The 144,179-nt window shown below is 41.8% G+C and overlaps 2 protein-coding genes across 2 annotated transcripts; one reads left to right on the top strand and one right to left on the bottom strand.

Moving 5' to 3' along the window:
- Positions 1-9,188: 9,188 nt before the first annotated feature.
- Positions 9,189-15,066, bottom strand: prdm8b (PR domain containing 8b). The gene is made up of 4 exons (XM_076731428.1): positions 14,727-15,066; positions 11,789-12,013; positions 10,895-11,126; positions 9,189-10,492 (listed from the first exon to the last, which is right to left on the bottom strand). The coding sequence occupies exons 2-4, from the start codon at positions 12,005-12,007 to the stop codon at positions 9,234-9,236; spliced, it is 1,710 nt and encodes a 569-aa protein (XP_076587543.1). The 5' UTR covers positions 12,008-12,013; positions 14,727-15,066; the 3' UTR covers positions 9,189-9,233.
- Positions 15,067-50,490: 35,424 nt separating this feature from the next.
- On the top strand, positions 50,491-124,432 carry antxr2a (ANTXR cell adhesion molecule 2a). Its single transcript, XM_076731636.1, has 17 exons — positions 50,491-51,006; positions 55,703-55,774; positions 59,045-59,116; positions 59,751-59,832; positions 59,941-60,045; positions 60,315-60,383; positions 62,604-62,684; positions 66,009-66,069; positions 66,960-67,055; positions 69,704-69,773; positions 77,249-77,327; positions 78,022-78,117; positions 83,507-83,557; positions 84,558-84,647; positions 86,734-86,907; positions 87,196-87,276; positions 124,328-124,432. Exons 1-17 carry the CDS (start codon positions 50,834-50,836, stop codon positions 124,364-124,366), a joined length of 1,491 nt encoding a protein of 496 aa, XP_076587751.1. The 5' UTR covers positions 50,491-50,833; the 3' UTR covers positions 124,367-124,432.
- The last annotated feature ends 19,747 nt before the right edge of the window (positions 124,433-144,179 follow it).

Here is a 144,179-nt window from a genome sequence, read left to right as displayed (position 1 = left end):
CTTTTTCAGCCAATCCCTGCTTCATGTTCACATCCCATTAGAAACTGGGGCAGTTTGGCTTCTTTATATGATGCCATGCCCAGTGTCACTGCAGTTTATACCCTGTACTGATTTTACATGACCATTCTGCTTTTATAAAGAGGTTCGGAGTGAAAGCACAGCGAATTTTCATTACCCAAGAAAGTTTGACCATCATTTGTGTTTATTCTTCCCAACCAGCCATAGTACCTTACTGTACCTGTAAGCTAATGAGCAATGCAGCGAGGGTGTGTTTGTGTCTGTGTTTTTGCGTTCAACACTCACCAGAGACTCCGGTTCTTCCTGTCACTTCCCTCCAGTCTGTATTCTGTTTCCTTCCTCCTCTCTGTACATTCATGAAGTGGAGGGCTGCTGCAGACGTCCACTTTTTATTACCAAAAGTTTAGAAAATAAACTTGCCCCGGCTCTCTCCTCCAGAGCTCCCCAGAGCTCTGTTCCTCCGCTCTGGCCCAGAATTTTGTCACATCTAATTCAGTTAATTAAAGTTTTTTTTTTCCAGAACCAACCAGAGTTTGTGATTGTTGAAATGGTGAAAAGACAAACCAAGATGGTTTTGGTGAGATTTAATTTTGTTTCTGTCAAATTTGAATGAAGTGTGTTTTTATTTTCGATGATCTGCGAGGTAAAATTGCTGATTTTGTAAATGGAGTCTGGTGGTGGCTGTTCCTGGTTGGGGGTAGATGTGGTCAGTGTGGCATCTGTTTTGGTCTGAGATCCTGGTGCTCTAGTGTGACATCTAGTGGCTGTGAATGTCCTTATAGAACCTTTAAAGTACAATTTTGAGGTAGGCTTTCTCCTTAGATATTTCCATTGTGTGCTGATGTCTGCTTCTGCTTCACGAAAGATGTTGTACTTTTCACTACATTTTGAGAGATTTTGATGGATTTTACATCCAAAATTTAACTGTTTCACTCCATTTTATACAGTGTCACTTTAAAATCCTCAGTTGCGATAGGTGGTATAGCACCAAACGAAAGACACTGTGACAATGTTATCAAAAATCTTTGACCATATACATCTATGGACTAAGTGTATGGTCACTACTGCACTTGTGGTTTATTCATTTCCATGCAGTAAAGTGTGTTTTGCTGATGATATTTCTGTTGGCAGGACTCATGCTGCTGCTTTCTCTTAAGTAAATGATCTGAATGTTTGTTCCACCACCGCCTGTTCTCTGTCTCTCTAACCAGGAGTGTGATTAAAACAGATTTGAGATGACATGTGCTCTCAGCAGTGAAAAAAAAGATCAGTTCCGTCTAGTTTTACCATGCATTTGCTCTGCTGTCTCTGAGGAGATAGCTTAAAGTGTGTGTGTGTGTGTGCTGAAAGTGGACGGCTGCTAGTTGTAAATAAGATGTCCTCTGCTGTTTTAGCTGCTGGTCCGGAAACGCAGGCACACGACGGGCCAACTCTCAACCTGAGCCCTGACTTGCGCTCCGGTCATTACTGTGACTGACAACGTTGGGTTGACTTTCATGACATGAAGAAGTGGGGTGGGGGGGTTTAGGAGTCTGGGGGTGAGGGCAGCATGCCTGCCCGGCCTCCAAGAAAACTGTATGCCATGGCTGTTATGGAGATGTACTTCAAAGCAGCAGTGGAATGTGTAACAAAGTAATCCGACCATATTCAGAGTCATCAGCTCCTGCTGCATGAAACACACTCACTACATCATGAATGTCAAACAGCTGTAAATACAGGAAGAGCGCTGATCAGAACCGAGATAGTCAACATGCGCAAAAATGTTTCCTTTACAAAAGCCACTCAAAGCACTACAACGAAATTTAAGAATAAAGTAAGAAAAACTGGCATGTTAATTTAACAGAGTGAATGTACTGTATACAGTACATGTAGCTTAAGTGCTAACAGAGCAGCAGGTTTGGCACTGTACAAACTTATTAAAGAGCTTCTCTTTAAAATGCTGTGTATTTGTGACTAAATGTTAATAACATTTAAGAATGCAACTTCATTGCAACCTGATAAAAAATATCAAAATATTTGTGGCTGAAAGTTTACATTGTCACTTATGATTTGTTGAGATTTTACATCAATTTACTGGATATTAACAAGTGCTGTTACTGTTCATCTTCAATGAGATGTGTATTGTTTTTTTTAAAACAAAGTTTATCCTTACAAAACATTGATTAAATGCTTCAAAGTCAGATCTTATTGTCCCAGATTGTGCTCATGTTTCACAAAATAAATTAACGCCTGAGAAGTAATTTCTGTTAAATTTGTTGCTGCAGTCCTTAATTTGAAATTGTGTCTTATGTACATCCTTTATGTGTGAGGCATGTTAGCCATTTTTAAGATGTGACCTTAAAAATTATTTCCTATTTTTCAATATGTGCTATTAACACATTTAAAAGCTATGTATTAAATATTATAATAATATCATGAAATAATCCTATTTAATAATATGATATTTTTTAATTAATCATTGATTATTTAATAAAAGAAATACCTTTTTAAAGCTTTCCTGGAGTAAAAGTGCATAAATTATTAAAAAATAAATAAAATGTTTGTAAAGTGTGATATACTCTCAGTTTTGCTGAAACCTTTAGAAAGCGTTGTTTCAGCTCAGTGGTCTGCGGACTGTGCAGTGATATGCTGACAGGTGTTTCTTATTTTTAGTTTACCCTTGTTGATATAAATGAGGTCAACAAAAATCGAACATGAAACACTCACAAAGGTAGAATTTATCGACTGTTTTAGCTGTAGCTTGCTGTACCTAATAAACCGGCAACTGAGTGTAGGCCTATATATATATATATATACACCCTCGGAGTGGCTCGTGAAAATGTCACACCCCAGAGGAAAAAAATAGAGGCAGCAAAACACTCGAGTGAATTTGGCAACCGAAGTTGAATGACACCAATACGATTGATACTAAAACAAGAAAGAGTGCTAAGAGTGACGGAGAAAAACGACTAAAAGATTACACGATCACACGAGAATAACATGGACTATATTGGTTTATTGGCTGAGCAGCGCACATTCATCCTTCTTCAGAAAGTTTTCAGTGCTGCATCCATTCTACGTCCGCGCTCCGCTGCAGAAGGCAGAGAGCAGTTTGAAGCCGGCAAACAGGTGTAACCTAAATATCTAAACTCCACGGTCTTCACCATCTCCACAATGTGAAGAATCCAAGACTCAGACGTGCCCTGAAGACAGGTAGAGTCCCAGAGGGAGAGACACTCGGTCACAGGCATGCGGGCGCACAGGGATCATCTCAGAGTGGACATGATGTGTAAATTTGTCCCTGTCAGCGGACCTGTAGATTGAGTGCATTGTGGGTCAGAAATAGTGCAAGTGCACAGAGGACGATGCTGTCCGTATATATTTAGCCCATCAGAAAATAATGACGTGACAGCGATATCCTAATCAGACAGCAGCAGGAGGAGCTGGCTCCTGTAAACCCTGGATTATGACTTAAAAACAGATTGTGTTGTGTGTGTGTGTGTGTGTGTGTGTGTGAGAGAGAGAGAGAGAGAGCCGGCCTGCAGGCCAGCACTCTCTTACTGTGTGAAATCGATACTTCTGATCTGAACTTCTCTTTCACAGCCTTGTTAGCTGGCTGTCTGAACCCTGCGTGTGCACAGGCCAGCTCTGTTTGGAGCTTGCTGCAAGAAGAGGAGATGCTTCAGGGACGAGGTTAATCGCTCCTGTTACTCTGCGACTGTTGAAAATCCATCTGAAGGCATGTTTTACTCGAGATGAAACATTTCCTGCTAATTGCACTTTGTACTTTGCCTGTTAAAAACATGCTAAACTTTGGGGGTAGTTGGCAGAAGGTTTGCTGTGAAGATTTTCCTTTTAGGTCTACCCCTGATGTGCAGTTACACTCTTGAGACAGCGCTGTCTCCCAGAAATGACGTCCAAGCACCACTAATTTGTTTTGAAGGAAGCACCATGCTGGTCAGACGATGTTTTCTATTACCTTAATGAGGGCGAGTCACAGAATGTTGATACTGAGAGACTTTTTCTTTTGTTTTTTTGCCACACTGTGCTGTCTTGCAATGCAATATCCTCCAGTAGTGACTGCAGCGTTATCAGACTTTTTATGGTTATGTGGTTACGGTCAGGGAAAGATCATGATCTGGGTTTAATGCAGAAAAAGTCTGCAATGAACTCGAGACACAACATGTTCATTAACATTTAACCAAATAGATGGAAAGACTGAAGTGTGGTGTCCCAGTATATAGTGCTGTATGGAAACGTACTTTATGCAGCAGGGGGTTGTTTTGAGGAGGTACACATTGGCTATGGTTAGGTACCGCAGCTATGTGAGTATGACACACATCACAGCTCCAAATCTTTTATACAGAGATACTTTAAAACTGAGCTATAACTAAGGGAGAAAGTCACATTGCCCCCACCAGTTCTTTTCTATGTTAAGGTCACAGGTGACAACATCTTAATGCACGTCACTGCAGGTTTACACAGCTGCACTTGTTTCTCAGCGTCCCCCCACATTTTCAGGCAAGCAGCATCAGCAGGTACTGCATGTGTTACACTTCACATGGTCTGAAATCCGTCTTTTCCTACGGTGGAATCAGGACAGCAGAGTTTGATCTAGTTGACCCAGACAATAATTCTGTCAGATTTTCTGTGAAATAATGAAATGTATACATGCACGAAGGACACTGGTTTCTCCCAGTGCGATGCAAACAGGAAGTGCTCAGAACTGGAAATATGTGCAGTAATAAGAAAGCTGCTTCTAAATCTTACATCAATAGCAGCTTTGCAACCAGTTTGATTGATGTTCTGTGGCGCACGTCTCGTATCATTTCCTGTCTTATGTATACCTACTTTTACTACCAGTGTATATTAATAGCATATAATGTGTACTCCGGACACAGTTCAGATATCAGTGTTGGTGTAACAATTTTTGAGCCTGTCCTGTAACCGTAAAAGGTCACAGGTTGGAATCCACCGACCGCCATGCATCCTGTCAAAGTGCAGTTTAGAAAGACGCTGAATCCACGTGAGGTCTCTCTACCTGCTTGTTCACTTCCCTGCTCACTTGCCACGGATGACAGCGTCAGCTAAATGCCTGAAATGTAAAAATGTAGTGTGACCGGGGCAGAAGGCCAAATGGAAGTGCCAGCTTAGCAGAGATATAAACTGTCCCATGCCGCTCCGCGCTGAGTGATGCAGTGACAAATGTGGCGGGGGGGAAGTAGAGGCACAAAAGGGATGATGACACAAGCAGCAAAGCATGAGGACACTAAATATCACTGGAGTATGTGTGCGTGTGCGCGTGCGCGTGTGTTAGAGATGCCTACCTCTCTCGTCGATCACATGCCTCCGTGGTGAGATTGACCTGTTTGGATTGCTGACACAGGAGGTGTGTGTTGATGTGAGATGAGGTGTAACGTGCAGGCCGGTGCTGTGATTTATCATCATGTGAGCGTCGCGGCGTTGCTTTATCCGCTCCTCTCAACCTCAACCTCTTTACGTTGTTTTTATCTTCTGCTAGCACGTCTCGCTGCCACCTCACTGCTGCTCCCTGTGCTCCTGTTGGGTTTTTTCTCCTGTCCTCTGTGACACAGATCACATTTAAAGGATCAGCTCGCCCAGATTCCAAAATGCACATAATTTAGCCCCTTAGCCCTCGTGGTATCTAGTTAGTCTGTAAATGCCATTTTCAATGTTTCCTTTAAATTGTTCCTCAACATAGAATCACAAAGGTCTCCTACAGGTTTATGTTGTGGCCATCGAAACACTACAATACCCAAGAGCCTCAGCCGTCAATGCAAAGGGGAAGAAGCCATCTGAGAGGCAAACTAGAGCTACAGGTTACTCTGAGCATGTTGCTATTTCAGTTGGAAATAAAACACAGCACCATAGCTGCTGATTTCATCCCAAACTGTCCCTGAATCTGAAGCTTCAATCTGCTTTTATTGTTATTGTTAGTGGAGCCATCAGCAGCATTCAAAGCTTGGTGATTGATTGATTGATTGACAGTCATGGCTGGCTTGAGGTTTTTATGCTTTGTACATGTCCAAAATGACTTTTCAACATTTGGGAGGAAATAATCAGAGCTGTTGACAGTAAACCCTGTAGGCTAGCGTACGCAACAATGAGACTGTTTTTGGAAGAAAAAAACAAAACAAAACAAAAAAAAAACATTGTTGTTGAACTTTTTGAAGGATTATTTTAATTCTGGGAATGTTACAAGAAATATTTAATTCAGTCATGTCGTATTTGAGAGGCAGCAGATGTTCCAGATTGTTTCAGGTATCATGCAACTTGATGAAAACATGTAGTTTTTAAATTTGGGTGAACTGGCCCTTTAAGTTTACTTTTAACACATCCAGTGAATTTGGGGCGGATTCAGTTTTATTTAATTGTTCAGAATGAAATCAAGATCAAACATCAATGTTCATTCTGCACAATCAATCTTGACTCAAGGTCCACTTACTGTCTTATTCTGGAGATTTCAGCCTGGATTATAATCAATAATGCAGTAATACTATCACTTATCACTGATGTTTCTGAGTCTTTATTAGCAGAAGGATTTTACTCAGTGGTTTTAGGATTTCTCGTCTGTGTGGGCAAACTCCTCCCACTGATGAAAGCCATGTGATGAGACTGAAAGCTTGCAGGTTGATCTTTGGTGGAGAGTGTTTTGTCAAACTAATGTCAAGGTGTATCACCTTCAAAAATGAAATGCGAATTGAGTGAGCGCAGCTTTAAATGACCTTTCAAAGCCTTGACAGCTGAAATCAGCTAAGAAACTATGGCTTTGACCTTTGACCTCGTGGTTGGTTTTGATGGATTTGATGAAAGGTTTAGTTGCACTTTGCATCCGAACCAGAATTTCTCCTGATTTAAACATGTTTCAATAAATATTTATATAATTTATATAATCTATAGAAAATGTGTATATTCATACATAAATAACCCATAGTCCCATTCCTGCACATGTAATGTTTTACACTGTTTTTGTTTCAAATACTTGATCAGGACATGCATTTTTTAGGATGAAAGGTTTAACTGATGCTTTTCTTCACATAATAAAACACACACTGCATGTGGGATTTTGTTAGTATTTCAGAATTAATATATTGGACTACTTTTCCTTTGAGGATCATAAAGTGTAATTCTGAATATTCATATTTCAGTGTCTCTGTAGCTTGAAGATAAGTTTAAATCCACTTTTCCATAATGAATCTTATCAGCCATATTCTGATTCTGATGACTAATTATAAAAACATACCTTTTCATTAAATCATATCTACTCTGATGTGCCTTTAACAACATTGTTTTCAGCTGTAAACTCTGTCCCACCTGCTGCAGCACCTCTGCCTGTGTGACTGATCTCTTCTCCCGTACTTTGCATATGGACCACTTGATGGCGCTGTTGATCTATTTTCCACGTTTCAGTTTGGTTCTGACCTGAAATGTTCTCCAGCCATAGTACTGATTCTTTCATTTTCATTCTTTAATCATTATTAATTCAGTTATATTATCAGCAGTAAATGGTGATTATTGATCAGCAGACGTGCCCACACTTTTATTAGTCCGTGTTTGTCTATAGAAAAAAAACTTTTAATTTGAAAAGTCTTTTACAGGCTGTTGCCTCTCATGATTTTACCTGAAAGCTTTTACAAATCAGGTCACAGACGGCTGATCGACGGTAGATCTGAATAATTACCGGGTCAGCTCGCTGTCCTCGGTACAGGACAGAGAGGTTTTTGAAGATCTAAACTTCATGAAACAACCGGATTCGTCAGAAAGCCTTTTGTTTCATCACTTCATGACCGCTTTCACACAAACTAAGTGTAATGTTCCAAAGGAAAATGAATCCAGACTATTACTGAGAAATAAATGTCAAATGCAGACGTGCTGCTTGTGTTTTATTATTCTGTAAATAAAAATCACATAATCTCCCGTCTCTAATTAGCGGACAATCATTTCTGTTTTCATCTTTGCCTCAGAAGCTTTAAACCTTTCATTCGGAAAAATCCCAGCCCGCATTATCTGTTTTAAACATCCCAGCTGCGGTGAAGGGAATGTTGTTTTTCTTCCTAACACTGTAATGAAGGCGATCTCTGGGGGGAAAGTTCAGCAGTGTAAGGATTAATGCGGCAGACGTTTAATAAAGACGTATGTCAATAATGATGATGATGATAATAATAATTATAGGCGTGACAGCCGGTGCTCGTGCTTTTATTGTCAATAGGAAATTAACATAACAGCAAACATTAACCATATTAACCATAAATTCATTTTTTATTTGCTTTTATCTGGACATTATATACAATATGTTTATTGTCTTTTTATTACAATTCATTGATTGGCTCTATATTAAAATGTATTTTTTTTTTTTTTACGTGAAAAAATCAAATACAAATTTAGTTTAAAAAATGTTCATATTTGGACTTCATACACATTTTGTATGAAATAAAAATATACTGTTGATCTTGTTTTAGATATGCAAAATGAATACAAATCGTATCAATCGTCAAGAAATCATATTTCTGTTGCAGTTTTTGGAAAAGAAATCCAGGAAGGCCACAGTTGAAAATAAAGCTATTTTATTGTCAATGCATTCAACATGATTAGATAAACTATCAAGTAGTAAATTTCCGCAAAAGGAAGAAACACTGAAACTATTCCCCACTGACACAAAATATTACACTTTGTATTTCAAATAAAACAAATTATTTACATCGTAATGTATAGACTGCATCTTAAATCAATATTATTTAATATTACATGCACTCTGAAATATAGTCTGACATAATATCCCCCAATTTGTGTCCATATTCACCGTAGACATGAAAAAACTTGCTGCGCTGTAAACCATGACGTGTGACTACATTTGTATTTCTTCTCTATATTTGCATTTATATGATATAAAATACAACTTACTGTACATTTAGACATATTTAAATCTTCCCTTATTCTCAAACTTTTAAGTGCTTCATAAATAGATTCATTTCGAAGTCGAAACGCATTTGCATACACCCAAAACATGACATTTTGTACAGGGGAGCAAAAGTAAACAGACCGAAAAGGAATTAGAAGATCATAGTCCAAAGTGAAAACAAGTGCAAGGGGTGTTCGTGTATTTTTAAGTGGCCTATCTCCAGTCAGACTGCTTAAATCCAGGCAGGGTCACAGTCCCTCCTTGTTAAAAAAAAAAAAAAAAAAAAAAAAGTCCCTCCCTTCTTAGTCTGTAAAAGTCAGTTATGGGAGGTCATGTGACGTGACAGGTGATGCCGCTCCCGGAAGGACTCGTTGCAAATGGGGCACTTGAGTTTCTCTTCACGCCGCCGCTTGACCAGAGGCTCCATGGTGTACTCCTTTTTGTGGTGGGATCGCATGTGGTAAACCAAGTCCGAGGTCATGCGGAAGGAGGCGTTACACTTGGCGCACCAGTTCTGGGCCGGCAGGCACAGGGAGGTGAAGGAGGGTGGCAGGAGGGTGAGCGCCGAGGGCATCTGAAGCTGAATAGGCCCGGAGTTCTTGGGCCAGAAGGCGGTGGCATAGACGAAGGGGTTCTGCTTGGCCATGCCGCCCGGCACAGGGCAGTTGGCACCCAGTTCTGCGCCCTGTAGTTTGGCGGCGAGGTGGTCGGCCTGGTAGAGTCTGCTGGAGGAGATGGTGTCGCCCACCGCTGGGTGGCAGTCCAGCAGCTTGGGCGGCATCACCAGTGGTGAGATCTGGGAGAAGGAGGAGCGAGATGGCTGGCTAAAGGCGCTCTTCCTCTCTCCACTGCTGCCACCCTGCTGGCTAACAGAGGTGAAAGCGCTGCCCATGGGGGAGGTTTGGGGTGGCTGGGTCTCCGACAGCACCTGCCTGATGTTGAGGTGCTTCTCTGATGGATTGCTGCTGGGACGACCACCATCTTTGTTTTCAGAGTTGGAGCTCTGGAGGTTTTTGTTGCCGCTGTGGTGTTTGAGGTTCTGGGATGACTTCTTGACCTCGGTGAAGGCGCTGCGCTTGCCCTCAGAAAGGTTTGCGGAACTCGGCGGGGAGAAGGACCTGTGGTTCTCCTCCAGTCCGTACACTCCTCTGTAGTTCTGTGCAGATGTTGCAAGCTCGTCTTTAGACTTGGACTGTGGAAGGCTGGGCCCTCGACACTCCCTGTCTTCTATCTCTGAGAACTTCCTCTTCCCCGAGCTCTCGCTGCAGATCTCAGCTTCCTTGTCGCTTGGCGGGCTGGTGCGGTTGTTCTCTAGATCCCTAGCCAGGTTATGAAAGTCTGTGGAGGGTTTGTTGCCATCCTGCGGGCTGCTGAAGCCTTCGGAGCGGCCCAGCTTTGGACTGGTCCTGGTTGGGGTTGTGTTTGGTCGTTCAGTGCTGCTCTCTTTGCTGGGTTCCTCGTCAGACCCCGTGATGCTCTGCAGTCTTTTGGTGCAACGGAACCGGAGATGAGCCAAGAACGGGAACTCAAACTGGAACCGCTGGCTGCAGTCTGGACATGAGTGGTGGGACGAACCTGTGAAGGAGAGAGACAGAAATTGGTTCTGTCAAAAAGAGACGATCCTAAAGCTGTCCTGCTGTGGTGTCATAATAACGGATGAATTATTATCTTTACACTAATTTTGAATTCAGACATCATCACAGATTGCCCAAAGTGTGTAAATTTGTCCTTGGAGCATTGACCATTAAACTTGTGCAACAACACGAAAGATTAAATTCCAATTTTCCGAATGATGAAAAACATTTCCAAAGTGAGAACGCATTTTCAAAGAAGCTGCAGGGCTAAAATGTATGTGACTGTGGAGTCAAATGAAGAGAACAGATGATAATGTCATTGTTTTGGTGGTTGAAACATGGACTCTGCATGGGATACAACACAGCTTACTGTCTCATAAGGGCATGATTTCAGCTGACTCACCTTTGCTCTTCGCAGGAGCTCTGCTGGAGCTGAGCAGCAGCAGGTCGATGAGGTCTTTGCCGTACCAGACCAGCAGCTCCTCGTCCTTCTCGATCCGGCGGAGCGAGCGGTAGAAGAGCTGGCCGTTCTTCACGTAGGCCTCCAGGTTCTGTTCCTCTTTGTCCCGGGCGGACTGGACGAGCCGCAGCCACATCAAGCCCTCTGAGGTGCTGTTGGCCGCTGAGGTGTCCACCTGTATGAGACATGCATACCCATCAAATTCATTGTCACACAAATATTGAGCCTCAAAATCCTATTTCTTTCATTAGGATTTACAAAAATACAGCAAGTAACACAGAATGCCATCCAACCTCTTCAGACCAAATATTTATTTCTATAAAAATCACATGTTGAAACAAGGCAATATGACACTTTTTACTAATATGGACAACATGGAACAATTTTTGAAATACAGATTTTCAGTATAACAAAATAATCTTAAATGCATTGGCAGATTTTCTTCTTCTTGCAGAAGAAACAAAATCATTTTATTTGATTTTTTTTCATCACTCAGTAAAGGATTAAATGATTGTTTAGGTGGGATGTTGTTGCAGTTTGGAATTAATGGCTTTTATATTTAATTAAGACTGAAAACACCTACTAATATGACATTGTTGTAGTATTGCTGCAAATTTAAGCTTCTTGCTCCAGTGGTGACATGCAAAATGGGACAAAATGGGCCTAAATCTGAAATAGTGTACTTGCTCTATTTGGAGCTGCAGAGCAAGAACAGCATAAGAAAGGAGCTCGGACAGGCCCATGAGGTCAAATCTGTACTGGAAAATTTAAAAAAAACAAACAGTGGGCTAATTAAAAAACAGAAAAGAAATCAAATAAAAATAAGGCTCCACTCACCCTGAAGATGTAAGGTGCTGTGCGCTTGTCGGTGGATTTCAGAGCTATGAAGGCGATGCTGTCGTACAGCGACGTGTGGCTCAACACACACGGGCCGAAAATGGCGTTTTCCGGGATGTCACACGTCGTGTAGACGCTCGTAAAAATGTCCGTCAGACACTGCTGGACCGCTTTGGCGTCCCCATCCCACACCAACTTCTGAGAGCTGGACTCCTCCATTTCTCACTGCAGAGACAGGGGAAGGCAAGAAACATCAGACATCAGCTGGGAAATGAGTGCAAGCTCACAGCAGCGCGTAACAGCCAAAAACAGCAAGAACAGCAAGGGTGCGACATTAAGATCATTCATCTGGACCGATTCTTGATTTCCTCTAAATTCTTATGGCCGAAAATAAAAGCCTAAACCTGCCTGACGTGGTTGTTTAGTGGCTTTACCCTGCACCGTCCCTGCTGACAGGAAATAAATCTCTTCCTAGACAGATTGGCTAAACCAGCTGTCAGGGGCGTCATTTGGGGCCCATTTCTTTTTTTTCTTTTTCTGTTTTCCTTTTGGCCAGCATTTCTAATTAATTCAAAGCCCGTAATAAGTTCATGACGGCATCACCTTCAGCATCTTGATGACATGGTTTCCAAGTGTTGTGAATTATATACAAATGATACCAAAATTGCAGACCGGACATAGTAATAACGATAATGATAATAATAATAATAATATAATAATACGAAATCCAAATGTATTATTATTATTATTATTATTATTATTATTATTATTATTATTATTATTATTATTATTATTATTATGTCGGATCATGTCACATGTTTGGTGAAAATGTTAAAAGCATTATTTTGATTATATTACATAAACGGTTGATTACGACTGTCTTCATTATTATAATGAGTATTAGCGTTAGTATTAACATTATTATTAATATTGGCATTAGTAGGCCTCTGCGGGGTTGTTATGATTGGCGGCTCTCAAAACGAAAAAAAAAAAAGTGCAGTAGTTTTAGAATATTCCTGAAGTGACTCGTGAAGTCTGAGCAATTTCACCCTTACATTATTTCAAAATGTGTTTTTAGGATTATTTATCTTTTAAATGGAATATTGTTCTAATAGTGCGGGTTTATTGTGACATGTTTATTTGTCTAAAATCGTATAATAGCACCACTGCAGGATCTTTATTCCTCGTGATAAAAGAAAGAATTGAAAAAACACTGTGAGTGAGGTCCGTGCATGTCCAATGGAGAGAGCATGTCCAATGGGTTTCAAGTGGACTGTCAAAGTCAGTGATTTCATGTCAGCCAACCTTTCTCTCCTTTCTACAAGCAGCATCGTATGCCGCCTCATTACCATAATCCACCACGTTCCCCTCTGAGACTGTAATTAAAGCAGCACGACCAGTTAATTATTTCTTTTCTCCCTTTTCTAACCTCTGAATGTGTGTGTTTAGACGGCTGCGGCTCTTTCACTGCCTCCTCTCCTCCCTCTGCCGTTAAATACAGCAGAAACTGTGCGCGGAAACCTGCACCTGATACACACTTGTTCAGCCGTAAATTAGGCTCACTGGACACTTCAATAACATAAGAAATAAAATAAAATAAAATAAAATAAAGGCTTTCAGCGCCGTCAGAAAGACGCGGAAAAAAAGTGGGCCTGTTCCTTCAAAAGTAATTGCTGAATTGCTTAATTGCTGAAATAATCACATTCCTGTCTGTGCTGTTTGTTGCATCAAATATTTTGCACGCTGCACATTACAAAATAATAATTCATAACCCTTTGCAGTTGTTTTTTGGGCCTATGGTACGAGTATTACGCAGTATTTTTTTACCACTGCGCGATTCATTGTGATGGTTAATTCTTCTTCTAACAGTTTCTAACATCACCACGAATCACTCAAACAACTTCCACCGTGACACAGCTCGTGCAATATCAAGCAAGAGACTAATTAGAAAAAATGAAAGAAAATTAAAAAAAAAAAATACACAGTTGAGCCAAAAGTTTGTTTCCTTCTGCGCAAAATCGGGAAGCAGCCGGAATGTGCGCGTCTAAGGGATCCCCTTCAGAAATAAATAGGCTGATAAGAACAATTGCTCTCATAACAGTGCTGACTGAGGGGAACATGAACTGCCGTCTGTCCATCACCAACATCGGCTGTTGTTTTGTGGCTCCACGCACAGCAAAAGCGAGGCTCTCCCCTTGTTTTGCTTCTGGCTCTGATTTTCCTTTCTCATCTGTCCAATAAAACGGAGAATATCTGACTAAATGGGCCGAGGTAGTTTATGACAAAAGCATTTTTCAAATCCCGCTGATTTGGAGCTTTTCATGCCTTCCGAAGAGGCTCAATAGCAACAGAAACGTTCTCTGTGGAACATTTTGCGCACGGTGCATTGGAGAGCCTTTCCAAAGTGGCTCTTAACGCTGCGCTGCGAGCCGAAACAATTTGTTTCCGGCATCTAACAGAAGCCCTTTATGTTCAGAGGAGCACAAACAGCCGACTCACAGTGAAGAAAATCACAAAATATAGTGAAAGGTATGAATCACTGGACAGGCTCAAATAAAAGAAAAAAAAAGATAAAGAGCGGAATGTTTGCACACCCAGAAACTGGAGGAAAGCAGCCACCCTCCCATTCAAACCCACTGCGGGTGGGGTAAGGGGTGAGCAGAGAAGGGGGGGTGGGGATGGGGGGGTGTTTAACCCATCTGCTAAAGCCGTGCCAGGCTGAAAACTGTCCTACATCAGCGCTGTGACTGAATTGCGGGTTTTGTCCGCGGCACATCTGCGTTTTGGCTTTTTTCTTTTTCTTTTTCTTTTTTCTTTCTGCGCCGCTTTCAGCGCCTGCAGGATGTGTGGATGCATGTGCCGCGCAAAACAAATCACCCCCTCTCCTCCTCTCAAACTATCCAAAAACCACACACAGCCTCGCATTTCACAAACCTACCTTTCTGTCGATGAGGAGGAACAATAATCCACAAACGAACTGCGAGCGATGCTGCGAATCAAAACCCGTTTGCACCCCCGGAAAAAAAAAAGCCCCAAAAACAAGCAGGGGGATGCGGTGACGCGGTGATGGAGGTGATGGAGATGGTGATGCGCTCCCGGTCTGGTCCGTAGTGTCAGTACATTTTCCCCCCCGGTGTGGTGAAAGTGACAGTGCTGCAGATACTCGTCGACACTGGAAGTGACCGGGCGGGGTAGAGAGAGCTGGACGGATAAAGGGAGACAGAGAGAGAGAGAGAGGCGTGCAGATGGGGCCCGATGCTCTGGCTGACTGGCACACCGACACACACTTTTTGTTTGCGGCACATAATCTACCCAATGAGGCGTGTCACTCTCCGTCTCCTCCCTTTAACTCTTCACTGGCCGACTGTCATTTGATGCGATTTATGGACGAGGAGAGGGATAAAGACCCCCCCACACACACACCACCCCTACCCCCCTCCCATTATTATTGTAATTCTAATCACAATAGTTGGTGGTTGTATTAGAATAAAGTGACATTTAAAGGGTCAGATGTTGGAGGAAAAAAAAAACATTTTTATGTGCAATTTCAGCTGGGTGATATTCAAAACACGACATTTTCCATTATTTTTATTATTTTGATGATTATTAACATTATTAACAAAGTCATAATGCTTGACTCCCTCCCCCCCAACCCCCACCCCGCCTCAAAATTGGGGGTGACACTCAAGACGTATTTACATGCAGGCCTCCTAATTGCTGTGACTTCCTTCGTGCGTTTAAGCCCCTGAAGTGCTTCTTGGACTTGGACATCCGGAGCGTGCAGCACCGGGGCACCGTGAGCTCCGTCCGCCGCCTCGGCCGTGCCAGCCGGCTGCAGAGCGGCTGTGCATGGCGGGCAGTCTCACGGCGGACCGCCGCTGCTGCTGCTGCTGCTGTCTGTACTGTGTTCAGGCTCATTTAGGGGGCGCCAGTGTATAATTTGCATTGAGTGAGCGGCTGATAATTTGATGGAAAGGAGAGAAAAGCTTCAGGTCAGGTGCTGTACTGATGTTGGGAGTTTTTTTTTTTTTTTCTTGTAACTACTTTTGTCTTTCCAAAAGGAGACACTTCTGCCCTCTGAAATGTAGTTAAGAGACGCTTTACTTCATTTAGTCAGCTTTATGCTTAATTACATGTATGTTAAGCTTTTCATTTTTAACTTTCATGTATTGGTTTTAAATAACAACAGATTTTAAGACTTAAGACTAACAATGACGACATGTTAGCACGTATTCACTTAAATTAAAGCAGAAGGAGAACACTTTAAGCTCCCAAATGTACAGTACTGACTGTTACTAAATGGGCAAATAATTGTGAGGAGTTTTTTTTTTTTTTAAGAAATAAGAATCAATGACCCCATCAATGCTCAATCTCAATTGGCTTGAAGTTTTTTAACCATTGGTGTTCACCTTCCTATGTTAGAGCAGATTGAGCTTTTTATTTCTGAAAAGTATCAAATTCTGTGTTTGTAAATGAAAAAAACAAAACACAGCACAAATGACTTCTAAATAATGTTTATCAGTTATTATATTCAACTAAACAGCACGTGTCAACACGACAGTTCATCTAATTGAACACGTGTTCAGTGGATTGTATGGATTTTGCTCAAAGTACTTTTCATCATTCATTCAAATTCTGCAATTCAGTGGCACAAAAAGACACTTCAGTTATTTTCAAGAAAAAAAAACAGCAACTGGCACAACAAGAGGAGCTTTGCCTTCCTTTATTTTTTTTTTTGCGGGAGAAATACAGTTTCAAAAGATGACTGAAAATTTGATACAAGAGTTGTGATGTAATTCAAGACTAGGGAGGTCAAAGGTCACAGTCAGCTCCAGAACAGCAGCCCTAAAACAGGGATGAACAGGGAAGAAATGAAAGAAAGGGAAGCGCTGTGGGCCATCGTGCTGCCATTCAAATGACACTGCTGATCTGCTTTTACTCTATCGTGGCTGTGAGTCACTCAGCAGCAGCAGCAGACACCGAACTTGAACTCATTAGAAGTCATAAAGCGCTGCAGCAGCAGGAAACGTGGGGTGACAGTGGTTGGGATGCTCACAGGCCATCAAACAAATCAATTCCTCCTGAATTCAGGTAAGATTTTTGAAATAATGTGTATACTATATTTGTTTTGCCATTTTCTTATCGATTTATTTTTCATTTTTGCCTTGTCTGCTTCTTCTGCTTTGCCTTTATTGTGAAACTCCATCCCCAGACAGAGATCCTCGACCTCCCACACTGCTTTTACAAAAAAAAAAATAACCCAAAAGAAAAGGAAATTTTACAGCTGCCCTGACATTGCTGCATGTTAAAGGCAAGAGAAGCCGAAGCATCATGTCATGGGCTGAATGATCAGTAAGTGCACCAAAACATTTGTGGAGAAGAAGTGAATTCACACAAACACGCTCACAGTACAAACCCATGAATGCTAAGATGTTGTCACAGCTTACTGAGAGCTGCCGCTTTCTGGCCTTGCGCGGTGCGTTTGTGGACGATCGTACACACTTACTTGTTGGGGATTCTCATCTGGTTTGGTGAAATAATTTTCTATGTTAAAAATTGTGTATGTGTGGACGCCTCAATTCAAAAATCAAGGGACTGATGAGATGTTATGTTATAAAAAAATCCAAAGCAACAGTGGCTCCTGGTGCAGAAATGATTGAAATAAAAATAAATAAACTGATACTTTTTTTTTTTCCATTTTCCACATTTCAAAGCATTTTCTTGATTATTTATTAAAATAATTCTAGAAGCCTAATTTTATTACATGAAGCAGTGTGCAGAAGAAATACATTTGTCATTCAGAGAAATGTCTTATCAGAGGAATTATAGTAAATGAGAGGAAAGTGAACTTTCAGGCGTCCCATTTCATCACTGCTCTATTGTGTGACATGATTAGTTTTTCATTCTAATTGCGATTCTCTCGTCTGCTTAGATTTTATATTTAAGTTTAGTTTCTGCTGTGAAATCTTGAGAAAGAAGAGAAGAGAATGCAAGCTGTTTCAACAAACAAGTTAAATATATCTCACGTAAGGAAATGAGAGGATGGATGAGTGTGTGTGTGACAGAGAGAGAGACAGAGAGAGAGAGAGAGAGAGTGTGTGTGTGTTTGTGTGTGATGTTGCTGGGAGGGTTTGTGTATGTGTGTATTCAAAGACAGAAATTCACAGTTGAGGGAGCAGCGTGTCTGTGAATCATCTGGATTATTTGACAGCTGTATTGTTTCCTGAGAACCCCTCCCTTCAGTCCACGTTCACATTTTGGGTCGATTCCAGGCAAAGACTATGAAGTCAGTACTCTCATGTTTCATTAGTGAGGAGTTGAATTTGTTAAGATAAAGATGGGAAACAACACAAGAGAGGGACTGAGAGCTGTTCAGAGACAAAAAAAAAAAAAAAAAAAAAGTGAGATGAAGTTTTTAGGCCTGAAACAAAAGCAGTTACTGTCAGTGATAATTGTGATGAGTCAGATTAATATTTAAGAGTTTGAAAAATCTGATAGTCAAAACAAAAAGTAGTAGAAATATTGAGAAATAAATCCTGCAGTTAAAAAGTTATTGATTGCAATCTAAATCAGAGGTTTCATTGTGTTTACGGTGGCCATTTTAGGACACGCCAGACTGAGCATTTAAGGCTCAGCTCAGCTGTTCACATGTTAATGCTCATGTTAAGAATTACCTATTGTTATTAGGTGGATCTTTAGTGTGTGGTTTTTAACATTTAGTAAAAAACATTATCATGTTAACCTGTAAACATTTATATCACTGTGGCATACCAACATTTTGCATGCTAACACTTGCATTACCATTGAACTGTTAGCATTACCATTTAAATGTTAGCATGTTGATGATGTGTATGCTTGAGCCTGCAGCTTTGCAGCCTGGTCACTGTCCACACCTCCAATTTTTTCATCAGTTCAAACAGGTCTGAAGTGCTGTTTTTCTCACTGGAAAAAGAACCAAGCCAATTCGACATTTGAAGGCAGGACCAAGAGTGTGAACATCATCATCCCGTGCTAGCGCCACAAAATAACAGCAGAAAAATCGCCAAGAAACTGACGACAAGTGTGGTTGAGTTCAATGCAGATATACCAGTCCAGTATTCCTGAGAGTTATCCTCCGTTCATATTAGATGATATTGTTCTTCACGATTTACATCCACTGCTAACGTTCAGTGCCACTGCAGAAAGTAGAGTGTCCTTTATGTAGTGCAGCCCAGTATCAAGGCAAAGCCTGTAATAGATGCTGATCCACTGGAGGATAAGTGTGTCAGTCTCACATTTTGCTTCGCCTAAGTGTGAAAAGTGCATGCGTATATGAAGGTGCAGTACCTGCAGGGGCCAGTATGATGGGAGCAAAAGACAAACACAGTACAAAGAAGGAGAAAGTCCATGTGTGGAGGAGGTCGGGGTGGATGGATGAATCGAACACAGGATTTTCACCCAGAACACTGGGGTTCGTGTCCCACGTGAACCTTAAAGTCAATGTTGACTTTGGTTAACTTCCATATCTAAGTTGTTTTGAGTAGCGTACTTAAGTAACATCACATGTTTATGTAATGTACTAAACTTATGTAACTAATGTACGTATTTCAACCCAAACCATGATCTGTTCTTAATCCTGTCCAAGGAGTTTTGGTGCCTAAACTTAACCAAAGTGCAATGGTCGCTGGAAATGTTTCTCAGCAACCTTTATTTTTATGTCTATTCAGACATTGCATATTTACTATTGCTAACTTGACGGCAGAATGAGAAAATGTTGTTTTCAGGCAAAATGTGACACTGACATGTTGTACTGGTGGGTGTATTACACAGCTTGTCATGATACAGAGTGTCATAGCCAGGCAAAAAGGAAAGGTCCAGATGTTGGCTGATAAATCAGTATGAGGCACGTATGACTTTCATGCAACCTGTTGCAACATGTAATTAACATTCACCATTTTTGAAAAAAACTTCTTTTTCTTCCTGCTGAACCTGCCTTTTTAAAATCTGCAACCACAATTTTCCCAAATCCTAACCAAGTATTTTAGTTTACCTTAACCAGACAGTGGTTTATTTGCCAAAACCATTACCTTTCTGTATTGTTGTATTGTAGAAAGTGAGAATTCCAAATCTTGTCTTACAATAGTGACGGATGCCTATAACTATGTAGCCTGTGAGATAGTCTCTGCCAGCCCAGTCCAGAAACGTGGACACCATCATGTGTCAGACCCCAAAAAAATTACAAAACAATTCCTACAAAAATGAGGACAACTCTGGATGAGACTGACAAAACTTTACAGGCTTATCAACTCTTGAATTGTCATATCTCATCCATCCCATTGTCAAAAGTTAACTGCTCTGAGCAACCAGTACGGCTGACAATGACTGACGGTGTGCAGAGCGAGCACGAGCGCGAGCAAGGGAACGCCAACCAGGACAATTAGCATGAAGCTCCAAAAAATCAACACTGACATTACGAACAGTTGGTGACCTTTTCCTGCATTACCCAACTGAAGTTACTATCAGGTCAAATTACCTGTTGAGTAAATACTGTATGAGAAACTAAGGTTGATGCCCACGCCATGATTAATTCACCGTCATCATGCAGCATCTTGTGGGAACAGTCTTGTGCTCATAAATGTCTCGCCATCAATTATAGAGAGAGTTTCTGACAAGATCATATTTTTATCATGTATCAACAGGCATTCTTGAATATTTCCTCACAAAGAGCTGAGTAACTTCTAAACTAAACTTTATCTTTAATCTTCTCCTTGTGATGCAAAATTCTGCGGTAATGATAAGTTAATTCCCCTCCCTTTCATTCGGCATATCACGAGAATGACAACAAAAGCTTTTCCAAATGGATTTCAGCAGACAGACACTGGCAGCGCCGCGTCCCGGACGTACTGTCACCGCGTCTCATCAAATATTAGGCATGTTTTGTGCTTCAGAAAAAAAAAGGAGGGGGGGGGGAAGCAGCTCGGGAGACTAATGCATTGATCTTCGATGGGTAAACACATCACAGGAAAAACACAGTTATTCACCCAGACGTCAAAGTCCTCAGCTGTGGACATGTTGACAGTTATTGTTTCCCACAAAGCTGTTAAATAAATCTACCTCCACTTTGATACGTGGAGTGGAATATGCTTTTTTTAATGGTCCAACACACCCGTACACACACACACACACACACACACACACACACACACACACACATAAATAAATTAAAAGGAAGATAGGACACTTTGTTCCTTTTTAAGACGGTCAAATTACTTATATCACACTCTCTTTTCCACCTGGAGTTGTAGCTGGTTCCAAAGCCAAGGATCTTCCTGACCCGCTATTACTGAGCTGCCTTTTAGCAAGGCAATAAGCCCCCAGGTGATTCAGTCAAAGTCTGCAGTTGCACCTCGGAGATTCCACAGTAAACATGTGTACTTTATGTATGTAAAGCAGAACATTTCAGAGAAAAAGACGGCCTTTTAGTATAAATAAAATGATGTCGTCAATTGTTTGATATTGTTATGAATATACTGTCTTCAGTTAGGGACACTCCTGTAATGTAGACATGCTGCTCGTTCCACTTATCTTTAAAGCTCTGTTTGATATCTGTGTTGAAGTTTTGTGGTTAATATGCCACATTTACCCTCTATGGGTGGTTGGAGGTATGGATGGAGTTTAAAGGAGGTGTTTGTTTACACACGATGAAAACTGGATGAACTTCAGTGTTAATGTATTTGTCTTCTTTGTTATGGACTACTGATCTGCATCTGGGTCTAAATAATGTGTGGGAAATGTGGGAGATGTCGAATGAAAAATGGGAATGAAAATATAAACGCTATCTTGCAAAAATTAAATCTTTCCACATCCATATAGACAGTGAACACTGTCTAGTTGTTATTTTGTCACCAAAGGAATTTAAGCTCACTTAACTTTATCAGTAAAAAAAATCATCACAGTGAAAATGTCTTCCCAGCTGCTTATTTGCCACCTGCTGTGTACTTATGTTCCATTTTATTTGAGTTTCTAAGACGTAATTGTACGCACTGTAGTATCCTCAGAAATTCTCAGGAGAAAACATTGTCTTCATGTAGCATGTTCTGTTCTTTTTGCTGATGCACTGCTTTGCCTTTGATGGATTAAGCAAGTGTGAGACTCCTGCCTGTACAGCTCAGCATCCCTTACATGCTTCTTCTTCAATAGTTGTGTGTTCATACTCAGCATGGCTGTAACACCAGAGCTGGAGAGTTCATGTAAAGAGCCTCAAGTGAATAATGAAGCCAGAAACTCCTTTTTTTTTATACTAGTGCCATGTTGTGGAACAGCCTGCGATTCAATATCAACTTGTCAGAAACAAGAGGGGCTTTCACAAGTTACGGAGTAGGTGACAGATTATTAATACAATCTTACTTGAGCCTTTTTTAATTTTAGTTTTGCATTTAGCTGACTTGATGCAGATTTTTCCTCTACTTCGTGCTGATATAATTTGAGTTTTAAAGATTATCGTTCAATTTTGTGTCACATGTTTGGTGTCTGTCTGAACATCTGGGGTCCATATTGGATATAAGTAGAAATAAGTGAGACAGTATGTTTTCTACATTCATAAATGTGATAATGAGTAATTCCAAAATCTCAATTTAATGCTGCTTACAGAGTACACCACTGGTTCCCATACAAAGATCAGAAGATGAATTTGACAAATTGCAAGGTGATTTGCAAAATTAAGAAGTCTTGCTGCACAAACCTGTGTTCCAGTGTCCAGTGTCTGCTTTTATTGCCTCTAAAATGATTCAACTGACAGCAATCTGAGAAGGAGAAATCACTGCGGTTGTCTTGCTCACAGCTCAGAAGAAATGATGATGAGAAGTCACTTAAATTCAGTGCTTCATACGCTAAAGATTGGGAACACGCTGCAAACTGCTGACTGCTTGTTACAGTATGTGGTGAATGAGTGATGAAGGGAGTGATTCTGGACGCAGCCCCTGCATCTTCTGATTGTCTATTAGTGACATCATCATTGTCTACATGAATGAACAAGAAGACCCCGAGCGGAGCTGTTGTAAAACACAGTCCAGATGTGATGAAGAAGAGTTACAGAAGAAAAGCTGACGCGACGATGGACGAGCGGCAACGCTGAGACTGTGAATGTGGGAGTCAGCATAGACCTTCCAGTCTCTTTCCAATGGAGGGCAGAAGAGGAGAGGGAAGAGACAGGCAACGACTCTGAGGCAAAAGCAAAGAGGAAGTGTGGGATGTTTGTGTGTGAGTGTCAAAGAAAGACACACACACACACACACACACACGCACACACACACACGCGCAAGGAGACAATTCCTGTGATAGTGGAAGAAGAATGTGAGAGCTGTTCATGTGAGACAGAGGAAGAAGTACAGGCAGCGGTAAAAAGAGGTTTTGTCTCATTTAATCACGAGTTTATATGAACACACATCGGCCTTGTTACTCACCCTCAGTGATATAACACAAAAGTGACTCAAGCTTCAGCCAGTTCAGGATAGCTCTTAAATTAGCTGCTTAAATCATCCTCTGTCACACAGGAAGTGATGTTTATTTTGTTTTTTGTTCTTCTGGCGCATGTGGAATACACAAGAGGAACTGGGTGGTTAAGTAAAACCCACATATTCCGTTGACTGACAGATGTGACTTTTTATGATTTATATGGAGACTATAGTTTTCCTTTTGTCAACAAATCCCATGAAAAGACCAACACTGAATGTTTATTCTCAAGTACTGTGTGTATCCGAAGCCTGATATATCTTATTCCTCCATTGTTGTCCCAAAAACTATTAAAAACACATCAGTGAGCCACTCTGTTGCACTGACATGTTCCTTCATTACACACACACTGGAGATGATTTTGACTCAGTCCCACAGACACCGTCCCGCTGCCAGAGACACGCAGCAGAGTACCATTGTATTAATCAGCTGCTGAAAATAATTCCCAAGAAATGCACTATTTAGTCCTCTTTCCATCATGTTTCCTAAAAACTACAGTGCCCAGGTAGTTTAGACAAGTAATGAGTCTATTTCCATGCTGTTTTCACAGATTTGTATTTTAAGTAGGCTTAGAGTGGAGAGTCACAGACTGGGGTAGAGAAATCACAAAGTACTGAGAAACGGACAAACACATTGTTGGTTTTGGTCTTTGTTGCTGATGTAAAAGCACAGAGGAATAATTGGACAGGCCTATAAAGAATGCTGCATGTTGGCTCCACCCGCAGAGTAAATTGCATCAAAAAATATAAAATTACTTTCTTTCCAGCCGTCAAATGTCACAAGACTTGGGTTTGTTGTTGAAATAAACCAATTTAGTTCTAATGTAAAGCATTTAAAACCTAATTTGTGCTATAGCAGCGTTGAACGCAAACAAGATTAATGCATGGAGATGGACTTTCACACTGGCAGTAATCCCCACATTTAGCTTTGAATTAACCAGACGCTTTAATCCCCACACTGCACGTTAAATTAACTTGTCGTTCCTGTCCTCATAGACATCAAATGGATCTGGAAAAAAATGAAGGAAAATGAGGAAAAAAGAGAAAAAACACAGAGGGGAACTGAAAAGGGAAAAAAAAAAAAAAACTGGGAAGGAATGAATTAATAATGAGCCACTTTTATACCGGATCCAGCGATTATACAAATGGGGGAAACGGCCAAAAAATATTCTGTATGGCATATGGCACTTCAGCTGCCATATGTGCCAGTTTTCACAAAAATTGGCAATGACGTTCATGATGGTCAGTAGTAACTGCCAAAAACACAGCAAGGCCTGAACAGAGGGAGAGAGAGAGACAGAAAGAGAGAGAGAGATAGAGAGAGGGATGGAGAGAGAGGGGGTGAGGGAGGGGAGGAGGGGGAGTAATGCTTCAATAGCTTTGTTGGCTGGCTTGGACTCTCCTCTCCACAGCTTCTGGTGCTCTAACTACAAAGAGAAAGTGATAGAGAGACAGAAGAAGAGACAGAAGAGAGGACGAAAGAGGGAGAGAGAGAGAGAGAGGGAGAGACGAAGAGAAACTAAAGCTGCGTTCAGACCAAGTAACACTTTCTACCTCTGTTCAGTTTGTTTGGTCGAGTGTGAACAATGCCACTCTCATCCATTGGCCTCCAAGCCTCTGAGTGGGCGGGCTGGTATGTGTTTGATTGACAGCTGAGACAGCAGGGGCGGCGAGCCACAATTGTCCCTGTTCGAGCAAAGAGCTTTAGGTACTACAGGAAATAAACCGAGGAAGTGCGTCAGGAAGTTCACTTTTGCATTTCACCACATCTGGACAACAATAATATTGATACTAGTGAGCTGACTGGATGTGGTTTAAAGTCCATTTCCATCTGGTGCAAAACAGCACAGGCCGCTGATGCCAACCTGAAATGACGGCTTCATGCGACCACTAAATAAAATATCTCATGCATAAACAGCATTGTAAACAATACAGACTAAACACACGGTTCTCATTGCGTGTGGAGGCTGAATAAAAATGAAAAAGCTTCTGCATTATCGCTTGTGTGTATAAGGTGTAAGAAGATTAACGGTTACCGCAGCATCCCCCTGCTACTGTTTGATTATTAGCTGGTAGATTCAATGTCGAGCCTGAAGCTTTAAATGCCACCTGCACTCCATTTAAGCAGGCTTCTCTGCCCCGTCCCCCATGCTGATTGAGCCAAACTAAGCACGAGTTGTAGCATCTGCAAAGTTTGTGTTTGACCAGTGAGAGAGTAAGTAGTGAAAGTTCCATTGGAAGGTACTGCCACCAGAAAACTCAGGTTTGGGGGGCCCAGAACCATAGCTAAGGAGTTAAGCTTAAACCCTGGTTCCTTTGGTCAAGGACAGATCAAATTTTGTAGCACTGACATGGATGGATAACGATCACCTAATAAATTAAATAACCTGCAGTCACCTAGCTAGCCTGCAAAAGCTTTTGCACTAATACATGTTTTTGTTGTAACTCATTTCCAAGCCAAGCTGCAACACAAGATGTCTGACGTCTCCATGCTTGTAGATGAGAAAGAGACATTAGCTGGAAAGCTGTTGGTCAATGTCAGCCAATGATTGAACAGCGACCATCTAAGCTTGAGGATCCTCTCACTGGTCTCTAAATGACTTTGTTCTCCAGCTCCGGTTAGCTTATGAGAACCTCAACGAATCATATACACATATGTAACAAAGCCAACTCTTCCAAGAAGTGTAGGTGTGATGGCTCGAAGGGCGTTTTCACACGGGCTGACTGAAGCCGAGGCTGCTCGCCCTGAGAATTTGGTACAATTGTTAAAGTGTGAAAGCTGCTCTCACACCTGGGTGGGGTCCAGAAGAATGGTCTTGGGTCCGTCACGGTTTTCACACTTGGGCTGGATACTGGAATCCATAACCAAGATCCTCAGTTGTTTGAGAGAGAAATCATTTCTACATTACTATACTCTGAAAACATACAGAATGGAAGATTTTTCTTCCTTTCAGCTGCTCTATATTACATAGAAACACCTTTGACCATTGAACAAATGTAATGGCCTTGGATCTTGAAAAAGTGCTCCAATTGGCTCAAATGTGAAAACACGGTCAAAATAGGGTTCTATGTTAGAGTCAAGTAAACAAGACCAGGTTGAATCCCAGCATATGGCTGGACCATTATGGTCCACGCACTCTGTATTGCTTTGTCTGACTGATTGTTATTTGGGGGGCTTTAACTGTGCTCTCTCCCTCATGCCTCTCAGTGCATGCAGAGCTGTTTTCCCTCCTACTCTGCTCTATGCTGGACTGTTACAGTGTGTAACCGTCGTCTCCGCCTCTCACAGCAGTAGGTTTTATGTTGTTTTACAGTTTCATTCTCTCAAGGTGAACATCAGGTATTGTACTGTCTCTGCGCCATCTGTGCGCATATGATGTGCTGTGATGTGCTATCGCGCTGTGACACATTGGCGATGTATGGACTGCTGACTGATTTCTTGTGACGTGGGTGTGTTTGTGCTTGTGGGTACTGGACAGACCCAGTGGAGCATGGACCACATCCTTCTTCACTGCCTGAGAGGGCAAGGAGATATGAAATAGAATGTTAGTTATGTATCATAACTCCAGATTGTCTGAGTGTAGACACAGTCCTTGAAACTGGAGCACTTTGTTCCTTTAACTATCCAAAGAAAAAGTTGTTTTTGGGAGCAGACTGTCTGGTCCCAGCTCAACTTATTCACTAGGTGAGACTGAGGAGGGGTCCACATAGTAAGAAGGTGTAGACTTCAGTTGTGTGTGAGAATGATGGAGGGATGAAGCCATTAGCAATAGCCTCTGACTGCTGTGCCTGTACTCTTAGAGTTACGGTACGTAACTCTCATTGGTACCCATTCACTGTGTAGGTGCAGCGACCAATGCTCCAACACTGCACAATGGTGTAACTTCATCCAGACTTGGTCATTTAGCTGAGCTGAAATTATAAAGCTGGAAATAATAAAGCCATACATCAAATCCTCAGATCTGCCTCTCCTCTTCAAACAAAATGACAAGTCTTTCAAAGTGTGGCGGATGCTAAGCTTGACACAAATTCACAGAAGCTTTAAAAATGATTTGGCCGGTGGAGGCTTCTTTCTCGTTATCTCTGCTGTCGTTAATCAAACAGTTCTCTCATACAGCTCCAGTTTGTACTGACCATGAAGCATGCACACAGCACTGATCTAGCTTCCTTTTGATGACTTTCTGTCATGTAAATCCTGTTTGTTTGTTGTTTTTCAGCTCAAATCCCAGGAGCAGAGAACAACCTGGCGTCTGCCTCAGCGGTGATTATTTTGGGCCATTTTCAAAGGGATGGAGACACATTTTCTGTCTGCATCATAAAGACTGCCCAGCCACTGAACACGACCTGGTCATTTGTATCCCTCTTCCAAATGTTTCAATTCTTGCTGCTCTCTGTTCCGGATGAACACGGTCAAACAGAGGCCACATAGGCCAACCTTCCCTTCTGTGACGTCCGTGATCCCAAAAATAAAGTGACAATAACATTTTCACCGACTCGGACACGGAGTGGAGTTGTGTATCCCAGAAGAGTGAAGAGGAGTGAGATGAGGGGCCAAACCTGTGCCACCCCCGCTGCCACCTCTACCCCAGGCAAACTGCCAGAGCAGCTCAAGGCTCAGAGCTGCGCTGAGCCGCCATGGCAAGGCTTAATGTTCCAGGTTCCTCTGCCCTCAGGGCATCCTCCCATACACAACCCAACAAACAAAAACACACTTCAGGAAGAGAGCTGCACGTCTGGCTCTGTCTGGGCAGGGCAGTGTCCTCCAAACTCTTCAAATGCTCCACTTGGCTTTGCTCTCCTTGTCTCACATAACTGGGATAATTCAAACAGACTAAATTCCCAGTTTAAAAAGTTTGTTAATAAATCACTAATTTGATCCTTGTCAGATGGGATGTGGGTGTAAATCCATTATAATGTAGGAAAGTGTTGCTGTAAGTCAACTTTTATTACATATGAATATAGTGATTTATACGAAAAGACAAAAAAGCCCCACACCAGATCTTAAAGGTTTCACAAATTATTTCCTCAAGTGTCCAGTGGCTGTAATAAAGACAGAATTAATCAAGTCGAAGAAATTATTTGTTCATTAAACAATCTGCCACTTTTTAAATCTGTACGATGGCGCAAACAGATAGCTGCTCGCAATCACTGAGCGGTGAGAACAATCCTTTTGGAGACTAAAATTAGAAAGTTGAAATGAAATTCAGCAAATTCTCATAAAAAGATTATAAGAGATTTTTAGGTTGAGAAGTGCTTTTTATCCGCTCTTTGAGGTTTGGCACATTCGGAAATAATTAGTGTGTGAGCTGTTTGACTTTCTTTTGTGTTGTATATAGTATGACATGATCAAATCTGAAATATTGTACAGACAATTAAAAATGCTAAATTATTGTTAAATGGTGATGTGTTAACCTTTGTTTCAGTTTTGATTTGGGCTTTGAGTTCAGAATTCGGACTTTACTCTCAGAATTAGAAATTAAAAATAACTAAAATTTATATGTGGCTCCAGCACTGTTTCATATGCAGATGTACCTCAGTGTTAAGAATTTAAATCATATGTTATTTTGTGCTTCTTCTTCTGTGGATTCCCATCTTCCAAACCAGAAAGAATTAAGTAACAATTTCTAAAATCTTTTCTTTTGTCACCTTACACTGTTGTATCCCAGGCCCACACATTTCACTGAATGTCATTACTTTGTGCACGTGTGTTGTTGAGTTTGTAGGATGATACATGAGGTCTCCACATCACAGCAGTCCTGTGTGAAAAAGCTCATGTCACCAATTTTAATGTTGAACCTCTGTTTGAAATTTTTTTTGGAGAGGAGAGTCAGGGGCTGTTTTGATGTAGCAGAGAGCAAAAAAAAAAAGGAAAAACATGTGAGATGAAGATGACAAATGATGTGGAATGCCTTGAGGAGGGGCTGTCAGCACCACCAACACCAACCTCCCAACACACCCCCACCTCCACCCCTCCAAACCTGCAGTGGCCCGGGACGACTGCAGGAGCGGTGCACAAAACAGCAAATCAAAGCCAGCAGCAGCAAACACACAGCCGGGCCCCAACGGGCGCCGGCAAGCGGACGCCGGCAGCGAACAGAGCAGAACAGAGTGTGTGTGTGTGTGTGTGTGTGTGTGTGTGTGTGTGTGTGTGTGTGTGTGTGTGTGTGGAGGCATGGAGGCCTCCTTTAAAGCAAACAGTGGGACACAGCTGCTGAGTGGAGGGCATTCGAGGTGTGTGTGTGTGTGTGTGTGTGTGTTTGGGGTGTGTGTGGCCCCCCTCAGACTCCCTGCACAGGGAGAGCGCTGCGTTCCATAAGTGCATCAAAGTTTCATCTCAAAGAGACAAAAACACACAGTACAGAACAAAGAATGAGAGTTCAGAGCTGAGAGACTAAAATACTGATTTTAAACTAAAACTGAAACCCATGCAGATTAGAAGACAGTCGTTCAGGGTAGGAGGGTTTTTTTGGAACCTGTGTGGTGAGAAATATTCCAAAGGTGGATTCAGAAAGCATTTATGAGCTGTTTTGACAGGGACATGAAAGAGGCCTGTGAGTGAAGAGGACCTCCATCATGGAAGCTCATGAGCAGCAAGGGCAAAGTGACAATGCACGAGTCCAGAGAGATGTGCAGCACAGATGCAGCTGTGGTGGAAGTGACACGTTTTTGCCACATTGCTGCTCTGGCTGCAGTCCTAGCAGGAACTCCTGCAGGAATTCATGCGATTTGGAAAAATGTGAGTTTTGCTGGTTTTGAAGCTGCCAGAAGTTCCTAGAAAATGACAAATTCAAAGACTATGAATTTTGATCAGTTGTTTTAGTCCATATGTCTACAAGACTTACTTGTCTGCAGGATAGGATGGGATTACTTACACCGCATTAGCAAACACTGAAACTCCTTGTTATATTATTTTTTAAACATTATTTTTAACACATTGCGAATTTAAGGAGCAGCTGTAAAAGCTTTGATATAAATGTTTTTTGTCTTTCTTCGCCATTTTACTTGAAGCCTACATGGTGAAAATATGTTTTATCACACAATAAAAAAAGCTTTTATTGCTATATTTGAGCGTAGTATTTTACATGTAAGTATTTTTCCATGCCTTATATTTAATTTTATAACTCTGGTGCATTTAAAGGGTCCGTAACCACAGCGTGAGAGCCAGAATAAAAACCCCACTCACTCCTGTCTTACAAATTGTTTTAGTACCATATGGCTTGCAAGATTTGAGTGGTGCCATTAATGAAAAAGAAAATAAATCCCTCTGGACTTCCAGTGATGTCACACAGGGAGCTAAAGGGAAGGGGGGGGGGGCACCATCCAGGGACATGCCGGCAATCACCAGGGATCCTTTAACTTCTGACCCTGGTTGACATGGATAACCATGTTTGACCATAATCACTTTGAAGCCCCCCTCTCCTTCAAGACATTTAAGCAGGGGGAAGGATCCCACCCTTAATGAGTGACCCCTGGATTTAACGAAGCACCACATTGCCCCCGGCACCTTATTCCCTGGACTTAGGGTCATGCACCCTGGGCACATCAACCTCATTCTTGTCACGTCAGGGCTAAGCAGACGGCATTGTCCTCCGCACTTTCTACACGGGGGAGATTTCACAGCAGATTTACCTCATAACCGCCATCATCTTCCCCTCTGCTCTCTGGGGAATCCCCTAATTCCCACTGTGATCTCCTTTGTCTTTGTTGTTGCATGTCTAAGCCTGGCACGCACCCCGAGCCACCAGTCCTCGTTTGTCTTATGTGGTTTTGGGAAACGGGGCGGGGAGCGCAAGGCTTACTGGAGCAAAGAATGTGCAACGTGTTACCAGGACGCCTGCCAGGAGAGAGGATGGACCCTGCTCCGAGTTTTAATTGGTCTCATATTCTTGGCCTCAAGCGTGCAGAGATTGAAAGAGAGTGTGCAAAAGAAAAAAAAAAAACAGCATCAGAGTGTGGAAGGCGATGTGACACAACTCATTTCAAATCCTGATGGTTTTATAAGAGAAATTTGGTTGGCATAACGAGTTTAGAATTAAACCCAACAGATTATCAGATAAAACAATTACACAATGCTGACAAATGTTAAAAACAGAGAGGGAGTCCGTCACTCAATGACGAGAAAAAAAAAAAAACAGTCCGCAGACTAGTTGTCACACAGGAATGAGAGGCTTCCTAATTTCATGTGCAAATTAAGCAATCTGCTGTAATTGCAGCAGGGATGAATGAGTCCCTGGTTATTTAACTTCAGAGTTTAGAAAACTGAAGCGGCACTCAGGTGTATCCACTCAAATTGCCTGAGGAAGCTGGAGCAAAAGACTTCGGGAAGCAGCAAATGTTTTACTGCTAAGCCAAGTATGTGACCCATTCAAATGTTTGGCCTCGGTTCGAGCCTGAGCTTCTAACGGAGCATCACACACACACGTACACACACACCTCCCCACCCCCTCGTACTTGAGTGGCGTTTGGTGTTAAGCTAACATGACTCGAGGCCCAGGCACTGCAGCTCAACGTCCAGCTAAATATTGCTGAGATTGGCCTGAGTTTACTGGTACTGTAACTGCGCCCATTTAATCCTGCAGCCTTGGACCACACATCCGCAGTGCTCATTACTGTCACAGCCCTTTAATATTAGATTAGTGACCCTTTGGAAATTAGAGGATGACCAGAGAAGGAGGCTGGAGTGATTGCCAGGAGGGTTGTGCAGGGAAGGAGGCTGGAGTGATTGCCAGGAGGGATGTGCAGGGGTATTTGCCCACCATCCATCCAAACCTCTTATGTTCGCTTTGGGAAAACGGACGCCGTGGCCTGGACTCATGTCATCCTATGTGGCCGATAATCGCATTAAAAGTTCACACAGTAGTCCGAGATGAAAAAACAGTGCTGTGCTGTGGCTGTCCTCAAAGGGATACCATGTGAAGGGAGATGATGCGACTCTGTGGTGTGTATTACAGGGACATGACTCCAGGCTCAGGAGATGGAGCTTGTTCGCTGATGGTCCTATGGATGCTCACAGAGTGATGTAAAGACACTGAGGGGACCTTAACAGAAGATACAGCAGCCTGCTGAACTGCAAATGTATCTGACAGCGTCAAACTTTGACAAAAGGTTTCACTTTCTCGCAAAAGATTTTTAACTGGGTTCAAAGCATGCTGATAAACTGAAACTTGGCTCCTATGATACCACACCAAGCATCGCAACTTTAAAGGAAATGCAAATTCTAAACTCATGTAAACACACATAAACACACTCATAAATACAGTAACACCTCTGCATACAGTTGACTTCCATTTCAGATCTGCTCGTTTCACCGGTCTGACGTGGTTCTAACTGTGCTGAACATCAGGATAGGTTGCAGGTTTTTGATGTGTGGAAGTTATACACAGTATCAAACAGGTGTTTAGACTCACAGGTGAGATAATTACTTGAGTTTTATGCTTAAATTAATGGTACAATTTGTACAATGTACAGTTTTCAACAGGCAGACAATTCAGCGACATTCATCCTTGCTACTCTTGCTGTACTACAGTATACCTGCTATACTTGCAATTCTCAAATAGGCAGTCTTGTCTTGCTTCTGTAGGTCATAATTGAGACTGTTTCATAGCCAGTTAAAAATTCCTTGTAGCTGCTTTAAGTTTAGAGCTCATATAAGATAAGTGATCAGTAACACTTCCAGCCTTCCAGTTATGATGCTAAGCAAAGCACATCAGTATATTTCCCCAAATTTCAAACTTTTCTGAGAAGTATGGACCAGACATGAGAGGCAAAAGCTGCAAGACAGGATTAAGAATGCTGTTTCTGGACAATCAAGACATTTGGTCCCATCACAAGACCTCTGATCAACTACTGGCCAGATTGACATTACAATTGTCAAATATCCTCCGGGAAAACAGAGGATGCAATTTCGGTGACCTCTGACCTTCTGTAATGCAGCACTTTCATATCAAAACTTCAACTTGACCATTTGTTTGGACAAGGCAAAGCTACCTCTAAGACCGTTGGTCTGATCTCCATGAAAATGTCATGTTTTGGATATTCATGTTCCCCAGAAGAGTAGCTAGAATGCCCTTGTGACCACCGGAATGAAATAGCTTGAACTTTGTAACACTGGACACACAGCACAGATTCAAGATAACCAGATTAAAAACCTGATTCTGGGTGGTTTCCTGAAGATAAAGAGAAACCCAGCTGAATTCCAGAGCAGAATAACAACCACATGCCTCTGCAGCTAAAATCAAACAAAAGCACCCTGAAGAAACAAATAAGACGATTCCCGTCATTCCTCCTCCTGAACTAAAGCCCCTGGGTGAGGGAAGGCACAGTTTGTCATTGTGTTTTCTGTTTGCTTTGCTGCTTTCTAGGTTACGAAAGTTGACGTTGGATGAATTCTTGTGTTCTCTTTCCTCCAAACAATAAGTTTCCTAAACAACGGCTGAATTCACTTATGTGGTCTGGCCAGTCGTGATTATTCATGAATGCTCTGATACTTCTACAATACCTAACATGTGTTTTCTCTCACTCAGCTCTGGCGAGGAGGGAATGTGCTGAGGTTATTGATTGCACTTATGAGAACTGCTGGGAGCAGAGATCCACTTGTGTCTCAGCCAGTCTATCTTAGCTCATAGTGTGAGTAGTGACTCTCCTAATCAACACTGTCAGTTTGTCACAGCAGGGGAACTTTGTCAAATTTTGCCCAAATATTACACTCAGTTCTTGGCTTGGTCTTTTACTGGTGAGCCTTCGGAAATTCAGTAGAGGCGCACATAAATGTCTCCTTTCCATACTGTATCTGATCAATTCGACACACCTGTTGCATCACTTCATGATCCCTTTTGTACTTCCCCAGCCAATTCACTGCTCCTTTAGAATACATTCAACATTTAACTAGTTTTAAAAGTGTAAAACCTACACATAGATATTTGTCTCCATAAAAAGACTCCATTATTGATCCTCAGTTGGTAGGTTTCCCATACAACTTGAGCTTACAATATTAAACAAGAAGACTACAGTCTGCAGCCATGCTAGCAGCTCTGTGAGCTTACTTAGGCACAGCATTGCTTCGAGCAAGGCATGCTAACATGGTTGCAATGACAATGCTAACATACTGATGATTTCTATGAAAAAGCTGAACATTCTTCAGCGGTATAATGAGATTTAGATTTCACAAAAGACACACATTGTGCTCCTGTTACCTTTCGGTTCTCTAGTCAGATTAGCTTTTTCTTATCTATTCAGTATCAGAACATCCTCTCCACTTCAGCCTCATTTCTAACTCTGCACAAAGTTCAGGATGTTTTTCCATTTCGGTTTTCTGTCTTCTCCAGCTATCACTCAGGGTCAGGCGGAAGCCTGCTGGCCCTCAAGCCCATGTTGTTAATGTCTGGCGACACTGCTGCAACTCCCTCCGCTGTCTCCAGTCTGCGCTCTGGAAACCAGAGCAGGAAAAGGCGGTGAGAAAGCAAAGTTGATGGGGACTTGGCAGTCGGCTGGCTACGACGGCGAACCACAGTACTGAAAATGGCAGCTGTCAAGAGATGTGATGCTGAGGGGGAGCAGGCGAGGTCCGACCCCCCCTCGCCACCGCTGCCGTGGTCTGTCTGAGGACTTTGTCACATGCGTTAGATACTCCTGGTCGTCAGAGTAAATTCGGACCGGCAAGCTTGTCAAGTTGAGTGAGGAGGTATGTCCGTGCGTGAACTCAAGTGTGACTGCTTAGGTAAATCCATTAAAGTGCTGAGAACAGGGGGGATTTCTTCACTGATTCAGCCAAAGCCAGGGGAGCAGATGACATGAATATCTCATCACATTTAACATCACATTGCACCTAAAGATAGAGGAGATTATAAATAAATATGTAACAATAAAATGAACTCCTATACTGCAGGCGTGACAAGACAGAGTGGATGGGTAACTGAGGTACAAGTCTGAAAGAAATACACTCTTCACACAACATCAGAAACTGCTGGATCGTTGGAAACTACAAAAAAAAAAAAAAAAAGGAAGATAATCATACAATTGTCTCATTGCAAGGTCCATTAAGTAGCTATTCTAGAGGTTTCTAGAGGTTATATCACACAGTCTTCGTCATCAGATGGTGTTTGAATTTCCATTTTTCACAGTATTTTTAGGGCTTCTTGCTCATGTTTTACAACTGCTCCCTCATTTTCTAATCTAAATCAACAACAGGAAAAGCAAAACAAAAGGCAGAGAGAAATTCTCAATAAGAAGAAATGCAGTGGTAGAAAATAATGGAATACGTGAACCAGATTAAAAAAAACAATCTAAATAAGTAAAGCCGGTCATGATTTAAAAAAAAAAAAAAAGTTCAGGAAACTCCTGGATCACCACCAAACACTTGGTCCTTGGCAAATAGTCTAACATCCAGTCAAATTTAACAAAAATCTGTTATTCTCATTCTCCTGCTGCCAAACAAACAAATGGGACCAAAAATATAATCTCTTTGCAAAGAGGGAAAAATGGATGACAATATTTAATTTTCAATTTACATTGTAGTAACAATACAGGAGGATAATGGTTGTCGGGTATAATGTGGCACAATCCTGAAAAATAAAAGAAAAAGCAAAAGGGAAAGCAGAGTGGTGAAGATAATTCTCTGCCCACAGAGGTTTAAACAGTACATGCAGCATGATCAAAAGGCCAAGAGTAGATCCATACTTCAGCCATGCATGAGATACTACATGCATTAAAGTTTAATGACAACCATTCACACAACATGTTGTTCTGCGATATATTCATCGAAGCACCTGTCCCCCTGCGGGGTCATGTGAGGTCAAACCCTCTCCTGAGCCACAAGAAAACAACAATGTGCCAGCAAGTTTTCTTCTAACGCTGGAAAAGTGCAAAGACTCCCATGACAGGCTGGAAAAAACATCGGCAAGATGAACTGTGAACACAGCAATTGTTCCTCGCTGTCTTGCTCCAAGCGCCAGGGGCAGTTTGAACCGGGGCTGGTGGAACAAGGAGGGGGAGAGGATTGTGGGTTGCACTGGAGGTGACGAGGTTGGAAGGATTATTTGCTGCCTTAGCTTAAGCGACAGCAAGACTCATGGACTTCCTTATTCTTTAAAAAGTGTTTTTCCCCCCGAGGGACAGGGTGCTGTGGGACAATCATTAAGCTGTAAAGGGATGGCCCTCACCAATCAGCCTCCGTCAGTGTTCAGCAGCGCCGCAGCCTGACATGTGAAGCAACAGCTAATCGAAAGCCTCGTCCACTTTGGTTTCACATCAGCGGCTGCGCTCTTGCTGTTCGTTCTCTTTGTCTTTCTTTGTTCCACTCACTGTTTCCCTGCCTCTTATGTAGTCATTCAGTCAAACACACAAGTAACCCTAACCCTAATTTTCCATTGACTACTTTTTCTGAACTCACGCAGCAAAATGTTAACCCTCAATAGCACATTTCCAGCATGAACCTTCAATTCAATCATAGTTGTGACTTTGAATCCAAACCTAAAGGAGGCAGTAGCAAGCTCTTTGTTGCCCTATATAGCAACAAATCAGCACTGACGTATCAGCAGAGGGACGAGTTTGCTCACCAGGTGATTAGATTTGCTTTCAGTATTGATTTTCCAGCCTGTACTCTCCTTTGGAGTAAAATTAAACATGTGGGGATCCTGCCAATGGAGATGTGAGAAGACTTGCAGAGGAAATAAAGTCTCTCAGGATTGTTGCAATTGCAACTGGTTGCCAATAGAGGTTGATAAAGGTCGAATGTTACTTAATGCCGCTGTAGCTCATTTTTCCTGTGACCTCTTTCTGATGTTGTTTTCTCATCATTTGATGATTCAATGAATAAACACTAACACAGAGACGTACACACAGTCATCGTCTATGACACTGAGCCACTTTCCACCAAAATATCCTGGAAATAGAGGAACTTTCAAAGTTCAGGACCCCCAAAATTGAGTAACTGCAAACTCTGCTTAAGTTAATGATTGTTTTCCCATGACATCTCAAAAACAATGATGATGATGCCACAGAGGAGGAAGTGCAACTACTGTCATCACTGCGGTCTTTATCATTGATCTGTGGTGCTTTCTGTTCTTGGGAATTTGTTACGACGGTCTTGACCTGCTGACTGAAAGAAGTGTTCCCAACTCAAACTCTTTCTCGAGCTTGTATCTCTTTGCATACACCTTGATAACAGGCCACCTGTCTGGCCCATGTCTATATTTTCATTTATTTAAGCTCTTTCTTCTTTCTTCTGTTATACTGTATGTTTCAGCTGCCTGTGTCAAGAGCTTGTGTGTGACACAGCAAGAGACAACGTGCCTGAGGAAATGTAACGACAGCATGTGTCAACACATACAGTACACGTTTCTGTGCAATACCCTCATCCATTGCACCAACATTCTTCCCACTGACAGTAAAAGCAGCCTTTTTCTTTTCAACTTTTAGACCTCTATTCTCCGCTTCATCGATGTGGATCCATCCTCATCGGTTTTTGTAGGTGACATATAAATGTCTATTTATGCCAAAAAAAAAAAGAAATAGATCCTCATCAAGCTCTCTGCAAGGGTAGTGGGATGTCTTTCCTCTTCAGAGCATTTCTGCTCTCCATGCACTGTGAAAGTAGGTTATGCCAAAAATCCTCACTCTGCTTAATGTGCAAATCTGATGTAATTTTGTCTGTTTTTTGTATGCATCCTAATTAAAGGAAAAACCAAAATGTATGGCATAAAACTTTCTTTAAAATGACTTAGATATATTTTTACCTCAAATAAAGTGTCCACTCTCTCCAACAAAATGTACCTCGATATGCTCTCTGGATGGTTTCTATGACCTATACCTTGAGCAGGTTTGATTTCAGAGGGTGTCTTGTACCTGGAAGTTCACAGGATCACCTCTGCAATCATAAGCAGTGTGTCAATCAAACGTCCTGCATTACAAAATGTCCTTGAGCAAGACTCAGAATTCCCAACTTACACACTCATGCAAAGAGTCTCAACAAAATACTCCTCCAAAGATGAGGTATACGTAAAGCAATGATGAGATTCAGTGACTTTTCCAGAGACGAACATGCCTCAGGACGCCGCGCTGACCTGATGTTTGCACGGGCGGCCCGTCAGCCTTGAAGACATTTCATCAGAGTGGAAGAAATAGAAAAACAAAAAAAACGTGGTGGGAGCAAAAACACTGCTGACACTCATCTGCAGCGCTCTGGACAGGAAGGTGAGCAAACAATCACCAGGAGCAGGTGCCTTTTGATGGACAAAGCTGCCAGCGCGAAGGCTGCATGTCAGCCAAGTAAATAAAACACAGAGAGGGGGGAGGACAGAGGGGAGAAAGGGGGAGGCTGGTGGGAGTGTGAGACAGAGGAATGAGATGGATGCAAGCTGATGGTTGTGTTTTTACAGACTTGCAGTGGCGTCTGACCTGAGAGAGGAAGCTGGTATTCACTGGTTGTCAGTTTTTGGGGATGCAGGTTTGAAAGCAAGGTGTTGTGGGCGATATGATACATCTATTAAAATGAAAACATTTATGATTTAAAGTGTTGAAATTAAGTTAAATCTTTTTCTTGTCAGATGACCAGTATTTTGATGTCAAAGAGCTGTTTATGCTCCCATTTCCGGGTGAATCTCCACGTTACGGATGTGCTAGGCCAGCAGAGCAGAGCAAACTGGAATCCAACAACGACGGCAGCAGTCGTGATCTTGGTGTATTCAAACAGCAACCCTGTTTCATTGTGTTTCCAGGAACCGTGACGCTTTCATTGGTTGTGTAGGCATCAAAACCGTTAGGCTCAGCAAACAAAGCTACTGGGTGAAGTTTAGGAAAAGTTCATTGGTTAAAATGAGTATTTTATGTGCATTATAAAACATAAATACATTATGTAACTTAAAATCGATTTTGACTTTTGGTTTCACATGGGACATGAATAGTAGGTCTCCCGGGTGAAAATCCTGTGTTTGTTTGACCCACTCATCCACCCACCTCCTCCAAATGTGGACTGTCTTGCTCTTTATAATACATCACTTGACTTCCTCCTTTGCTCCTGTCATAATTATTGCAGTCTTTAGAGGTTGCCTCCTATGGACAAAAGTAAACATGGGTCGTAATAAACTACTTGCAAAGTTGACCTGTCGGGTTGGTTTTTCAGACTCTGGACCAAATTCACTTGCTGCAACACCAAACTGTCTATTTGTGAATCCAAATGACTGAAAAAGCTAAAGACTTTATGCTCCTCCAGCGAGGAGCCAAAGTGTCGTCAGTAAACCATCTGACACCGTGAGAGGAACCTGGAGGATCATTTGTGTTGTGCGACCATGAGATGTGTCTCACGTGTGTCCTGTTCCTGACCATGAATTCAACAGAGCTTTCTGTTATAGACTTTGGAAACACTTTGTGGAATCTGCTTCCCAACTGTTGTGTTTTTATGACTCCACCGAGGAAACAACTCATGTCAAGCATATAAATGTTTTTGCTCCTGCCACAACAGTCAATCCACAATAAATATTTTGAATTCATTGTTTACTTTTTCCCTCCAAAATTCTGAAAAAAAAACAATCATATTCGTTAAGAGTTCTTTCAGCACAGAATTTGTTTATGACTGCAGGCAAAAAGCCACAACGAGCTGCACTTCAGCCTGGATTCCTCTCCTCTCTTCCTTCCTTTCATCTTTTTTTAACCCACACAGAAAGAGAGAGACTAGACAAGAGATTTGACTGTCGCTCCATATTGTCCTTAATGAGGCCTTGATTTCATCTGTTACAGCACGAGAGATGTGGGGATAAAACCCACAGACTTCATTCCAAACAGTGTGTCAGACAAGATCAGCAGCATGTTTGCTGGCATGACAATGAAACCATCCATTCATATTTCATTTGCATTTATTTATTTTACTGGTTTATTTAACACAGGCATGAATGTGAAATTTGTTGTGTAGGCAGAGTGCTAGAGCTGCCACAAGTCCTTTGTAATATGATTATTGTTTGGTTGTTAAATGGGAACATTTACGATGACGTGATTACATGTATTTTCTGATCTTGAGGCTTAAAAATAAACTGTGAGGTTTTCAGAAAGTAATTCAGAGCTTTGGAGTGATAAGTTTGGTCATGTGTGCAAGTGTGTAAGTCCACAGCTGGTCTCTTATACTACTGGACCAATCAGCCGAGTCATTTTTGTGCACATGTATGACTGTATGCTCAAGGACCTCTCATAGTTGTGGTGATTCACAAATTTTGAAAGCTGCTCTTAGTGAATTCTATCAAAATTTGACTAATCATGCATAATTAATTTGTATCTAGCAAAATCAAACAATGTTAGCCTACCTTTGTGTCTGACTGTACACTGAGACATTTCATATTCTTAACCTTATTCATGTGTGGTGTGTTTTGTGTTAGTTCAACACTTTTCTTGCCATTATTCAACACCATAACTCAGGAACAGAAGGGCAGATTGTAACCATATTTCACATTTGGTTAGATACTGATTGACACTGATGTTGGGTGTCCACCTTGAAACTGTGCTGATTGTATAGATCATCTGTCCTGCCGGTTAAAGATGTGTGTGAAGCATCGATGTTTTACAGTTTGTAGTTTCTTTCCGTATTTGAAGCATCATTCTGGATCACCACAAGCTGATTGATTCTGCTGATACTGAGCAGCAGGTGATTGTTGTGCCACCATGTGCTGAAACTCTCTATCAGTCCTCTGGAAAAATAGTCTGTAAGTGAAGACGGCATGTTTCTCACTGGAAATGATTCACTGGAATCAAACATGTCAATATAGTGAGAACTTCCATTTCACCAAAAAGTACACCTCAGCTCAATATACAACAGTGTTTACCGACCATGATGAAAATGAAGTTTAATCAGGCTTCACTGAGATGAATGGGTTCAGACTACCTTGTTAGATGGATGGTGACATTGCACAGGTGATGGTTGGTAACCTCCAAAAACAGTTCATCCAGTGGGGAATATCTTTACCAAATTTTGATTAAATCCATCCAATAATTATGTCAACATTTAACTCAAAACCACCAATGTAAAGTTAACCATGACACAAGATGAAAAGTCAGCAGACCACCAATGTCTGTGTGACTCTACATCACAATTGACTCAAACATTGCTGAGATATTTTGGTCTTGACTAAGGTGACGGACTGACCAACAGGCCTTTAGTGTCATGGTAAAACACGGAACTCTTATGTCAGATGAGCATTAAATGGTTAGATTCAAAAGATAGCCAAAGTGCAAAATAACCCATCATGTTCAGTCTTTGACTAGATAAACCAGAGAGTTTAATAGAACCTTGCACTGGCCCATCCCCACTGCTGAACATCAGGAAACCGCTGAATGTTCCTGCTGTGACATTAATCGGTTCAGCCTAATGTTTCCAGAAATTAATCCATACGCCCTCACACGGGCTTTCACTTCCTCCCATGATACTCCACGCCAAAGAAATCTTTGACGTCTCAACAGCGCAGTGAAAGAAGTTGAAAGGGTAATTCTGAAACGACTTCATCACCTGTTTTTCCCTCATCCAGCCCTCCCTGACGTCTCGTCTGAGAGTGTATTTATCCCGATTTCCCTCTAATCCAATTAAACGTGGGAGCAGAGGTGCTGTCAGTGCCAAACATGTTTCCGCAGGAATCAACTGGAAAAAAAAAAAAGCCTCGAGACAGATTAAGGCAAAGAAGATCCTTAATTTGTTAATCACTGAACTCTGCTGTCACTGATAGGGGGAATGAGCACGTCTTCATACAGGGGCCCTGATATGAGAGGGGAGTCAAGCGTGAAACACAAAGGGGGAATCAAGAACAATTACCGGAAGACTATGAGAGGATCAAACGTGGATTCATTTCATTATCTGGACGACGCCTTGCTGCCTGTCCTTCTCTAAATGCTAAAGTCTGCCTCCGAGGAGCATGGAGTCAGTGCAGATGTGTGCTTTGACTGAGGCCCAGCGTGCAGGGATGTAGTGGAGGGTGAACCACAAGAGGTCAGTTCAAGCATACATGTTTGTGAGGTGAATTTACAGTTTGACACATGGCTCTCTAAGACTGGGTCGTCAAGGAGGAATAACACAGTCAAAGCTACATCTAAAGGATAGATGTGAAGTGTATCTTGATACAGTGCTCTGCAGTTTACAGAGAGATACTGACAGCTGGAATCATTTCTCCTGCACTTATTGGCCATAAAGTGATCCCTTCATCGTGCAACTCATGAAAAAGCGGGGACAAAATCTACAGTCTTTGTGCCATTTAAAAATGCCTTGTGAAGCTTATGAGGTTTCAGTTTTAGCATAGCCACATCAAGCCAGGAGACAGGTTCAGGTTTAATGCCAGTGTCCCAAAAACAACGCTACCAGGAAGTATCCGTCTGCCATTGCACAACAGAGAAACATGTTTTGGGGAGACAGAGAGGGAATTTTGAAATAAAAAGACTAACTTTGGAGTGGACCCGTTTGATTTGTCTGTCTCAGACTGCTGTATCTTCATACTAGCTGCAGCTAAAGAAGAAAGTGTTTTTGCATAAAACCATGACTGTGGATTTTGCCCCCCATCACTTACAGTATAAACACACCATGAAGGGATAATTTCATTGGCAGTATAAATAGGAGGGATGATCACAGTGTCAATTAACTCTTTCAGCATAATGTATATACAGCCTGTGAATACTGCATTAAAAACTACTTGACAAAATCAAAACCTGCCCATTCAAAGAAGGTCTTGCGGTTTGACTTGGAAATGGGTCATGAAGACTTGTGAGTTAACTTGGACTTGTCCTGAATGACTTTAAAACAGATATATTAGCCTCATTTAGCATGGCCGACCTGCAAAGCTACCTTGTGCAACCTGAGTGTTTTTTAAAATGATACCTGATCTTTTATATATATGGGTTTTGTTTACTGTACAATGGTGTAGGAATTCATTTTGCTCACTAATTATTTGACACTACAGTATATCACTGCCACAAGCAACTGCAAAGGACAAACCACCACACTGACACTCATCTAAACCTATTTACAATGCAATCTGAACACATTACAACCACAGTGGTTGCCATCTTCCAGCATTGTGTTGTGTCTCATCTGGAACACCAAAAACTGATGAAGCTGATGTGGAGCAGCAGATGAGTTTGCATGTTGCTATGAAATGAAAAATGTCTAAAGAACAACAAAAGATGGTCACTGCGTGCATGATTACCATTCACACTTATCAGGCAGGTGTAGGAGCTGGCTTACTCCCACACACACTACACTCATTACACACACACACACACACACACACACACACACACACACACACACACACACACAAGACACACTTTTGGCTTTTGTGTGTTGTGACACTTGGCCTCAAGTCATGATTGATAGATGCTGTTTACTTGTGGGCAAGGCACTCAATTTCAACTTAAGATGCCATTAGTGACAAACAATGCTTTCTCAAAGGAGGAAAAACAAGCTAAAATAACAGTTATTAAGGTAATTATGAGTTATAGATGCCATTAGGGCGCACCGGATCTTTGTTATTGTGACTAATACTTCTTTGGTAGGTTTTCTTGAGGTGCCTTGATTTTCTGACGCCTCTCCAATTATCGATAACGAGTTTGTTCTCTCTTGATGAAGCATCATCAACATACAGCAGTTATGAACTTCAAGGACCTTCAGAGGACGAAGCCATACAATCAGTAACAGTTAACAAACACTTACTGTACGCTAAACCACACTGAGTCACAGAGAGCAGGAAGCTGATTCAGTAACGCTCTCAATTGGTTGACACCTTTGGTAATTTTCCATCAGTCGCTACAGTAAAGAAAACACCTACCGCACTGTCAGTGAACTGATGGAGCTGGAAGTACTTGAAATGTACTTGAAAGAGTCGGGTCTTGGCAGTCTTTGCCCTCTGTCAGTCAGAGAGGATCTACTCTCTCGTCTCTGTCTCTCTCCCTCTGTGTGTCTGTTTCCTCTCTCCATGGTGTGCTTGAGTTTGACCTGTTGTGAGGTCATGTGACTCAGTTCTGTTTGGTGGCACCTGGAAGTTCTGATCCATGTTTACAATCAGTCTATAATCGTGTCATCATGTCAGTTTTTTGGGGAGATTTTCCTGATCTGAATCGAGGGTCTGAACCAAACTGACAAAGAACTCTGCAGGTGGTGCTCCAAACACCTGCTCGTACATCCTTCAGATCCCCTGATGACAGGAAACACCAACCAATTAATCAAGTACATTTCAGCTTCAGAAAAGATCTTTGGCTTAACAATGGAATGTCCTTTTTAGAAAAACTGATAGGAGCTCAAAAAGATTTATTGTCCCACAAATAAATCCAACTCCCTCCATCTCTGCCAGACATAGGCGCACTCCTCCAGGACCTGAAGATGGTCAAGTAGAGGAGACAGAGGTAACATTGGCCATGTTTCAATGGTAGCTAGCTGTCACCTAAAGCTGCCATGCCCATAATAATACATAACTTTAAGCCTTAATATAAATTAACAAGTGAGTTATTTGAAAAACCCTGTACAGCTGTCATGAATGGGAAATTAGCTCTAGAGGCCACAACCGTTTATGTACCAGACTGTAAACATGTTTATTTCTGCTGTAAAGTTGGGCATTTTAATATGGGGGTCTATGGGGATTGACGTGGTTTTGGAGTCAGCCTCAGGTGGACATTTGAGGAACTGCAGTTTGTGGCACTTTCATGTTGGCTTCATTTTTCAGCTCTGGGGTTGCCGCTTGACAGTTCATGGACGGACAAGACGGCAGCACAGCGTCTCTGCTCTCCTCTCGCACGGAGGCAAGAGTGACAGTCAGTTACTATGGTTACGGGGACACTGTGTCTCTGTCAAATTTCACACAAATCACAGGTTTTTAGGTTAGTATGCTGATGAAAAACCATGAATGTAATTGTACCTCATGCTGAAATCTAGTCATGTAACATCAATTTACTTTTTTTTTTTTTTTTTTTTTTGGTTGACATTAGGGTCGCTACCTGAACAAATCTCATCTCAAACAAGAGGAAAACGCCTTCATGACTTCTCCTGCTTTCTCTGCTCACAGGACAAAGTCTGAACATCAGGCTTTTTTTTTCCAGAGACCAAATGGCACAGTTTGTGTGACTTCAGTTAACAGAGCTTTAATTTCACATCATGACAAACTGGAAATGTCATAAAAAATAAAACCTTTAATGCGACTAAGACAGGTTAGGTTAGTTTGATTCACCTCACCAACAATGTCTCCTCCATCCACTAAATGTAAGCCAGGTGTTGCTGCTCGGAGTAATAATAATAATAATAATAATATAACCTGGTTATTGATATAGTGTTTTTTATCGATCGACTCATGACCCCAGACTCATTCAGAGATTTCAGGGCTGAGCCCCGGATCACCACTGACAGCAGAAACAAACAGACAGCAGACAGGCTGGACAGGCTTAATGAATGAGGTCTAACGAATGCGTCACGCTGCAGTAGTGCATCATACATTGGTGTTTGTCCTGACTGGGGGCCTTAGGATTGATGGCCCCGACCTCTGCAGTGTGTAAAACCATAAACTGCACCGAATCTCATTCAAAAGTAAATTGATAAGTTGTCAGCTCTGAAAATGAAGACAGGACTTCTGGGATTCTCCATCTTGCCATTGGGTCTAGCTGTTTTTGGGCAACCGAGGTGTAGTGGAAACCTATGTTTTAGATCATGAACCACAGCATTTAACACACAGTCAAAGGTTCATTGTGTTAAGCTGTGGTGGATAGTGTTGCAGAGATCATCTGAATTCCTTTTGGTTTTGATGAAGTGATTTATGGTCATCTGTTACGTCCATTAATCACGATGTAGGGTCAGTTTTAAGATTTGCTCGTTTGGAGGAAAAGGTCTATGAGCCTTTTTTTTTTTTTGTTTTATCCTGTAAGTGTGGTTTAAATGAGTCATTCCTTACGTGTTTTATCACCGTGCAGGATGAAGCCAAATTCTCTCTTGATATATCAATGAAGTAATAGCTTTAAAGAAAGAGGTCAAAGGTTTATTAGCGTTCCCTATGATCCATTTCATTTGAGGGTAGACTGTTCACAGAAATGTTGCTCGGCCTCTTTCTTAACTATTGGAAATCTTTGTTTGTTCTTGCACTTTTGCATTTTGTCATGGGTTTATCTCTTGATTAGCTTCAACACTTCACTGCTTCCATAAATTAGTGTTGTTTTAACTGTCACTGTTGATTTCTCCACTGGCGTAAAAGCCCCATGACAAATTCATGCACTACAACTATTTTCTCAAGTCACTGGATTCTCATAAACATGTACATTTGCCAAATAATGGGAAATACATGCTTGTTTTTTCGTTCTCTTTGCTTTATGGAGCCCTGCTCAGGATACCAAGTTAGGTAGCATATACGGAAACCAAACAGCGTGCAGAAGAATTAACATTCTAATTAAAATCTAATTAGACTTTGATTTGCCAGATAATTATACTCGTGTGTCGCTGTTCTCTGGACTATTCAGATTTGATGAGGTGTGTTAGTGGTAATTACCTCCCTGATATGGAGTTGTGTGACAGCGCAGTTTTAACACTGAGGCAAAACAAAAGAAAATAGATTTAGTTCCTTTGTATCATCCATGCTTTAGTAGAAGCTGTGGTCTGAGTAATTGCTTTTTACCCTTAATAAGGTGAGATTACTTCCTGTGAGCAGAGCAAAATAAAAGCTTCAAGCATTTAAATGTAGTTCTTGAGGCAGAGGTGGATATCAGTGTTTTTGTGTTAACATTGTCTGTAGTCAGTTTTCAATATTCAGTGTTTACATTCTCAAAAATGTGCAAGAATGTTACGCCCTTATACGACAGCTCTCCAGTGAAATACTTGAAATTCTTATATGAAGTTAGGGTTAATTATTATTAAGATTTAATAACAGTATTGAGCAGTGACATTCAGGAGACAATGGGATCTTTGACCATATCCAAGGTGAACAGCCCTGTCTGATACTCAATATGTTTTAGTGCAATAGCCAGACATTTGCCTGAAAATATAAAATATTTTTATGGTAATATTCAGGTTATATACACACAATACTTTGAATTTTACTTTTGATAGTGTCTACAGCTGCTGTGTTTTACGGCGCTCCAGCAAGGGTGCACAGTGCAAAATGAGCTGTAAACTCATCCAATTAGAAACTTGATTATAAACTTTAAAAATACTGGAATGTCACATTTCCAGAATTGTCTTGAGACCATCTTTGGCTCATAACTGTCTCCTGCACTTTTAGAGGAGTGATGTGCAGGAGGAGGCCAAGTTCACTGCCAAAGCAGGCAAGCAGACCGAAGTGAGGACTCTAGTCACATGAATTTAATAACTTCAGACAAACTTTAAAGACTTGCAGCCTGACTTTGACTTAAAAACTAATGTGTCCTGACTTCACCTGGACTTTAGTCTTTTGGCGCAGAATGTTTAAAATGAAGTTGTAAAAATAAAAATGTAGCAAATCTTATATTTTCTGCCAATACAGTCGAATCAGTCTCATGACAACTAGTCATGGTGTAGGAAAGCTCTTTGTGCAGACAAAAGGCTCAGCTGCTTGTCATTTTATCACAGGAAAAACATTTCCAGGTGAATATAGACTTCTTCACATGGATTTCAGTGCCGGTACCAGCTGCTACCACCATCTTATTTGCTATGTATGGTTAGACAGTGACATGCGTTGTAAAACCAGCAAACAAATATGCCTACATGAATTACAGAAATTGCAATAAATATATAAAACCCTCTAACTCTACCTTTATTGAGAACATGTGTTGCAGCACGTGCAGGTAAACCAGGTAAAGCTCAACAACAGCTGTGCCTGTCAGTGTTCTTAACTAATTCCATAGCCTGAAGTCACATTCTCTACCAACTACACATACCTTGCTCAAACAACAGGCACAAGGGATCAGATAAGAGCAAGCCTGGAATTTCCAGTATGTCCTGGAACATACCACTCCGAGAAAGGTGTCATTAACATTTATTGTAACCTGAGGTGGTGTTAGTCAGATACACGGGACTTACGAAACGTAATTACTCATCTAGAGTCAATAGATACAACTGTGAGAACATTTGCATCATCCGTCTTGGCATTCCCTTGAAGACTTTTGGTTTTAGAATGGCCACATGTTCATATTGCATTTGGTTAAATGGTGCTGTGGTGCCCAGTGGGTGGAGCATGGCAGCGATAAGATGATGAAGGCTTCAGTTTTATGCATACAGCTCCGTGGTACACTGCCAGGTTTGGAGGTTCAGCTCCCTGTGTAGCTCAATGAGTAGAGAAATGCACTAAGTCTGCCAGGTTTAGGGATTTAAATCACACAATGAGCCACCCATGCTGAAGATGGAAGCACCTGCACTTTCCATAGTGTGCCTGGAATAAAAAGGCAAATTTAATTGAATGTCACACAGAAAATTTGCCATTGATCTTGTGCTCTCACATATCATATAATATAGAAGTTATTTTGTGTACCATGGCAAAAATATGTGTTTCTAATTAGAATATCAGAGGTGAAAATGTACATCAAGACACAATTGATCAACTCCAAATCACTGCAAGGAACTTCCAGTAACCGCTTAATACTATGTAACCAGTCACTTTTTAGAGATGTTTTCTCAACAGTTTTTGTGTGCTGGGGTCTGTTTCTGCTGTGTGTTATTGAAGGAGCACAGGCCAAAATTATTCTTGGGTACGTATGAAGGTCATAACCCTCCTTTCTGATGTGTTATGAAAGCTTAAATAGAAGGACGCATGAAACACAAACTGGATGAGAAAGGAAACACAAAGAGGCTTACACAAACACATCACACCCTCCAAAAAATATTTATAAGGAATACTGCACTTCAGAACTTTTGCTTATGCAACTTCTTTTCTGAAACATCTCTGATTTCACAGAGCTCACATCTGCAGCTTCTTCCTGTGCTCATTGTGCCAGTAGACATTTCTGTTTCCTTCAGAGTAACTGTTCTCTCTGCATTGGGAAAAGACTTTTGGATGCTATGTTTGCCACGTGTGTTGTTCATACTGGTTGAATGAAGTGTGCCAGGCCAAGCAGTGGTTAATCTTGAGGCTCTCAACCTGGATGTCAAAAGAATATTTAGGGAACTTGTGAAACTATGAGAAAAGAGGAGATACCTATTCCCATGGCTGTACAGCTTGTGTGGTTCCTCCAAAATGTAACCAATCATAATAGCTTGAAAAACGGGAAATGGACATCTTCTTTTAATAACAAAAGCCTGATTTTTGTGTTAGTCTGCAGGCCAAAACTTAACAAGAACCTTGTGGTTCTACAGGCAACACAAATACAAAGATGTTTCATTTGCCAAAGGAATCAATAACTTTGAACCAAATTGATGGAAATATACCATAATTCTTTTGTCTGTGCATATAGATAGAATATAAAATTGGAGCAAAATGTTGTGTACAACTGAGCAAAAAATGGAATGTCAGCCAGAACTGTTATCGAATAGTTCATCAACATGTGTGCCCATTAGGAAGCAAACCCTTCGCTGCAGAGACCCCTTTTATATCTGCACAGTCTGAAGCAAACTATCTATGGCATGTAGCGTCTGACTGCAGCTCTGACTTGTGTAAATATTGTTAACGTAACGTTATTAAGTAGCCTTGTACAAAAGATGATACAGATGTTGTTGGGTGTGTGCACTGGGACCTCCAGCTCTGCTGAAGTCCAGCAGCTGGATGCACCGCGGTCATGCGCACTGGATTGGAAACAGATGAGGCTTTTAAGTGATGTCGGTAAGATTTGTTTCAAACAAGTTTAAAAGATATATGAGTATGTTGATGTGCAACTTATACATAAATATCAATCTTTTAGTGCACTACATTAATCTGGTGTCAGTTATTGTACTAAAAGATACAAAATCTAACCCCATAAAATGTTGCTATAGATTAAATTACCTTGAATTATATGAAATGCAAGGTGATTTACCCCCAGCTCTCTTGATTTACTAAAATATTTCTTGCACTCCTGTTTAAATTCAACTACAAAACCAATATTAAAAATTACACCTTTTCACGATTTCTGCCACTTAATTACGTATTAAACTGCACACTTAATGAAAATCTCTTCTTCATTTGAGGTTACTGTTAAATGCAGTGCCAGTGCATTGATAAAACAAAACATAAACCATCAGCATTATGACTCATAAGAGAGTCGTTTTATAACCGTTTACAACCGCGATAAAAGTAGCGCTCAGAAGTACGAGCTTTCTAGCTGCACTTGAATGCATCCAAACTTTTCTGTCTGTATGTGCTTTAGCGCGGTGAAGTTTACTGTTAGCAGTGATTTAGGTTATCTTATAAACAGAGTCAGGGTGAGCTCAGGTGGCGGGTCGGTTTTATTGAGGATGTGAGTCAAGAAGATGAAGAAACTTCACAGCTGGTGACGTCGCGCAGTGATTTCCTTAATTTCGCAGGTCCCTTCGTTAACTTGGTTGTTTTGGAGGAACTTTGACATGTAGCTGCTCACTCTGAGGGCATGTGCACGTCGTCTTCAGCTGAAACTGCCTAAAACGTTATTTGTTGTTGTTTTTCAACACGAGACTCGAACCTTCTTTGAGTTTTTCGAGGTCAAAATGTTGGAGAAGTTGTCACGTTACTTCACCGCGGTGGGTGAACTTTTTCACGGAAAGAGTCGGTGGACCTCGGCGGCGGTGGCTGTGATCCTCCTGGGGCTGTTTGCTTCGTCCTGCCGGGCAGAGGAAGCGTCCTGTCACGGAGCCTACGACCTCTACTTTGTTTTAGACAAGTAAGTACGAAGAAAGTATGTCAGCTTTTGTTTCAGACCGCTGTTGACGACGCTAACCGTGGAGATAATAATGTGACCGCTGCTCTGAGGTGAAGTTTCTCTGATGCTGTGGAGGGAGAGGAGAGGGGATGGGAGCTGAGAGCTGGGGTTGAGGTGGGGGTGGGGGTTGTCGCAGGTGTGACACAGTTTTCTGTGACCTGGTTTGGACTTTATTGCATTTCGATGGCTGCTACCAAAAATGGTGACTCCGCTGTATTAGGTTGGGTAACAGATGTGACCAAAAGTATGTGGACACTCTGTCTCATGTGGCGGCCATGTGTAATGAAGGGAAATCTGAGAACTGCAGTGCACGCCAGAAGACAGTGATGGCAGTTGTTTGGGGAAGGCCCTTTCCTGTTACACAACCTGAACACAAAGCTAGGCCCGTAACGAAGTAGTTTGCTAATTTGCTGTGGAATTTACATTGACCTCAGTCCCATCCAACACCTTTGGGATGAGCTGGAACCGTGAGGCAGAGCCCATCACCCAACGTCAGTGCTGGCTGGGTGGGAGCAAATCTCTGCAGCCAGGTTCAAAGTCTTGTGGAAAACAAACTGAAACCAGAAGAGTGGAGGTGGATTTGGATGCCCATGCATTTGGAATAACATGTCGGCAGTATCATTCTGCTGCCCACATGCTTTTTCATTATTGCAGTGATGGTAGGAACTCACGGCCTGAACACTTCACCTGTCAATATTTGGTCCCAGTTGTGTCACAGGTTTCATTGTAGCATCTCCTGCACCTGTTGGATGGGGTTATGGCTGCTTTCCTCTCCCTCATTAACGGTGACATCACAGAGGTGCTCACCATGAGAAGGCAGCTGGGAGCTCCAGCTTGCTTCACTGGAGCTGCTGAGAGCCCATCAACATCCTGTGGTTGTACTGGGCAGCTGCCAGTGGTGAGCATTTTACTGAAAAGAGCAAAGCACTGAGTTTGCATGTTAGCCCATTTGCTAGTTGAAGTTACTGTGCACTTTACTGCTGACCAGTTTGGTGTAATTTATTAACACTTTTACAGAAATGCACACAATTTGCAATTCATGAAGGGTGGATGCAACACACTAGGAGTTATAAAGACAAACCACAAAAACAATAAAAAAAAACAATGAATGCATGAAACACAGCATAACAAAATATGATGTAGTATTAACACTAAAAGTCAGGATCAGGGGTTAATTCTGTAATGGTTCCACCACAGTGTTCTAAGTTTCTGAATAACCAGGCACCCACTGCTTTCAGTTGATTTCATTTTGTGAAAGTGATGTTATCATTGCGTTGTAATTCAGTACAGATCTTTTAAATCTATCTGCAGCTAGAGCAGCTTTGGCTAAATAAAAACAGACATGACGTTTATGAAGATGCATTACCAAACTCAGTTTAAGTTTTGATGTTTTTCGAAGATTTCTGGCAATTAGTTTGAACCAGTTCCTCTCTGGGAAGTTGAAAAAAAACATTCAGAAGTTTGACATTACAGCATGCTTTTGAAAATAGTCAGCAGTGAAGTCAAATGTATGTAGTGTGTTGACTATGACTTGAAAGAAACACCTTTACAGGCCCTCACATTTCAAACTGTTTGAAACTGGTCAAGATGAACCTGGATGGATCTGGTCCAGACTCAGTTGGGCGTATGACTGTTCAGGTCTGATAGGCCTGTCTGTGATTGGCTGTGATTGGAGTCATGTGATGCTCACTGGTTACATTGTAGGAAGACACTACTCTGACAAACTTAAAGAAACCACACAAGTGTAACCATGACCACACTTCCCCAAACAATAACCATGTAGTTTTATCCAGCTAAGGTTAACCAAGCCTTACCCATGCTGCCTTTAAAGAACATACCCCACGGTGTCATGAGTTTGTCTATACATTATTTCCCTTTCATGAGACATGCTGCCAGTGTTTGGTAGTGACCATGAAAAAGGAAGAATGGAGGTTTGGCATCTTCCTCACAATAAAAACAGAAATACTTACTACTTTAAAATACTTTTTGTGAGCTGAAGGTTCCATCATTTCTACATTCACAGAGATCTGTCTTATAGGATCAACTGGCAGGAATTTCACCACCGTCACCTTAACTTCTGACTGTTTTTGAGTCTTTGAATGTCACCAGAAAGAAGACCTTAAACGTCTTCGAGAAGTCCTTGAAAGTTGTGTGTTAATCGTGCAAGCTAGCAAGAATGTACCACTTCCTGTGTCTTTAATGCACTCAGAGCTCTGCCTCAGACATCAAACACACAAATGCTGCACGGCCACATTCAGTCAGTTCAGCAAACCTTTGCAGTGCAGCAGTAGCATCATGCAAAAAGCGCTCCAATATATTATGGGGAGTTTACGGCTTTGACAACAACTGTTTTTAATCCTGTCCTCCCCCGGCTTGGACATGGGCCATTACTCAGGGCTGTTGAGTTGAAACACTGCTCCCCTGACCCATTTTCAAACCACCCCACCCTCATCTAAATTGCAGTATTACAGGCTGATGGCTGAGATTATTGGCACAAGTTTCACCAAGTGCATAGATCTTAGTTTGCTCTGCATTGTATTTGTATTTGCAGGTTGGGGGTCTGTTTGACTTGCACATGCACATGAATGTTTCTGATATATAAAAGCTTAGTCTGCAGTGATTGCACAGTGTCAGATAGTTGCATGTCTCTTTGCAGGAAGTTTACTTTGTTCCTGCAGATAAACTGTTGGATTTCCTGATGGGACTGATTGGATGCAGCAGTTTGTTGCAGCAGTAACCCGCAACGTTTCTGTGCAAAGAAATATCTATTTTGGTGTTCTAATACCAAGCGGTGATGTTTCAGTGTTGAGCCAGTTTATGAAAGCTTTTCTGTTTGGTTTCCTAAACACTAAGGTCGCTCTTTCCAAGGAAACATCCTGTGAAGTGCTGCCTTTAGTGTAACTAAACCTTTTTAATCAGGGAGTTTCAGTGAGAGCCAAACTCACACTGTGACACACATTCACACCTGGAAGATGACCAGTACATCTCCAGTCTGATGTGGCTTTATTCCAGGGCACCTCAGTGGTGATAATGAGGGAGGGCCTCTTGCACTTTTCACACCCAGATTGATCCTGCTGGTCCAAGGGTCTCACTGGCGGCTGATCTGTCACAGTAGCATTTTTTATACTGGAGTATGGAATTATACATTTTCTGGAAAGTCAGCTGAGACACTGGTATAGATCAAATAATCGTATGGAATTCAGCGCGAGGCGATGTTGACAAACCCAAATGACACAACATGACACAGATGTGTGTAAAATGTAACTACTTCACACGACATGTAACCACAGTAAACCACTGCTAATTGCCTGCTGACACTCCAAATTGTCAAAGTGCGGAGGAACTTTCCTTCTCCCTCAGTCGTCTCTTCCCTCCGCTGTGTGACCTTGTCTTTGGGCAGCAGGGAGGAGAGAGAGGTGGCATGAAAGATGAGCCTCCTAATGGTCAAACTCTTCTGTTTTATGTTCTTCGCACATACATTGAATTGTAATTATTGGTTTAATTACCTCTTTGTCGTTACATCAAGGGCACATTTTATACACCGCGTTCATCGTGGTGAGATTGACTTATCGAGGGGTGAGAAGGGCCAAGGGCTACAGGTTGACACCCACCTAACATTGGTTTGTCCTTGGTCACAGCCAGAAATTTATGCATCTTTTTCGACAATTACCAAGTCTTAATCAGTTTAAATGAGACAAACGACAGTGGTGGAAGAAGTCGCCAGTGCTTTTACTCGAGTAAAGATGGCAGTGCCTCAAAGGAAAACCTGCCATCTCCAGTTTCATATACCAGCTGAAGAAAGGAAGGGAAGATGAATTGAAGGAAGAACACATGGAAGGACAGAACAAAGGAAGACAAATGCACAAAAAAAGGGACAAAGGAAAGTTACAAAGACATATGAATGAAGGAAAGGAACCAAACCTCACAATCTGAGCACCCATGTGTTAATTAATGAATCCTTTCTACTGGATGCCCAACAGAGTCTTTCTTGGTCTTTTCACTTTGACCTCTTTGGGACGCCTGATATTGGATTTAGTACATTTGTAGTGCACATATTTAATCTGATGTGTTGCTGTGTGTGTTGTTCAGTTTTTTTTTCTGTTACACATTTCCTGTTCATCTTTTGTTGTCTCTTCCAGCCCGTGGCTGCTATTGCACACTGCCATCATTTTTCCTTGTCTTCTTAATGAGCTTGGCGGGGTCAGCAGCCACTGCTAATGTTGGCCTGCAAGCCCCTCAAGAACTTAACATGTGTTACTGAACTGTACAAATGAACTTTGATTGACTTGAATTTCTCAAACCTGTACTAGAAGTACTGCACTTAGATACCTTCACCTCTGTCTAATGAACTCCTGTTGATTAGATGTAGTTACTTTGGTGATTTCTCCACCTTTTGTTAGGGGAGATAAATTTTAACTGCACCAGCCAGCTAGATTTGTAGAAAGACAAAGCTCCTGTGAACATTTGAGGATTGTAACAGCTGAAGTGGCTGCTATAGAACACAGACTTATCAGCACAATTATCCAGCATGTGGCTGGTGTTAATGTCCAACTGTGGTTGTGGTACAAAGCACAAATACAGTACAGTATTTTACTCCCCAGCACACAATCTGCTGCCACTGACGAGCTGCAAAGTGACTGTTGTTTTCTTGTTTCAGGTCTGGAAGTGTCTCTGCTGACTGGTTCGAGATTTACTCCTTTGTGAAGAACCTTACTGACAGATTTGTGAGGTCAGTACAAAGTCTCCAGTGTCAGCATCATACCCCCTAAAAAGTATAGTTATATAATTACATTATATAAGTATAATTCTCATATTTTGAAATAAGTGAACATGAAGTGAAATTCAGCTCCTCCAGACTTAGACTTGCAGATATTGCGTGGAGCAAACGCAAGCAATGATTTAATGGCGATAGCAGCATGGAGCAATACCCAAATACCTATAATAAAGCAATAAATATAAGAGGGAATGTTTTTCCGGACAGAATATTCACCATTTCTTAAAAATGATATCGACACTGACAGGGTTATTTGGACAAATGGTACAGTAGTTTTGACAAAATGCCTTTATTTCACATTCGTTGGCTGTTTAATTCGGTAAATGTCTACAATTACAGAGCGTACGCCGTTAGCCGCAGCCTGTTGCACAGATTTAAAGCGCTTCCCACCTGTTTTACAAACTATCAAAATTGCAAAATCAATGACATCCTCTTTGCACATAATTCATTAAAAAGACGAAACCAGAGAAACCGGCTTGAAACGTTCAGCTTGCATAACGTTTGAGTCAAACAGCGCCTGCCAGCACAGTACAGACGGTAGCGACCCAGCCAGAATGAAGTGGTTGGTTGAAGAAAATAGCAAAGGCACCAGGTGGGAGTGGGTGGCAGAGAGGAGCAGTCTTCTGGGCTGTGAGAATGGCCATTTGCACCGGGGGGGTCCGGCTCCACACATATCCCCTGCTTCCACCACAGAACGGCTGACAGGCAGACAATGTACAGTAAAGCAAAAGAACACTGGAAGGCGACGAGGACAATCTGCTAAACAATGCTCGCTCACCAAGAGCTCTTCTGTTCCGCCATGTGGAGCAAACTGGACTATTTCATCAAACCCCCCTCCACCCCCACCCCTCTAAAGAAAAAAAAATCCCACCACCACCCTCCGATATGTCCTTGGCATCGCTGCCGCTTTATCTGTAGTCTTTCTTAGAAACAGAAAATATCTCAACACTGCTTAAGAGGTAACATACACAATCATGAGCTCCACTCAAAGCTTAAAGTTCGACGTTAAGTCGCCACCCACGATTTGTCATCGCTGACTTGAGCGCGGTTAGTTTTTAGTCCACATATGACTCTGAAACTTGCAGACAGGATGTGGATGTATACGGCTGCTACCGCTCCCTGCCAAATCTGGCCGTGTGGCTTAAAGATTGTGCTATGTTTGCGGGGGAGGATCGCGACTGGGCCATGTGTCATGTGGGTGAGAAATATCAGCACCTCTCCTTATGCTCCGAAGGCTTTGGATCTCTGAAGGAAACACTTGTGCGCTTAATTATCTGAAGTTTAACTCGCTCTGTGGGATGGCATCCGTGTGCTTTGTGTTTGTAACTGAAGTGGGAAGTAACTGAGTACATTTACTGAAGTATTTCCATTTTGGGAGACTACATTTTCCCCTCTGTGTTTCTATTGCATTGTACTATTTTCTCACATTTGTAAGATGTCTGGAGTTACTGGTCACTTAAACGCTCAGGTGCGACTTTTTCTCTCCGTATATCAATTCTGACACCGGAGCTGTTTTTTCTGTTTCAGTCTCAAAATGTGCAAACCTCACCGTGTAGACATGGTTGGTATTCTTCTTCTTCTGTGTGTAAGATAACACGAAGCTCGAACCGTGCATCACTTCTTCACTGTAGCCGGAGACGCTCGTACACTGACTTTTTACCCTCGTGCAAATGTTAGTTATACTGTTGCAGCAGGTTTATCACATTGCGTATTATAAACTATGACGAAGAAAGTAACGAGTATTTAAAATGTTTTGGTGACATTAGTCTGCTACTAAATCTTTTTTGCAAAGTTAGTGTCAGCACTGGAATTTCATTCATCTGAGGAGCATTTACTCCATCCAGCCCACAATTGCAAATTGCTAATTTGCTTTAAAGAGTTTTAGATTCCTGAAGAAACCTCAGGAGGAGACAGACATGAGCTCTGTTGGTAACAGAGTAGACTGAAATGACAAGAGGAGAATTCCAATAAGGAGAAGCAGGATAACAAAATCCGGGAGACTGACTGTAAACTCACATGAAGAATTAAAAAAAAATCTAATTCCAACCAGTGCTGAGTTACAAACTTGCTTTTTGACTGCTGATCAAGACGTGTCAGTAGCACAGAGTACTGTACTGTATGATTAGTTCAGCTCGTTCAGCTCCTTCACTTGTTTCTCACTCTTTGATCAGTTTGATCTCCGTATTTAAATTAGAATTCTGCTCATTTCAGTCTGGATCTGAAAAAACGGTGTTGTCCAGCTGCTTTATGTTAAGAGCAATTAAAGGCATGTATTTAAGAAGTTTTGTTAAATTAAAAAAAAATCCACTATTTTTTACTTTTTTTCTTTATTTCATGGTGTCCAGTTCTGGGTATTGTATGCCTACCTTTGGCTACTTTTACTTTTAATACTTTAATGCATTTATAATTACTGATGCTTTGCTTTTACAAGTAAAGTCACTGGACTTTTTCCGTTATCGGATAATTTTTTCTTTGTGGTGTTACAACTCTTACTTGCGTAAATTTGACTGGTTTGTTTCTGGTTTCTCAACACGAGGAGGTGAAGTCTTAAGTTGAACACTTTCCTCATCTCTCTGCTGATTTAGTTTTCACTAATTTTGGCTGGATATTAACTCAGAAACCAGCTGTGTTTACAAAACAATCTGTTGATATTCCTGAGAAGCGACAGGGACACTGAATGTGAACAGCACAGGTTGTGCAGAGGAGACTCGGTGTCCAGTATCAGTTCACACCCTTTTAAAGTCACAGGTACAAATGATATATTTGTGTAACGGGATCTGTGTGTGTTTATGTGTGACTCAGCACCACAACATGTTTCCTGTCTGTGAATTGATTAATCACTTCCTTCAGTCCCACAGAAGATGCTTTAAGTCACACACTAATATTAGTTGACATTCAGAGAGGCCCTTCTGTTTGGTTCATTATTTATGCTTCTTTCAGTCTCCTTAACTGAACCGAGCTCATTGAAAAGCTTTATATAAAACTGTCAATCACGCTGACTCATTTATAGCCATTCTGAGTATTTTACATGTCATGCTGTGTGGGTGGTTGATAAAGAGGAGCAAGAACGGAAGTGATGATTTTATGCAACAGGGAAGGAGAAAACCCTGTCGCAGTATGTAGTATGTGTCTAAGCTCATGGCCGGTCACTGGCTCATGAGCTACTTTGAAAAAAACATATATATATTTCTGATTCCTAATTTTTGATTTTTGTTTTCTCTTCAGCCCCAGAATGAGAGTCTCATTCATCGTTTTCTCAGCCAAAGCAACAGTCCTGCTGCCCCTGACTGGAGACAGGTACTGGACTCTGACACTCTCTGGAGCAGATTCATGACACTGTTGTCGTGTGTCTGGATTTTTATCTTGTGCTTTACTGGTTGAACAATTCTCTGCGACAATCTCTTGAAGAACAGCGCTCTGTCCATGCTGACTGTACCTCATCTTAAGGACTCTCATGGTCTAAAAATGTCTTTATATGTCATATTAAATTATGTCATTAAAGGAAATGACGAATAGATATATATATATACACACACACACACATACACACACACATTATACTGTAGATTTTCCCTTGTTGTAGTTACTCGAAAGCATTTGGGTGACATCATTCGGTTGAGGTTAGGGGTTCAATTCCCGCTGGGTCTCTAAATGCCTAAAAAGACTCTGAGACATTCTGTATAAACAGCGTCTTCTTTATTACAAGAACAGCTTGTTAACGTCTCTTTTTAGACCCTGTGGTTATCTACACAACCATAAGTGCAGATTTCCACTACACCTTGTGGAAACAGAACAGTAGTAAATTATTATTATTATTTCTAGTGGTCGTATAGAAACATTCACCCATGGTGTAGAAAAATAAGCATGCTTGGAATTATGAGGTGACTCAGTGCACATGTGGATCAACCATGTATGTTCTGTGTGTTTTAAGATACGAGATAGAGGAGGGTCTGAAGCGCTTGCGGGACGTGAAACCAGCAGGTGAAACATATATGCATGAGGGAATAAAACAGGTCAGTTGACTCTCACATAGATCCATTTACAGCAGCTTTTTACAAGCATTCAGATTGTCATGAAATTGAGATCTGATGAAATGTTTGTCTTTCACTTTGAACCTGAAGGCCTCAGTTCAGATACAGACACAGAAGACCAAATCGTCCAGCATCATTTTGGCTCTGACAGACGGGAAACTTGAAGTTTACGTTCACGAGCTCACAGTGAAAGAGGTGAGGGTCACATTGTGTTTGTTTGAGTGCAAAAATGTTGAAAATCTGCGGTCAAAGCAATCACATGACGCTTCAGTTTAGTTTGATTTAACTGCAAATATACATTCAAAGTACAATTTTTTTATTTTATGTTTTACTTTTATTTGATTAGAAATATTTATTCATGTAATTTTTCCTGAATAGGTTTTGGTGCCTTGACTTCCTGCATACATTCAGTGTTTTTACGTTCAACATGTTGCACTTCATCTACACACTTGTTTCATCTGCAGGCCGATGAGGCGAGGAAATATGGTGCTCGTGTTTACTGTGTGGGTATCAAGGACTTCGACGAGCAGCAGGTAAGAGAGCTTTAGTCTTAATCTGCCGCCGTGAAACACCAGTGAAGTCTGTCACTGAATGTGTACTTAACGATTACATTTTATAACAAGAGACACCATGTTGGAAAGGTGTCAAGAAATTTAAACACATGTAATGTGGGTGCTGTTACCTGCACAGAAAATCCATCTCTTAAAGTGATATTCCACATAACACTCAAACCGTTAATCCCATGTGGATTTAGGAGATGTCCAACAAAGTTTGTAGTTTGCTCTGTAAGAGATATCAGAAGCCTTGGTCAGCTTGATCCATGTCAGTAGCTCTGGATTTAAGTCAAATTGTCATGGAAGTAAAACAACAATGAATTAAAAACTCCTGCAGCATGATCCGCTTTTCACATGTTCAGTGTGCCCCAAATAGTCATTTGTCAAAATAAAGTAAATAATGTTGCTTTGAGAACAGCAATATTTGGTTATTTGGATATCTTCTTTTTTTTTAGTTTTTAGTTTCCCATCAGCCACAGTGATTATTATTATTATTATTATTTTTATTATTATTATTTTTCAAAAGGAATTCTTCAGCTTTATTGGAAACTAAATTGTAAAGTGTGCTTTAACCATTTGGCTACTGGGGCACTCTATGGTTAGTGGTTGTATTTGTATTGTATTTCAGTCAGAGCCGATGACACTATGATAAATAGCGAATGCAGTCAATAAAAACAAAATCTAAACTAAAACATAGTATTTCATCAATGGGGTAAAAACAAATGACAGTTAGTGAGGTGAGTAAATTACATTGCACAAACAAATACCAAATTAACTGAAACAAAATTAAACAGTGGGTGGGTCCTTTGGAATAAATGTTAGTGCAGTTTGTCATATAGTTTTGCTTTTAGTGCATTTAGATCAGTTAATGATATGAGGAGTGAACTCTGTAAATGACTGTGTTCTACAACCCCGAGTCCAAAAGAGCTGGGACGCTGTGTGAAAGTACGCAAGTAAAACAGAATGTGTGCTAATCCTTTCTGACATATAATCAACTGAAAAAAACAGTATACTTAATGTTTGACCTCAGCATTGATTTTTGTAAAAATATGTTACTGGAAAAGTTGTGGAATGCTCCAGAAACACCTGTTTGGAACATTCCACAGGTAAAAAGGTTGATTGGTAACAGGTGATAGTATCATGATTGGGTCTGAAAGGGGCATCCTGGAAAGGCTCAGTCGCTCATAAGCGAGGATGGAGAGAGGTTCACCACTCTGTGAACACATGATTGTTTAAAGGACATTACTGCATGGGCTCAGGAACACTTTGTAAATCTGCTGTCTGTGAACACACTTCATTAGCAAATGATCACATTCTGTTTTTATTCATGTTTCACACGGCGTCTTTTTTGCAATCGAGGTTGCAAAAAGATGGTTTGAGCCTCGGAAGTTCTGAATAAGAAGCTAAATGAGTGATGTTTTAAGTGTCGGCACATCTTTAATCAGACAATTCTTCACACGTTTCCTGACAAAAATCACAATCTTGCATTATTTCCAGCACACATTTGGGGTGTAGTTTCTGTCTTGGTATTATTTACACGAGGACAGGCCAGCAGAGTCGTCTAACCAAGAATCTGTTAAACACTGATGTCCAGGGGAGTGTGACTACTAAAGCTTACTGTGAGCGTTTTCACTGCATGCTTTTTAAGGAGAGACTGTAGATTAAGGGCATCATTTACACTGGCTGGTAAATCAGTTATTGGCCCATCACACTGTTTAGAAACCAGTAAATCTGATTGACCACAGAAAAATCTGATCCCAGCTTTATTTATTATTTGTCTCCACGTCAGATCATCTTCACTCCAGCTCCTGTGCTCGCTGCACAAAATGATGTCAGACTGTCTGAGCTGCACCGGAGTCACAATCTTTCCGTCTTATGTCAGTGGTGTCTGTAGTTTTTCTGCCTCTCCTCCAGCATGGTGGCCTGTCTCTTGTAACCATTGGTAACCACCCTGTGATGAGCTCTTATCAAGTCAAAAACAAAAGGCAATATTGCTCCCAGTTTGTGCTGCAATGATTTTTTTTTTTTTATGGTTGAGCAAAGTGTTTGCCACAGTCATGCCATCTGCTATGTCTCCTCCTGCCCATGATATGAAAGGAAAGACAGTGCTCAGTCATAAAGAGGAAAACAGAAAAAGAAGAAAGCAGCATTAAATCAGCCGTACTTCTTGTTTACTCAACTCCTTTATGATACCAACAGCTTGCTGTTATTGCGGACACCAAGGACCAAGTGTTTCCTGTCAAAGATGGCTTCCACGCACTCAAAGGCATTGTCAATTCTGTAAGTTTGCCTACTCCGTGCTGGCGTGTGAGTGTGTGTGAGTGTGTGTGTATGTATGTGTGTGTGTGTGTGTGTGTGTGTGTGTGTGTGTTGTTGGACTTTCAGTAGGCTCAGGTTCGTGTTTGATGCATGAGAGGAATAAGTGGAATTCGTGCTAATTCACATCCAGACGCTTGGACACAAAACTGCTGTTCATGCAAAGGTTTTTTCCTTTTTTAGGGAGTATTGAAGGAGGTAGCATGGTACAGATCGTTGGTAAATTTGTGAAATCAGGTGGATAAATGGGCAAAATTGTTTCCTGCCTTGCCCTCATTGAAGTTTGTCACAAATTAGAGCAAACCTCAGTGAACTTCCTGCTAAGCTGCATGGAAAATGTCTGTGGAAATAACTGCTCGCTGCAGTCCTCAGTCCGTAGACAGAGAAGGAAATGTCTTAGCCACTCTGTAGCAAATTAGACGCTGTAATAGGAGCAGCTTGACAGTTAGTCACTGTCCATATGACATCCTCTTCACAGTGTTTTCATTGTGCTGAGCGGCAAAAGTCTACAAGTCTAACACAATTAATGCCTTTTATTTTTTATCATCGGTGCGAAATATAGAATTAAAGCCTGCAAAGCACATCAAACTCGTCTTGTCAGTGCAATGCTGTAATCAGTGAATAGCTGTCAGAGTATAAGAGTCCCTTAAACAGTGTTTATATGAAGTTTCCCATGCAGCCTCCTCATCCTCTGCCAGCCAATTAGTGATACTTTCCATTTGCTGCAGCTTTTAGGCTAAACGCTGTCAGCCAAGGCGGGGGTTTGTATGGCAACATTTTTACATGAATGTGAGCCCGGAGCTCACTGACCTGACTGGACTTACATCTGCGTCGGAGCCGACAGGGCCAGCAGTGTTTAGAGAAAGAGCAGAGGTAGACATGTAGACGTGCAGCTGGAAGGGCACAAAAGCCAAAGGGTGTGTCTTGTTTCTGTTGTGTGATGCAAAGTACACCAACTGGGACTGATTATGTTGCTTTTTAACATGACTGTCAAGTAAAGGAAGGTGTAAAACTGCGGCTCTCAATCTGTTGTCTCACAAAATGTGAAAGTGGAACGATGCCTGGGTGCAAACAATAATGTGCAGAATGGCTTGGACGCCAAGTATGCCTTTTAAATCTCCCTTCCTCTGATTTATCGTAAATCATTTAAATAAATTATCACTGTGATTAAAACACGAGTGCAAATTTATGCAATGTCATTTTTGAAAATTTCCTGACCCCTAAATGTCATCTAAGGTGCTCTGGATTGAGTCAAAGTGATGCATCTTTCATTTATTTTGCAGCAAAATAATAAAAGGTTATTAAAATTAAATGCAGCCGCGGTTCATTCAAAACAGGTGTAACAGTTGTTGGATCAGTATAAAGTATGACTAACCCTGAAAAATGAAGAAGGAAAGAATGACTAGAATATTGTCTTCTGTAATGAGCCCGTGAACCCAGCTTGTAATAATTAACGTTGAAATGTGCTTAAAGCCTCTGAAAGAGTGGATTTGATTATTGATAATTACAAGAAAATAATCTTCTAATGTGTTTGTGCTGAACAAAAGAAAATCTTTTATCCAGAGAAGAGCATTCGCACAGCCTTGTTTGTACGCTCATTCTTCACTTTAAACTCATCTATATATTTTTATACGACAACACTTTCTAAAATGTTTTAAAGCCCCCACAAGAAAGTCCAGCAGAACAACAGAAAAGCTCATCCCCTCGGTCCTCGGAGGCGCTGAGCCCAGTGACGCTTCCAGCATCCAAATGAAACGCCGAGCATTCTTCTCTGATTAGTAATACTGGATTCCTGACTAGTTGGCCTCCTCGCTCCTCTGTTGGATTTTGAGGATTTGAGATCATCTGTGCAGCCTTTTGCTGCAGGATCCACGCTGCTTCTGTGACCAGCATGACAAAACTCACAGAAACAGCTCGGCAAAGTTGGTTTTCTGCACCATTAGGCCATTTTTTTCTCTTTTCTTTTCTTTTTTTTTTTTTTTTTAAACTACACTGGACCTTTGTTGTCCCAGCTGCGGGTGTTTTGGGAAAACCCTTATTTGCAATGTAGCCACATCGTTATCGTGAACTTCCTTTTTCTACCGAACACATTCAGCTGAGCCTAGATAACCCTGTACAGTAACGCAAAGACTAATGTTGTAACGCACTGCTGTTAAATAATGACGAACACAAATGCCCTCTTGAACCCTTTCACCTAATTATTTCCACAAGATGACTAAACCGGCCTTATCCTCTCAGAAACCCCTCCACTTAGAACACTGGCTGAGATATTTGGATGACTTTGGATATTTGGACGACTGCCTTCTTTTCCCCCTGCAGCCTGTAAATAATGTTTGTCACAAGATCCCATAGAAATGAATTGCTGCTGTTTGAGTTCAGGCATTCAAAGCTTTATATTTTAATATCTCCAGAACACTGAGGATCCAGCTTGTACGTCTTCCAACCCCCAACAAATCACTTCATTTACCAGCATTTCTTAAAACAGTTCTGTATTTTGTGGTATTTGAGCGTAGATGCTACTTTTCCAGAGGGCATTTTGGAGCAGAAGTGTTCACATTTCTACAATTAATGGGAAAACAATGTCATTCCTCGGGTCTCTCTATCATTGTAAGCAATCTTTGGTTTGTTTTTTTTGTTTTTTCCTTTTTTCTCGGGCACTGCCAGGGAAGTAATTAGATGGGGAAAATAGTGGCACAGAGGAACAGCAGCAGATCCTTTTCCTCCCAGCTGTCATCTACAACCCTCTCCCCTTTAACGATTCCATATCAAACCATCGTATTTAATAAGGCCGCTGTAAACACTTCCCTCTTCCTCTCCTCAGATTGAAGTTTCACTCAACATCAAATGAAAGGTTCAAGTGTCCTATATTGCAGTTAATATGCTTCTTTTTACCGACTGTGTACTGGGATTTGCATAGTTTGTCCTTTGTTGATTTATTGAATCATAGCGGATAGTGCAGCTCCATGACAGTAGGCTCACACAGGCCTCTTTATATGATAATGCAGGATCCCGGAGGTTTTTAATAGAACTGAGAAATGTAATAGTCTTGCATAATTTTCCCATAAAGGCTGACACAGCTGCTGTTTCTCCCTCCTGTTCTCCTCGCCGCTGCTATTCAGCGCTCTCCTTTAGCCGCCAGGGCCCGATCAGGAGTGAGACATTTCTCAGGTGTTGCACCCTAATCTGTTTTCTAAACTTGACAGAGCCGATAACGGCCAGGACTTGATGTATTTATTCTCGGCCCTCAAGCGATAATGTACTCATTTCATTTTTTTTCTAATCCTCCAGATATTAAAGCGATCATGCACAGAGATCCTGAGTGTGGAGCCCTCCAGTGTCTGTGTGAACGGTGAGTGGATCCTCCTGCTGCAGGCAGGCCCCGCAGCTTTGCACAGATAGATTCATTCACTGCTGGAATCCTTCTTTTTACTGCTTGCTTGCTGAATTTATGACATGTTTCCAAGAGGAGCTGGAAAGATGTCTCAGTTCCAAGCAACGGAGAGGTAGCAAGTCTGCTTAGAGACAAGGGGTTGATCAGTGGGGGTCGTTGAAATTCACCTGACTGAACTTTGGCCATCACAGGACATTCAAACTCCCGGCAGAACCTCAGAACATATAAATGAATTCAGACTTTGGTTGGTTTGCAACCTTTTTGGCTTGTGCTCCTTTAAAATGAACCCTTCATCACTTGACCTGAAAGGCTGAAACATGAGTTATGAGCATTGAACGGGTGAAGTTATCCTTCTCAGACTTTTTCACTTGAAGGGATTTTAGAGGCCTAAAGACATTAAAGGATCCAGAATTTCACAAAAAGCAAAAGTCAGAAAATCTAAAAATTTTGTGCAGGAGAAATGGGGGGGGGGGTTCGACCCCCAGGTTTGAAGCCATTGGTGTAAATAACATGTCCAAATATATCATAAAACTGCAGCTATGAAAAGAGACTCTTTCAAGTGTGTTTTGATGTAGTTTGGTCCAGATGCGACAAAATAAACATAAGATACAGTGGTTAGTACATGATTTCTTCCATATTCATCAAGTTTTCCGTACTTACTGGCAGTATAATGCAACTTTCCTGAACAGTGGGCGGTAAAAGGTTAATGTATGGAGGTCATTTGGAGCTAGTCTGTACAGTCTTGTTTGCAGAAGCCCTAAAAGTCCAGATAAATAGAAGAAGAAACTATCTAACTACATGTAGCTTCCTCCTCCCAGTCTTATCTCCTGTTTGTTTACGTTCCACAGAGTCCTTTGACATCGTCCTCAGAGGGAACGGCTTCACTCTGGGCCGCAGCAACGAAGGCGTCGTCTGCAGCTTCATAGTGGACCAGCAAACCTTCAGTAAGTGGTGGAGCTGTAACTGTAGTGTATACTTTGCATTCAGCCTCAAACTGCAGCTTGTGCATTTAGCACAGCTGATATTTTCAAATCACTATGAACAGCAAAAGAGCCAAATGTGGAGTCGCATAATAATTCCCGTCTGGCCCTCGCTGATATGTGCTCTAAATCGCTATCTCAAAGCACGAATGCAGTGTTACAAATTGAAATAGTCAAGCTGGAATTTGTGGGTGTTGTTTTGACAATAAATAAGTCAGGCGAGGTGAGTGTTAGCATGCAGGACAGCAAGAGGCACTAAAGAAATAAAAATGGGCAAATTATTTGTGGAGATGCCCAATTTTAGTCAAAACCCAAGAGCCATGCTGTGTTTTTGTAAAAGCAGGAGATCTGTTAATACAACGATGAATCATTTACATTGTATACAATATCTGTTCAACACTGCTGTCAGTTCATCACATTCAAGCAGAGATTTGAGTGGATGATAAAATGCTGCGTCAGCTGAATTCAGACCATAACATAAAGATTTTTGTGCCAGTCAATTTAGTCCTACATCGTCCACTGTGCCACACATCACTTAGACTACAGTTCGCCTGCAGTCACGATGACATTCACGAACACACCTGATGTGTGTCACGACCGAACCTTCACACTCACACCTTATGATAATTATCCATCTTTAATAGTGGCACAAGTGTTAGCTTTTAGCCATTTGTTGCATCACAACGGTCAGTGCAGCAGATCTGAACCTCTGCACACACACAGCTCAAAAAATGCTTCTGCATCGAAGCCCTCAACACCGTCTGACGGGACTGAGGCTGAGCTGACCGACAGAAACAAAAATCAGACAGAGGACAGATATCCATCATCGTCTGATGCACACCGACTGTCAGCATCATATATGTGTGATTTAGCTCTGATTCCTATGACACACGAGAACAAGATGAGAAACGTTGGGTCAGTGGAGTCAGACCTGCGGGTCACGCTCTCTCTTCACATCAACAGCAGCCTGTCGTGTCCCATTGAATTTTCTGCAGCATTTTTTTTTCTTTCACACCTTAAATATGATCTTATTTTACTTTGGAGAAAAATGAAAAAAAAAAAAAAAAAACATTTAACGCATCAGCACATTAGCCTAATTTTGTTCATTTTTTAACTTCAATATTTATCCTTAAATCTGCACAGCAACCATATAATATGATAAAATATAATATGATATAATAGACCTGCCGACTTGCTGACTTGCAGTAACACAGCCTCCACCTTCTGAATGTGTTGCACATGTTGATTTAGATGAAGGAACTGTGAGGGTTCATTGTGTTTTATTTCATCTTATGTCTGTTGCGCGGACGTCTGCACAAATCTTAGAACTCAACACATCTTCTTATCCGGCTCGCTGCGACGTGAATTGATGGTGGGTGTTCACAGGAAGGACACGGCAAAACAAACCCCTGTCCCGACAAATCTGTTATCTCATCGCTTATCTATATGATCTAAATGCAACAGAAGAAAGGGGGGTATGTAGGTCACTGTGCTCCTTATTTTGAGCTCACGGTCTGTTCTGTTGAGAAATCCATTTTCAGGAAGCAAACAGGATTTGGCACCGAAAGCCAATCTCTTCAAGCTCTTATTTGGCCGTGGGATCTGTGGGATCGACGACTGCCAATGACAACACTTCCCTCCTTGACAAGTTATTTTTGATTTTCAACATTTCAACTCGACCAAAACACTTGAGCATATTTTTTTTTCTTTTAAAAAAGAACTTCATCCGAATCAGGAAGTGGCCATTAGCAGATGTCTGCCTGTTAGTCCTTTCTCAGTTTAGGCAGTCTCACATTCGCCCACTTGGGGCTATTTATTCCCTTATTGGCTTTTGCATGTGTTCAGCCCAGACCTTTCTAACAGTGGGGCACCTTATAATTATGGACAGGCATCATGGCAACTATGGAACACACACCACATATGTGGAACAGATGCTACAATCTTCCCCATCACCAAACCAGTTGGAACCCCGAGCAGACAAACAGGAAAGAAATATCAATAATCTGAACGACCTCCATGTCTGAAGATGGTTCAGGCTGTCGGCATGCTGATGAACACACACACACACACACACACACACACACACACACACACACACACACACCATAATCCAATATGCGATGTCTTCCTTTGTCTTTTCTCTTGCAGCTCCAAGCAATATAAGAGTGCAGAAATATCAAACATGTACCACAAAACTACATGTTACTTTCTGGACTGCAAAATGAAGAAATTCAGTTTTCACTGTAACTGATATGTAGTTTTAAAAGAAGTGCATTTTGTAGCTCACAAAATGTTAATGAAAATAAAGCTAGATAATGTTTTTTGAATATTGTTTAATGCTGATGTCGTTTATATTTGGCCCCTTCTTGATGCAGTGCTTACTGAGAACAAATTCTGACTGGAGAATCATGGGAAACGCCTGCATGTCTTTACCACTTTTGACCACGGTGGCCACCTTTTTGCAAACGGTTATATAGACTCATTTTACATAACAGCTAATTGCATGAAGATTAACTCATATACAGACAAATCACACTGAATCACCCCTACAGCAACAAGGGTAAACATGAACCATTTTGACTGTTTTTTGTCTTCCTTTCTGTTTTTTACAGACCATAAGCCAAGTGCTGTGCGTAGTGATTATCTGCTATGTCCTGCACCGAAGCTCTATGAAGTCGGACAGTAAGTAGCCTGTGAAATTTCTTATTGGATTTTCTTTCTTCTTTTAGTCAAGTTAATTTAGTTTTGCCCATTACATCAGTTCTTTATTTAAAACACAGTATTGCAGCTTCTCCACCATTGAATATGAGGTTGTAAGAAGTCTGAGAAAATGTCATGATTATGTTTTTGTAATGGTGTGGGAAGAAATGGTGGGAAGACTCCCAAAATAGAGGAGATTTTTCAGTTTTCATACAGAAATAAGACGGCGATGATGTCAACGATATATACCAGTGATAGTGAAAAGTTTTAGTTATTACATAATCCCACATAAAAATAGGAGTAGAGCAGGATCTGTGTACTTCATGTGAAAATAAGACAGTAAAGACCCAAATGTCCCAACTTTACTTTATTCCCCTTTAGCCAAAGAAATATTGCTCCTAAGTATGCATAAACAACAATTAAATCACTTTTTAAGCGAGTTTTAGTCAGATAAGGGACGTGAATTATGCAAGGCATGCTTGGAAAACAGCAGTATTCTCATGAGTTTTCCAAAATAACTGATTTGTAGCTCATGTGAGGGCAGTGAGTCTGTAGATGTATTTAAGTTTTGATGTTGGCATGTTGACGCACGGCAACGTGTGAAGTTTTAATGACCGGCATCTCTGTGAAAACTTCTAGAAGTCCGACATCAATAAATTGAGACTGAATATGTTCTCCTACAAGTTACTGTGTTGACATAGAGCAGTGAAGGACAGGAAGCAGTGTTTTGTTTGGTAAAAAGTCAGGTGTTTGATTCTCAGCTGCATCTTGAAATCAAGAAGCTTATCTCTGTAGAAATCGGAGGAATGAGTCACATCATGTCTTCCTCTGTGAAGCCCCACACACACACACACACGAACAGACACTTCCTCTCTTACTTTACCAACATAAGGACTCTTTCAGAATCATTTCCCCTTCTTCGTGCTGCTCTCCTCTGTGTTCAGTTATAGAGTTGGGTTTTCTGTGTCAGTCACCCGTATCGCTCTTATCTGCAGTGAAGTTCTTTCAATCCTCTTGGTGTCTCTTCGTCTTACACGCGGTCTTTATTTTTTCTGCTCCTTTTTTTTCATGCAAATAAACAACTCCTAAATCTATAAATCAGCTGTATGTTAAAACAGTAGATGAAGGGATGAAGAGTTTGGCGTCGCGTAAAGACGCAGTAAACATTGTCGACGGAGCCTGACAGAAAAACATCCCATACATACAACCCAAAGATTTAAGTGAAAACAGTGTAAATATGGATTTATTCCCGGCTGCACAGCTATTGTTTGATTTTAACGTCATCTCTTATAATCCCAAACCACAACAGATGATCGCTAAGACATTCTAGATGGAACAACAGATTTTAATGTCCTCATGACTGCAATCCAATCAAAAATGTATGATTATGAGTGCCGCTGGCTCCGGAAGGTTTCCAGCTCTAAAACAGATTATGTATCATATGATAACGGCGACGCTGTAACTACTCCGAATCAACGTGAACCTCACCTCAGATAATCCCCTCATGTCCTCTCAACTTCCAAACTGCTCATGATAACATGTTTTTCTGCCAGAAGCTGACAGACGGCGCTGAAAGAGGAGTATGAGTTTTTGAAGGGATACAAAACGTGAACTTAGACCTGCGTGCATGTTTTCACATTTAGTTTTGAAACACAAATGAAATAACGGCTTGAACAACAACAAATATACTACACTGTATACACAAAGGCTACATGTACGTGTACGTACACACAGCCATACACTCACACAGAAAAAAGCACTTTTGCACCTATAGGAAGCTAGGCCAACATATTACAAGACTAGGGTGACCTTATCACCATCAAAATGATCCAAATAATCCACTGAGAGTAAATACTGTATTTTGTTAAAAAAAAAAAAAATAAGAAGAAGAATAATGGCATTCTTGTTCTGTATAGTTATCTAGGGTGTACTGTCATATATGTATGTGTTAGCTGAACTCTATATAAGGAAACTACAAACACCAGAAACCACCGTAATGAACACCAAATCTTTAGTGGATAAAACATGATATTTATTAGGATTTATTTTGGTAATATCTTATGACATGTTGTGCAAAAATCAGACTTGTGTCCCATTGGTGCCAGTCACTTCTGTATTTGGATGGAGATTTGCATCCAGATGAAAGTAATAAAGTCACAAATTTAAGACTGTGCAGCCTTGGCGGAGGTATGTGCTGTCACAGTTCTTTCTTTTTCTCTACAGCAGGCCTGGTGTAAAAAAAAAAAAAAAAAAAGATTTGGTTCACTGCTCCTTCTCCTCCAGCTGCTAGCAAAACTATATTTTACACTTTTTCCAGCTGGTGTCTCTTTCACTAATATAGGAAATTCACACGATGCAATGGGATTGAAGTTGATTTTCCTCACTTATCAGTGTGAAGAAAAGACAACATTTTCGATACAACTGGTCTTACAGTAGGAGCTGCTCCATCTATCCAGATTTTCTCAGAGAAATTAGAGCAAAGCAAAGCAGAATCTGATATCTTTTTACCAACTCACCACGGATGCAGTAAAAAGATGAACCTGAGCGACTACATCTGTAAACCACAGGCCTACAGCGCCTGCAACGACCTGATAGGACCTGAGCTGATGCTGCTGCTACGTGCCCGCCATTTGCAAAAGGCCTGCTTAATTAACTCTTGGCTGCCGATGGTGACCCATTAAGTAGTTAGCTGGTACGGGTGGTGAGTAAACACATCTGCTGGAGGGGCTTTAAAAGGATGTGCGACAGATGCAGCCATTCCCTTTTCCACGCTCCCCATTTAAATAATTCACCATGCACTGACAATCCCTGCACCCAGGACCACCTGCATGGAACGGCAGAGCCTGGAAACTTCGTCTCCGTCCATCTGTCTGCTTCTGCTCCATCACCGCTCCCGGCACACAGGGTGCTCCGTTAACACGGCTCTACTCAGCCGAAGAAGAATCGCCTTTTCGTTGCACGTTCCTTTTCCCTGTTTCCCCTTTCTAACCATGTTTTGCTACACGCTAGGCCTACTCCTCAGTGAGCGCAGCTTGGATTGGATGGGAACATATTTCAGATACAGCAGTCACCCGGGTTGGGGTGCTCAGCTGCAGCTTCCTCCAGCCCCGTTGGGAACACGGAGCAGGCGGCTCCACATCCAGCCTCGATGTCCAGGAAGCACAGTGTCCTCAGTTGGTCACCGAGCTGTGTAGGAGCACTCACAGCGGAGGCATCATCTGTGCTGACAGCTGCAGCATCATGCTTGAAACACAGGCATCTGCTGACCCCCCCCACGTTCCATTCCCCCCTGGTATATCCCCATTAGGGGACCCAGCACACCCTGCTGGGGCGCCGATCAAGAGGTTAAGTGGTTGCGCTCTTGCAGCAGCATGTCCTCACCTGGTGTTTTCACAATAACGGTGAAGAGCAAAAAATAACTGAGGGGGGACTTGACACCTACTTTACAAAGCAGGTACAGTAGCTAATGCTAATGCCTGTCAATAATTAAAATAGGCTGTCCCAGGGTTGCTGCTAGCAGCGACATCACTCCATCTGCTCCAGTGGGGACATAAAGATGTTTATGATAGAGCTGTCCTGTTGTTTGAATGTCCTTGTGGCACAGACGTAAGGAGCTTCTTCTTGGGACTGGAAAACAAAAATAAGAAACAAACTGATCAATACAACTTTTTTTCTAAGGCTAAGAATCAATTTTAGTTTAGCTGTCATAATATGATTCCCATTTTGTGACATTTCTCAATGGACAGGATCCAGCCTGTAAAACTGATGTTGGTAGTTTTGCCTGTTTGTTGACTGCAGCTTTACTGTATCAGTGGATCCCAACGTTTTCTGCTTGTGAACTCTTAAAATGATCGAATGTCTACTTGTGACCTCTCATCACAGCTTGCGCCTTTAATGTGGGTATGAGTCACAAGCACTTTCAACCAAGAAGTGCTTCCCTTATCTCAAGATTTTATCATCAGCCCATTGTTATCTGATCTTGTAGTTACAAGCTGCCAAAGCTGCCGGTAAGCCCTCACTTCACTTTCATTTAGTAGGGCCAGTCAGTTTTTTAGAGTGCTTGTCAGACTTTCCAAATGGTGGATGTCTCACTCTGAGCACTCGGAGCACAACTTCTCATCTGGTCCCCAGGCCTCACGAGGCGATCCCTCCCTTCAGTCGAGTTTCCTCCCCTCCGTCAGAACTTCTGCCACACAAGCTCGCGCAGAGTGATGACTCCTGGATGCTGAGCGACAGGCCTCGCATATGCTCTGCCGTGAATTATTCAGCCCGCTCAATTTTCACATCTTTAAGGGAAGTTTGAAAGCCATTAGCGTCGCCATTGTCAGCCACTCCAGCTGTATCGCATCACCAAAGCTTAGTGTCACGGCGGGCTTATTTTGTGACAGATTACAGCGAGCCCAGGGACAAAGTTTTACCAACGTGGAGCCGGAGATCTGCAGCAGCAAGAAGCCTTCTGCCATTCAGCTGGTGTCCCTGGGAGCCTGTGTCACTTTCTACCCAAAGTTTGACTGATCCCTCGGCCCCCGTGACAATCTTCCCTCTCATCTCGTATTTATTCAAACATAGCCATCGACCCACCAAGCAGCTGCAGCTCTCTCCTCAGTGTCACTCACTGGCTTTCACTGTGGAAAAGTTCAATGACACTGCACGTTGTTTTCAATTATTCATCTAAAGTCACTCACTGGTTATCACCAGGGTTTTGTAAAAGAAGAAGAATTTAGCTTAAATGCTTTGGTGCACCTTCACCAGCTGTGCAGTGTTGTTTATAGGCCTTTACCAAAAAAAAAAAAAAAAAATGCAACTAACAGTTTTCATTATCCATTGTCTGTCTCTGGTTTTTAATCAGTTAAGCAATGAATCCATTTGTGAATAAAATGTCAGGAGTTAATGAAAAACACAAAGCACAAGATGACATCTTGCTGTTTCCTGTTCTGTCTGACCAGCAGTCCAAATCCCAATATATTTAACTTCCAGTGATGGAAAACAGACAAATCCTCACATTTGACAAGCTGGAAACATTACATTTTTGGATTTTTTTTCTTGACAAATGACTTAAACAATGAGTTGATGAACAAAAGTGCACTATAACTGTAACACACAGAATAACTGCTTTAATAGATGTTGTCACCCGATTGCTCATCGTTCTTCTGCTAATATTCCTGGAAATGAGAGGGTAAAAATAAGAAGAGCATGTATGACTTATGCCTCTGTGGCAGAGCAGATTCTGCCTACTCAACAGTAACTGGGTAAATTAGCAGTCAGTGTCTCAGGGAGGAAGAAAAAAGGCCTCGCTGACTATGGTTGGGTTGTGGTGCATTAAGGCTGTCCAGCGATGTCAGGGGAGCGGGGGGCGTTTGTCAGAGTAACTCGCTTGGGAGCTTTCCTCCTTCACTCGCCGAGGTCCACACCTCCAGCTTGATTAACAACCTGCCCACCATTATCACGGATTGAGGGTGTCAGCTAAATTAGCCTCTCCCCTCACCCATTCAGCACAAGCACTTAGTTAACATACAGGGACCTGGAACAGCTTCGCTGAGCCGCAGAGGCGAGCAGCGTTTCACTAATCCACGGTGGACACAAAGGGATGCTTTCTGATGGAAGCAAACTGCTGCACACTCAAAATCAGGAGTTTTCAAATCTTTAAGAGTGCACAGTGTACGTTCATGATTAAGAGGAGACGGGAGAAGGAACGTGGCTTCTCTGGTGCGCATGCCCAGTGATGGTCACAGCCTACTGTCCTCTAAACAGGTTCTGTAGGTACGTTTAAACAAATCAAGTACCTGGGATAGAAATAGGGCACATAGAGCAGATCAAAGGAAAGCATGTGGAATACACAGATGTAGAAATACTCGACTTTCTTCAGTTAAACCTCATCATTTCTTTCTGTCACAAAGTTAGATTGAATTTCTTGTTGACAAAGAGGGACGATTAACATGAGTTCTTTTTGTCGCCTGACTGTTGCTTGTCTGACCTTGCTTCTGTTGTCCTGTGTGTTGGTTGTACAGTTGTCACATTCTGAATTTCTTTTAATGCTTTCGGCTCCTGTGCCAGAATTGAACTAGAACAGACTTTGCTGTGAGTACAGCAGACTGTTAGTGCTCATGGAGTAATCTGCAGTGTCACCTTAAAATCAAAATGCTTCCATTTCTCTGTAACTTCAAAACTGAATATTTATCTTCTACCTCTCTCTTACAGCTTTAAGTGAGCCTGAACTTTATGTTTATACTTCTGCTCAGCTAAATCATCCCTTACGAATATAGATTAAATCGATCTTGGAGATCTTACTTAAATATGGAGGATCAGCATCACCTGTCAAATGAGAAAATATAAAATAGATTAAACAAATAAAAAGAGTTTAAAAAAAAAGAAGTGGGGCTATCAACAAGTTGAGTGTCGTGTCAAAGTGCATCTGGTTTTAAAGTTCCGTGAATTGTGTTTTAAATATTTAGCGTGGGTAAATTAGGAAAGGCGCAAAGGAGTCAGTTCAGAAAATTTAGAATACAGTGCATAGTAATGGACACATGGTCTGGTTGCTCATCTGTTCTGAACCACAGGAGAATTGGTGGCCCAAGGCACTGCCTCAGGCAACATCCAAAGCAAAGCAAAGAGCTCTCTTGTTATTATTCCACAGCACCAGTTTTTATGCAGGCCTCCCCTGTACGCTACCACACACTCACAGCTGGCCCCTCACACACACAATGCCACTCTGCGTGCTTCTTTCTCTCTCCCCTTTTTTGTGTTGAAGGGAGGATTTCAGGCGTTTCACTCGTTCCATATCCTGAATTCTCATTAAACCTGCGGTAATTGGATCGGGCGTAATAGACATATGGAAATTGCGGTGCCGTTCATCATTAGGGTTTTAATTGCACCCATTTTGGCTTCGCGTTTTTCCTTCTAAATAAGTCATAGGAGTTCACGAGCCTTGTTACCGCTAGTCAGGTTACTTCATCCACACACGCTGACGGATGTGATAATGAGAGGATTTCCTCCCTCTGAGTCTGACCATTCAGTTTTCACCCATTGTGTTCATTACTGAGCATCGTGCCACTGTGAGCGCCGGACTTGTTACTCCTTTTTAAACAGGATTTGCTTGTGAAATAATAGAATCACTGGAAGTCAATAAGGGATGTTTTGTAGAACCCTACTGATGATTCTATGTGATGATTCAACACTTCTATGTGGGAATCGAACAACCTGTGATAAGTGGACACCCTGCCCTGCTTCCTGAACCACAGCTGCACCTTATTTAGCAAAATATGAGCTGAAAATGCTACATAGACGATATCAGCCTGCTGGTAGATCAGCTATTGTTTTCTTGTCATGTGAATATTACTGTCGGACACTTGGAGGACCCTTCAACAGTGGTGTCCTCTCTGATGTCCATTTAGTTCACTGCGTATGCATCAGATATTGAACGTATGACTGTGACACTAATAAAACTCCTTTCTTTACAGGACGATGGATGTTCTTATCAGCCTAAACAATGGCAAGTCCTTCATCTCCAGCGCCTACACCATCACTGCCTCCACATGTGTGAGTCTGAATTCCGTTCATATTTGAAACCAAGTGAAACCGTCTGAAACGATCTTCTCCCCTGTATTTACCACCTGTGCATATTACACTTCTGACATGAACTGGAGCTCTCCTTAACTTTCCCTCACACCTCACTTTCATCTTTTCAGCCTGATTTCGACAGCTAATGTTTCGTTGATGTTGCTCATATTGTGGTTTGAGTATGTGCTCGTTGCACATTTCCTGTCCTGATAAGCAGAACTGCCTCTGCCATGTTCATCATGTGTTACAGTTTTGTTTCGCCTGTAGTGCTCAGTTTTTGCACACAAAAATAGAAGCACTGAATTTTTGTAAGTGTCATTTTTTAATAGTAATAAAACATTTTAAAATAATTGAAAGATCTTCTTTAGTTATCTCTACATGTATTTATATGATATGTATTTATATGTGATATGTACCGTTTTTGCGTCTAGTCAGCTTCCACTGAGGCCAGTTTGCATCCCTAAACTTAAAGCATAAGATTGCAGGGGTTTAGTTGTTTTATTTATTATCTCCGTCTGCATTTCAGCTTTTCATTCTAACAAAATTCTGATATTTGTCCACCAGTTAAAAGACACTTTGTTTACTATCCAGAAGCAATAAAGCAACGATTTGATCACCGATATCCATTTTTTGAATGAATAAACTGATTAATGGCTGTCCTTTCCTCCTCTAGTCAGATGGTTTGGTGGTGGCCATCGTCTTCCTGGTGCTGCTGATCCTCTTAGCTCTGGCCCTCATGTGGTGGTTCTGGCCTCTTTGCTGCACAGTGGTGAGTGTTGCTACTCTGCTCAGAACCAACTCTGAACATATTTAACTTTGGGCAGCCAGAGCTGATGATTCATTCACTCTGGGTTTGCACGCAGATAACAACAGCAGGTTCTGTGCTGGCAAAACATGCCAAATAGCTCATATGCTCCCTGTTTACTGCTACCTTCTTTTAATCTGATGACAACAAAAGGACTTTGAATGTCTCATTTTAATCAAATTAGTTGCATTGAGAGCAAAAGTCAGGAGTGGGAACACTAAATATCTTCTGTGGATGACAGTTGCAGACATCCTGTAACCATAAATCTGCGATAACCAGCAGGTCAGTGCCAGGTTTAAGTGTGTTCGAGGCTGTGTGTATACAGCAAGCTCGCCATTGTTCACAGCCAGCTCTGAAGGGAAGTAGTGTCGAACATCTGTTCAACCCCTTCACCTCCCATTTACCTCATTGATCCGCAGTGGCTTAGCAACACCACAGAGGAAGAACCTCAAACAGGAAGTGAAAAACCCACATCCTGCAGAGCAGTGGCTGATGGCTGCATGTGATCGCACACACAATCTGAGAGGAGATGAAGTGAACAAACTGTGTTTAAAACAAGACAACAGGTAGATTAGCAGGAGAACAATGTGAGTGACAGATTGTGTGAAACTTAACAAAATCTCTGCTTGCACAAGACTAACATTATGCCTACCTGGGGACTGAAATGATTAGTAATAATCACAGAGATTGTTTATGGTTTAATCACAGTTGAATCTGTCATGTCCATGCTACAGCTTAGAGTGCTTACTTTGTTTTGGTAAACACTGAATTCTTCCTTTACTAATCCTGTCACTCTGACTGTTTCATGTAGCTACATTTTGTTTTGGCCCTCGGTATGGTTTTCCTCTTACTCCTCTTATTATCATTATTGTGAAGTCTTATTGAAAAGCGCTCACCAATCAGAGAACACCGACAGCACCTTCCGGCATCCATACAAAACAGTCAAAGTTTAAGGTTGGAAAAATATTGTCCTAACTTTCTACTCAAAAGCTGAGCTAATCTGCATCATTGGGACTGTGTGGGTGTGGTTTGATTTGATTGATTGCGCTGGCAACATAAGCAAACAGCCCGCCAACTGTCATAACATTTTGTCCATTTGTTGTGAAACTCTCATTGGTCCACGTAGGTAAATGACATCATGTTTTTCCAACTAACCTCTGCCCACTTCAAACCAGTTAGAAAAGCTCAGAGGAAAGCAGCGCACACAGACATGTCCCTTGTGAAATCACCAAAACTGTTGTAACTTCAGCGAAAATATTGTGTTGTGTAGGATCCCATTAGTTAATATAAGACGCTGATAGAGAGAAGATGTTCTCAGGACCCTTAAGTTATAAAAAGACAGTAAAAACAGGCCGATATTGGCTACAAATCTCATCATAACAGCCTTAATTGACCTTGACTGTATGAATGCAGGGAGGTGCTGTTGCTGTTTGACTAAACCAGTTCGGCCTCAGAAACAGTCATGGGTGCTGTGGTCCAGTTTTAAACTGGATCAGAACTGTAATCCTGATAAGCTCCAGGGCTCAGAGCCACTATCAGTTGTTACATTTTATTAATTTAATCTTCAACAGCATTTTTAATTCGCCTGCTTTTCCGTCATGCTCAGCCCTCTGCTCACGGTGCGTTCATTAGTGTTGCATGACTGTTTCACAGTTTCCATTCTGTTGACTGTGGTTGTAGTGGACTGTTGGAAATCTCTGTAGAGCAGAACCACTAGATTTATGGAGGTGCATGGATAAGAGCACCGATAAGTATCAATACCATTAAGTCATATGAGTATATATATTGATGACATCTCTATGATACCGTCCCTGGTCATGATAGATCTGAGGCCGAGTCATGGTTAATACCAAGTGCGAGTAACTGACAGTGTGCGGGAATCTTGGAAGGACAAACTATAAACTCTTAACTCAAGCGGCTGCAAGTTCAGAGGCTCTGGTGATTAAAGAGAAATTCATTAGTAAGTGCAAATGTGTTTCTCTAAATGTGGAGGTTGGAAGGTTATTCATTAACTCCACAGATCGCCACATGTTACTGGTCCCATGTGAACGGGCTGTTTGTTCAGATGAAACTTGAGGCTGCATTTAATTAACGACTCTTGAATCTGCAATTCAATTCTGAGCTCTCCTTTATCACTTCCCTTTGAACACCTTGATTGTACTTGATGGAAGGTATTTTTGTCTTTACTCCGTTGTTTAAACTTTTCTTTAGTCTTGGATATTCATGTAAAGTACTGTTGTAAACTCCTCCTGCCCTCGTCCCCTTTGGAAAAATGCTCTTACCCACTTAACCATTTACAAAAATCCATAACAGATTATCGTTTGGGGCTATGAGAGAGGGGCTACAGATGGTGCACCCTGGTCCTTTTCTGTTTCTCTGCTTTTTTCTACTGAGATCTGATAAAGGCAAATTTACCCTCCACTACTGCCAACCACCCTCCCCACTGCACCTCTGCTCCTGCTCACCCGCACCGCCCCTTAAATGATAGACGTCACCTGGCTTTGTGGACCTGAAGGGAGCCCATCCAGGATGAGATGGAAGCATATTTTGGAAAACCAACAAAGGCATTAAAATGTAAACCCCCTGCAGCATGTCTGGCCGTGGACGTGTTTGTCTTGGTGGAGAGAGCTGCTGTTGCCTTCCATCGAGGGACGCGGCAGAAGAGGAGGGCCATGTGTGGCTTGTTAATATTTAAACCCCCAGTCTGCCAGGTTTCAGCAGTCGGGATGAGGCCATGCACACACGCACGCACACACACACACACACACACACGCTCAACCTCTTTCCCACAATCCCTCTCTCTGTGTCTCTCTCCCACATGGACTGATGCCAGGAGAGAGGTCATACAAGCTGTGGAGTGGTAATTTCTTTGTTTATGATTTGTTTGGAAATTAAACTCAGAATGGCATAGCCTTTAGTTCAAATTACAGGATTCGGGATTGGAGATGCAGTTTTGAATTAACATCGCCAGTTTAACCAAATTGCAAATGCTTCACTGCTAAATTGGATGCACTTTTGGACACATTTTCCACTCATTTGGTGCTTAATATGTTAATAATCTCTGATTATTTCATGTTATTTCATGTTAGAAGTTGTCAGCGTTGCTCTCCGATGCAGAACTTTTATCTTCTCTTGCATCTTTTCCTCCTAGGAGTCATTTTTATTTTCAACAAACAGCTTCATTTGCCCATAGTGAAAAGCACAAATCATTTTTAAATGTCCAAATATGCTACCTGCCACTGATCCATCACGATAAGCCTCCCGAAACAGCTTGACACAACACGGTTTGAGCTTTAGGTTGGGAACGAACGGATTATCAAGTCCAGTTGGACAGTTAGGGAAACAGCCATATGGGGACGATGCCCTGAACGCCTCTGATTGGTCCCATTCCCCCCGGTGTCGTGGTTGCAGTGGCGAGCTGCTGGGCCTGATGTCAGGCGGCTAAGTATCCTGTGGTTTAGTTTTTAATTACGTCGCTGTGCGCTCCATTCACATCTGTCCATCAGGTAGCTGGGAAAGAGCAGCAGAGCCCTGTCATTTGTATAATGCTTTATTTATCCCACAATATGTCCAGAAAATCTGCTGCATAATTACTTAATAAAAAGAGATAATCCTGTCAACGTAAGGTGTGGCTGAAATGATGTTAATCAGCGTATGGAGAGGCTACCAGTAGACCTTTACTGGATTTGCTTACAGCCAGTTGTGTGTCAATGAGCAATTAATTAACCCTAATTGATTATTTTTCATTATTCTAATGGCAACAGTATGTGGAGGGTGTGATGGTATCCCTGAGCTTTAACGGTGAATGAAACAGCTGTTAGGATCTATGATATGCTATAATTACATTGCTCTTTTTTCCCTCCAAAACCAATTTAGCAAATGCATAACCAGCGATGACAGTGACGTATCTGTCTTTGATGAGTAATGGACAAAGGTCTGCCTTCCACTTTGCCGCACACCTCAAGTTGAGATATGTCCTCATTGTAATTATATGTACAGTATTCATAGGCCATCTACTGTACTATGTGTGTAGTGCTAATGTCTGCTGTCGCCTAAGAGGAGGACCGTGAACTGAGGCCTTCTCTCAAAAAAAAACACTGGGAAAATCTGGGTTGGAGAGGTTAACAGGAAGCTCTTGTTCTGTTGGTGTCAGCTGATGAGCCTTTGAGCAGAGTGCTAAATCTCATTTTCATTATCGTTCAACGTTGAATAACTGTTATCAGTAAAGTTGATAACAGTTCAAAACCCGAACATAATAAGTTTACATGATGTAAAAAAGAAAAAAGGAGCAAACAATCCTCACATTTTTAGCATTTTTATCTTTTTTTTTTTTTTTTTTGAGTAATTTTAGCATGGGACACCTCCATACGGTCACATGCACAATTTTCAAAAAACAGAAAGGACCTATGTCTTTTGGGAGCTTCAGGCCTGCTCTCTGTGGTGACTATTTAAAGGAAGCTGACTCACAAGTCCTGAGACCTGAAAACGCAGAAGAATAAACTCCACCTTTCATACGTGATCCCTCTCACAGACAGCGTGAGTGGCGGCGGTGTGTTCAGCAATCCTGCAGTAAAAAGTTGGACATCAGTATGTAAAGCGTCTGACTGACACCTGACAAATGTCACTGTCAGGCTGCTCTTTGCTTCGCGATGCACATCTGAAAAACCCAGCAGAGGCATCTTGTCGCTGAGTGGAATCACATTGTGGACAACCTGCTCCTCAGGTGCCATGTCATCCAGTGTTGTCGTGAACAATGCCGCTGGGCTGGTCACTCTGCTGTGGGAGAGGTTTGTCGCGGTTATGTGTGTGTGTTTTTTCTTTCTGTTTTTTTTTTTTTTTTGTGCATGTATGCCGCCACTCATCTTCCACGCAGACGGGTCTTGGAGCTGAGCCCAAGCCTCCTCCTCTGTATCTCATTGGAGCTAATTAACTCCTTAGGACTTTATGATTGGGAGGATTGCTTGGGAGCACTGAACCCCATCCAATTAATTAAGAGCTAAACGGGCAGCGGCGCTCGCCCCAAAGACTCCCCTGTCAACAAGTTGATTTTCAGCTTTTCTTTATTTTGCACGGGGGGCCCCTGATGTTGGTTTACAAGCAGAATCCTTGTAATCAGTAGTCAGCGGGGTGATGGGGTGCCAGTTGCAGTTACAAAGCAGCCTGGCAGCGGCAGCGTCTCCGCCGTGTGATGAGCTGAGGGACGTCTCTGTTTGACTCAGTCACCTGTCACGAATCACCTCCGTCAGCCTCGTCTGCGCTTGTCTTGACAAGGTTTGAGTGTGTGTTTGTGTGTGTTTGTGTACGTCCCATGGTGGAAAGAGCTGACGCTCTTTTGCTTTTTCTGTTTATCCAGGTCATCAAAGACCCACCACCGCCGCCTCCACCTTCCCGTCCTCCACCACCTGTGAGTACACCACTCAGTCCCAGAATGTTTAAATTGGTGATACCTTACAGCATCATACTGCACTTCATTATACCACATTGAAAATAACACCAACCAGAATATTAACAAAACCTGATCTTTGAAATTTTGCTTAAAGAGAATATTTCCACATTTTGGGAAAATGGTTTATTGGTCTTCTTTCCAAGAGTTTGATGAGAGCGTTGATACCACTTCCATGTCTTATCTCTACAGTATGAAGCTTGAGTCAAGAGGTGGTTAGCCTAGCTTAGCATAAAGACTGCTTTCAGCCTTAATGCTAAGCGAGGCTAATCGCCTCCTGGCCCAAGCGTCGTACTTACTGCACAGAAAAGAGGATGTTGGAGATCTTCTCACTCTCTGAAAGCAAATGCTATATAAAGTGAAAATTCCCCGAAATGTTGAAGTATTTATTTAGAAACTTTTGAGAAGTTGCTGCTGGTATTACACAGAGAAAATTTAAGCTGATTTGTTGTTTTTTAATGTTGAATAAGCCATTTCTGGAAAATATCATCCTAAAAATCTGACTCATCTCTTTGTCATCACAATATGCACAAACAGTTTTTGGTCTTTAACAAGCGCTCTCTGCAAGGCTGCAGTAATGTGCAGATGATTAGATATATTGAAAAAAATAATTTGAGGAAATCTGCTAATTATTTAGTTGATCAAACCTGAAGTTCATTCAACCATACAGAAAGTGTTAATGGCAATAGCACATGTATGGACATAAATATCTCTTCTTTTCTTCCTTGACCAAATGACGGAAATGACTTTTTCCTGTTTAGAGGAAATGCACTTGAATTTTGATAAATGGTATTGAAAGAAAATAGAACAATAGCAAGTCCTGCACTACCTTCCTTTTGTCCATGCAGCAGCAGATAGACGCAGTTGTTTACAAGAAAAAGTTTGCATATTGCTCTGACTATAATACACACATCTATACTGTTCATGAGTGTGAGTCTCTTAATTTCTATGTCTTTTTTAGGAGCCAGAGCAGCTGCCCAAGAAGAAGTGGCCGACCGTGGATGCCTCCTACTATGGAGGAAGAGGAGCTGGAGGAATCAAACGTATGGAGGTCAGAGTCTAACTATCATCCCCCAACATATTGCTTTCAGGAGCATCAAACACTTTCATCACAATCACAACGTCACTTCACTTTCATCAGGTTTGACACGAGGCTCTCTTTGAAGTGGTCTCGATGTGAAATGGTTAGAGCAGCACATTTTAAAACAAAACAATATCGAGCACTAAAAATAACTGAAATGCTATAAAGATAAAATCCGAGACAGCAGGAAGTGACTCATTTGTGACAGCTGTTATGCTGTGAACCAGCATCATGTTTTGAGAAAACTGCTGACATGCAGTCTTCTCTGGGAAGCTACAAGTTTGTCGAGTTACACGAGCTGCAGGAGGAGGGACTGACTGACTGACTGACTGACTGACTGACTGACTGACTGACTGACTGACTGACTGACTGACTGACCGACCGGTCGGGCCGCTGTCCTCGTCAGTCCACTGATTCCTCCGACATGACAGGCCCTGCCATCTCGTCCTTGGCCGTCCGGCCCTGATTGGATCAAGTCATTGCCAGGATGAAGGATTGAGTTCTGCTGTCAACTTGACATATCCACCTCACCCACCTCTCCTCTCCTCCTCCCCCTTTCTCAACTCCCAATCCTTGGCAGCCCCTTTGTTGTCCGCCTCCTCTGAAGGGAATCCAGGTTTAAAGGCGAGCCCCCCCCCCTTCCACCCTCCTCCCCCCTCATTGTTGTACCCCCTACTGCTTCTCAGCCCCGAGGAAGTTAGTGGCATTGCAGGGATTTCCAAGCATCCCCAGGGAGCTCCTACCTCTTGACTTTTTCCCCACGAGTGTTGGCGAGCTGCAAGCCCGGCCGTCCCGTCCCTCTCTTCTTCCTGTGGCAGGTTGATTCCCACCGACAGGCCCGTCTCCACTTCTGAAGCTTCCCCCCCTGCGGATTGAGAACAAGGTGCTTGTTAAGATCAACCTGCCCTCTCTTCTGCATCCACATTTAAGACGCCATGCTGAGAAAACCACCTCCACCTCCACACTTTGCCACTGCCAATTTTTCAAACGCGTATTGAGCCGGCTGAGGTGAGGACGTATCTTTTATTCATCGCAGCCCTCTCTTTTCTTGATGCAGCAGGCCAGGGATGTATCCCAGAGATGATTCTGAAAAGCTGTTCTATATTGTCACGGCTTAACCTACAGCTTGAAAACTGTGTCGCTAATTAATCACCTCTCCCCATTCATGTGACGGTGGATTTTTTTATCTCCTCCTTGCAACAGATGTGATGAATTCAATTAAAAAGCAGGACAGCTTAACTAACACACAGGCCTGCATTCACACGCTCACACAAACACACACAATAACACATTATACCACATGTAAATGTGCTTATTAATAAAAGCAAAAACAGGTTTTCAGGTCATTTCGTTCTCTTATGGATGTATAGTGATAGCAGTTGTCGAACTCCCTTCTTATTATCGTCATGTTTTTTCTTCCTGTTGTAGTTAGATCAGTGGCTGGAGGTGTGTTAGGCCTCCCCCTGCCTCCTTACCGGCTGTTATTGTTGGGATTTAGTTTGTAAATATTACGACTGATTTTTAATTGGGGTTGCAGCTAATTGTTATTTACATCTTTGATTCAATTTCAGAGCCAGAATGACTGCCTACTCAGTGTGTGAAATACTTCTATAATGTCTTCTGTGGCTTTAAAGGAGGTTTGTTGAGTCTGAGAAAACCACCTTCATGATGTCATAGTGATGTCATTAGGTTTATCTTGGGCTTGGAGACAAATTTACGACAGCTCAGCTTGTGGAGTATAAAGACATGGCTGTGACAAAGCAGTAAGGGTCTAGTGAAAATACACTGTCAAGTTGCATTATGGGAAGTGTAGGACCCTGTGTTTTTGGGGTTTCAGGTACTAAAGGTCAATGCTTCAGTTTGTTATTAAGCTCAATTGTCTTTTCAGGACTACTGTCAAAACTTTCAGGTGATGCACGGACCTTTGTACTATCAACTAATCAAGGACTTGGCTAATAACTTCAGGACTAATGTAGTTTCTGTCAGTAATGAATGAAAACAGCAGAAGAGGTTCTTTTGTCTTAAACTGGTGCTGTGCGTGGTCTTACCTGTCCAGGTGCGCTGGGGTGAGAAGGGCTCAACAGAGGAGGGGGCCAGACTGGAGAAAGCCAAGAACGCCATAGTGTCCATACCAGAGGAGGATGCAGAGGAGCCAATGATCAAACGTCCCACCCCGAAGGCTGGCCCCACCTACCATCAAAACCAGAACAAGTGGTACACTCCCATCAAGGTGAGCCCTCCATCATGTTCCTGATACTGATGTGACTCAATGCATTACAGCTTTTGTTCCTCTTCCTTCCAGCTAACGATGTTTGTCATTTGGTATATTATATAAGAAAATCATCTCAGATGTGCACTCTACCTCTTGAAAGATTTTAACAGCATCTCACGGTCTTCAGGACTCCACATTTCATATCCTGTTTTTGTTTTTCCGTCCACATATACTTTTTCTTGTAATTTCTGCAAATAAGGTGAACGAACACGTAGATGAACTAAACCCATTTTTATGTTTAATCAGGGTCGTCTCGATGCTTTGTGGGCTCTGCTGGGGCGGCAGTATGACAGAGTTTCCCTCATGCGACCAACATCTGCAGACAAGGTAAGCCAGTGAAAAGGACTTTAACATTTTCCAACTCTTGACACTTTTGTTCCCGGTGGAAGGTTTATTTGCAGGGAGGCCTAAAATACAAACCATACTCATGATGAAGAAAATGCACAGGCACGCAAGATTGAATAAACAGTGATGTGTACGTGGGAGTTTATCTGTAGGGTGTGTGTGGGATACAGTAGATCGGCGTCAGAGTGTTGTGTTGAGTTTTTAGGTGCACAAACCTACAGCCCGAAGGGAGTGAGTCAATGTCTCATCAGTAGTCATCAGCACAGTTTATTGTATTCAGGGATATAAATAGAGAATTTCCTGCATCAGTCAGCAGTGAGCATGTGCCTCTTCTTTTTCTGACTGTTATTAAAGCCTGAATTCCCAGTATGACTTAATTGAAGTGTTTCTATCTTGAATCTTTTGAGTCACCACAGTCACAGCTAAGAGCTCATTGTTTTATTGCAGCATTGAATTAAAGCCATTGAGGTACAATAATCTGTCAGCAGAGGAAAGCTGCTGGCACCACTTCAGCATTGTGTTGTTGTTACCTAACTGGGCTGATGTGAGTTACAGCTGCAAAGGCTCACTGAAGGGAGCATGACAGGGACATCCTAATATGGTCACACTTTTCTCAACCTCCGTCAGAGCGCAGGAAGCATATCGGCTCCACAAACCAACACACTGAAACCTGACACCCCTCGGGCGGTTAGGAGAGCACGCTGCTCACAAACCACCACCAAGTCAGAGTTAACCAGATGTTATGATATGTTCTTAGCTTTCTAAGGCAGCAGTCAACCCAACAAACCACCCCATCTGCTGTTGACACTGAGATATATGCCTAATCTCAAAATGAACAGCATAGATCAGAGTCAGTTTGCAGACCGGTGTAGAGTGATGGAGCATTTAGATTTCATTTCTTGATTTCAGATTTCGGGCACAGAAACAGGTTTTCATTGCCCTCTTCTTATGAAATCATCCCTACTGACTTTTGTACAGTGGAAACCCCCCGCCCGTCCCACATTAATACTGCACACAGCTCTTTCTTGAATGTTACAAAGTAGAACTGCATTAGCTAATTTGCATATAGTCATATAAAAGAAAACATAGCATTTGAAGCTGAAGCTCTGTGAGTGGGAGCCATGAGTTTTTTTAATGGTTCACAGAATGATGTCAGACAGCAAACGTCTCAAGTGGAATAAAGTTTGCTTCTCTGCAGAACATGGAAAAAACTGAGCCGGTGGGCCAGCTGTGAGCCTGCCAGCGGCTACTCAGGGCGTCACAGTGTTGTGGAGCAGAGCCCAGAAGGCCAGAATGTAAAATACACATCAGTGTCTTTTCACCTATCATCTGCATGTCCACATATCACCGTTAAAACTATGCTTTTGACATCTAGGTCACATATAATCGTTGTTTGACAATCTTTTCAGTGACTTTGTTTCATCGTGTGGTTACGCCCTGCTACACATGAAAGTGTAGTAACTGAAGTGCTGTCAACAGCAGTTACATGTAACCTAAACGTCTTCTGACCTACAAATCACCGAATCAGTGCCGGCCGTTCGTTACTGCCTGTTTTCTTTAGCAGTCGTGCGTGCTGTCGAGGTATCTTTGTGCAAGAAACTACTCTGTAAGGGCAAGAAGGACTCAAGTATGATGTGAGTTATGTCATTGCCATGATAAATTGTTAACATTTTGTTAAATGGGCTGCTGCTATTTGTGTTGTGTTATGAGGTTTAATGTTGAGGCCAGGGTTTTCATTAGATGACCAAACAGGCATATTTTCCTGCACTGCGCTCGTTGGACAGGCTGCTGTTTTAATGTTGAAATGACAACAATTCCCCTGCCCAATATTCATCCAACTGTCTGAGTTTTAAGCAGAAAAAGGCAGAATGTGGAAACATCATGGCTGCGGCCCCCACTGTGTAAAAGATGATAGATGTTACCACACAAGAGGTCACCTCAGTTGCTCCGAGCAAACAGAGTAGAAAATAGAGAGTGAAGCCCACTGGTGAGTAAACCGCTTCTGTCAAAGCTCATAGGATAGAGGAGGACATGGAAGAGGGGCTGCCAGCGGAGTCCCCGGCACCGCTGGCTCACTTCATTCACATGCCGATCACTGCGCCAAACTCCACTTTAAGTCTTTGATCAAGAGTCTACACAGCAGACACAGGAGAGAATCAAACAGGAGGCCACGAGGGCTGCATGTGTTTGAAGTTATGTCTTAACAGAGCGGTAGTCAACGGTTAATGGAAACTGGATATTGGTGAAAACAGAAATCATTTATTTTTAAGGCAGCTATGATGTTTTTAAATCGTGCACTGGCTCACAGTTGAATTCCTAGCATCATGATGAACAATACAGTAATTTATTTTGAGTCTCTCCGCAAAGATTAAACACCGATTTGATTTGATTCTGTTTGATTTAAACGATTTCTCTACTTTCAAGAAGAGCACCTCTTTAGAGCGACATTTAATTTTGAAGCAGCATTTCAACAACTGCATCAACAAGTTAACTCAAAGTCTGCCAGTGGAAACTAGAACATTTACTCAATGCTTATTCTCTGTGGGAGAAAGTAGTGTGTAGGTTGACAGAACATCTCAGCTCAGTGTCCATTCAGTGGCTCTTCTGGAGCTGAAGTAGTTTTTACCTGGATCTGTTCCCTTTGTCCACTTTTCTCTTTGTTCATATAGTCTTTTCATATATTCAGTTTTTTATTGTTCCTTGTCTTAGTATAGAGTTCATGTTGAGTCAGTATCTGCTCCCGTTGGCCCTCTTCAGCCCTGTACGACACATGCGCGTGATACTGGGCTGAACAGATAAACTTGACTTGATCAAAGTGAGACGAGTCTGAACTGTCCAGTGGGAGGTTAGGTGTAGATGGCAGAGCGGGCAGCGGTGGCGTGGAGAAGAGAGAGGAGAAGAGCAGCAGAGGGAGGGGAGGCAGCGAGGGAGAAGAGGAGGGAGGGCGGTAGTCTTTGATGGCGGACAGGAAACCTCCAGGGTCATGAATTTTTCAGCGAGCTGCATCCGCTGGGTTACAAGGACTCGTACAGGTGTAAGGAAGCAGGTTGTCGCAGACATCTGTTCAGCACGGGGACCCGGGTGTCCATGCCAAACCCTCACCCCCTTCACCTCCCCCTCTCCTTGCAGAGCTACCATCCTCACCCCTCTTCCCTCCCTCAGCAGCCTCCTTTCCTCACACAGCCCCCCAATACATCCCTCCCTCAGTGCTGCCGCCCGGAGCCAGACTGCTGGATTGTCAGCAGATGCAGAAGAGAGACAGAAAATGAGAGTGAAACAGTTTTTTTCTCTCTTCTTTTTTTCTTTTTTTTGTGGTCTCACATTTAGCGCCGGAGGGCCTTCAACACCAAAGGTAGAGCGGGGGTGGACACAGCTGCAGTGCCGAACTTGCCCCAGGCACAAATAAAGAGATCTAATGTGGTTTGACTGTGTTGTCGGTGAGACAGGGGAGCCGGGGAGGCACTTCAGAGCCAACTTAGCACAGCAACATCTGCCGCCAAGTTTTGCCGGGGATCGACTGGGGACAGCAGGTAGAGGAAGAGAGTAAGGTGGCAGTGAGAGACAGGGAGGTTGGCCTTATTCTCGTGTTGACTCGGGCTCTTTTTGAAGAGGCGGTGGTGTGCATGCATTTTTATCTCTTTATTTTTTTCACTAGTTCCTTTTTTTTTCTTTTTTTTTTCACCCCCCCACCCCCACCCCACACACACACACACACACACACACCTTCACACTCTAGGTATTGTTTTCTAAAAGCAGCTGTCCAGAAAATGTCCAAACATGGTATGCAATGAATGATGCATCACCAATCATTAAACCCTCTGTGTCCACCTACGGAAAAAGACACACAAGAGTAGGCTAGTCAGAAATGGAGGACAGGCGCTAGAGTTCTTCCGAGTCTGCGTGGAGTTCCATTTGTTCCTCTTCTTCTCATCTGTTCCTCACCAGGGGGACGTGTGGGCTGATTATGCTGCAGTGTGTGGAGGTTAATGGAATTATCTGATGGACCTTTATACTACGGCTGAAGCATATTTGCCATTGAGTTAATCATATTTTTGTCAGGGGGCGGCAAAAAGTAGTAATGAGGTGATAAGTACTGATCGTTCCTAGCATAACAACACGTTCTCATACCTAAATGACTGAATAGGTCGACTGCCAATGATTCCCAAAACATTGTAATGGTATTTATGACCACCGGAAAATACCAGCAGTTGGCATACCAGGAGACCAGGTTGTGAAACTGTCGCAGTTTGGTGGGCCGTAGGCACCAAAACTACTTGGTTAGTTTTAGGAAAAGATCATTGTTTGGATTAAAATAAGTCAATGCTGACTTTCGGTTTCACAGTAGTCTCCTGGATTTGTTTAACCATCCATCCATCCATCCATCCATCCACCCACCCCACCTCCTCCATATGCGGACTTTCTTGCTCTTTATACTACGTAATCGGACTTCCAACCACAGCCACTAGAGGTCACCACCGAACAATAAACGTAAATATGAGTTGTAATAAATTACTTGCACAGACGATCTATACAGCCGTGTTTCTGGTGAGGATGGGCTGGAGAATAACACAGAGCAAAAATAGAAGCATGTGTCTCCAACAAGCATCTTGAATATAGTTCAAGATGTCAAAACATCATCACAGCACAACCTCTGCAACCATTTAACCAAGCAGAAGAAGGAAATCCTTTCACCTCTCTTTAACTCCCATTTGTCTTGCCCCAGCTTGTCTCTATTGGATCTGACATCATACTGTTAGTTCTTTGAAATTAAAGAGTGTAAGCTAAGAAAAAACAGGACATATTTATGTGTACATAATCTTTGGCAAAGTAATAAGTGAGGCAGACTGGATTTAGGAATAAGACAGGAGAGATTCCCCCTGAAATGCCTCAAAGAAACCGTACAGATGAAGAACACGTGAATGGTGGAAGCAGCCTCCCACTCCTCTGTGTCTCTTCTTCCTCCTCCCTTCTCTCAGCTGGTTTATCTTTCCTTCACCCTGCCAGTGCTCAGTGCCCCGGCTGCGACAGCGTCTTAATTTAACAGCCGTTGGTCACGTTGTCGACGGTGCTGTGGGAGCGTTTAATTAAGTGACTGTGAGCAGAGGGACTCCACCGACCTGCTCTGGAAGAGTCCTGTCAGATGGAGGGAGGAGAGAGAGAGAAAGGAATGGATGTAAAAGGGAGGTGTAAAAAAAAAAAAAAAAAAAAAAAAGAGGACGAGGCTGGCATAAGCCGAGGGCCACTGAGGGTAGAGGTGACAGTCTGCTTGCCTGGCATACCCTGGCATGGCACGGTGTGGCATGGCATGGCCGAGCTGCCCTTGGAGGTCACAGAAATACATGCTTGGGTTTATTTTCTCCTTCCTCAGCAGCCCGGCGTAGTGCCTGTCAGTTTCTCAGGGCTCAATTAGGATGCTGCAAGGTGCTGCGAGGTGACTGTTTGCATGGAAATAGAGCCAAGTGAAACATTAGACTGGAAATTGGACGAAGATATTTGCTTTTCATTTTCAGTATTTGACTGGCACGAAGGTGCTACATGTAGCATTTTAACATCAGTAACTCATCAGTAATTACCACATTCATTATGAGACATGATTATAATTGCTGTAAACAAACAAGACCATGTCTGAGAGGATTGGCAGCCTTTCTCTGGCCTCTACACAGCATTTTTACATTGTGTGCTGCCGGGTCACATTTTGTGGGAAATGTTCTTCCAGAGCAAATGGAGCTCAAGTTTCTTTCAGAGTTCCTCTCATTGACAGATGGTAGACGAGTGAACGGCTGATGGAGGGGGGGGGATCATTCCAATATGTTTATCATCTTCAGAAAAGCTTGAGAGAAAAGCTTTCGTCTGAACATCTTTATAATAGCAATTGAGAGGGATTATGTGAAATGTAGTCTTTTAGCAGCAGTACTACAGGTTTTGTACCTTTAAACTCATGTGTGTGAGTTACTCTCCATTTTTCCAAAGCAAGGCATAATTTCAGACTGATGTCCTCCCTTTGAGGCATCTCTTGATTTCTATTGGTCATTCGTTCAGATTTTCAGATTGCTATTCTGTCACCAAAGCAGTCACTTTAATGGGTTTGTCTACGTTATGTTGCCTTGGATGCATTTGTGAAGGTAGACCATATTGAAACACTTCGATTCACTTCACTTTTATTTATTGTGGTTTGACTGCACTGAACACTGCAACACTGGTTTTTACTTTGGAGAAATGCCAATAATACCAGAACTGTGAGATAGAACATGGTGTCGTCTGTCAGTTGAAATTTCGCAAAGATATCCCATTTGATACGCCAATGATATGAATTTTAGCCCATCCCTGTCAAAAGATGGTCACATTATTCTTCAGCAAAAGCAGAAACATATATCATTAACGATTACTAAGGTGATATAAATGTTTGGGGTTTAAAAAGGCAACATGAAGTCCTTTTGAGGAGCAAACTATCATTGATCTGTTGAAAGAGAAATATGCTGCATGTGTAACTACAATATCACCAGCAGCAGACGAGATAAACCCAACTTTCTCCACCACTGAATCAGATTTAAGTACAGATTTAAATATTGGACTTCAGCCATGCCATAGAATCAGCAGTAAACTGGCTGCCATACTGGTTGTACTGGTGTATCAGTATGTACTGGGCAGGCTGGCCACATGGAAAAGATCCAAGAGAGGAAATGGCTGCCTCACAGGAAATCATGCCGGCTGCTTATGGCCTGAGAGATACACAATGACCCATTTATTAGATAGGAGAGGTGATAGCTGTGATGGCCACAAAATCTTAGAAGACAGCGAGAATGGATGATGAACATTTTATGCTCTGCACAGCAGTTAGATTCATGCAACAGACTGTTTATTCAGTCTCATACATACTGTAAAGGATGCATTTAGCAGCTTCTTTCTTTGCATCTTTTGTCACTTGATCTCAGCATGTAAAGCGGAGCAAACATTTGCTCGGCATTGTTCAAAAAAACGTAAACAGATGTACACATTCTCATCCTTTCACGCTTCCCGCTTGTTGCTTTTATCTTGTTGCATTACAATGCCACACTGAATATGGTGAGAACATCTTTCTTGAAGCTAATAAAAGCCGTCAAACTGTATTGTTCAGTGTTAAAATAAATGCCTGAGAAGAGCCAAGCGATGACACATCCTTGAAGGTTTTCGGGATTGCAGAAGGCCCACGTTTTGCTCTCTCCACAGCCGTTGAACGGAATAATTTGTTACCTAAACGTCTGAGAAGACAATATGCTAATGTGGTACCAAGATATGCCTAAAGAAAGAGTTGACAGCAGCACTAATGCAGAATAAACAGGGTAATGCATGCGGGAGGATTTCTACATGTTGACATCAGTCAGGATGTTTACCATCACACAAATAAATACCTCGTTGAAACAAATGTAACACTTAATTTCACAATAAAAGGCTTTAATCGAAGCTAAACAACCTGGCAAATGACATTAAGTTGAAACGAAGCCCTAGATCAGAGAGCATGAGATTTCCTAATTAACAGAGGTAATTGGAATTAAACCAGAGCGTCACAAATAATGAAGTGTTGGGAGAAGAGACGAGGCTTCGTTGGAAAAGGCTGGAGTTGACTCAGAAAAACAAAGCTGAAATCAAAATAACAATCAGATCAGTTACTCATGCTTGACATTTAACCCCCAACCGCCAACACCACGTTTATCTCCGTGCTGGGGGGGGGGGGGGGGGGGGCATTTATTTAGTGTTTCTTAGCTTCTTTGTTGCGCTGCGTGTCGTATGTGGGAGACGGACAAACAGGACTGGTAGCTGGACGCCACTGTAAAATACAACAGTTCTGGGAAGGTTGCAGGGGTTCGTCACTCCTTAAGATTCATCACTTCCTCAAAAGTTTGTAAAGTTGAGAGTACATGAGTGTATCTCTGCCTTAAGTGCTTGAAGTATCTCTCCAGTTAAACAGTGTGGTCATTCGACCTCTGGATTTTCTGATAACATTTAAGATGCTAATTGAAGATGCTAAATTGCTAATAACATAACCTACCTCAAATTGTATAAACGAGCATAGTTTAGTCCTTAAAAAGATTTATCAACACTGGGTATTTAGAAGCGTGAATATACAGCAAAACCATTCATGTTCAGGCCTCATGCAGATAACTAACACTGTAAGAATGTAACACAAAAATAATTTATTTGAAAAAAACTGAACATTTTCTTTGCAGTGGTAATAATACAGAGTTAAAAAAAAAGTCACTCATCTGTGCCATGAAGCAGTTTTTTATCTAAACAGTGTAAAAACAGAACAAGAAGTTTAAAGTCATGTGTTGCAGTTTTTTTCTTGTGCACTGCAACACATAATGTTTTTAACTAATTTAGTCCACAGTATTTTTAAAATAACCCTTAAAACAAGGCTCTGTCAGTAGAGACATTATCTCTGCTTTTGCTAATAAAAATAAAAACTCAAACATCAACCGTCATTTATCCCAATGTGCAGTTATCTATTTTATAAATGTATAAAATATATATAGATATGTATATGCATGTATATATATATATGTCTTTCAATGAAAATTCCTGAAACAAGGCAAACTGCTCAGAAGTGAAGATATTTTACCCAAGCAGGATTTTTTTCTTGTCAAGATGAGACTAAAAGACTTCAGACGGGTGTTTTCTGTTGTGCATTTTGTTTTGTTTTCTTCATTTGTCGCTAATAATCACACCTCAGAGCTCTTTATGCATTACATAGCACATAATACAGCAGCAGCATCGGTGGTGGTGGTGGGCTGTGCGGGGTAGTGGCGAGCCCTGGGCCTCATTAGTCCTATCAGTGGACGGCCTTGTTAGCCCTAACAAGTAGCCAGCTGACAGCTCCATTCAGCCGCCGCTCCCCCACAAGAGAAGTGACAGCTTTAACTATGGCGGAGAGCGCCGCCGATTTATGAGCTGCGCCCGTGCTCTCTTAACCAGATTAGTTCTTTTTACATTAACTGAGGAAAAGTAGGGCAGATGTCTGTATGACTGGTTGTAAATTTGATAATGACCGCCATGTTAATCCCCCCTCTCCCTTCCCCTCCTCATCCATGCCCCAGCACGGCAAGTCCAGGCTGGGACCTGGCTGGTAACAGGATTACCAATGAGGAGACCCTCCCCGTCTGTGTGTGTGTGTGTGTGTGTGTGTGTGCATGCGTGTGTGTCTTGGACCAGGAAAAAGGAAGCTAATTGTTGTTGGTGGCGGCTGGTTGGAGGAGTATAGTGAAAAGTAATTTAATGTGGGAAAAAGAGAAATAATGAGAAAATGATGAGTGAGACATCAAGACAAATCCCTGCTAGGTGTCCCCAAATTACTCAGAATCTGAGTTTTGGATTTGTGCCATCAAAGATCTTTTTTGCTTAAGAAATCCTCCTCTAACAACCATTTTAAAGATTTTAATTTCAGGATGAATTCACATCTATCTAACTTGAATTCTTCAGGTTTTGTGAAACAGCTATATTTTCATGAAAAGCCTCATTGAAACTGTATTTGTCAAACACATGCACAGAATGTCAGTCAGAGATCTTCCAAGTGTTATGTATCTGTACACATACACACATATTTTCTGCAGCCCAGGCTTTGAGGTCATTAAATAAGAGACAAATAAGAAAAAACAGATTTTTCTTCCCAAGGTTTTACCTTGTTTTTATATTGCTATTATTATTATTACAGAGATGGATTTTGAACAATAAAAAAACAACAACAAAGCAAAACAGTTTCTCAAGCACCATGTCACCCAAAAAAGAAAAAAAAATTAAACCACAACAAGCTGTTTGTTGGATATTTTAATATCCCTCCAGATTTAATGTCATTTGTCTTCATGTGAGCGCTCTGACTCTGATCTCTCCTCGGTCAGTTTTGGATTAGCTCTTGTTTTTCTCTTCCTTTAAATCTCATTCTGCAGTCAAATCCACTTAGCACAGCTTTATAAACTGGACTGCAAAAGTATTTTTTGACTCGGTCAAGTATTTTCCAACGCTGTTGTCCTTGGCGTTGTTTTTGGGACTGTCCAGCCCCCCCTGTTGGAGGTCTCCTCTTTTCCTCTCCATTAGCTGATCGGTGTTGTTGTATTTGGGTGGCCGGGGCTGGTACCTGCACCCACTCTCCTACCCCCTCACGCCCCCTCTGCCTGATACAATCTAAACTGATGTCCTGCCGGTGCCTTTTTTCCCAGAACCCCTCAGACTGGTTGGCGCGGCGGCGGTGTCGCCGTGTGCCGAGCCTTTTCTTCATCACCTATTAAAATCAAAGCCCGTCGTTTGGCGAGGACCGCTGGGATCTTGGCTTTAATTAAATTACATTATTGTTAACGTCAGCTTTGCCGAGGCCGGCGCTGTCGCGTGCACTTTGCCCTCCTCCTCCTCCTCCTCCTCCTCCTCCTCCTCGGCTCACCTCCTGACAGACATATAGAGGAGGGAGGAGAAGGAGGCGAGGAGGGGGGAGGATCACACATACATGCAGTAATGTATTCTAATGCTCCCCTCCTCTCCTCCTATCCATTTGAATTTTTAAAAAGATGGAAGCGGGGAGTAATGTTATGTAGGGAATATGTTCACAGTGAATATTCAATTAGCCGGCTCGTATTTTGTACACATGAATGTAACGGTGTGACGGTGCCGGCTAATATGTAGTGAAGGGCCCCCGTATGAAGCTGCATGTTATATGATCTAAAATGTTTGCGTTTGATAACAGACGTACGTTATGAATAAACATGTAAACATGTGCCACTGAACCTCAGATGGTAATTCTCATATTGAATCTACAACATGACAGTTTTGAAGTTTTTTTTTGTTTTTTTCCGGACTTGTTTAATCCTCAAGCTTTACCGTTGTTGATAATGTTGTATTTGTTGTAGCTAGTTATTACCCCTCCAATGAGTCGCTGTAATTCTTCTTAACATGAGATTATCTTTTCTTGTAAAAATCTGATTTCACTGGCGAGACACAGTCATGCAGGCTTACTGTGAATATTATATTTTTTTGATGTGTTTTGGTCAGAAATTGAACGGAAAACACCGTGAACATCTCGCCACTGAGCCCCTCTCCTCCATTGTGAATTGAGCACTGAGGTGTCACTAATGTGTCTCTATTCACTGGTTTGCAGGCTGGTCTTCATGACCGTCCGTCCCGCACCTCCTCCCCCTCCCCCTCTATGCTCTTCTGTCCCTCTCCCTCTGCCGTTGTCCTGTTGCTGCACTGAAGATGAAGGAACTCCTACAGGTCACCGACCTTCTGAAAGGCCAATCAGTCTTTGAAGATCCATAGCTTCAGATTGCAGAAGGCCTGGTCTATATGACTTCTGCATTACATTTGCAATTTGCATATCTGAACCATATTGATACATCAGTGAATTCCAAATAAAACATACAGTAGCCAAAGTAATACAACCAGTGGTGCAGTCTCCACTATTATGTTTAATAGCTAGCAAAAGTCCAAATGTACAATATGGAAAAAAAAAGACCAACTGGAACTGTTACCTAGGCCTAGATTACACCCAATGGGAACCTCCACAGGTACCAAACTCAAGGCACATGGACCAGGTACAACATTTCACAAAGTCCAAAGATGCTCCCATGAACCATTAACCGATATTTTAATGTGTGCGGATATCCAGTAATCACCCATTTTCATGGCTGTAGTGTTTATTGCAGGTCATTTAGAACGTGGCTGATGTTGTGAAGCTGCACAGGCAGATCAGAAAATGTCCTGACATCTCTGCACTGATTGATTTGTCAGTCACCCCAAGGTCCAACATGTCTTTGCTCTTAAAGCCCTTATTTTGTCTTTACCCAAAGACGCAGAAGGGACCTCTGGATCGAAACTTTTTGATGATCAAAGCTTGGCTGTCAGATGTTAAAATATAATGAAAAGTGAAAGTCATCACCAAATCAGCTCAAAGAATTAGATATTGATATTATATCTGTTCAGACTTGAGGAGTAACTGTCCAGAAATGACTTGTAACGCTGAGCTGACAGATGTTTCATGTACCAACCTCCCACGTGTGGTTATTTATTTCATGCAATTTTTTTTTTTTTTTTTTTTTTTTTTTAGTCAGGCAGCCCGAGATGCTAATTGTCTCTGTTTGGATCGGCCTCCAGTGACCATTTAAGTGAATTAGCCGCGTCCCCGTCACCGGCCGTGAAAGGGTCACTCCTGGTCCAATTACTGGCTCCACCTCGTTAACTCCTTCAACGCCAGGCCTTTGCCATTTTTTAAACATGAGCTTAATTATGCTAATGAGCGTGAGCATGCAAATGGGCCAAGCTCTTTCATCCTAAACCGTAGACTCGACGCCTATTTGAAGACGTTTCAATTCGTATTTGACGCTGATTAATTTTTTGCTCCTTGTGTTAAGTGACCTCAGCTGAGGAGAAAAAGCCTCAGAGAGACCTCCTTGCTTCCAGCCTGCTTTTGTCTCGACACGTGCTTCACAGCGGATGCAAATGTGTGGATTTGTACGTATGTTGTACTTTAGAAAAGGAATAAAAAAAAATGCCAAACAGTTTTCCTGTACTGTCCCGCGGCTGAAGAGACTCAAAATGTCATCTGTCCGACATTTATGCAGTTGTTGAAAGCGCGTCAGCAGCTGTGCGGTCACACAGTTAAATGGCGGTTTTATTTACTGAAAACAATCTTTATGCAAGTCCTCACTGCATGCCCTGTGATTTAAACAGATGTCTTCTTTAAGGATGCTGCTGAAAGCTTTTTTTTTTTTTTCTGTCATTCCGGGGGTCGAATTTGTCATACATTCTCACAACTGGAGCCTGAGTATCCCATGAATAAATTACAGCGTTTCATAATTGATTGAGAGAAAAGATGCAGATGTGACAATAGTTGGCAAAACGGCGCAGCGGCTAATTGAAAACATTCTTGAAGGGGTTCCAGATGTAGTTGTCATTTCTTTTTTCCTACAGCAAAGTGCAGAATTAAGAATTCATCTCAGTGAGACTTTGATTCGCTCGTCTCTCGGCCTCATTTGTCTCACGCCGTCCATGCCACCGTACACCATCTTGGAAGAAGACGCCAATTTTACCACCTATTTTATCAATATGTCGTTTATCATTATAATAGATGTATCTGATGTTAATGACGATAGTTTATAAAACAGCTTATTAACCTTAATGACAGTGTGATCTTTTACAATTGATAGGTTGTCTCACCTTCAATTATACTGAGTAATGATGATATAGATTTAATTAATGCTTAAGTGCTCTAATGGCTTTTTTCATGGCTGTACAGCAGCGCGCCAGTGCAGCTTCAGTGGGATCTTCCTTTATTGTTTGTTGTTTTTTCATATAAGTGTTTGTCAGGCCCACAGTAGCAGATATCCACCCAGGGGCCATCAGGAAACTCGGGCTTTACGGGGCACAGATCAGATGAAATGCAGGCGTAATGCTGTAATGCAGTTAGAATGCAAATTAAACAGAAAACAGAAATGCCAAACAACTGAAAAACTGTATTAGGTGAATTAAACCAGAGCATACTGTGATGATCTACTTTCATCAGATAAAATCTTTAATTCATCTCAAAGCTGTGTTTGCTTATGAACTTCCCAAAAAGATAAAGCCATCATAGAAATGTAGTAGCAAAAAAAAAACAAAAAGAATCTGTGTTCCTGAGTCGTCCCTTTGCTTCTCTGCGCTCCGTCTGTCTATGTATCTGAAACTGAGTGAACGCCTCTGTTGCGCCGTTCAATCCCACTGTTTGAGAGCACAGATGCACATTCAGTCCTGTGTTCTCTGCAGTCTTAATAGTGTTAACCCGTCAGCTGTCCCCAAACTGAGGACACAAGCGTCTCCAGTGTTTTCGCCACTAAGCCGGATTTTCACTCTTTCTCGCCGAGCAAGTAGCCAACACAACTTCCAGTGAAAACCATCCTCCTCCTCCTCTTCTCTCTCTGTACTCTCCCGCTGAACGCTGCTGTCTTCAACAAAACCCACATGAAAGTATTTTGTCTCCAGATGAGAATCTTGTTTTTTGTCCTTTGTGCCTTATTAGAATTAAAATACAGTTGTTTTTTGTTTGTTTGTTTGTTTTTTTGGTCAGAGAAAAAAACATTTTTCAGATAGTCCTAGCCGGAGCAAAGACAAGCATCGTATCAGAAGTCTTCATTTAGTCGGGCGTGATTGTTTAAAGCGCTCACTGGTTTTGACCTCACAGGGTTTCATCACCATTTGTTTCACCTGACGCCTCCTGGACTGCAGCTCAAACAGCATCATCACCTGACCTCTGCTTTCTTTTGTGTTTCATGGACATTTTTTGGGCTGTTAAATGTTGTAGACATTCTGGATTTATGTTGAGGTTTTCTCCTTTGAACTTCAGTGCTTTCTTGATACTTGCTAAAATGTGCCTGTTGATGCTAAACGGTGACACTGAATTTCTGACGAGAGCCTTTAACTTGGGTGCTCGTCTTCAGACAGCATTGACCATTTAAGAACTTCTTCTGTTAAATAAAGAAAGTAAGCTATACAACAAGTACTGTTCTAGTGAAATGAGGCATCGTATTGGCACAAGTATCAGAACAGCCTTACATATCCATATTGTAAGTTGATTTTTCTTCTGAGTGTGCTCTTTCTGCAGCAGAAGTGTAATTCTCAGCAGTATGAGTGTTGTCATTCGTTTTGCGTGATGAAACTTTGACTCACACAAAATTCTTTACCTACTTTCTCATATCTCTTTTATTGCACACTGTCACAGCTTCCATCCTTGTCCCTCACCCCCCCCCCACACACACACACTTTTCCCTGCCTGCCCCTCTCTCCCTCTCCTCTGCTGTACATCTTTTCCTTCCTTCTCTCTCACCGCCTTTGTCTGCTGTCTTCGTGTCTGACTTTGTCCTCCTCTGCGTCTTTCACACTCCCTCTCCGTCTCCATCCCTCTCTGTCCGTTCACATCGGGACGAGGGGCGCTGGGCGCCTCTGACAGTGCTCCTAATTAAGACGTAAAACTGTGGGCAGCAGGTTTCTGAAGGTTACACTGTCTATACCGCAGGAAGTGATAAAGAATGGAGTCACTGATGACATGTGACGTTTTCACCGGGGATGATGCAAACCACTGCTAATGAAGCCGGGGCTATGGAGGAGAAAGCGAAGGGGACAGGGGGCCTCTGTGTGTGTATGTGTAACATTTGCATGTGTGTTTGTGAGTGTGTGTGTGTGTGTGTGTGTGTGTGTGTGTGTGTGTGTGTGTGTGTGTGCGTGCAGGTTTTGCTCCAGAGGCCTTTGGGATTTCAGGGCAGAATATTTGAGTCAATTAGACAGATCGAGTACGTGAGAGTTGCTGCCCTGCACTTAGACTGATCTGATAGTCCTGCTGTCGACTGCTCCTCGTAAGATCGCTCTTATGGCTGGGTGATAATTCAGGATTGTCATCGATTGACTTTCATTCATATCATGATGAAGTGATCAGTTGTAGTTTATAGTTTAGTTATAGTTAAAGTAGTTTAGCAAATTTGCCAAAAAATGTTTTAAAAAGTTGTCAGTGTATGTGTGAAGAGTCTGAATCACTGCATTATATGGGATATTTTGACATACTGTCATATATGTGTGTTGATTTGTAAAAACAGACTTACCAGTATTGTGAATAGAGCTGGTTAGTCAGTCAAAAGTCCAAAGTTGCTCATAAATGTTCAGTCAGAATCTTAAGCTTGTTAACTGTTTAGTCAAACTGATATTTCCTTTAGGAAACTTTAGGATACATTGAGGCAGGGTCCTTTCTTTAACGCTCATGCACTGAGCAGTTTGGTGTGTTTTGTCAAATGAAAGAACTGAATTTGACCTGACAAGGAGCCAAATGTGATGGAAACATTTGTCATTTTGATGAACTTTTTTGTGATTTCATGTTAGTATGCAGGAGTTCTTTTCATTCATGTTAATTTACAATAGACTCGCACCTACGTACTACATACTACATCTAAAGTGGAAAAAAAGAGGATGTTGTTTGAAATGTTTTGGACATTGATGTCAACATGATACTTGAGTTCTGGCACAGATAACAAAATAATGCTATTTCACCTTAGTGTGAGTAGAGTAACTCTCTGAACTGTGTCTCTACAGAAGCACTCATGCAAGAACTTTTCTAACACAAAATAACACAAAATTGGCAAAGTTGCCACTTAAATCAGGAAATATGTAACTCAAGAATATGTGAGGAAGACCCGACAGAGCATTTAATGTCAGCTTACTGCACTTGATTTATCAATACTACATACACATTACAAGTGACTAAGTATTGAGGTTCCAGCCCTAAAAAACTGTCAAAAATGTCAAAAGTTGTCTGAATTCTACCTGTCCAGGTATTAAACTACATGTCAATAATATCTTTGAACCTGGAAGGTTCACCATGTCATCACATTGATTGATTAGTCTTATTTAAGTGCTCTGTCAGAGCAGAATAGAAAGACTTTGACCTCAAAATAATTTGTCAGTGACTCAGTTTCCTCTAGCAGACAACAAGCAAACATCTGGATTTAACACACACCTGTTGTCATTCTGTATTCTGTTTTAGTTTGTTGTCAAGGTATCGTGTGTGAATTATTAATTGACCCAGAAAAGCATTTGTGCTTCACCCATTCAGGAAAAAGTGAACTGCGCAGTCATAATCGCTTTAGCTAGATAAAGATGAAATTAAGCTGTATGCCAACACGCTTCCATCCAGACGCTGCATTGGTGTCATATTCCATCACCGCTGCATGGAGTCTAGTCTGCTGGCATGCAGTCAAGGCCGAAGCATCTGCAGTGACTGTATGAAACCTGCACGCTGTAAAATATAAAAGCTGAAGCACAAGTCAAGCTGCATTTTCCAACAGCCACGTGAATGAGAAATTGAACTGAAAAGCGAATGCATAAAACATGACAGCTGGCGTTTTCCTTCAAACGAAATAATCTTGACACGCTGTGTTGAAAAGCGCATAATAAAAGACTAGAGGATGAGGCATTGCTGATTAGCATGCATGTCACCCTAACAGTACAGCTTGACTCCCCAAAAAACTTGGAAACTTGCAACGAAATGCTCTCAGCCAGTTAACGTAACATCATATGTGGGTCCTCCTGGTGAAATATCCTCTGAGACTTGCAGTATGCACATAGTAATGAATTACATGGCCACCAACCTCGCCATTAGGAAAACAGCAGTTATATTAGCCTTTTTAATGCCATGCAGTAGAGAATGGAGGCGCTCCACGCTGGTGAATAATTACACTTAATACTGAGAGTTTGAGATGAGGCTTCAGGCAACTGTGAATGTCTGTAGTTACCAACATATGCAAATAAATTAGCATAATGCAGATCGCACTCAGATTTGTGCTCATGGCTGCAGCAGAAGTAGAAATGAGTTTTGACCCACTGCAGAGCTTGAGAACCTGCTTAATTAAACAGTGCAATCAGTGTTACTGCTGGGATTTAAATCATGAAAAGAGCAGGGACAGAAACTTCCATTTCACACGTGGAAGTTGACATTTGGAGATTTGCAGTCGCTAACTAGAGACTGACTGTTTCATCAGACAATATTGGCTTACTATGTATTATATATTAATAAGGTGTTTCTCTTTTGGCAAACGAAGGCTGTACCTAAAGTGTGTTTTTGTCATTGATTAATCCGTTAATTTTTTATGAATTAATATGTTGATTATGAACATAGTTGTTGATTCATTTACTGACAAGTTACTTCTTTGTAGATTGACCAGTTGCTTCGGCACTGCAGCAGACATTTTAACATGTCATAGCAGGAAAAGCACAGATACAACAAGTCTCAGAAGAAAAACAAGAAGATTAGTGGTATGTTGAAATGCCTCAGACAACCTACTGTACGTGTACAGTCTGTTTATCTGGCTGAGATCGAGTGACAGTGTGGATTTTGTCTCGTCTGTCAGGAGCAAAGGTGGAAGTAGTGCAGTGTTGTTTTTAGTGCCTCTCAGGGAGCAAGGCGACAGCTACATGCAACAATACAACCACACCGAGGCAAATTCTTCTTCTTTACCAGGCTCTCCCAGATGTATCAAAACTATGTATTAATGACAAGAACTTGTAATATAGCTGCATCCCAAAAGTTGCCTCCTCTTGCTGTACTCAAACACCCATCTGCACCCACCTCCCGCCCAGCGAGGCCATGAAATGCAGTCATTTGCTTCAAGCAGAAAAAAAACGTTTGTCTGTTGATTTCACATTTTCAAAGAGGGAAAAAGAAAATCGGACACATTGGAAAGTGTGAACAGATTAATTTGCGTATATTCGAAACTAGAAAGTCAAGGTGAGAAAGCCTCCATCACCTGAGAAATCACATGGCAGTTAATTGATGTGTTAAGTTGACACTGATCTGGAAAGGATCCGAGCTTGATAATTGACAGACAGGAATACTACTTCTCTCGTCCAGGATCACTGTGAGTGAAGCTTTATACAAGGAGATATAAACAAAAAGCTTTTGTACTTTGACGGGAAATTTACATTTATGCTTGTTTTTGCACACCAGGTCCTCAGCTTACCTGTCATTTTGCAGGTGCTATAATTTACACAGTTCACTCCATAATAAGACACTCCTTCCTCTCTGTGCTTTTACGCTGTGCTGATTCTGTGGAAATGCACTCAGAAAATGTAGTTATCTCACATTCATCATGCATAAATAGTTTAGTGTAGCATTTGACATTTTTACAGGATAGTAGCTGAACCGTAGAACGTAAACACTGTCTGCTGGACTAAGGATAAGAGGGAGGATAAATGTATGCAGTTGGACTTGTGGATGTCAGTGTACACGCAGTGAAGTTTTCTGCCCATCGCTTCTAAGCTGGTAAATCTCACCCTCAAACACGACTGCAGTGTTGCAGCTCGACAATCCTCACGAGTTCATTGGTGTGAGAATCTGAGCCCAATGTGAACTCTAGCCCAAATGTGACACACTGGCTCTGGCCATATGCAAGCTTTTCACCCCTCCTCCCTTCTCTCATACTGGTGTTGTGAGAACACGAGTCATGACTGTTGGCTGTGGCAACACTCTGACTCACATAACCCCTCACAAAAGATCGGGCCAAGCTCCTTCAGCCCAGGCCAAGCCAGGCCGTCTCTGCATAAGACTCTAATTGATTTGATGGACTTGTTCGCCGTTCACACCCCTTCCCCAAACAAACAGTCTGCCCAAGATTTGTCTCCATTGAGACAAAGAGGCAGTGCCCGCCCTCCTCTCGCAATGCAGCACTCGGCGACCGCCCGAGAGGGCAGCGCCAGGCTGCCAAACTTGTTAATTTCACTGCTGGGCCTCGGGGAAGGTTTGAGCATGCTGTGCGACGATTCATTATACTGCAAATCAAGGCCCCCACCCCCATTTTTCTACCAACTCCCAGGTCAACCGGAGTTGACTCAAGTTCACAGTCACTCTTTTCTCAGTCGTAGCCAAGACTGTTCAGGACAGTCGTGAGAACGGTCCCTTGAAAAAGCAGATGTACCACAGAGGCACACAGCAGTTGTTTTTATCTGGACTGATTGTGATGTATCACACCCCGAGACCTCTGCTAAGTGTGCGGCACTCTGTGGACTTCTTAAAGTTATACTCCCTGATTTTGAAAAAAAGGTCTACAGAAGTCCATGTAGTACATCTGTTTGCCTTTCCACAGCATTTCAACAACTTAAGCTATTAAGCAAATTAGATAAATGTTGTTAAATTGTGCTTGTTGGAAAGGAGACATGCAGATACAGCTGTACAGCTGGCATTTTTCCTTTCCAATGGCTTTTAGTTCTGTCAGACTCTTGGGCTGTCCTGCATGTATCAAGAGATTTTTGATGAAGTTTAGCTGCAGGGACAGTGAGGGCCACTACAAAAGCTTCACCTTGAGCCTCTTGAGGTGGTCCATTGTGGCTTTTGAGGTGTTTAGGATCATTATCCTGTTGTAGAAGCCATCCGTCTTTCATCTTCAGCTTTTATACAAACTGTGTGATGTTTGCTTCTAGAATTTTCTGGTATTAAATTGAATCCATTCGTCCTTATCCCAGTGAAATGTTCCCCATGCCCACTGGCTGCAGCACAAACCCAAAGCATGATCAATCCGCTCGACACTTAGAGAGATGTTCTTGTCATGAAATTCTGCACCCTTTATTCTCCAAACATAACTTTGCTCATTATGGCCGAAAAGTTCTGTTTTAACTTCATCAGACTTGTTTTGAAAATGCATCAGACTTGTTCAGATGTTCCTTTGTAAACTTCTGACGCTGAATTTTGTGATGAGGACACAGCAAAGGTTTTGCACCACCACTCCAGAGTCTGCTAAATCTTCAGGAAAGTCTTTTGCAGTCAAATGAGGGGGGTTTAATTTGCCTTTCTAGCAATCCTACCAGCAGTTCTCTCCGAAAGTTTTCTTGGTCTTCCACACCTCAACTTGACCTCCACCATTCCTGTTAACTGCTATTTCTTAACCACATTATAAACTGAGGAAGCAACTACCTGAAAATTCTTTGCAGTCTTCTTACAGCCTTCTCCTGCTTTATGGGCGTCAATTATTGTAATTTTCAGAGTACTAGGCAGCAGCTTAGAGGATTGTTGGGATAAGGTTTGAGGAGTGAGAGTATCTATAACAGTTTGAAATTTGTATCACATGAACAATCACTATCAAGCTAATTAAGGTCGGATACCTTGCTAAAAGTTATCTAAGAGCTCAAATCTCTTGGGGTGCCCAAACCTTTGCATGCTACTATATGGTAAAGTTCATGAGTTCCTGAAAAGGTTCTTGTGGTCATAAAGGATCATAATGGGTAACCTCTGTATTCCTGTGTGCTGGATGCACTTTGAGTATGGAGGAATGATGAAGCCCCAAGATTTATTGCAAAAACAATGTAGTACAACAAAAGTGCATTATTCTCTAGACATACAGGCCCTGATGAGATTGAAAGTGAACACCTGTGTGCCTTAACTGTTGATGTGCACTTCTGAAAAGCTTTTAAGAAGCTCACAAGGAAAGCTGATTCTTCCCAAAGAAGTATTTACTTGCCGTATTCGATTTGTTGGTTTGTTTTAATCAAAACTAAAGAGCTCCAGTCTGTTCATTTGTTTTCCGTTCTTTCCGTCCTGTGATTCTTTGTGTTATTTCCTCTTTAGTGAGACTTTAGGAAAGCTGAGAGGAAGACAGCATGATGGAAACACACTGAAGTGGAAAAGTTTTTAATGCAGGATTGTCTCTGATGCCAGCAGGGACATGTGTGGTTAAAGAAACAGAGATCAGGCCTTATTCAGCTCCCCTGATAATTTGTCAAAATGGCTTCTGGTGCCGAACTCAAAAAAGAATGAACATTAATCAGCAGCTCTGTGCAGAGTTTAACCTCTTTTGCCTCCTTGTTTTGTCACTGCAGCTGCACATAGACTCTATGCTTGAATCCTTCAGGCTCTCAGCAATGAGCTAATGGACAAGAAACGTAGCAGTCCAATGTCCAATGGACGTCTGGATGTCTGAGTTGGCAATTGTTGGCTAACATGTTAGCCATAGCAGCTTAATAATAACTGTCTTCCTCCAAGTGGTCAAAATTACACTGTAATGCATTTTCATCGTTCTTCATAATCACTACTACTTGGAATTAAAAGAAAAGGTTATAATTATCAATGTCAAGAATATAAAATATGGTGTCCTCGATTCTTACAGTATTTATCTTGTACATTATGCAAACATGAGTGGGTAGTCATACTAGGATGCATGCATAAATAACTTATTTAATCAAGGCAACGTGCACAAAGAGATGACAAACCGACATACTGTAGCTCAGTCACATATATGATTGGAAAACATACACAAATGGCATGACAAACAATCACAGACGTCTTTGAATATGTTCAAAATAAAATATTGAACGTCACCCAGTAGAACAGGACACACAAAATCCTCTGTGAATCATTCCACGTACACGGTGCAAAATTCTCAAAGGCCTTCTCATTATAAAGTTATTATGGACATTTCTCAAAAATTGATATACAGAATATTGCAAATATTTACAAAATCACATATTGTAAACAGTGACAACAACACTTGTGTTCAAAGCAATTATATGTTTCAATTATGTGTTTTACATGTTTGAAACAAGAACTCATTTTTTACAGCGTTGTCATTATTTTTTAACAACATGAAATACGGCATCATACAGCAAGATCACATCATCTTCATATTACTCTGTTGAACAGTGACATTGAGTTATTGCTCGGTCCAAACATGCATATACATATCGTAAATGTGTCCCACAGCTGAACATCAGATAGTTCTGTGTAAACCAAATTTGTGCGTTTGCTCTCTTTGCAGCTTCGCTTACACTCGAAAGCAGAACAAAAACTGAATTTTAATATTGTCCAGCATGAGAGTGTAGCAGATCACATCCAGTAAAAACGTCATAATTTGTAAATAATAATTATCTGTTTAGAATTTGTCTTGTGCATCGATTTATCGCATTACATAGATTTTTTACTCACGTGTCCTGCCTTTACACAGCTGTGTGAGGTTTTGCAAGCTCTGCGTGTGTGTGTGTGTGTGTGTGTGTGTGTGTGTGTGTGTGTGTGTGTGTGTGTCAGGAATTACACACCCTGCTGAGAGAACAGTGTGTGTGTGTGTGTGTGTGTGTGTGTGTTTGGTAAAATGCCTGTTGTTGGTCCACCTAGTGTGTGTTGCTGCTAATGTCTTCACTGCTCAGGTCACATTAACCCAGTTCTCACAGTTTGTAGCCCATGTTTAAAAAAACACACACACGCACACACACACACACACACACACACACACACACACACACACACAAAACACCTCCCTGTAGTCAGCGTGGCTTCAGGCTCCTTCACGCTGTTATATTTCCAGCATCGCTGGCCGATGATCACATTATTTACTGCTTGTATTAACATGCGGCTTGATAAGCATATTTTCCTCAGTAGAGCTAACAAGATGCTTTATCACCGAGCCTTTCCACCCGGCGTAGCAGGCCACCGCCGCTCACTTGTATTTCCACCCTGTTAGTTTACAGCCTCGTAAATAACAACTTTTCTCCTGTTGAGATTTAAAGCTGGAGATTTTGCTGTAAAATCAGATTTAACTTTGAACATGAAGACAGATTTTGGTGGTGATTTACGAACCCAGAGTCTTTATTATAAATCAACGATGAGCTCTGCTAAATAAGCAGAACACCTTTGAAATATATAGCACAACAACACGGAGTAAATATTCAAAATACTTCTAAAAAAAATCATCAACAAGTAGCTGTCAAATATATATGTCATTAGGTCATAAAACTATTTGTTTCGCTTTAAAGTTTGTTTCTTTTAGCTTTAAATGGATTTTTTCAGACAGATATCATGTTTTCAAAAGACTGGAATTTCATTTGTAGGTCAAAACACTTAATATAATTAAGGAAATTTGCACATTTTAAGATGCAATTGTTTTTTACTCGTGTAATTTTAAAGGTTGTTCACACTGATACCAAAAGATGAATAAAACTGAGATGTTAACACCTCACGTCACATCTACACAAGATTAAACAGGTTATTGCAATTATAGACAAAATAATAAAGAAGAAAACCTTAAATACCCCAAATAACACAGGCTAATTTATGAAACAATTTAAAAACAACTCAAAGTAACTTTTCTGTCCGTCAGAGCCGAACACTAATAAGGCAGCTACAGATGTTCATGTACTGGCAAAGATAAAGTAAACCAAAATTGTCTGAGAAACTAATAATAACTAATTCATCACCCATAACGCAATTATCTCTTTTGTGTCTTTGATTAGACACAATTTTCCATTAATTCTTTTGTTTTACCTTTTTCATAATTGTAGTTAATCATGTCAACTGCAGGGAAGAGTTGCAGTTTTGGCATTTCACGTCGGCACATCATTAGCTGCAAATCTGCATCTTTAATTTGTTGATTAACTCTTAAAAGAGAAACAAGGGCTGTGATCTCTCTCTAGCTAATTGCGTCTGAAGGATCAATGATTCAGTAATGATACAAATATGAGATGTTGCTTTTTTAGATTTGGGGGAACAGAAAATCTTTTTTGTGTGTGTGTGTGTTTATTTAAAGAATCGCTTGGAAAAAATATGAATATTCATTGCAAATCAAATCCGGAGGAACAATTAAAAACTTAACAGAATTACACCCATGAAAGAGAAACGCATACAAATCATCTTCGTCTTCTGCTTTTTTTTCTCGCACTTGCTCCAGATTCATTTCAGGTCATGGTTCACCCAGACCAGCCTTCCTTTTCACCTCTCGACCGGGCGCAACGCCAAACCCATTTCCTCCTGCATTAGTCTCATCAGGGACTTTAATATGTGCCACCCTGTGGGAGGGGAGCCTCCCTGGCACGTGCACAACACACACACACACACACACACACACACACAAACACACCGCCCCATCTTGACAGCTCACTCCAATTACTGGCCCTCCCTGTCACATGGCCTGCATCTCTGCTAAGAGCAGATCACATGTGACCCCGTCCAGCATGCCGCTGGTGGAGGGGGAAGAGGGGGAATCATGCAGGGAACAGGATTAATAACACACACCCACTCACACATTTACACACATTAAAGGGACACTTTCCAAAAATTGAGGCCAATCAAAGAGTTTCTTTCCAAAATGAGATCTTGAGCACTTGAAAATATATCTGCCTACTCTGACAAACACGACTGGCATCGAAGTGAAGCACATTGCTGGTAATGAGTCATCTTAAAACCTTTGTTTACAAATAGGTTTTTGAAGATTGAATCATCTGTGTTTTTGAAATATTGACAGATGAATTTAAGGCAACAAAGTTTAGACCAAATAGATAATCAGCATATTTATTTTTTGGAAAAAAAAAATGTTTTAAGATTAAAAATAGACAGGAATGATTAATATTATAGGCTTTCTGATTGAAGATGCAGGCAGCAAATGCTGCTGCTATTAAAGGGCCTGTGCTTAAAACAGTCTACTGTAGTAGCAGGTCAGACAGTTAAATCGAAGCAACATTAGTTGCATTAGCTGAAAACAAGCTTTAATAGTCAAACACACTGACTGTCAGTCTACATAATGGCAAACATCGACACACCTTGACCAACAACTCAGTACTTGCCCCTTGATATTACATAGTGTTTTCATTTTTCTCCTCTTTAGTATATCCTTTGTTGCTGTTTATGTAGACTTCTAGGATTTAAAGAAAAAAAAAAAAATGCTACTTTACTAATAGTGTGCAATGGAAGTAAAATTACTATACCTTTAGACACAATTCTGAAATTTAATGTTTTTTGCAGCAGTGAAAAAAGACACATTATTTGTAAGACTTCAGTAACAACAACCGTCTGCACATTGTTAACTGCTTTCATCACAGGGAGAGGCCTCAGCTAATGTTTCAGTGCATGACAGTTTTGTATGTTGCACCTGGTCAGAAAAGAGGATGTTGGCCGTCTTATATGCATATTTAAAGGTGCTTCTTCATCCATCCTCTGCACTTCGTGTACTATCTGCAGAAAGGGAATTATTTGCTATAGGGGATAAATACTTGTCTGTGTCCATGAGCAGGACACTGAAATCATGTTAATACATATTTTATCATCCGTGGTTTGGCATACTATACTCATCTAAAAGCCCTGAGGTTTAAGTCACCGCGAAGTTCATTCCATTTAGCATAAACCAGACAAATTTTATGGTCAAGTATTAACAGGCAAATATTACACAGGCTTTATTAAGCCAAATTCAAGAGCCGTTTGTTGATCGGGTCGTGGCCTGGAGACACGATGTGAGCTTATGTTTTGAGTGCAGTTCTGAGTGTTTGTGGCGTCTCTTCTGGCCTCTCTGGGAGGACGGTTGTGGCGATGACACGTAATTTAAAAGTACAGATGAGCCTACCGGCTCTCTGCGGACGCTGATACATTGTGGCACTTAGAAGAAAATTAACAAATGGCCCCCTCTGTATTTTTGGTTTGTGTTTGGAATCCATGTTTAGAAGGGTTGCACATGTTGTACAGAAGATCTGAGTTTTTGGGACACTGAACAGCTGTGTGTCCACTGCAGAACTGGCTTCTTTTCCTTTTTTTCTTTTGTGGAATTTGGGTTCTGCCACAGTTTATATGATTTGAACCACAATGTGCTATAACTTAGTATCTTACTTGTGTCATCTTTTGAGGTTCGAATGCTTTTTTATTGTATTATCTAATGCCAAATAGCGCCTGAAAAACTTTTATCTATATAGTGCTGTTTTGATGGTTTGCAGAATTAAAAATGTCACGCTACGATTTTTCCAATCTGCCCACCTATCTGCTTTTCCTCTCAGCTCTGAAGGCCATTTACATTTTTAGAAACCACACAGTTGGCTGAAAAAGGCTCAAACTTAAGGTACCGTGACCCTCCAGAAGTATATAAACTTTCAGCAAAAGAACACAGAGCTCCAAACAGGTTTTCAGTGCGCCACTTAAAGCTGTGACTAGTTCTTCCTACAAGCATCTGCTTAGCACTACTAGCTAAAAAAGAGACTGCACACAGGAGTGTTTTTTGTCAATGCTTTACACAACAAATGTTAAGATCTGCAGCATGTGGGCATCACGTGGGAAACGGAGGGAAAGATTTGGGTGACAAAAAAAAGTCTAAATGTAAGTCTATCACCTCACAGATCGTAAAACAGGCTATCAGCTGGCTCACACGTTGTACAAAGTACCATTGTACCAGGAGAAGGTGCAGTCTTTAAGCTGGCTCTTCCTTGACAGACACAGTGTCTCAGTCAGTCCATTAGCTGTAAACCCAGTTGTCTGGCTGGAGTGGGTTGACTTGGACGAGGCCTGTCTAACTCACTTCAGCACAAGCCCAAGAACAATCTCTCCTCTGTCTGATCCTCCTGGCACCTCTCCATGTCGATCCTCCCACGATCTCCCTCTCTTATGATTATTTTATCATTTTAAATTCTTTATGCCGCATTGCCGTGGCATCGTCCCCGCTAGAGCAGAGCGGCACGTTGGCCATACAGTACATTCACACTACAGTTATTTGGACGGCGCTCCGGTGTGGCTCTGTCCCGGTCCCTCGGTTGGATTCTGCTCGTCCATTAGTGCCATCTGTGCCTTCCTGCGCCGTCTGTGAGAGCCCCGTCGACGCCAAAACGATTGGCATTTCTCTGGAACAACCAGAGGGACGGTGCCCAGAGCTTTTAGCTGCCAATGATGTGCACTTACTCTGACAAAACCAGAGAGGGGGGAGCGTGGAAGCAAGCAGGAGGCCCCGGCAGGAAACAGCTGCACCTACAGTAATGCAGTCGCCATGTTCAAGCTTCAGGAGAAACCACTTATCCCTGCAACAAAAGACAGCTGATACCGAGTCAAGGGCGGTTTCATTTTAGACGTTTTGCTGACAGTATTATGCACAATGACTGAGAGCATGAGATAACAGGTACAGGTTGACAGGCATTGAAGCAGAGTGGCCTTGTAGGCTTTCAGTTGGAAGATATGAACCGCCATGTTAGCGAGCAGGGACCTCAGCTGAAGTGCCTTTGAGCAACATTCTGAAGCCCTAAAAGCTCCAAGATGTTTTTATATAACTGAATGTGACCTTTAAGTAACAAACCGAAAGTGAACTTCCCCACAGAAGTGGAATTCATCTCTGATACCCCTTTTTGCACTCGATCAGCTCAGGTTCTTCACTGGCTCTGCTCAGGATTGTTGGAACCTTGCTGCTGTTTAGCAAACCAGCCAGCGTTTCTGCCAGTTTTAAGCAGAACCACTGAAGTCAAGAATGCATCATCAACTGAGGGCACAACGCACAAGAGAACTAAACACTAAGAGCAGGATCGCAGATCACACTGATTACATGCAAACGTAAGTTTCTGTAATAACACATATTTATTCTTATCCAAAAGAATAAGCATCCACACCATCCTCTCTTTCCAACGTGTAGAATGCAAGACGCTCACTGATGTCATCGCAGTTTACACTTAGAGTCAACAAAAACCTATTTTTTTGGCCCCAGCTGAGAACCAAATTTTCATGTCCCAAACCAGTTTATTTTTGGTTGAAATGCTCCAAATGGCTCAAATTTAGGTGCTCTAACTGGAACAGAACCTGTTCCATGTTGGTGGAAAAGGGGCAAAATGTGCAGTTGATGCGTACCTGCAGTTTTTGGTGTGCCCATAGTAGTTTGTAAAACTATTAAGAGCATCGTGAAAGTATGTTTAGGAGGTGTTTTAAGACTGTTCAGAAGTCAAGTGAGTATCCTGATCCTCCTTAACTCCCATTGTGCAACAGTCAACAACTTGCTGTCACCAATAAGATGCTGCCATGGTTTGACCATATGGCTAACAGATTTATCCCTCTCTGGCAACCTGCTCTTGCTGCACCTAGGATACACACTGGACAGTCAGATCAGATATTTCTAGGTTTAGGTTTTAGGCTTTCAGCTAATGCTGTTAGGCAGATCAGTTTACAAATTAAAAACAAAAAACTTCAACTATCTGAGCCTACAGTTTAGACTGATAGGAACAAACCAGAAGAGAAGTTGCAACAAAGTTACACGGACTGAAGTCTGATCAGTATTGTTTCCAAATGGCAGTGTAAACCTAGCATGATGGTTTGGAGCAAAGACCCTGACCTTTTTCTTCACCATCAGTTTATTTTTTCTCCATTCAGTAAGATATTCTCCTGTCTGCAGGAAATGGGAGCCAGCGATGCTCTGACAGTCTGCAGACCATATGCTGCTGCCTGCTAGCATAACTTTTTACTGCAAGCTGTCGCTCACTTCCTCTCTGCTCCCTGGGTCAGTCAAGTAGCCATCAGAGCCCGATTGCCAATCAACCACCGCTTAATGCACACTCAAACTATTGGAGGCAGTGTTGCTGTTTTAAAAGCTGAATATGTACATAAATACTGAATGGTGCCAGAGGTTGGATTTTTTATATCATCACAAGATTTGGTGGTAAATCTTTATTATTGCTTCTCACTCAGAATGAGGGTTACTGCTGTGTCTGAATCACATTATGAATTTGTAGTACACAATGATCTATCATCGCATGGTGCATGAAAAGGCAGCCACAGTGCACAGCTGAACTCAGTGACCACTTAATTAGGCTCCACCCATCATTAAAAATGACTTAAATTGTAAGTCAATTGTTCGCTTAAGTTTAGGCAAATTTTAAAACACGTGTGGTGCCGTGCATCACACTAACTAATTGTGTCTGCAGCACCAATTTAAACTGAAGAACTCAAAGGTGTCACTGGACACTGGGTCTGTCAGTCTTGTTTACCTGTTAGTTGATAGATATAGCTTGAGTTAACTGATACCACCTGTGGTCTCTGCCTGGATTGGAACCAGGGATGCTGCTTTAATGTGATGTTCATAGCTTAATGTTATACTTTGTGTAAATTATCCCATTTAGTGCTTTGATTTATTGTGACCGTGTCCCCTTTGCAACATTGCTAAAGGCTTACTATGAAAGTCTGACTTTAGAGTACTCTTAAAGGCAGATTATCCTCATTCAAGCTCTGCAGTGGGAAAACTAAGGGCTTTTTTACTTTTACATTGGTACTTACATGAGTCAAGGCATAAAAAGGATGCATGATTATCCAGAACTTCTGTCTAAAAATGTATTTGCTTAATAAGAATGTAATATGGCTGTTGAGATTCAGTGCAGGGCATCAGAAATAATTTGGTCAAGAGTCTCTGTGGGACTAAAGTGAGGTACCATAAGATACCCTTTATGGCCTAAGTATGTGCACATCTGTGAGCGCAGTTGGTCTGGGGCAGTTTTTCATGTTTTCTTCTCAACCGCATCGTCAGAATGACTGAAATCTGCTGCATGTAATGATATTTAGGACAATAGTTTGCTTCCAAATTTGTTTCCACAGTTTGTGTTTGTCACTTTCCTGTTTCAACACCACAATGTGCTTGTGCACAAAGCCAGCTCCATAAAGAGATGCTTTTTCCAGTTTGTTGTGGAGGAACTTCACTGGGCTGCACAGAGCCCTGACCTCAACCCCATCCAACATCTTTTGGATGAAATGGAAAGCCAACTGTTAGCCAGACTTTATCACCCAACATCAGTGTTGGGCCTCACTGATGCTCTTGTGTGTGAATGAGAGTAAATCTCTGCTGCCAGGTTCCAAAACCTGAAACAGGAAGAGTGGAGGCTGTAATAACAGCAGATTAATGCCTTTGGTTTGAGAAGAAGATGCTCAACTAGGACAAATGGGTGTAATGTTGTTGATTGGTGTCCATATACTTTTGGCCATGTATTTGGTAACAATACACCAAGTGTTTCTTGATTTGTGTTACAGCCTTGTGCACTGGTGTATACATAAGAACATGGAGGCATTTTAACACGGACATTAAGCATAGATGGAAACTCTTTCCTGATTTGGAACGGGAACACAGTTTCATCCTGAAGGCATCACTTCTTTTCCAGCCTCTTCCAGGATGAACTTCACAGTTGTGAAAGGAGTAACTATTTTTTAAAATGTTGTCCTCCCATGTACCTTATGTGCTTGTATAATCTTTATTCATCTCTTTACAATGAGAAGAAATGCCCGAGTTGTCAGCGAGCGTCATGTATTTGGCCGAGTCTCAGGTGGCTCTGATTTCCCAGCAGGCCAGATGGCAGCGCTGTGTGGGCAGTGTGTGTGTGGACGAGGGGCTGTGAGAAGAGGGCCAGCAGCCTCGTGGAGGGAGGATTGCTCACACCCTGGCTCTCTCCTCTGTCCCTGTGCAGCTGTGCTTCTCCCTCCAACTTGAACTTTTAATTTGTTCAATATGTGGCAGAGGACACAGAGTAAAACAGAACACATGTCTGGTGGCTGAGGCTCGACAGGCAGGGACAGTTCACGCTTCTTTCTTCTTTTCTTTTTTGTTTTTGAGTTGTTGTGCTTAGGGTGGATGGCACCAGCATGGATCAGTTTAGGGTTATCATTTTTAAAATAATTCAGGCAGATTTAAAAAGAACAGTTTAAGTTAAACCCTGGATTAGCAGAACTCGGTCTAAGAGTTTAAAGTTAAACCACAATAATTACCAAGTAGTCCAGGATGAATGAGCTCCAGATGGAAATGATCACTGACAAAAACCCGAACATAGCACCATCGCTGCTACGTTCTGCAGGAGTACATTTAGATTAAAAAAAGGTTTTGGACTATATTTTGTGAACGTAATGGAACGTAATGGTGAACCAGTGCTGTGGTAGCTGAAAGGTTGTGGCGCATCGCCACATAGCTGCAGAGCCACTGCAACTGTCAGCCTTTGTTGCTTATCACCCCCCTCTCTCTCCCCCATTTCCTGTCTACCTCTGTCTCTGCTATCCAATAAATGGTAAAAGTACGAATGAAAAGAAGAGAAAAGAAAAGCTTTCTTGCTTTGCTTTTAGAGCATTTTTGCTTCTATTATGATATATGAGAAGCAGAAATGCTACACAGTATGGGAAGAGAGGGAATGGGATGATATGTAACAACATGGTACAAGTCTTAGCCCCGTTTTCTCCAGGGAGTTGCTCATTTTATTCAACCCATCTCAAAAATGGAGTCATTTTTCAAAGTGCAGTGATCCCAGCTATTAGTTTAAAGTTGAACAGAGCTCAGGACAATGATTTTTCTAGAACCAACATCATATCTTTAGATTTGAGATCTTGTTATTGGTTGTGTGTTTCCACAAAGTTGAACACAAAGGAGTTCACTGCTTCATCCATAAAATTTCAATTAATATTTATTTGTACTTTATTTAGTAGTTAGAGAATGCAATGAAAGATTTTAGTCAGGTTTTTTCAAAAATGCAAATGAAGACTGATACAAACAGGTCTGACAGACCAGAACATTCGCTGTGATCCCTGAAGCCTGATGAGAAACCACAACTTTTCCCAAACCTTCTCAGGTGGAGACGGAGCCACAGTAAATACTGTAGATAGTTCATGCAGTAAAAAGTAGATCATCTTAACAACTATGAGTACTTTGCTCTGTGAATTTGCTGTTCAGCTCATTAACATTTTGTCAGAACAACAGACTAGTGTTGGAATAATGTGATGAGAGTTGCCGTCGTCCTGTTGCTGTTGGATTAAGTAAGCCCTAGATTAACTAAGCTACTGTATAGGCCGCAAAGCTCTAATGTGGAAAAAAGTCTCTGTTCTGGTAATAAAATCTTTCAAAGCCTGTAGCTTATCACTGCAAAATAAGCATCTTGCAACTGGATTACAACTCTCATGCTTGCAAGTGTTTTCACACTACAGTCCAGATGGGAGATTCGTTCTGTAACCTAAATGGATGCCGTCTTTCGTGCGTCTTTTTTGTCTTTGATATTGTAAACGGGACAAACTATACAATCAATTAATACGACAATCCAGTACAAACATTTGGAAGGGAGCTCACTCACCATCAGCTGTGTTTATTTCCTGTTATCTGTCACCCAAAAATTGTTGCGGAGACTTGTTTCGAACTGGTTCTGAGCCGGCGTCATGAAGAGACAAACACATGGCAACTTAATTTTTCAGTTGTAGTTCTGTTTAGTTTACAGATTACAGAAGATTATTTTCTAAATTATAGAGAAAAGGAGAGGAAGAAACAGACATGGGTGTAACTTCTAGCGCTTGACTCACGCTCTGGATTGGATCCTACCAGACTACAAATGACCTACAAGTTATATAAATGTGTTGATGTTATGATTTTAAGGTGAACTGACAGTTTGGGCACCCTCCACCACAGACCTGCTGCACTGAAAACCCTCAGATTCAGAACCTGCTTACAATGAACGAATTCAAGAACATGACTAATGTTGACTTTCCATTTCGACGTGTCCTGTTGCAACCTACAGTTGGTCCAGCTCACTAAAAGCTTTTCCTGCACAGAACAAACATTTCAAATGCTTCAAATTTCATCTTCAACCGTATCCATGTCAATAATAGAGGCATTGTTCATGTGAGGTCATTTCTTGGATAACTGAGTGATTGCATATTATGAAAACCATTAAGCTAGCCAGCTTTTCTTGTGCTTGTATGACATCTTTTGAAGAGTTTACACAACCTTCCAGGCTTTGTTGACTCAAGCGATTTTTCCAAAGTCCCACCTTCAGGTCAGGAAACGGGAAAGCGGAACTATAGACCTTAAACATCCCATTTCTTGGACATTAGACAGCGGGGGCAGACATTGTCAACTGCCCGAAAGGCTGTGTAGAATAATCAAATGAAATTCTGTGTAGTGCAGCTAAGGAGCCAAATAGTAACAAGTTGTTCACTTTATCTTGCTGTAGGTCTTAAAGCCCCACCCTGCAACGTTCATGCAGAATGTCTTGCTACGACACACACTAAGAGCTCAAAGCACATAAAATGAGTTTGTTCTTAGCTCCGAGTTGCTGCTGTGCCTTTTCTGAATCTCGCCGTCTCGTGCAGCCGAGCTCCTCAGAGAGTTGCGGCTCTGGGGGACTCAAGCTGCTCGGGGTGCGAAACACTGCGAGAGATGAGAATCAGAATCAAACACATACAGTCACACTCTCTCCACTTTACTTTTGGAGCTCTGCCGCAAGTTACAAGCCAACAGTCCAAGTGACAAACATGTTGTCTGAGGACTGGGCAAATGTGGACCTCTGCAGCTCCTGTCAACACGCTGCGAGGGCCCGCTAACAAGACTTCAGTGTAGGTGGCTAAAACTCGGGTTAGATAGTGAAGTATTCAACATGGAGAGTTGAGGCTGGGATTGGGAGGGATTATTTCAGATGCTGAGATTATTGACTACACAAGGCAACAGAATTTGGAATAAACTGTGCAAGAATCCTGTCATTCTTGGCAGCACTTTAGCTCTTTGTTCTTTCTAAAAATGTTTTTATTAGTGTTGCAATGGGCACCCAGTGAATTGATGAGGAAATTCATGAACGGCTTTAAAGATTGATTAATCATTTAAAGCAGTTCATCAAATATAATGCCAAGCATTACTACAGTATTTAACAGCTTCATCATCAAATACTGAACTCTTATTTAGACAAAATGAGCCACTGGAAGGCGACACTTTTAAGGTACAGTGGGGATTACGTTATATTCTGACATTTTACAGAGTGGAAAATAATGAAAAGTCAAAATAAAAGTCAAAAGGTTGTTTGACAGTAAAGATAATCATTAGAATCTGCGACCTTCTTGTGTGTGTTGGACATCTCAGGTGTTGTCAGCAGTGGATGTTGTTGTAATCAGTTCAGTTTGATATCACCATTCAATATATTCTCATTTATTTCAGTAGAAAGTCAGTCGAGTGTCTGTAATGAACCTTATTAATCACAGTCTTCATTTGGAAGTCGACGCCTCAGTCTGACCCCTCCGCCTCACCCCCTCCTCTTGTCTCTTCACCTCTCCATCTCCCCACCTGACTCATCCACCCGTCTATCTGCAGTCACGCTCCCGTCCGTCTGATGAGATTTCACTGACATTTCATGCTGACATATTCAGACTATTGTTCTGCCGCTCCGGGTGGCACAGGTGGGCCTCCATCTCTCCAACATGGCCCAGTTACAAGGCGGCGCTCCCTGCCAAGTCAGGCCCCGCTCATCCGGGAACAGGGGAGCTGGAATGGGTTTGACCGTATTGTGCTGCACCTGCTTCACCCTCGCACCAGATCCCCCTGCTTCGCCTGCCATTCTGCCGCCGCAGAGAGCACTTCTTCCCTCACCGAGCCCCCGCGCCGTAAAACCCGTAAAATCCACTGAACTTAGCCGCTCTGATGGCCGCGGCCAAAACAGCATCTGATGTGCCTTATTTGTTGACTGTGTGAGATTAGTTGTAGAGGGTACACGTCGAGGGGCTTACCATGCAGAGATGGAGTGAAGCCCCCACCCCTCCACCAAACACCCACCAGCCCTGCCAAATAATGAGAAATGGAGGATTCTGCAGCTTGTCTAAAGCCCTCGTCACAGTCGGTCCGTGCACACTTCTGCTCCGGAGCCAGACTGTAGTGCAGATACTGTAAGAGCTCCCACACCAGAGGAGCTGGCTGCCGACGCCTGCCTTCACCCTGCAGCTCAGGAGCAAACGTCTCGGTCATTTCTGTCCATAATACCTCAATGGGAAGCAGCCACCTGGACTGTGTCAGGCTTGCGTGTGCGAGAATGTGCCTTGGTTTTTCTCAAATGGAGAAAGAAAGGGACCATGTGTGCACGTTTTAATGCAGCCTCAGTTCAGCCCATGAATCAGGTCTTTTCATATCAAATTCGGTGCTAATTCAGAACTTTGCAGTCACACGTTTTCCGGTCACACCTCTGAAACTGAAACCAAAATTGAAGTCCAAATTTCCTTTTTTTTCCCGTCAACACCAATGCAACACGGACTGTGATCAATGAAAGACGTTTCCAGTCGAGTGATAATTGTCACTTTCTTTGACAAAGCAGCCGCTCTATTATGACTCTCCCTCTGCAGATGAGCGTGGTCCTGCAGAAGGATCTCGTAAAGGACGGTCTCTGTGGTGTGAGGTCACAGTTTTTGTGTGGAAGCCATCTTTGGATTGTGTTATTCTGGATGCTAGAATCCTGATCTTTTCTCTCATGCTGGCTCACGGTGATATTGTCATACTTTCTCTGTCTCAAGTCTCTGTCACGCACATGTGCACTGACAACCGGGTAGAAATTCTTAGTTACGTGTGGCCAAGAAAACGTGGGTCTCCAGCAGAACTGTGGCTCTGTTCACCTGGAGTGTTTAATCCTTTAGCCTGCACGGCATCTGACAGGTTCACACTGACAGCCAGAAGGTCCTGATCTCAAAGCTGAGTGGAGGCTTCTTACTTTGGAGTTTTTGCCCATGATTTGGTGGCTTTCTTTCACTTTCCTCTCCAGGACATTCATGTTTCATATGAAAGGGTCAGTTCACCCAAATTACAAGAAAACACCATCTCATCACTGATGTTAAACTTTTTAGGAGCTACTTTCTAACCAAGAAGCTGTCGCAGTAAGAAGTTTTCAGTGATGTCTGGCACGGCAGAAACGTTGTGCTGTGCCAGTCTTTTTTTTTTCCAGCTCTTTGAGCAGCAGAAAAAAGTTACCTTCACCTTCGCTGCAAGTGAGATTTTTTTTTCTATTTTCTATGGAACCCATCCTGTAGGAATACTGCTGCTGTTGCTGTTTGAGCAGGGTGCTGATGCTGCTCAATACATATTTATGGAAGTAGTCAAAGGATGCAGAGGACACATTTCCCAACAAGGACCAGTGAACAAAGCACAGATAACTACCTTTAGGATGTCGGAACGAGGTTACAGTGAGCACACGCTGCAAACACAGTGACAGAGCTACAGAGAGTCAGGGCTGTGTGTGAGCGTGAGGTTGGAGGCCTGCTGGCTGCTGGGGATTCGCTGTGCGAGAGCTCCCTCTTGGTGCCAGTCGGCCTACTGTTGGTGAACAGACTGCTGCTGCTGCACTGAGAGGCTCAGACAGCTGCCTGGACACACACACACACACACACACACACAGAAATACACATGTTGGGTGAGAGCACGCACAGGGAAGCTAAAGTGAGATGTCTTTTTTTGGTCAGTATTGTCAGAAAGGTGGTGAGAGAACAGTAATGTCTGCTGCTGGTTCAGCGGTCGATGCTTTGATCCGATTGTATCGAGATCAGTTTTCTGCTGACTGGACTGCTGAGTGACTTTATTTGTGTTGAAATAATGCTGTCATGAATTGATCTGTGTTCTCTGTATGTTTTATATATGTTATTTCTGTATGACCTCTTATTATTATTCCACTGTTTATTGAATATTACAGTCTTTGTTTTTTTTTCTTTGTTTTTACGTGTTTCCTTGTATCAGGAGACATAATTGACACAGATGCATAATCTTTTACTTTTACCTTTATGTTGTCTTTATTATTACAGACACAGTTTTATTTTTACAATTTCAGTTGAAATGTCTGTAATCAAGGAGTCAATTATCAAATCATGGTGACTATTTTTTCTTTAAATTCTATGATAAGGACATAATTAGAAATGTTAATTAGAAGTATTGGCAAATATCTAAAAAAGGTCTTAATTACAATACTGCAAAAAAGTATGAGGTGGTTGTTATTTATGAAAGTTGTAATAATCTGTGTGTGTGTGTGTGTGTGTGTGTGTGTGTGTGTCTTTCAGGGTCGGTGTATTAATTTCAACCGTGTGCAGCATCAGTAGACGAGAAGGACGACTGTGTGAAAAACAGCATGTGCTGATCGTTGTGGACAAGAGAAGAATTTCAGGTTTTTTTTGTTTGGTTTTGTTTTTTTGGTTGGTTGTTTTTTTTTGTTTTTTTTTTGTTTTTTTGAAGATCTGTAATCCTGCAGCTAAAACCACTATCTGTTCACTCCGCTCTACTCTGTGCACAAGTTTCCCTCCTGGTTCTCTGCCCTTAGACCTTGGACGCACACAGGGTGAAATGTTAATATTAGCTCTTATTCATTAAGTTATTTACTGCCTTTTTCTATTACCAAATATTTTATTTTTTTTTTTAATTGCAAAAGAAGAAGTCGAGCAAAAGCAGCGGGCGCCCCGGAACCTAGCACTCAGAGTTGCTTAGCTTTTTGTGCGCACCAAAGGCTTAACATATTCTGACCATATTGTGCCTTCTGTGGAAAACCTAATTTCATGGACACAGACAGAAGCTATCTTTAAAAAAAAAAAAAAAAAAAACATGGAGGAAAGGGGCTGTTTGCCTTTGGCGTAGAAGTCGGAATAATCCCAGTGGGCCTCACAAGTGCAGAAGTCCGTTGCCTTTTGGCAATGTCTCATCACGAATCCTCTCCAACTTCAGCAGCGCTGCGTGCCTGGCGGCTGCCCTTTGACTGGCTGATCTTGTCATTTTAACACTGAGAAGTGCACACGCATGACAAATTGTAGACAGGATGCCCCAAGGTATTGGAAGGCACCAAGACTTTGCCTTTATTTATTTATTTTTTTAAAGACACCTTCCTTTCATTATGCACTCGGGACAAGGAAATTAATAGAGCGTTATTCGACCGCAGGACAGCCTCCTGACCAGGGTGATCTCCAGCTAGGTTTGAGGGATTGATGCCTTTAAGACCTTGACATGGCGCTTGGTGTTTTTTGCCCCTGTTTTCAGCACAGTCTGCTCTCTGCTCAGCAAGGCGTAGCACATCACAGCCCATAAACAGGCCTATCACTTTAGACTTTTAAGATATAGATACAGCTGCCTCGACACTCCTCTGCCCACCGTCTCAATCCTCCGAGGGCTCCCGGCCGCGTCACAACTCACTAGTTCTCTCAGCACCAGAATATCAAAGTTTAATTAAAATAATTAAAGGCAACAGCAAGCAGCAGCCTGTGAAGACTTGGCTGTCTCTTTTTTATGCCTTTTGACATTGAATGACCTATTACTGCGTTATTCACAGGAAAAAAAGAGGACACCACGCCACGGTGACGATGCGCCACGTCCAAAACGCAAACCCAAAGCAACGGATGCGATGGACGGATAAGTATTGTTCATTTCCAGAAATTATGTCCCCCCTCCACCCCCAACTCCCTCAGCCCAAAAAGCAGGGGATGTATATTTATATATAGGGTGGATTTCTCAAGCGCGCTGTCATGATGCCAATCCCAAATGATGTTAGTGTGAGCAGAAACACTGTGGGGGAGGAAAGGGGGCAGCAGCTGAAGAAAAAGGCTCGAATGATCCAGTCACTTCGGATACCGTACTTCAGATGCAAAATGGATATTCGAGTCGAAACCTGACAAAGCGCGCCGGCTTTGACGGGAAGCGGTATAGACAATGACCAGTGGCTGGGTCAGTGGGATGTCTCTGTGCAAGCAGGGAAGCTTATCAAATGACACTAAAAATAAGTTCAACAACCATCAAGTTCGAGGGGGAATGGGTGAGCGGCTCACATTCGGTGGGCACGAGAGCGCGCAAGACGGCCGGCGCGCAGCACGCCAGTCTAATTATTCCTTTGTTTCCTCTGCGTCCCGATCAGAGGGACATAAATAATTCCAAATCTAATCCTCGGGGTGTGCTGGTATTTATGTCCGATTTAAACACTTTTAGCCTCTTGCATAATTTTGCAGGCCGACATTTAATAGGCTCATCAGCCTCTTTCTGGTCGGATGGTGAACGAGGAAATTTTAGCACTTCGAACTTGTCTTTTTTTATGTCCAAACCAAGAGCACAGGAATGCTGTTAACCCAAACTAATGAGATATTTACATAGCCGTCACAACACGAGTCGCCCTGCTAAAAGCACGCCACACGTCCTCTCTGCGTCCTCAGACATCGTCACACACCGTGGTCATCATTTTTAAAATCTGTTGTTGTTGGAAAAAAAAAAGAGAATTGTTGGATTTCTTTGTGCCTTCTTGTAAATTGATGTCTTTGATGGAAAAAAAAAGTATTTTTGTATTTCTGCACTTGTTAAATGAGGTTGTGTTAATGTCAGTTAAACACCATAAGAACATAAAGTGCTGACATTTTTCTGTTTTAAGGCATTTGTTCTCTTCAGCTTCATCACTTTAAGATGCAACGTAAGCTTTAAAAAAAGTAGATCACCACAATTGCTGATGTATCTCCATTTCATTTTTGTCAACATGTCTTTCAAATTTTGGATTTAATTTGATTTGCATGTCTACCTTCAGCTTAGTACATTATTAACAGCTCATTTAAGGTGCAATAATTGTAATTTATCATTTTATTATCTTTAAATTGTACAGTTTTTGTCTTTCTTGCTGCCTTTTTCATACTCACGTCCAGGTTCAGGTCACACAAGCTGCACATATGTGTGTGAGTTGCAACCAAAATACCAAAAACATCTATTTTGCTGAGCTTTTTACGAGTTTTACACTGTTTTTATTTGCAGTCAGACAGTTCCTGGCACTGTGTTCACACTGCAGTCTATTGTGTCAAATATACAGTCAATGAAAAGCAAACAGTGTGCTGGTTTTTTCTCTCTTTTTAACACGCGTGTGTGCTGGTAGGGGTGGACATGCTAAAGGCGATCTTTAATTGGGCCCTTGCAGATTTATAGGGCCCGACAGGGAACGTGATTATACAGAGTGTGTGTGGACAGAGGAATGGACAGTGTGCAGCCTCTCCCCCTGTGAAGTCAGTCACCGGAGGCACCACGCACACACACACACACACACACACACACACACACACACACACTGAATCCCTCCAAGGTCTTCACCGCCCCAAAAATGAGGTTTTGCATTTAGTAAAAATATGCACTTGTACACCTTCTGCTTTATCCACGTTTGCATGCTGTGACAAGATGCCAGCTGAGGTGTGTATGTGTGCGCATGTGTGTGTGGGTCAGTGTGTGTATACATGCAATAACCCCTCCTCTATGCTGGAAGTGAGAGAGGGAAAGTGATGCCTCCTTGTTTGAGCTTTGGATGTCAGAGCGGTGCCTCTCCTTCCTTGGCTAAACTTTTACAAGTTTCACCTCATTTCTGCCACTAAAGGTCTAAAGTTTCTCTTGTGTAGCCCAGACACCCAGTTGGGTTGTAAAATATTGTCATGTGTGGACACAGACTGGAAAGCATGACTTCTGCTCTGACAATGAGCAGACCTGCCTGAGTTTCTCCTCCAAAATTATCCTTTTTTTTTCCGTACCTTCCGTCACTGAACACAAACACGTCTTTCTACTAAAGACAATTTCTCAGTAAACTTGGGAGAAATACAAAACAAAGTGCTCAATCAGTTTCACATATGATTAAAAGCCAGGCAACTATAAAGTTGTGAAAAAAAAACTGATCCCAGTTAAGTTCTTGAAGTATTCAGACATGTTATTGCTTAAAGCCAACTAGTTTAACTTCACATTTCTCATATAGGGGAAAAAGTATTTCAATGCAGCAGTACTGCACTATAAAAATACTCTGTTCCAAGTTCCTGTTTTAAAGTGTGCTTAAAAATATCAAAGTGAAATTCTCATGAGTAGACATTGCCTTTAAGAGTGCTGTAAATACTGTAAGTAGTTCTTGATGCATTAAGATGCAAGAAGCATTTTAATGTTGCAGCTTCATGAGTTGACTTTCAATCAGACCAAATATATCAATACATGAAAATAAATCAAACAGTAGTTTCCCCCTCATGTTTCTCAAGTGGTCACCACAGGCACACCGAGTGGATACAATTAACAAAACCAAAATTGTGACGAACAATTAACTGTTTTAAGTAATATATGAAATACACACGATAAACTTTTGGTTTATTTGTTCAAGGGCTTCTACCGTTTCTCTATCACACATCTTAATATTAATACAGACTTGTTGAAGTTTGAAGATGAGAGACAAAATGTTTAACTTGTTCAAACAAAATCAGCAGTTTTTCTGGAAACTTGTCGCAGCCACCTCAGCTTATTTTCTGACTAAACAATCAATGAATCAGAGAAATGACAAACATATCAAAGCTAATGAAAACATTGTTATTTGCAGCCTGACTGCAGACACGTGTGTGGACTCTGTACTAGCTGTCTGGATGAGCAGTAAAGAAATGAAGAAACATGTTGTTCACTGTCTGTTAGTTTACTGAAGTCTTGATTACAAATGTCACTCAGCTGCATAAAACCAAAAAGAAACCCAGTAAAACCAGTGACTCAGTGTGCACTCAAGGTTTCCTAAGCTTTAACTGCTGGTTCTGTAGAAACGGGACTAAACACATCCTCCATGTGTCATCCTGATCCACAGACACTATGGCTCCACACTAACTGAATCATCACCATAAGCTGATTACTGCTCAGCTGACCAGTTCACAGAGCTTTTAGAACAGCAAAACCAGCAACTGCAGACGTCACAGACCAAGTGTTCAAAATCCACACAGTTTCATAAACTGCTTTATCAAAATATCTGCTTATCTGCTCCGTTTACAGATGTGCTCGTGATTAGCAGCAAACACAGCCAGCTGCAGAAAACGCTTGTTCTTCGAGAAAGCTGGCCTTTCTAGACTGAAGTCTGATGCTGCACCTCCGCCCAGACAGCTCATATCCTGTCCTTGTTTTTCAGTTTCAAATCCACCATTTCATTACTGCCTTTGCATCTTGCTGGCCAGACTAATGTAGTAATGTACGTTCATCTCTCTTTTTTTCTTGTAAAAGATGAACTCCTACACGATTCAAATATCAATATTTAAACAAATTAATGGAGAAATAAATCGATAAATAAACCCTGAATGAAATAAATCCATATCAAAATGCTGAAGTAAATAAATCAAGAGATGTCTGTAATTAATCTGGAAACACATTGTGTGTGAATTGTATTTTAATGCAAACAAAAGCATCAAATCACGTATTTAAACACAGGATTTAAACCCACAACCTCACTGTTTCCAAATCTGTTTCTGAACCAGCAGAGCCTTCACACAGAGACTAATCAGATCTGAAGTTCAGAGGAGACCATCAGCATGTACACATTATCTTCATCACTGCACTCATTCCTTAGATTTATCAGTAGATCAGCGAGTGTGAGCGTTTTCCTCTTTGAGTTTGGGAAATGAAATCCTGATCTTTCTCTCTTTCTCTCTCTGGTTGTTCTGTCAGAGCAGGAAAATGTGGGAGAAGGCCCAGAATAGACAAAGAGTATCTAAGGCACACTTGATGAGTGCATTCACACAGCAGGGACAAACAAAAATCCTCTGAAACAAAAGCCATAAAGTGAGTGAACAGTCGGCAAAAAAGAACTGCACATAAAAAAAACCTAAGAGAAGGTAAAAAGGACTCGTGCATCCTCGAAAAGTTACTCAGTCAAGCTTAAAATTAGAACAAACTTTCAATGTCAGTAATAAGGATTTTTTTTTCCCAGTCTGCAAACACTATCTGTGACAAATTTGTTCTTTAATGAAGAGCCGTGATCTCACAGTGGAGCCTGCTCATATACCACGCTGCCATTCAAGCTTATACATCATGTGGTATGTAAACGGGCTCAGTGCATAGCAACACACTGCCATACTTGAACAAACAAAATAGTTTGGAGATGAAAAGACATCTGAAATGAGAATAAAGCAGCCGAATTACCCAAAAGATGTTGTCTATTTAAAGAGGCTTACATGCTGCAAATATTCTGCATTTCAGCAAGAAGGAAATTCACAAATATGATACAAAAGAGAAACACGAATACAAGGACAGAAATTCATTTTCAAGCAAATTTTTAGGACTGGAGTTGATGAAATTGACATCCTCTCACTCGTTAGGCATCAATTTTTGGGTTTAAACAAGATTTTTTGCAATTTTGAGAAGAAATAGTTCCTATTATATCAGCTGATCCCAAGTCTAACATGCTGATTGGAATAAAAGTGGCGCATGAGGACAGCAGCATCCGAAGGTCTTTGCATTCTTCTATTTTTATATTAACACTCGCAGCCAAGAAAACACAGAGCAAACTCCTAAATCCATCCTGAGCTGTGCCACAAGGTTCTGTTTTCGCAATTTGATGGAGGGGGCTTAGCTGCCATAAAATTTCAACCTCCACTTCCCCTGATAAAGTTTCTCTGGCAGGCAGGAACAGACTTAAGCAGCTGTTGCCCCCCGAAAGCCCGTCTGGCTTCCCAGGTTATCCCGATTTGCACAGTTGTCTCTGAAATTTGGGTAACTGTGGGATCAAATGCTGCAACTCTGTACGGCCGCTAACCTTTCAAAGCCTGAGCGCCGACCCCGTCGGATCCAGAGGGCAGCCCATCCGCCCTAAGAACAGCTTGTTAGAGTTGACACTTGATTTTATGCATTGTATTTCTGAGAGCATTACAACTAAATCCCCTTCTCAGGCGATATGGAGGGCTGCTGTTCAGTGACGGCTGTGGAAAATGCAGGTGGGGGGATTAGAAGAGCTTGACGGTTCGGGATTTCAGAGCTTTATGTTGATGCTCTTTTCTGTGAGCTCCCTGTGAATTTTAAAGCCCAATATACTATATATGCTGATAAAGATTTAGGACTCCTGTAAGATGATTAGACTGTATGTCAATGATGGTGTACAGTTATTCAAGAGAGCAGCAAGGAAGCAGAAACTCACGGATGTATATGTAATATAAATCCAATCATATTACAAGCAGGACTTGGGCAGTGGTGTGCACTGCAGTAAGACTGTGATCATAGTGAACCATGAGTAATAACATTTGTCTCTCCACAAGCTTTAAACCCAACTAGAAAACAGACTTTGGTAACCAAGTGCGTTTACTGAAGTAAATGCAGTGTTGAAGTGAATGTAATTCTTGGGTATCACTGCTCGACTACAATTAAGGGATGAAATCATGTAGAAATGACAAACTTTCCCCATCGAATCCATCTAGAACTTGTCAGATTAAGATTTTACATACAAAACATGTCATCAGACCGTAAAGTACGACGCACCGTGAGAGATTTAACTACCCAACAATAGCGCTGAGTACTGGGAGTGACCAAAATGTACATAACATCAAAGCATGTCATCAAACATGTGGTCATATCTGTACTTTTCTATGATCAGACAGTTCTTATCAAAATTTTGCCTTTGTTATGCAAAATTTAACATCTGAGAAGTTTGAATTCTTATGTTAAATGACAGAAAGGTTTTTATAGAAAATCAGGTGTCCTGTCAAAAAGCATCAGCTGGAATCAGGACAATCAAAAAGAGCCCACAGCGCTATCATCAGTCTATTCACTAATTAAAAAGAGAAAAATGTAATGTGCAGGAGAAAATGAATCCTCTCAGTGTATTTATACACAGTGTTAATGCTGAAAGACAAATGCCGCTTGAGCAGCTTTTGATTTGGCCATTGGAAGAAGTAAAAAGCAACCTCAGAAGTCATGTGACACAGAAGAAGGTCATCTTTGATAAGCAGGTCAGAGAGCAACTGTGGAGCAAAGCCAGCGGGTCAATGGTCTGCTTACTTCTTCCACGAGAAAAGAACACAAAAAACATCCAGTTTTAAACTAAAAATCATTTCCTTGGAAGTACTTGAATGTTGTGCTACTGTCTGAATGTGCTCTTACATGAACAGATGGCCGTCACATGCAGAACGCTGCAGATGCCATTTTTGCCCTTTATTTCTCTCTCTCACCTATTGCGACACAGAAATATAAATAACTGTTTGCGCAGCAACCTGCTTTTGCACCTAAACCTGGGCTGCGCTCAGAGATGCTCCTGCTAGGTATGAAATAATGATGGCACAATATGTGTGTTGGAGCTCCACGGGGGCATATGTTGAGTCAGACGGCCGAGTGAGATCACCTGTCTGGCCGGAGGGGTCGGCGGGCCGTCTGGAGCCTGCTAATGATAAACCTCCAACATACTGACTGTCAGCTCACGGCAGGCCTTCTACGAGCAGCAGATGCAGGCAGGCAGCCGCGGTCGCTTCTGCTCCGCGTCTGAACCCATATTGACCCGGCGCGGCGGCTGACGGAAGGCCCTCTGAGCCAATCGCGTGGGGGCCTTGTGAGCCCGTGCCGGCCCGGTGGGGGTGGAGCCGTGGCGGAGCCGGGTCGAGTCACCTTGCCAGCAGCGCTCTGTGTCGCGCTTTAATGAAGGCAGAGGGAAACTTTGGCTGGAGGTGTTTGTATGCAATCATGTCACATTTCCAACGAGGCTCCGGCAGAGGAGGCAGCAGATCGCTTCTGACTTCTCCAGCAGATGTTTGGAAATGGTGCTAATGTTGAGCATCATGTCTGTGGGTGAACGAGCAGTGAGAAAGTCTGATGCTAATGACAGCTGAGTTCACTTGGGTGCTTTTAACAGAAATGTATGCATAAATATGTCTTACTGTATGGCCGGTTTAATGGAGGTGTTACTGTAATCACCATAGTAGCTATAGCAGTAATGAATTCCATTTGATTTAAGCAAAATTCAAATAATTTTCCAAGTGCAATTCTATTTATATATTGAAGCCTACATTTCCAGATAAATTATATCAGCTTTTTTGGTCTTGGTTCATTGCTGCTTTGGGTGTCGGAACATGCATGTGTGCAGGAGGGAAGGAAGCAGAGCTAACGTTTAAAACAACAGGACATCAACGTAAAATCAGAGTTATATCCAGGTCAGGTTCATCTCTCCACAGCAGCTAACGGCTGAAGCACCTGATCAGAAGAAAAGGCTTTCAGTTCAGCTAAACTGGAGCTTTCAACTTGGTATGTAGAGAACTGTAGAGAACAAGTACTGATTAGCAACAAGCAAGGTGAACAGCCACCTGAGGGGCCCCTCGGGTGGCCCCAAGTTTACTTAGTGGGAATTTGTTCGTTGGAATTTGATTTAAATGACATTTATCTGGGATCAATGCATCACTAAATCACAATTTAAAATGAAATGACGGGGCCTTGTGGCAGGTTTTGTACCTAAATTTTGCCACTGGAGCGCTGATGTGTAGTTAAATGTTTGAAATCAGCTGTGTGTGCAGGCCTGAACTCCTTTAGGCTGCAATCAGACCAGTTTAAAAAGTGCTGCTCCGTCATTATAGTGTGTGCTGTTTCATCACGCAAAAAAGTTCAACATGCCTCAAGTTTCCCTGCAACTTGACGTCGTCTGGAAAGGCGCCGCAATGATCAGTCAAATACATGCAAACACACGTGACTAGTAGATTACTTTCTGCTGTTTATCTCGTGGTCATTGGGACAAAAGATAAAACAGTGTTGTTAAATCCGTTCTTACAAATCACTGTCCTCTGCTTTGGACATTGAGCTCCACATCGCTTCATGCTACCATGCACCTTGCATACTGACTGTGTGTCAGTGGGTTTGTCCTTTAAAGACACTAATGTCCACCATTGCTCGTCATCTACTGCTCGGGCCTCTTTGATAAGTTACTAAAGGAGAGTAATCTGTCCACGTAGTCTCCATTTTGATGAAGACCGGCGTGTTCAGTGAGCTACTGGATTTCTTTCCTCATTGAATAAAGTAATCTCATTGCACATAATCCCTTATTAACTTTCCAAATGTGCTATAATCCGAGAAGGTTCCTGAAAAGGCTTTTATAACTGTGCTTCACAAACGCAGTGGAAATTCATGCATTCAGTTTATTTCATGTTCCTGTCATGAATATTGAATCTGAAACCAGAAAACTCAGCCCTTAGCTTTGTGATGTATCTTATCTCTTAACCTTCATATAAAGAGGTCATTTTATACTGCGGAGCTATAGAAACACATTCATTTGAAGTTAATTGATTATGAATGTAAAATGTTGCTGGCCAAGATTCCCCATTGCTACTAAACACTGGCGTGTTGGGGTTTGGGGCCTGTTGTCCTGCCCGTCTCCGTCTCCAGCTTCTCCCTGTGGAGCTTCTTCTTGGAGCGTCCACTCCCAGCGCCAGTCCCTAATCTAGCTCAGACGGCAGGAGGGCCGACAGATCCGAAACGCTGTTTACAACCTCAGCTGCCGCGCTCGCTGGGCCGAACAAACACAGCCCTCCCACACGCCCGGTGCCACTTCTCTCCATGGCTGGCATCGTTTAACATTACGATATTTTCCTGGTGTTTGCCCACGGATGATGAGGCTCTCATTGCTATGCCTGTGCCAGATGAATCATAAACCTATACCATATGCCATCGCAATTTGCTGATGGGCCCAAGCTGTTTTGGTGGATATAAAATCCAGGGATTATGGAGGCTTGATCCTCAGTGAATGAAGGGAGAGAAGGACAGGGAGACAGAGAGAGTGAAGGGGGGAAAGGTGGAGGGCGGTGCTTCCACTCTGCTGTGCTGCTGGTCTGCAGGTCAGTGACTGTGGAGAGGTAGAACGCAGCGCTGCTGATTGACACCTCCCAAATTGTCTAATCTACCAAAGGCTGTGAGGTATTAGCTCAACCTGCTGGTTTGTGAAGGCAAACAAACCATTTCATGTGCACACAGACAACAACATGTTTGTCACCTTGTCCCCAGTGTCATATGGTGGTAATTGAAGTAGCTGTCAAAAACAAAGGGACAAAAGCCTTGAGGGAATTACTGTTGTTGTTATTCTCCTCTCAGAAATCGAGAGTATTACATGCGGGCCAATCATCATTGTTGTTCGCGCCGAAGCTCTTATTTTAGATAAAGCATGTTTATTGACAAAAGGTGAGGAATTCCTTAATGCAGGGAGCTCATTTTGATTGTTAACCCAAAACAGGAATTAAAAGCTTAGTTTGAATTCGTGAGGGTGAATGTTTTTGTTTTTCATCTCAGAATACCTGAAATCACTCAAAAATATCTGCGTTCAGCCAGAGGTGCATGGTTCCCATACGCTGCTATGGCATCTGTTGTTGTAGAAGGTCCTCATAATGTTGCTTTGAAGCGTGCATGCATGTGTATATACATATACATGTTTATGTGTTGACCATTATAAAAAAATGTAATCACACGCAGCAAGTTGAATTGTTTCAACTTGGAAAAATCATGTAACCACCGAATCCAAATCACCACTGAAACTGCACCAAATCACCAGATTTTAACAGGAAATCTGGTGATTTATGCAGAAGCAAACTTGTGACAGGAAGCTGAAAATCTAAGTTTGGTCTTGGACTTCATTATGTGATCAAGCAGTAAGCAGGTAGTGAGGCGTGGCATGACAGGAAGTGAGGGAACTCGTGAGGAGCCTAAATAAAACTTGTACAAATTACATATCATTATTTTTCATATGAGGCATTTCCTGTTGCAGACGTTGGCAGCATTACCTCCAAAGCTGCCCCTTGCAGGACATGAGTTTGTCTAATGGTTTATATCACTACACCACTATTTTATTTTTCATCATTACTAATTTCTTTTTAAAGGTGTTACCCCTGCGTTTGTAGATTGTTAGATTTTCTTTCTATGTAACTGTAAAAGCTTTCAACATTTCAGCATTTGGAAAAGGTTGTAAGGGGACCTTGAGTTTTTGTGGCTTAATAATACAACAAAAATAGACCTGTGTAGCTGCTGTGCTAGTAAAAAAAAAAAAAAAAAAGTAATGATGAAAAACAAACCCTCTGATATTAGAAAATATTACTAATAGATTTAGTTGTTGCTGAGTGTTTGCCTGTTTGTTCGTAGGCCTGTCAATCAATTCTGAAGTGACCACAGGTTGACTTTGTTTTGTCTTGATTTTTTGGTAAAGGCGGTTGGCTGGCGGGTGTACTTGTGGCGTGTCTGACTTTCATGTTACCACGTTTGTGTGGATGAACGATTGATCTTTAAATTAAGTTTGACTGAGCGTTCACACTCATATTTGCACAGAGCAGATCAAAAATTCAGCAGGCCAGCAGGAAACAATAAACCCACTGTTTACACTCGGCATTCATCCTGGTGGGAAAGGTCAAAAACAAATCGATAAACAAGTAAAGAGGCTTAATTCATTTTCAGGTTTTGATTAATATCAATATTTGGCTTATGGACTAACTCCATGTCACGCTACTGATGGTGGAGGAGGCTTAAGGATTATGTGTTGCAGCAACATCTGAGCAGCTTTAATAGAAAAACGCTCACACTCCAACTTTCTGTTTAACTTAACTGCACTTTCTAAAGGTCACCTGAACTTAAACCTTTGATACTTTTTAAAGGTTTAATGTCTAATTTCTTAAGTAATTGCACAGTAGACTTAGGAGCAGCAGTGACGAGAGACTGTGCTAACCACCATAACTCAAACTAACAGCATGTATCAGCGATTACCTCGTACTTTTTAATTGAGTGGGTTCAGAGAAGCTCTAACTTCCAAGTTTTACGAGTCTGGGGTCTTTAAACGGCTCAGCCACAGTAATTCGATAATCATTTTCATTTGGTAGAATGCTGGCGATCAATCTGATGGATGACTTCATCAATCCTTATAACACACTCGTATAGGCCGCAGAGTCTAAGTGTAAGTTGAGAGGCCATGAATCGTCCCTTTATGAATCACATTCCAACTAAAACTTGATTAGTGAGCTATTGCAGCAGGGAAATACAGCCGCACTTGATATTCATTAAGATAAGGTGTTACTGCCAGCGTTACACGGTTTGTGACAATAAATTTCCCATTTGCATGAAAATGGGCTCAGAAATTTAAATGGCAAAAATACAGTCTCGCTCATTGTAGCACAGTTTGGCAGTGAGGAGTGAAATCATTTATTCATGAGGCTGGCAGGATGGTGGGTGCTACCATCTGAAGTGTGTGGTGAAGAGTGCTGATACTGAATTTCACCGTTTTGCAGTATGCGTCATGTCTTTCGAACGTATAGATGAATCAATCAAACTTTGCATTTAAATGGACGTTTCAGCCGCTTTGCTCGTCTTACAATCCGCGGAAAGTGCCTTAAATCAAACATGTCGAGGTCGAATTCCCAATCAGCAGCTTAACAATCGACCAATAGAACACGAGTTTCACAGCCAATAATGCTCAAACAAATCACGCTGTTGATCCCAGACTGATCACGTACAACACATACATGATAATTCCCTGGCTGCCTCCTCCTCTAACCCCGCTGGCCTGCCTTTGTTTTGCTTCAGCTCTGTCTCTGTGTGTTCAAACAGTCGGTCAGTGAATCATATTTGTACCATCCTATTAATAATTGAGATTATCCTCATGATTATCCTGTTTTGCAGAAGAGCTCCCCAGACCACCAGATTATGAGGAAATAGTTACAGAGGACTTACGTATATTCGTAAACATAGGTAAATATTAAAACAAAAAAATGGGATTTCAGATTAAAAATAAAGATCAGAATCCATGTTTTTGGTGCCTTTTTTGCATTTTTCCTACAGCCTGGCGCAAGAATTCATTTATACAAGTGAGAGAAATGTAGATGTGAACTGAGAAAAATAAGGAAGACATGCTAATTCATTAAGACCCAACATATCCTACCTTCATACCTCACCCAAAAATGTAATCTGAAAGGTGCATGCAAAACCAGTAGCAGTCTGTTTTTCACTAAAATGACAAGTTTTCTTGTCATTAAATACATCTCCAGAAGCCACTGACACCCACTGCTTGATGAGAAGTACATAACCCATCTCCTGTGTTTCAGTATGGAGCAGGAGCCAGGGACCAGTTAGCTTAGCTAGCAAAAGTAAATTCAGGTTTCAGAACTGAAAGCATCTTGTATAATAAGGGATTAGTTCAACATTTTGGTAAATGCACGTATTTGCTTTCTTTCTGAGAGTGACATGAGAAAATTGTTGTTTGTGTGTTAAATACAAAGCTGGAGAACATGGTTAGCCTAGCTTAGCGTAAAAGGAGGGAAACAGTTAGCCTGTCGCTTTTCTTTTTTGAAGTGCATTGGGTACTGAATGTAATAAATGTAATGTGATATCGGCATCTCTTGTCATAATTCAAGAAAAAACAAACTAAATTCAGAGTACATTGACGAGGACATGCAGACTGAGAACCTGCTCAGCACAAGGAATGGTGTTTTTATGGATTGTGTTTTATCTATTCTACAAAAATTGAACTTCCATAATACAACAGCTGGACACAGTGACTTCTCTCCACGATGTAACTCACCCTAAAACCACAATGGCACTTTTACATTTCTCTTTCTGTATGATCTAAGAAAACAAGCTAATTATTAGCTGAGCCTTCGAGGTGTTGGAGAGATAATCTGAATTTACTTAGAAGCAAGATTTCTTTCTGTGAAAGAAGAGCCAGTTCCTGTTTGACATGTCCTGCGCTAACAGGTAACAAAATATACCTTTGCTGTATAACCATCCACCAACCAGCTGCCACAGTCACAGTGACTGTGAATACTTTCCTCTGCCTGTATATTACAGTCTTGATCTCCACCTCATTGACTTGCTCTTCTATCAAATCCTTTTCGGACAATCAGCTGGGACAGCCTCGATCATCTCATCCGCCTGGATGGATGAAAGAGAATGACATTAAGATAAAGCAAGAGTGGCCCCTGGGGGTCTGTATGGCTCTGCGGTGAAGAAATCCATCTCCAGTACTAGATTCCCTTGACATCTTCTCACCTGAGGAAGCCCCTGGGCGCAGGTTGACCTCAACAACAACCCACCACTGGTTTCACCACCAAATCATCACTCCCCCATCTCTGCTGGGAAGAAACACCGTCACTGATATGAAGCCTTCACTCTTGTCGTGGGTACAGTCTGATACCTGCAGTATCACTGTCTCCTCTAATTATCTTGGAGAAGTTAAACAACTGTGAATATTGAAATAGAATAGATTTACTTTTGCCAATTTTGCAGACCAAAAGCAGCAAATGTGAAGTGGAAATGGTACTTGTTATCGTCACCATGTGTAACATGGCACCTGACTGATAAGTTTACTCAGTTGCCCAAACATAAGGATCAGTTGTTAAGCCACCTCATAGCAGAAAATTAACACCATTTAATTCTTTATTGTGCGGTAGATTTTAAAATGGGGTGCTTTGCCACAAGGTACTTACTTGTAATTATGGTTCTGCAGATAATGTCGACACAGAGGAGGGTTTTCAGGGTAACGGTAGGTGACGGAGGCTTGCAGAGGAGTCAGTGTGCACACTTTCCAAATCACGGCACTGCGTCCTGTGGCCCAGTGTCATTGATTGGTTGACCCAACTTTGCATCAGGAGGTTGGTTCAAAACAGGCTTCATCTACTGTTCATGTTTTCTTCCACGCAGCTCAGAGAAGCATGCTGATGCCTTCGGCCTGCAGCAACTGTGACCTGGAACCAGATAAAACAGATGTGTGTGTGTGGAGTTTCTCAACATGTTTAGCAGGTTATTTTTTATTTCAAACACAGTCAGTACTTGATTTCCAATCCACTTTGGCATCCATGTAGAGTGTAACGCAACGTTGTGCATTTACTGAATTCATGGCTAACATACATCCTTCACCTAACCGGATTCTAGCCAATCGTATCAGTGAGAAATCTAAGGTCTTGACTGCATTTACAAGCTGTCTGGCCTCAGAGAGGTTAGCCACTGCTGTATAGAGATCAGGGGTGTCTCTTGAGGTATTATCTAACAACAGCTAAATGTACTGAGAACACATATGCATTTTCATTTGTACTGTATGTACTTATAATCCTGTATATCTTATTTGTCTGGAGATATTGTTGTAATCTCCAATAGCGTGACCAAACTTATGTGACCCCCAAACTTACTCCCAGGGATCATTGGCTGTCAGGTCACTGATGTTGTCATGAGGGCCAAATGAAAATCTGTCGGGGAATCTCTGACATATTACACAGCTTAACACAGCGCACTTCTTAAGGCAGGGAGTGGTGATCGGAAGTCACGCGAGGGCGGCTCTGCAGCTTATCCTGTTTCTAGTGTATTCTTAATACTGTAGTGCCTGAGAAACATACATAAAATGTCTTCCTGTATTCAACATTAGATGAGATTAAAATATAGAACAGAACATGTCTTTTCTGCATGAAGCTGGAGAGGAGCAGCTCGTCAGTTGCAGGCGCTGTCTGTGGCACTCAGGCCCACTGGTTTCTCCTGAAGATTTAAATCTTTAAAAAGTCGCACAGCTCACAAATATAAAGGTTCATTACATTAAATAAACAGCTGGCTTCTCTTTGAGCAAACATCATTTAAACCAGACTTAAAAGTTCATTTGTTGGGGAGTCTTTTCAGCGGCGGATTAATACACATTTGTGAGTATTTGAGGCAGCAGGACAGTGTATGTGATTGAGTCAAAATAAACTACAGTGGCCATGTTCATAATGAATGAAGCTGTCAGCCAGTGCAACAGTGTGGCTCACTGATGTCTTTTTAATAGTTTCTGGACAACAATGGAGCTCTGTGGCACAGAGGACAAAGATATATGAGGCTATGCAGACACAGGCAGGATCAGTTTATTCTTAGTTTTGGTCTTTTCATGGGATTTGTTAAGAGTAACACCAATAGAGAAAAACACCTTTTTTTTTATCCTTTAATTGTGACACAATATCAAATTATCTACAATATACTGTGTACTGATGCTGTTGGCTAAAACATGTAATGAAGTAATGGGCATCAAAAGCATGTCTTCATGTCAGTGCATCACAGCCACATCTCTTCACAGAATTACAGGAAGCCTCAGGGAGAGATGAGATTGAACTTTTTCTCTATCAGTCAAATGTTACAACATTTCAATTATACAGAAATTCACTCATAAATACATAGAAATTATACACAAAACCGCGTGTGTTCTGTGTGCATATTTAGATTAGTTCGACGCACATGTAGATAATTAAGTACATAAACATGAAATGAAATGGCAAACTAAAACACCTGAAGCTGTTGTAGGATGATTCCTCAGTCATCTTGTGTCTTTAAGGCCGTGCACATTAATTACAAACCTCACTCAGAGGCTCTGTAACACACCCAGTATTAACACAGCATGTCATTAATAAGGAAGGGAGAGTGACATGTGAAGGTCTCACATTGTGACTAATTGAAAAGGCATCAATCATCCGGGGCCATTTTACTTGCCTCAGCACCTGCTACTGTATGGAGGAGGTCACACTTTGAACAGGATCAAGACAACTTAATCTAGATAAATTAACAGCGCAGACTGTGCCAGGAGGAGGCCTGCCATGTTCCTGAGCTCATCCGGCTCTTTCATACAGAGTTTCATGTCGTGGGATCAGGTTAACGTTGCTTCTTGTACAGTGGTTTCTTTATTCCTGCCCCTTGTTTTAGTCAAAGGAAATTAAACAGTTTCATAACACATGTTGCCAAATGGAGGTTTTGAATTTTTCAAAGAGTACAGACACTCTGCTAAAGTTACATGAAGTGAGATTTGAAATAGACTTCTCAGCTTCAAAATCACACAAGTCTTATCTGCTCCTGTAAAAAAAAAATACTCCATTATGGTTATTTCCTGTAAAGGGATGAAGCGGAAAAGCTTTTATCCATCCATCATTAAAGGTTTTTAGAAGTCAATGTCCTCATCATTTTTCATCCACAGTGCTGTGTGACTGCTCATTTAAGGCCTTTTGAACTGTATCACAGGCACGAAACTCTCAAGTTCAAATCCTCCATATAAGAAATTAGCAACTGCTTTGGAAAGATTCTGGTTCATGGTCCAAAAAATTCAAAGTCGCTGAAGACTGTGAAGGAAACATCCAGTCAGCAAGCTTGAAATTCAGTGTGCTGTGATCTCCAGATCATTACCAGAACAACATGAATCATGCTGTCACTGTTATGAGCAGACATTGCATTGCAAGAGTCGATATTGTAGGGACGGTGGATGAAATGTGTTTCGTAAATACATTTAGCCTGGACATTTTGTGAGTTGGACATGCTAATGAAAAAGGTGATCAATGTAACATCATGTTTGTCTCAAAATCTATTTGCTGTTGAAAAATAATATATATAAACATAATTTCTAGGAGGGTTGTGTCATTGCATGAATGGTTTCAGATTAGGGAAGAGAATTTCCAGTGCAGTGGGGAAAAATAGTCCTCACTTTTATTTTGGATCTATCTTCTGTGTTATCGGCCTGCTCTCTGTTGCCTTACAGCTGCTTAAAGGACTGGGGTATGAAATAAGGTGAGAATAATGGTTTGTTTTACACAGCATTTATATTCAAAGCAACATACATGAACAGTGATCTCAAGGATTAGTATGTGTGTTACAGATCAACAACATTGCGTGCAACCAATTAAAGTGTAATCAGGAATATATGTAAGCCCCTTTGACCCTGGAAGCATCATGTAATATGGAGAGGTTGTGGGAAAGGAAATCAGAGCGATAGCACCTCAAGAGACGGGATGGAGGATCATCAATAACCCACCGCTCTGAGCTCACTTCTGTTTTCTTTTCTACACTTGTCATGTATATTTCATCCTCATGTCCCTGCGGCTCGGGCTAGGTCACTACTGAGCAGCGCTCCACAGAGGCTGTGGCTAAACAGATGTTTGGAATGGCAGATGAACACAACTTAGGCCTCACATATGCTGCACAATCAAGAGTTGGGAGTGATTTATTCATACCAGTGAATAATGTAAACACACTTTTTTAGTGAGCAGGGTCTGGTTCGAGTGTGTGTGACTCAAGACAAACTGATGTTGGTGTCACAGGAAATATCAATCATGTTTCACCGTGAGGTTAACTATGGATGATTGTGCAGATGCAGGCAACAGCAGTCTCCTCTTAGCCATCGAAGTTTAATCTTTTCAGCGCACGCTTTCTAACCTTCTGACAGCGCCAAAGTCAAAAAGCTAAAGTTGAGTCTGTCCAAGTCAGGACAGGGTTGAGATCCAGACAACACCGAGTCCACGTGGTGGTTGAGTCCAGTCAAGACAGAGAGCAAAAAGACAGTACCCATTCAATGTTCTTCGTACAGTTTCACTGGTGTTCAGAGAGTCAGCTGTGGTAGACCCTCACTGGCCTCTTTATTAGGAACAGTTTACTGCAGTCCATTACAACAGATCTGCCACATATTCTACATTTTATTAAAATGTTAAAATGTTTTTGTTGACATTGTCAGAGAGGTGTTAATTTACCTGTATGTTTATTACTAAGGTAGCTAGTGGTGGTGTTGCACTATGATGATATGCTACTGTATCCTTCCCTCCTCATATTCACAGAGTGGACAAAACCTCAAAAAACTGAGTATCATTTCAATAACTCAGTACAGGTCTTTGGATCTAGAGAAGTTTGAAATGTGACAGGAACAGGAACCAACATGAATTTGCCTTAGCGATGCTTTTATGTGTGATTACAGCAGAGAAACATTGCTCCTCTGTGGGTAACTGTGAGCTGACGGCAGAGCAGCCTCTCCACTCTGCTCAAAGAGCAGCCAGCAACGCAGGGCAGCCAGGAAAGGCTGCAAAAACAACTAGAGACTAGGTGAGACTGCTGGTCCACACCAAGTCAAACGCAAATAAAGGCACCAACCTCACCTCTATAGACTGAGCCAAGACCAAGATATTTACAATAAAAAAAAAAAAAAACCTCAATACGTCCAGACTGGAGCAATGCAGCCCTGCTTTGAAAATGTTTTAGAAAAATCTAAAACGAGCTACTATGCAAGGTGCTGGCCTGACCATTTAGTGTTCAGTGCCCAAGGACCATAGACAGGTGGACACAGGAGCCAGCGTCCCACCAAAAAACAATTATATAGTCTTTCTGTTTATTCCCCAAACTGTGTTATTTTACATTCTTACCTTACATCAAGTGAAGCAC

Source organism: Chaetodon auriga, chromosome 5 (assembly GCF_051107435.1).
Source record: "Chaetodon auriga isolate fChaAug3 chromosome 5, fChaAug3.hap1, whole genome shotgun sequence".
In the NCBI taxonomy this organism is placed as follows: Eukaryota; Metazoa; Chordata; class Actinopteri; order Chaetodontiformes; family Chaetodontidae; genus Chaetodon; species Chaetodon auriga.
The sequence above is the reverse complement of the archived record's forward strand: the minus strand, read 5'-3'. Positions and strand labels throughout refer to the sequence as shown.

Bases quoted from the DNA above. Each gene is read 5' to 3' on its own strand.
- prdm8b (XM_076731428.1), bottom strand. From the start codon at position 12,007: ATGGAGGAGTCCAGCTCTCAGAAGTTGGTGTGGGATGGGGACGCCAAA. The intron at 11,127-11,788 runs GTGAGTGGAGCC...TGTCTCATACAG, and splicing joins CAGCACCTTACATCTTCAGG to GTGGACACCTCAGCGGCCAA. The intron at 10,493-10,894 runs GTGAGTCAGCTG...TCTCCTTCACAG, and splicing joins AGCTCCTGCGAAGAGCAAAG to GTTCGTCCCACCACTCATGT.
- antxr2a (XM_076731636.1), top strand. From the start codon at position 50,834: ATGTTGGAGAAGTTGTCACGTTACTTCACCGCGGTGGGTGAACTTTTT. The intron at 51,007-55,702 runs GTAAGTACGAAG...TTCTTGTTTCAG, and splicing joins CTCTACTTTGTTTTAGACAA to GTCTGGAAGTGTCTCTGCTG. The intron at 87,277-124,327 runs GTAAGCCAGTGA...TGTGTCTTTCAG, and splicing joins GACCAACATCTGCAGACAAG to GGTCGGTGTATTAATTTCAA.